General features: G+C 39.2%; 1 protein-coding gene and 1 non-coding gene across 5 annotated transcripts; both read right to left on the reverse strand.

Annotated features, from left to right (window-relative positions):
• Positions 1 to 4,513: 4,513 nt before the first annotated feature.
• Positions 4,514 to 95,785, reverse strand: Atp11b (ATPase phospholipid transporting 11B (putative)). 4 transcript variants are annotated; one of them, XR_012908130.1, is made up of 32 exons: positions 95,456 to 95,751; positions 83,174 to 83,290; positions 78,056 to 78,145; positions 75,756 to 75,836; positions 63,747 to 63,854; positions 63,384 to 63,512; positions 62,141 to 62,244; positions 57,389 to 57,436; positions 54,978 to 55,042; positions 53,142 to 53,223; positions 46,041 to 46,191; positions 44,921 to 45,118; positions 41,270 to 41,512; positions 40,585 to 40,760; positions 40,157 to 40,225; positions 38,165 to 38,238; positions 37,882 to 37,985; positions 36,486 to 36,667; positions 35,076 to 35,279; positions 29,808 to 29,961; positions 28,145 to 28,247; positions 27,682 to 27,827; positions 26,296 to 26,355; positions 23,701 to 23,828; positions 22,710 to 22,848; positions 21,221 to 21,286; positions 20,686 to 20,789; positions 19,107 to 19,272; positions 17,238 to 17,323; positions 14,721 to 14,846; positions 8,258 to 8,388; positions 4,514 to 5,713 (listed from the first exon to the last, which is right to left on the reverse strand). XR_012908130.1 is itself a non-coding variant. In XM_075951039.1 (31 exons), the coding sequence occupies exons 1-30, from the start codon at positions 95,480 to 95,482 to the stop codon at positions 8,286 to 8,288; spliced, it is 3,507 nt and encodes a 1,168-aa protein (XP_075807154.1). In that variant the 5' UTR covers positions 95,483 to 95,751; the 3' UTR covers positions 5,575 to 5,713; positions 8,258 to 8,285. The 4 variants fall into 4 exon arrangements, 3 of the variants coding, with proteins under 3 accessions (XP_075807153.1, XP_075807154.1, XP_075807155.1); XM_075951039.1 differs by lacking the exon at positions 14,721 to 14,846 and having other exon boundaries at positions 5,575 to 5,713; XM_075951038.1 differs by lacking the exons at positions 14,721 to 14,846; positions 17,238 to 17,323 and having other exon boundaries at positions 95,456 to 95,785.
• Positions 95,786 to 111,794: 16,009 nt separating this feature from the next.
• Positions 111,795 to 111,897, reverse strand: LOC142836676 (U6 spliceosomal RNA). Its single transcript, XR_012908143.1, has one exon. It is a non-coding gene; the product is annotated as a U6 spliceosomal RNA (small nuclear RNA).
• Positions 111,898 to 144,179: the final 32,282 nt, after the last annotated feature.

The raw sequence follows: 144,179 nt of genomic DNA on the forward strand, positions 1-144,179 counted from the left end.
CTTGTATCCCTGTTCTCTTCAAGACTTTTGTCAGGCAGGGGTGTTAGATTTTGTCAAAGGCTTTTTCAGCATCTAATGAGATAATCCTGTGGTTTTTTTCTTTCAGTTTGTTTGTATGGTGGATTACATTGACAGATTTTTATATGTTGAACCATCCCTGAATCTGTGGAATGAAGCCTACTTGATCATGGTGGATAGTCTTTTTGGTTTACAAGCATTTAATTGAGATTTTTGCATCTTTGTTTATGAGACAAATTGGTCTGCAATTCTTTTTTTTAAAAATATTTATTTATTTATTATGTATACAATATTCTGTGTGTATCCCTGCAGGCCAGAAGAGGGCACCAGACCCCATTACAGATGGTTGTGAGCCACCATGTGGTTGCTGGGAATTGAACTCAGGACCTTTGGAAGAGCACGCAATGCTCTTAACCACTGAGCCATCTCTCCAGCCCTGGTCTGCAATTCTTTGTTGAATCTTTGTATGGCTTGGGTATCAGGATGACTGTGGGCTCATAAAATGACTTTGGCAATGTTCCTTCTATTTTTATTCTGTGGAATAATTTGAGTATTGACATTAGGACTTTTTTGAAAGTCTGGTGAATTTAATGCTAAAATCTTCTTGCCCTGGGTTTTTTTGGGGTGGGGGTAGGGATTGGGAGATTAATGACCATTTCTATTTTCTTAGGGGTTATCCATCTATTTAAATTGTTTACATGATCTTGATTAGTGTTGCTAAGTGGTATGCATCGAAAAAACATCCATTTGTGTGTGTGTGTGTTTCCATATGATGGTGAGAATTGTCCTTTCATGATCTGTGAAGAACTGTATTGGAATTTTGATGGGGGTTGAACTGAATTGTTTTTGGTAAGGTAGTCATTTTTACTATCTTAACCTATCCATGAGCATGGAAGACCTTTCCATCTTCTAATAGCTTCAATTTCTTTCTTCAATATCTTGAAGTATTTGTGTCTTTCACTTGCTTCATTAGTCAGTCCAAGGTATACTACTTGAGGCTATTGTGAAAGGCGTTGTTTCCCTGATTTCTTCTCCAATCCATTTGTATATATGGCGACTAATTTTGATGAGTTTGTGTCCAACTACTTTGCTGAAAGTGTTATGTCAGTTGTAGGAGTTTCCCAGGGGGATTTTAGGGTCACTTATATATACTATCATAGAATCTGCAAATAAAGATACATTGACTTCTTCCTTTCCCATTTGTATCCCCCTTTATCTCCTGCAGTTGTCTTATTGCTCTAGGAATGACTTCAATGTTGTCTGAGTTTTTCTGTCCTGCTCGGTCCCCACAATCGTTAAGTCCCAAAGAAATCACACAGAGGTCTAATTTAGTTATAAGCTGATTGGCCCATTCGCTCAGGCTTCTTATTAACTCTTACAACATATATTAGCCCATTATTCTTCTTGTGTTAGCAACGTGGCTCGGTACCTTATTCGGCTGGGCAGTCACATCTTGTCTATATTCTGCCAATTTTATTTTAAATAAATGCTGGGCAGGAAGTATAGGTGGGACAAGCAGACAGAAAGTAGAGGAGGGTCAAGGAGAACAGGAGAATTCTTGGAAGAGGAAGTCCTAGTGTGCAGTCCTGACCCAGCCACAGAAGAAGCAATAGGACATTTGGATTACAGACAGTTACTAGGCCTGGCTCTAATGTGGATTCTGGTGATCTCAACTCAGATACTCACACTTAAACAATAAGTGCTTTTCACAAAGTGCCACATCTCTAATCCCACAGTTACTCTTTTTAAAAAGCATTATTTTATGCCAGGCATTGTGACACACACACCCTTCCTCAGGAGGCAGAAGCAGATGAGTTTCAAGGTCAGCCTGTTCTATGTAAGTTCCAGGCCAGCCAGGCTACAGAGTAAAACCTTATGTCAAAAAGCAACCCCCACACCAATACAGCCAGTGAAAGCCATGATATTTCTATATAATAATGGAGAATTAACTTGGGAAACTAACCTGAAGCAAGCTTGGCACTGCTGGTTATGATGAGAAGACAAAGGATGAATTCAAATAATGGAGAAGCACTCAAATATCAGACAATTTTTATTTGATAAGTTTCATAAATGTGAAAAGACTAGAGATGTACAGTCAGTACAGTATGGTTATTGATGATCAGACACTGAAAGGATGACCCTAGACGCCACAGAGTCTGCGGCCAACACTCGACACTGCTGCCATGTCTCCAGCTACTCACTCCTCACAAGAATCTAGCACTTGTCACCACAAACATATTATCAGGGATGGTTTATTTTTGTGGAATATCATTCAACCTAGTGTGACATCAATTTTATATAAATGATTCATTTTAAAATAGAAATAAAAATGCCTATAAAGGGAAGTCAAAATTAATACAATATATATCTCTTTGGTTGACTAATTTATACCTGCTTATATTCCAAACTGGACAGGGTATACACAAATATAGAAGATTCCTTTTCCCCACAGGCTCCAATCTTACTTTGAGGATTCTGGTTTTAGTTGTAAAGTTTTAGTAGCTTTAACCTCTGTCCAACAAGAGTCTCAAGCATCTCAGAAAAGTTCAGTTCCTGAATATTGTGCAAGAGAAATAACCTCAGTCCATTAGTATTAACTAATGACAAGGCTAACCATAGATTTTTCCATAGGGCGATTTGTGTAGTTACAAATCTCAGGATAGATTTGTCTCAGAATATTGCTCGGGTTTAGGTCAACTCTGGGAGCTTTTCTGCATTCCAGATTTCAGACCCAAATAAGAGGTAGAGGCAACAAAACCATAAACTGTGCATCTCTCCGACCCCACAGCAATCCTTGACAGTTGCAGTTCTCACTGGCTCACAGCTAACTCTGGGCAAGTCTGTGATGCTAAAGCCAGGTAGGGTGCTGACTGGCAACTGTGCCAACTAACTTGATGCTTGCCATTATTTCTAGGTCTAGCCTTCAGATCTGAGACCACTGGGAAACTAACAGTAACATTTGGCATTTACTGTCCTTTGATAGAGAAAAGAAGTTGGTTATTAGTATTGACCTATCCAAAGACTTGGACAGAAATATGCAAGGGGAGCTCTTCTGGCATTTTGTAGTAAACTTTTATCATATAAACAATAGCACCAGAATACTACAAAACCAAAAGCAAACCAAAGCCTCCACTGCATTATCACATTCTTAAGTGACTACAAGAAAACCATGTTTTCGAGAGTAGATAATATTCCTCCCTGAAAGCAGTTGTTCTGAGCTACAGAGCAGAATGAGTATACCAGTGGATGTCTTATTTGTTTACTGTGGTGTTGGGGATGGAATCGAGGACTTCAAACACGTTAGCCAAACATTCTACCACTAAGCTATCCCCCAACCTATCCACTGTTATGTGGAATATAAGCTGGTGTAGGCTTGTGCTGGCATTTGAGCATCTCCTAAGCATGCATAAAGCCATGAATTTGATCCTCAGCACCACTAAAAAAAAAAAGAGGGCTGAAGAGATGGCACGATGGTTAAGAGTACTAACTGCTCTTTCAGAGGACCCAGGTTCAATTCCCAGAATCCACATGGCAGTTCACAACTGTCTGTATCTCCAGTTCTAGGAAATTCAACACTCTCACAGACATACACAGGCAAAACACCAATCAATGCATATAACATTTTAAAAAATTATTAAAAAAGAATAAAAAAGGAAGTCTTCTTAACCAAATAAAAATGATATAATAAAAATTACTACCACTCAATGCTAGGCCACATGTTGGCCAGCTGAATGCTGGTCTTCTCATGGTGACTTTGTAGTATTCTGTCAATAATCAACCATAAGACTTGGAAGGCATACCCATTCAATATCATTTTGTTGCATGTATGCTCTTTATTCTAAGGGATAAAACATCTATTATCTTTCTATCATCTATTCCACTGAAGGTATATGGTAATATAACATCTCTAGAATATAAATAAGAGTATTTTCAGAACAGGTCATCATAAATATAATTCTGTAATGTCTAAGTTAAAAAAGGCTATTTATGAAAGTTAATATTCAGATAACATGGATAATAGTCTTGCATTAGTTAAACAGATAAGCAAACAGTTAATCTGCAAACAGTTCTCATTACTCTGCGCTTCTTGCCTTCCCAGCACAGGCCCGAAGTCCCACCCACGTGAGGAGCAATGAGTGGAGAGCCGCAGGACAATCTCAAGCAATCACCATCTTCTCAGAGGAACTGACAAAAACTCACTGTTCTGTTTTCTATGACCTCAGGTGCACACAGAATCACATGCTCAGAGCTAGATGCCAGTTCTCTAGTAATCATTCACAAATCTTAAAACACTACTTCTACATAAAACAATTAATTCTCAGTGATAGAGATCTGCAAACTAAAATTTGAGATTCAAGAAATTAAGAATAATATATTCGATTAATCATCCATAGCATACTGACTTATTGCTGATAAAATTCATTTTTTGCTGACAAAATTTAGCATCTTAGACTTTGTTTTCTTTTCATTCAACAACCATACCATACAATGAGAATGTAAGCATAATTCACTTTATTGTGGCAGTCTGCTTTAAATTAGATAACATACAATAACCTAAAAATAACAAGATTCTTAACAAAAATCCTTTATTCTAAAGGCTGGTTTACAGAAAACCAAGAGTAATCCTAAGTGGGACATGGAAAGATTTTATGGCTTATACTTTAATTTGTATAATTCAATGTATTTGCAATATATAAACATTGTTCAACTTGTTTTTTTATTGATACATCTGAACTTTACAACATTGTTATAAAATTATGAACAGACTCTTTGGAGAGGGAGCAGGTAATTGGGGAGGGGGTGAAATATATTAGCCAGTTGAAGCATGCAGAAGATAGGACAGATTCAGTAAATTAAATGTGAGACAATGGTATCTATCTACCCACTACAGACTTTACAAATGTGACTACAAAAATGTTAGCAAACACCAATTTGAAGTGTAGTGAATGGCTTTACCTCTGACTTGGACATGAGATGTCAAACTCCCTGTGCCCTTCTTAGATTAGCTTCCCTGGCTGTGTTACAATTTCATTAAAGAAGTCTGGGGTCGGTCCAAGCTTTCAACCAACACTGAAGAAGACAATGGTTAGAAATGTGTTCTCCATATTTGCTGTGACTTAAGAAGCACAAATGAATTAACTACACAGGTCACTGAAGGACCAAATTCCTTAATATTCACATTAACTTTTCCCATGAAAAGCTTCAAATATAATCTAATAAAAAAAATAGAGTTCTCAAGGCAAATCTTTAGCATAATTTACAGAAGCAGATTTAAATAGAAGAGTCCCAAACCATACTAATCCTAAAAATACACACACCCAGGAGTTACCCTTTTCTTCTATCTTGATATTAAAGTATAGTGGCTCCAGCAAAGGCTGTAATGCCACCAGAAGTCCCTTGAGTGGAAGGGACAAACCAAACAAAGAGACTGGAAGTATCTCTTTATTTCCAAATTTTAGTAAGCTCACATTCAAATGAAAGAGAATGGAGAAGGCCTGTCCTGTGGAACTCCAAGAAGCTCTCAACTCCTCCAGAGATTTCAGACAATAACTTCAGAGCCAGTGTGGCCTCTTATAGAATGACCCCAAATCTGAGGACAGGGGAACTTGTCCTTTAACAAGTAGATGAGTCCATTGGGGAGAGAGTCAAGATGCTCCTGTCATTGGTATAGAAAGGATCCGATGCACTCCACAACCTTAAAGTAATAACAAGAGAAAAGTTTGGCTCACCATACCCACGGTTAGTTGAAAACAAACAAACAAACTAACAACAAACCAGAACCTAAAATGTGGGAACAAAATACAATTTAAATTTTAAAATAATCACCGATTTATTTCTAAATGCTAAAGAGTTCTTCAAACTAGCACTGAACCCTACTCTAGATTATACAAATGCTGAGAAAAATTATGCTGTTTAGTTAGCTATCATACAGAAATTAGCCCAAATCTACACATTCACTTTCAGCACATTTCTATAGGTAGTAAACATAAGGCGCTTTTGAAATCTTAGTAACTCAGTACGTAGTAAGTATACTATTAAGAATTTGCCGGGTGATGGTGGCGCACGCCTTTAATCCCAGCACTCACGAGGCAGAGGCAGGCGGATCTCAGTGAGTTCGAGACCAGCCTGGTCTACAGAGCTAGTTCCAGGACAGGCTCCAAAGCCACAGAGAAACCCTGTCTCAAAAAAGAAAAAAAAAGAAAAAAAGAAAAAAAAAGAATTTATACACACCCAGGTGCTAGAGAGATGAATGCTGGGGAACTGATAAAGGGTCTGCAATGCAAACACAAGAACTTAAGTTTGGAACCCCAGCAACTACATAAAAAGCCAAGCATGGCCATGGGAGCCTGTGATGCCAGCACTGGGCAGAGATAAGCAGGTTCCACAGGCTCACTGGTGAGCAGCCCTGGCAAACTGTGGGTACTGGGTTCAGTCGTGACCCGCCTCAATACACACGGGGAGGACAACTGTGGGAGGCACTGACATCTACCTCCGGGTTCACATTAACTTTACCCACGGAAAGCTTCAAATAATAAAAGTCTAATAAAAAATAGGTTTCTCAAGGCAAATCTTTAGCGGAAAAATTTACAAAAGCAGACTTAAATAGGAGAGTCTCAAACCACACTAATCCTAAAAATACACATACCCAGGAGTTACTCCAGTTACCCCTTTGTCTGTCTGTCTGTCTGTTTGTCTGTCTGTCTCTCTCTCTCTCTCACACACACACGCATATACACAAACACACACAAATAGCAAAAAGTAAAAAAAAAAAAAACAGCAGCAACAAAACCCCATACATTCAGTTTTACTGAAAATCAAGTCAGCTTATATTTTGACATTACAGAAAAAAATAATTACCTACTAAAAGCCTAAGAATGAAGCATTCATATTATTGGTCACTTTTGGGTATAAATTCTACTCTAAGGATTTCAGCTTAATCAGCCTGAATGTCATAAATGGTTAGTATCAGAAGACACTTGTAGATTCTTTACTAATCTGAAGAATTAATTACTGGCTGACTGTCAAGGCCTTAGGCTAAGCAATTCAATATATAATATTCACTTGCAGATGTCACTTTGAATTAGCTGGAATTAACCTAAAATGAAGTAAAAACTCCACAGACAATCTGCCATGCTTAAAACACATGCCCTTAGCCCAAGGACAGTATCAAAATAACCAAGTAATTTTATAAAAACTGAAAGCGTGTAACTTTAAACACACAGCATGCACCTCCTGCCAGGGTCTCCACCTCCCCTAGACAGGGTTAAAGCTAGAAGTCCTGACTCGTTTGTATCCAGCATCTTGTTTCCCAATGACTGACTCAGTCAGTGACTGACAGAAAAAAGCAGAGTGGAGACTAACAGTAGTCTCATCTTCATGGTATTTAGAGAAGCCTGGGACCTCACCTTGACTGAAGGAGAGTCTTGTTTACAACTCTCTCAAACACTGAGAACTCAAGCGGGCAGGTATTAGGCAGCCAACAATTAGAAAGTGAATAAAAGTGAGAACATGAATACGTCTCACTGAGTATATGGGAAACAGTATCCCTTTAATTCTAACTGCCTACACTCCAATGCAGGAGAATGTCCAATTCTAATCTGCAAGACGCTAGCATTTGTTTTTCCTCTTTTCAAACACTACAGAGAAAAACTATCAGGCAATGTATCTTTTGTTTTTCATCTTTTCAAAGCACACGTGCACTCACTTTAACAAAATATTAAACACCTGAAACATCTAGGAACTAATAACCTCTTCCTTTCCCTCACGCCCCCTTCCAGGTCCACCAACATGTTAGGCAAGTGCTTTGAAATTAACTATACCCTATCCCTCTATTACTTTTGAATTTTGACACAAGGTCTCTCTAAGTCATCTAGGAAGGCCTTGAACTTGCAATCCTTCTGCCCCAGCCTCCCAAGTGCTATGATGGTTAGTATTAAACCTTGATCTTCTGGAAGAGCAACCAGTACTCTCAACCACAGACCCATCTCTCCAGCCCTGAGATTCTTATTGCAATAAGAAAGTTGCCAAATATTTTGTTCTTTGAAAGAGAATAATACTTTCATAACACTTATAGAACATGTCTTCCATATCAGGTTCTGGTCGAGTTGTCAGAGGTGTTCCAGGCCCGGAAATAAGTTTACCCCGTTTCGCTGGGTAAAGCCAGCGGACTCACTGCTATCTGCAGCTGCAAGTCTTTCTGTCCTTTTACAGGACACTCATCTGCAGTGAAATGTCGCACCTGCTGATATGGTTGGGACTACACCTTCCTACGACTCGCTCCAGCATTCTTCCAACAGACGTGCACGGGGTCTCTCCTGGGAAACAGCACATGGAGTCCAAGCACTTGACACCTGAATGTGCTTCAGCAAGCTGCAGAAGAACATAAGTTAGTTATTTGTAGATCTGGACTTCACAAAACCATTATGAAATCAGAACAAGCATTTCAAACAAAGTGACTGATACAAACATACATGGCTTACTACAATATGGAAAGTACAGAATTCTTTGGTGTACACTCATAAATTTAAACATTTAAAAGCCTTGTGTCCTAATCAGAAACCCAGTTAAATAATGGTATAAAGATGAGTAGATAGGTGTTTAAGTCTGTATAAATTTATTATTTTGTCACTTAATTTGCTATGGTCAATTTGGCTTATATCAACTACAACTCTAACTCATACTTCAGTTTGCTTAGGTGAAATGTTCCTGCAATTATGATTACAGAACAAATGTCCAGCAACTGAGAACAGTGGAGTATCAACTACTGTGAAGACTGGAAATTATCTGGCAGGACGTACGTCATCTGTTAAGAATAAGATCAACAATACTGTAAGAACTTCAGTAGTGTTTCTTATATGCCAGGAACAAATACCCAGCACACAGTGAGTCCCATTTGCCCTTTAAGGTTTTAAGCTGTGCTGAACAACTCGAAGGTGCCATCCATGCTGATTATCAAGTTATCTTTTTAGTACGGAGTAGGTGGCACATGGATTGAAATCCGTCAAGCAAGTTACTAGGACTAATAAGATTTAAAGTTGAATTTAACAAATTTTAAGATTTATATTGATTCAGGAATAAATAGGCTCAGCAAGATAATTCAACCCATACTACTAACATTAATTAATTATTAAAATGAGGGTAAATGGTCCGACTATATGGCTGAATGAATCCCAACCCTGTTGTAGAGTATTTTTTTTTCTTCTGTTTGTTCCTTCTGTCAGGATCTCATTAGACAGCTTGGAACTCAGTGAATAGACCAGGCTAGCACTGATATCACAAAATCCATCTACCTCTATCTTTTGAGTGCAAATTAAAAGAACTTATTTGAATTTATTTTCCTTTATGTATACAATGTCCTCTATGAGGAAAAATAAAATAAATTTGGTCAAGTTCTCCTTTACAGGGTTGGGAATCACCATGTGCCATGTGAGGCATGGTAAAAGAAGACACTGTGGAAACTTACAATGGACAGAGACACACATATGAAATGTAAATAACCTGATATTCTGAAAGCAAGCAAATGGTGGAGTCCTATAATATCCATGTGTGGAGTCCTACAACATCCATGTGTGGAGTCCTATAACATCCATGTGTGGAGTCCTATAATATCCATGTGTGGAGTCCTATAACATCCATGTGTGGAGTCCTATAATATCCATGTGTGGAGTCCTATAACATCCATGTGTGGAGTCCTATAATATCCATGTGTGGAGTCCTACAATATCCATGTGTGGAGTCCTATAATATCCATGTGTGGAGTCCTATAACATCCATGTGTGGAGTCCTATAACATCCATGTGTGGAGTCCTACAATATCCATGTGTGGAGTCCTACAACATCCATGTGTGGAGTCCTACAATATCCATGTGTGGAGTCCTACAATATCCATGTGTGGAGTCCTATAATATCCATGTGTGGAGTCCTATAATATCCATGTGTGGAGTCCTATAATATCCATGTGTGGAGTCCTATAATATCCATGTGTGGAGTCCTACAATATCCATGTGTGGAGTCCTACAATATCCATGTGTGGAGTCCTACAATATCCATGTGTGGAGTCCTATAATATCCATGTGTGGAGTCCTACAATATCCATGTGTGGAGTCCTACAACATCCATGTGTGGAGTCCTACAATATCCATGTGTGGAGTCCTACAATATCCATGTGTGGAGTCCTATAATATCCATGTGTGGAGTCCTATAATATCCATGTGTGGAGTCCTACAATATCCATGTGTGGAGTCCTACAATATCCATGTGTGGAGCCCCTGCTCAGTCCATGTGGAGGGAGCAGGACAGGGTTTCCTGTTTCCCAAGTGCCTGGTCACACCCAAACCCTGGGCTCTGCTAAGCACTGAGAGAGCAAACCTCATATATTCTTTAATTAACACATTGTGGTTTAGGACTTAGTTTAATGCACTACTACTTTAATTGTGTTCTGTGAGATATTTACATAAACACTTCATTTTAAAAAGGAGAGGTGTTCCTTTGACCAAATAGGTAGCTTGAGAAACACTAACCCAAAGAAGCTTCAAACAGACTTTAGAATGTCACAAATGTGCTTAAGCCTCAGCTGGTGCAGCCTAAGCCCACCATTCTGATCATGTTCTTTCTCCTCCCCCAACTCCTCAAAGATCCTCCCCCACCTCCCTACCCACCCAACTTCATGATCTCTCTCTCCTTCCCTCTTTCTCACAAAAAAAAAAAAAAACCAAAAAAACCCAACACATCACAAACCCAGTAGGGCAAAAAATACCAAAACAATACAAGTATACAACATACACATGTACACACACACACACACAAACCATGGAATCCATTTTGTGTTAGCCAACTACTCAAGGAACTGCTCCATTACCCCCGCAATGTACCAGGAAGCACTCACTACCATAGAAGTACAATAGAGGAATCGGGGTAATGCCGGCTTAGGTAACAGGTTCTCATCAGTTTAGGCTTTGCTGACTCCTGTGCTCCCACACGATCATGCTGAGGCAAAGCACTGGACTCAAGCTTCTTTTCTGATGGGAGGATGTCCCTCCCCTCCCCCCACCGCCATAAGCTCCTCACCAGCAGAAGTGGGTGCTGTTCATCCTGTGGGCCTGGTTAAATGCTACTATCTCACTCCAATGGGAAGGAATCTCTCTGGATTCTGTTTACTGGTTTGCAGTATCCCTTGAATGGTAGAAACCCTGAAAGTCAACTGAGAAGGCACCATGGCAGTTCTGAGATGAAGCAACCCTGCACTCATCTAGTGAGGTGAGGGTAAGGGAAAGGGAAAGGCGAAAGGTCAGCACAGCAGTGTGAGGCACAGCGAGACTGGCGACTCAATGCTAACCCGCAAAGACTGTCACCGGGTATGAACCAAGTGTTTCTGACCTGGGAGAGACAGAGTTAAGAAAATTTGGAGCATATTTAATCACAAGCATAGCATCATTTTTATCACAGGCTTAACAGTATTGGTACTAGAAGGAAAGGATATTTTAAAAAAAAAAACCTAAAACTTGATCTTTGGCACTTTATTTAGGAAGTACCGAGCTATCCCAAGAACTGGAGAGGAAGGGTCTTGTCCTACACTTTGCTCATAGCTGCTATTGAGCCAACTGACAACGACTCCCCGAAAGCCACAGCCACGGCCCCTTGCATGCTGGTGTCCACCTGTGTGCAATACAACGTTTGGACTTGTATCTGGCTCTAGGAATCTATCCCACATCACATAAACCTACGGCCAAATGTTAAATCCTACACATCCAAGAGAGCCAGTGTTTCAAAACTAGTACATATAATGCCCTTTTCAGGTTGTCTAGTAAAAGAAATAAAAGCACCCTCCAAAGAAACAAAACAAACAGTAACGAGAAAAATTCAGGTGCATTGTAAACACTGAATACTGCACAGCTCTCCACAGAAAGCCCTCCCCAGCAAACCACCATTGCTTTATCACTTTGCTAGAGGGACATCTCCTATCTCCATATCCAGGAAGAGCTCAGGGGAGAACCTAGAGTTACAGCAGCCAGTAGTTCATTCAATGTATTAAGAGGGGAGATATATATATATCACAAATATTAATGGTGTGAGATCTCATCTGGTTGCACCAAGAATAAACTCTGAGTATAGCAGACATCTGATCATTAATTAGTAGGTCACACTGTTCTGTTACACCTGATTCCAGGTTCCTAGGCAACATCCCTTGACTTCACCCCACGGATGCTCATCATGGCTATGGCTGCCTAGTGAAAAATATCCATTTTTATAGATTTTGACTTCTGATATAAATTCTGACTTATTATCCTTGCTTCCACATCAATGGAATTAATATATATATATGTATAAACAAGCAACATATATATGTATATATACATATATATCTATATGTACCTTGTCTAGACTTAAGGTTTGTTTTTAGAGAAATGTTCTCTTTTTGATATGAAATCAGATAAAAAATTATTGCTGAATTTCAAATTTTGTTAAAAATCACAAATTTTCTAAAAAAAACCAAGAGCGTTCTCTTTTCATAAGAGAGCTGGCGATCTTATTCCAAAACTCCTGGATCCGGAACCTGTTTCCAGCTTACAGTTTTCTTAGTCACCCTTCAGTTCTCCCCTCTAAGTGAAACAAACAACTCCAAAATGATAAAGCTTTGAAAGACATTTACAACATAAATGAAGTATCTCCACGTTGTCTTGGGAGCTTTCTAGAGAGGTGTTTCTATACATGTTGCCTCATTTCAACACAAAAATAAGCATATAATTAAAAACTACATTGACTGGGAGCTGAGGAGAGAGCACAGCAAGCAGTTTGCTGTGCAAGCATGAAGACTGCACTGGAGCCCCAGCGCCCAGAGAAATGGCCTGGGGCAGCACCTGTCTGTAACGCCAGCACTGGCAAAGTGGACAAGGGCGCCTTTTCCTAGAGGAAGCTGGCTGGCTAAATCAGTTGAAACAGATAAAACTGAGAGAGAGAGAGAGAGAGAGAGAGAGAGAGAGAGAGAGAGACCCACCCTGCTGAATAAAGTAGAAACAGACTGAGGATAACCACCAGGATTGATGTGGGCCCTCCACACACGAACATGCCTAAACACCCCCAGACACATGCACACATACTCCACATATGCACACACACCACAATATGCAAAAATAAAAATATAAAAAAACTGTATTATTATATAAACATTTTAATAACTGACTTATTACTAGTTTCAGAGGAGACTGGAGAGCTCTTTTATATATATGTTTATTCAACTCGTTCTTTAACAATATATGCTGGGAATTTAGGTTAATGGAGAGCATCAGTATTTGTTAAACATTAAAATTCCCCAATATAATGGAAAGAGTAAGTTCATATCTTAGGTGAAAAGGAGAAACTTGACTTATAAATTCCAGGGTCTCACGGATCCCAGGCTGACCTTGAACTCTTTCCTGACCCTTCTGACTCCATATCCTAAGTGTTAAGACTGAAGTACATGCCACCATGCCCAGTTTATGCAGTGGTGGGACTGCGCTCAAGGCTTTGTGCAAGCTAGGCAAGCACTCTACCAACTGAGCTACATCTTCAGTCACCTAACTATAATCTCTTGAAACATAACAAAGTGAAAATTTAGAATTCATTTAAATTTCTTCTGAATTACTACTGCTACTGGTACTATTACTGATTGAGAACCAATTAACTGCCCTCATTGAGGGCTATTTGATAAAGGAATTTCACTTTAAGTCTCATGGAATAATTCATATTTTTCAAATTACTGTTTATGTTCCTTGATCAGATTTATATTCTAAGTAGCTTTGTCTTCAGGTTTCTTAATTTGCTTATTCTAGATGAGCTACAGTATCTTCTTAAACAGAAATCACAATAAAATGACAATTAAGGAAAAAGAGAATGACTGGTGTAGTATTTATAAGTACTACAAACCGAAATGTTCATATCCTAATTATACCTAGAAGTAGCCTGGATTTATTGTTCAAAAGAGGAGCAAACTATTCCCATAAAAATCAATACTTTTAAGATTTACTTATTTCATATGAGTGTTTTGCCTGCATCTATGTATGTGTGTGTACCATGTACATGTCTAGGGATGGTTGTGAGTCACCATGTGGGTGCTAGGGACCAAACCTAGGTCCTCTGCAAGAACAGCAAGTGTTCTTAACCACTGAGCCATCTGCAGCCCCAACAATTAATGTTTCTATAGAAATACAACTAGGAAAATATATGGAAAGACACCTCTGTTAAATGCTAGTTAATGGAAAGCCAGTCACTCAGTCTAAGCACACTTGCTCATTTGATTATTCAACTTCAAGAGAGGAGGACTTCAGTAATTCAGTGTCTCTATTAAAATGTATAAAAATTACACAATTACATCTTCAAAGGAGGTAATGATTTCAAAATGATGAGGTATGACATACTTTCAAAAGAAGTGGAAAGGAATAACTTTTGGACTGAGATAATAGGCTGTGAAAACACCGTACTATGACAGAATCTGAAGTGAAGTGTGATTTATCACTGTAGATCCCAAGAAACATGAATAAGAAATTCAGGATAAACATGAAAAATGAAGGGATACAAACAAGGAAAAGAACTAAGCCAAAACAACAGAAGAGGACCAGGGAAAAATCAGTACAGTGGAATGGAAATGTGATGCCCATTCTCCATGGCATACCCCAAGCATGAGAATACAGTACAGGAGTCCCCAAGAAGGCCCAACAAAGTACTACCTAGTGCACGCAACAACTGTCCTGCTGGCTGCAAGCCTCAGCTAGCAGGTGCCTACTGTCCTCCCCTCTGTGCTGGCTTTCAGCAAATTCATATGCTGAGCCGACTGAACCCTTATCTTCTTCCATCTAGAAGGACAGAAAAGCAGTAAGTCTTATATTCAGAATAATACTCTCACAGCAGTTTAAAATCAAAGCAGTAGGTTGGTCTACAATCTGTGGGGCACAGATGTAAGTTCACACAACAGCACAGTTACTGTCACAGGACAGAGAGAGCCAAGGAGCTTCTTGGAGAATATAGCAAAACATACCATATAAAGACAGTGCAAAGCTCTGAGAAGCACACAGCCTAGTAAAAGCCAAGTTTCCTTTGGTTAAATTCTATTTCTTCTGTAAAACTCAGTGTCACCAAGACTTAGCATTTGTTTTCTCATCTGCACTCTCATTAGGTCACTGCTCTACTCTTAACTGGACTGGAGAGCAGAAGGGTCACATGACCATAAACAGCAGCTGTAGAAAGAGGGCATAATTTACTTGTTAACAAAATTAAGTTGAAATATTTCTTTAGGGAATGTCAACTTACAAACATAGATTTAATTTTTTTATGTGTGTGAGTGTTTTACTTGCATGTATGAATGAGGCTGGTGCCTGTGGAGCCAGAAGAGGGTGTTGGATCCCCTGGAACTAGAGTTACAAATAGTTGAAACAACAGGTGAGTGCTGGGTACTGAACCCATGTCCTCTGAAAGAACAGCCATTGCTCTTAACCACTGAGCCCTCTTGATATCAAGCCCAGCAAAGGTCAACTTGTTTCTGTCTGGATTTGGCTGAGAATAGTATCTTCTTATTGTTTTTCTTTGCTGCTGATTTGAAGTGAACAGTATAAAACATCATGTGCTCTGTAACGATCCTAGACTCCTAGGAAGGGGAACATGCAGAGATGCGCATATTGCAACACACTAGAAGGAGCAGAGTGTGGCACCAGCGCTCAGGCCAGCTGTGAGGAGAGCAGTAGATTCTTCTTCAGTGACATCTCACCCAAAGGTCCTGTTTTCATGGCAATCTTTCCGAGGAATGTTAATGTTACTAGTTTATTACAATATTATAATACCTGGGCTCTCATTGCATTTTGCTTTCCTCATTCTTTTATGTCTAGTATTGCTTTTTAAAAAAGGGGTTGTTTTAAGACAAAATATGTAAAACTACAAATTCACAACAATATGACTAATCACAGTGTAAGTTATCATCCTTTAACAAAGGCCTATGTTCTTTTATATAATAAACTCTTCTATTGGCAGGTCTTTAATATAAGATAGATAGCCATTGATTAAAAATTAGCTATTCAAAAAAGTGAGGGATACATATTTGCCTCAACCAAAAGTAAAAATCAAACCTTCATTACAGATCTTGTAAATATAAAAAATGATTTACCATTCATTTGCTATACATAATTATTGTAGCTATCATTCAAAGAAAAATATCTGAAAAAATTTAAAAGTAGGAATAAAAACACAAAAAGGTTAGTAAAACTTTAAAACACCTTTTAAATTATAAACTCATATCACCTGACAGTTAAATGGTCTTATATCAAAGCTATTCATTTGATCAAGTGAATACACACAAATTAGAACTTCTGAGAATAAAAAATAATTTAAAATACACATAATTGTCAGACTGGTGGCATGTGCTTTTAATCCCAGCATTCACGAAGCTGAGACAGGTACATCTCTGTGAGTTTGAAGCCAGCCTGGTGTACATAATGAGTTCTAGTACAGCCAGACATCCTGTTTCAAAACAAACAAAAAGCAAACAAACATATTTTTTTGACATTTTATAATACCAAAAGTTCTAGGAGTTCAGCTTGCATTTCCTTCTATCAAAAGACATCTTGAGGCTAGTTTTTTTTTTGTTTGTTTTTTTGTTTTGGTAAACTTCCAAATTGGCATGGCTGTGGAGGTAAGAGTTAAATATAAGATATAAAATATATATATTTCAACTTATAGATGCAGTAAAGAACAGCCAAGATGTAAGATACTTATGTAGCCACTGTAGTATACAAAGACACACACACACACACACACGTATTTATATTACAGATTAAGGCAAGACAAAAACATAGGCAACTCTTACAAGTTATTACAACTTAGGTTTAAACTTCGTGATGACTTTTTAAGTACCCGACATGCAGGAGCACACGCATGACTATGACAACATGCAGGAGCATACACGCATGACTATGACAAGCAGAAGCATTAGAATTATGCTAGAAAAAATAGGTGTGACATATGTAACAAGGTACAGTTCTCTGTCCTCATGTTTAATTTCCATCTGAATTTTCTTTTTGAAGAAGAATGAATGTCATTTTGAAATTTTAATATATGTATTAATTAAGGTCAAATTAGAGACAGAGCTGTGCTAACAAAAATACTTGACTCTTTATTGATGCATCTGCCCATCTTTTGAATATTATTTAATTGACCTTTGCATGCATAAGGGTTACAAGGATCTACTCCTACTCTACCTAAGTTTGCTCAGCTGATTCCTTGCCCTCGACAAAGGCTGCAGTGCGATGAACTCGTCACTTAAAGCAACTGTGTTGGAGTACATCTATAAGTGGACAGAAAAGGGATGGGACACACACAAGTCAGTGAGCTGTATTCATCACCTGGGAGACAGACACAGGACAAGCTTTGTAAATACCAAACACCTGTTCCCACAAGAGCAGAAAATATGCATGGTATGCACACAACTGGTATTGTAGAATGCATGCCTTAAAAAAATTCTTATTCTGAAGAAAAAAGCACTTAGAATAAATGCTGGCAGCCCTCCCTCTGATGTGACTTTTCTTGTTATATCTGATAAGCAATGAGGCATCTGACAACTTAGTAGCCATTTCTGCATCATTTGAAATCAGAAGGGAAAGTAGAAGCTGAAGTGAATACTGCTTACAGGAAAGTAGTAATATCACATTTGTGATATAAATGACATTTACTGTCACAGCATCAAAAGGAAAGAGAAGAAAAAACACAAAATGACAGCAACAGGCTAGAAGACCCATGAATAGAAGTAAAACTTTCCTTCCTTTGCCCAAATGAGAACAACCAGAAAATCTCATTTATCATTGGATACTAATTTATATAGAAAAAAGGGAAAATTATTCTGCTTCACATATGATAAAATAATTTAGTGTAAATTCCCTTTTTAATAAATTTTAACTTATGTTAAAAAATATATATATAATATTCTTAACATAAGTAATATCATACCTTTTGGATCAGTAAGCAATCCCTATGAAAATACACTTGAAACTTTCAAACCATAGAACAATTTAGGACAAATGCAAATAAATGTTACTATGTTGTTACTCAACTTTTTGGGGAAATATAATATAGATTACAGGGTGAGACAAACTATCCTCCATAAAAATCTAGAAAAGTGGAGCTGGAGCAAAGGTTTAAGCACACACACTTCTCATGCTGAGAAGCTGAGTTCAGTTCCCAGCACTCACTCTGGGTAGTTCACAACCACCTGGAACTCCATCTCCAGGAGATCCAACTCTCTCTTCTGGCCTCCACTGGCACCTGAAATCATGTGCGCATACCCCCATACATATACATACAATTGAAAATTAAAAACAAAATCTTTAATTTGAAAAGCCTAAAAAATACAATAAAATTTTTAAAGTAATACTTTGACTATATTTATGTCTAAAGATTAAAAATAAGATAAATCCTTCAGATATAGATTTAAATAACATATTGTAGAATGGAATTCTGTCCCTGCTCATGCACATATACACACAGGCAGACACAAAAATCATGTAACTTTTCTCAGCACCATTCAGAAATCAGTATGACAGAGTAATATCTCATCCTCACCATTTTATACTGCACCAAATACACATTCACTAGAATTATATTGCCAAACTAAGAAAATGATAAGTAAATGCTGAAGTGACCAATGGAACCATTTCTTTAGCACTTACTGTGCTTAAATATACTTTCATTTAATCCTCACTGCAAAAGAAATGAAGGATATTTCTATCATAATTTCACTAATGGTACTGGTCCCCAAATATCATATCCCTAAGCATTACCATACTTAATGTCTGCTGGAGTTTAAGGACATGCTAGACACCTAAGCCATAGCTAGCCGATGTAATACTGTGGCATTTGAAGTGGATTTAGTACTATGATCATCTGGACATAACTTGATAGTTTCGTATTTAAATTATAATTACTAGCAGCCATAAAAATTAAGAGAAAAATAAGAAAAAATTAAAACAACAGACTTAAAACTACTGGAGGTGCTTTGCTATAGGAAGAAGCACTCTGTAATTGTAGTTACAGCGCTTTGTTCCCACAGGAGTACTGAGTATGAAAGTGCGTACCTGTGCCTTTTCTGTACTTGTTGGATGAAGGTGTCGGTCAAACACTTTCTTCACAACATCAAGGAACAGACAAGTAACAACCATGAGGAGTATGGCAAACCACACCGGTCCACTTGACAGGAGCTGAATAAATACAAAGTACATATTCTGGGAGCCCAAAAATGGCCTGCAAAGAAAGATAGTGGACTCATTAAAAGCAAACACTGGCTATGCATAGTATCACATGCCAGTATTCTAAACACATGCAAGAGTAGGCAGAACCCTGGGTTTGAGGCCTACACACAGTGAGATGTTGTGTTAGAAACAAACAAGTGAAATAAAAATTTAACAAGTTAAATCAAGACATCAGCAAAACTTAAATAACTGAAAGTAACAATTTTAAGAGTGCCAGGAAAATTTTCTAAATTGAAACTGGAAAACTTAAATAAACTAATGAAATATAGACTGGATTGAAATGTAAAATCCAGTTTAATTATTTTTAACAATTATAATTTTTATTAATAAGGGAATGGCAAGCTATTAACTAGATCACCCTAGTTTCCTGGCAAGTTATAAAAGGAATAATGAAGACTAGACTGATGTAGACTACAGAAGTAATGCGTGAGGAAATACTTTCCACTGACTACAAAGGAAACACCGGGACAGGTAAAGCGCTCGCTGTGCAATACTGACAACCTGACTCTCCTGGAACCCGGGAAAGGTAAAACATGAGAACTGCTGCAGAGTTGTCCTCTGATGTCCACATGGTTGTCATGACAACAACGGTGACGATGACAACGACGACAACCACTACCACCACCACCCTCCTCATTATCCAAATCTCAGACCGAATGCTAAGTTTTTCTTTAAACACACAGAGATGCTACATCATGGCATTATAAAGGTATCCTTTTTGGGTTTTTGTAATTATCAACTTCTAGAGACTATAGGGAATATAGAAACAATTAGGGCAAGGTTTACAGACAAACAATATGCATATGTGTGCTCTTTTGTGACCCTTTTATGGAAGGTAATGATCAGTCAATTCAAGTTGTTTGAGCTTACCTTTAAAAAGTTTTGCCTGGTAAGTGGACCTAAGGTATAATAGACACATGTAATGTATATGCTTTCCAAAAGAAAGGTACCAGTTGACCATCACTTACCAAAAAATCTTAGAGAAACATAATTGTTAATCTTTCAAAAAGCCTACTAATGATCTACATTTAATGAAGATGAAGCATACTATTAACCTTTGAAAGAGATGTTATCAATAAAAAACTAATGGGTTTTTATGACATTATACACATGAGAAAATAATTTAAAAATAATATGATTAGCATAAAGAACATTACTAATGAAGTCAGACAAATGGCTTATGGCCTAGCTTTCTTCTGTTTTCACCTTTGTGACCAGGAGGCTCAGTTTTCATGTAGAAAAATGAGGACAATAGGATTATTATGAAGATCAATTCAAAGGAATGAACTTACCAGCATAGTTTCTAAGAACTATTAGGATCAGAATTTGGTCATCAAGGAACCCACCATAATAAATGTTCACTATAGTTAAATCAACATAATTAAGACATAGTGTAATCACTCACCAGAGAATCCCACCATAAAACAAAGAAAATATAAAATAAAATATAATAGATCCCCAAGTGACAAGATGGTTGATCCAGGTCCAGAAATGAGTTTCCAAAGCCATCTAAAAGAAAAAAAATGTTTTAGCAATATAAAGTAATTTAGTTTAACTTCCAGATAAAACTTAAGAATTACACATATCAATTATAGATGTCTAGAAGGTCCTATCCCCATAGCACAGTTCCTTAGAAGGCACAAGAGTCTCATAGGAAATAGTGTAGTATTTTCCTTCTGAGGGAAAGCAGGATTAAATATCATGTAATGATATTACCTTAACTCCAAGGCACAAAATACACTGTACTATTTTAGATGATACACAAAGAAGCAAAATTAGCAACTGAAACTATATGAAGCTTTCAAACAGAGAGAAGAATTTATAGCAATATTTAAATGAATGATTAAAATTAGTGAAACCATATACTGTAAAAAATCAAAAGGGAAACTATATATGAGATATACAGACAAAGTCTGCAGTTCCCTAATGTGGTGGCATACCTTTACTGTGACCGTAATAACCATGACCGTGAAGACCAGAGTACCAAACGTCCAGTTCCCAAACATCTAAACACAAGGAACAGAGTAATATGTTATATATATATTAGCATGATATTAATTCCACTGTAAGATAAAAGTAATTTTATTCTTTATAAAAATTATCTGACTTATTTCATATATATATATATATATATATATATATATATATATGAACTCTGACAATATTAATAAAGTTACAAGAATGAAGACAACAATAATGAGGCTTTATTATGTATGGTAACTATTCTGGATAATGACCCTTTGGGTAATACCAGAAATCCAAAGATGGTTCAGAATTCAGAGCTGTGTATTAGATTGTTTTTACTTAGGATGATATAGTTGTGATTGCTTTATTCCTGTGCCCCTGCAAAAATGGTAATAAAACCTTGCTTGACCCACAGTTATTTTCTGAAACATTTCTAACCAGAAGTTAAAATAGGAAGTTTGCTATCATGTGTTTGGATAAAAAAAATCTTAGTAAGCAAAAAAAAAAAAAAATCTTTAAACTTTAACCAGTACCTGAAAAAAAAAATGGCCAGTGGAACTATTCTTCAAATGATTCCATATAAAAAATGGAATTTATCTGTAAGTAATTCAGTCAGAAGTATATTTTTGGTCTTTATAGACCAACTTACAAAGTCCATCAAATGCAGAATCCCAAAGGAATATCATTATCTTATTTCTATATTAAGACCGTAAGTATGCACTTATATGAATTTAGTTTACGAAGCAGTGATAATCTTGACACTCATTTAGACCTATGTAAAGGCTGACTTGTTCTTTAATGTGCATATGTCTATAGTGATTACTTGACAAATTACTTAAGCTCCCTGACTCCTTACATCATTTGTAAAATGAGGGTAAATCTCACAGATGTTAGTAAAATTTAAAGTATCCAAAAAGGATAAAGTTTCTAGAACATAAAAAGTGAATGGTAAATATATATGATTAACAATGAAGGAGCAATTAGCATTCCTTTATTTGAGGGTACCTTGTCATCCACCAAGAAGATACAAAATGTAGAAATCCTATTGAATCAACGCTTATTTCTCAGTCTTTAAATATGCAGACTTGGAAATGCTAAAGTCAATGGTATCAGATGGAATCCTCGAGTGGCAGTGCCTTCAGGAATATGGCGGCAGGGGGCAACTTTGACCTCCAGTAAGAAGTCCATTGTTCTAATCTGAGGGTCTGAGTTTACTTAAGACATGCTATGCTGTATTTCCCTAGAAAGAGGGCAGACAGCATTTTGCTTGTGTAAGTCACACTTGGTGACTTCTTCGGAGGGTGAGGAGTAAGCTCATAAAGACCAGCTCTCTGCACGTTGGCATCCCATTCAACTACAGGTGAGGTAGAAAGCATTTGGGGGTCAGGCCAGGGAGAAGTGATTTAAACATTCATATTTATCAACATTTTAATATTTTTTAAGCATTCTCACTTTTTTTTTTACCTGGCCATTTCCAAGCAGAGATGTATCTTTCCCCAGGAGAAAATAGGATCCAAAAAAGAAAATGAAGGCGTGGCTGAAACCCAGGATGGTCCAGTAAAGAAATGCTTTAATGCTTAAGAGACGGTTTTTACTAATGTCCCTACAATTATTTTTTAAAGAAAAAAGAACACATTAAGATTAATTTTTTAATCTTCTAGGCAATTAATTTAAACTGATAATTTAAATAATAGGATTTTAAGATGACTAAAATTATCAGCATAAAGAATAAACCTAAATTTGCAAACAATCATTTCTAATAATTTATAACAGCTGAGAGTTCATATAATGGATTCTAATACCTTTTCATTTGATAATAAAACACAACACAGGCACAATACTTCAGTGTGACTGTGAAAAACCTGATTATCTGTATCATAATCTGCTCCCATTAAGTCTCTGCCATGATGATCTCTTAGTGGGACAGAAGCTCAAGTCAGCAACAAGGTGCTCATTATTTTCGTGGAGAAGTTAACCGTTCTGGGAATAACCGACTGCCATGGGTTTCCTGGTAAACCAGAGCAAGTTCCTCCACACCATAACTGGTTATGTCTCTGACTGGCAGCTTTATAGCCTCTACAACAGTTTATGAGGATCAGTGGCTGGGCCTGACAGACCCGACATCTCTAGGACCACTTAGTTTTGGGGGAGTTCTGAAAAAAGCTGCAGTTGTTCTCCTTCACTTGCATTTAACACTAATAAATTATCTAATAGTAGAACATAAACAATTTTTAGGAACTTTTGATGCTATTAACAAGCGAGTAACTTCTCTTGTGTATATGGAGTAGAATACTGTGGAAAACAGTCCAAGAGTTGAAGTGTTTACTCTTAAAAACACCAGAAACTTATTGAAAATTTCCCTTTAATATTGAAACACTGTAAGCCATGCAACAATTATGCTTTAGTATTTGTACCAAGATACTCCCTGTACACATCGACATTGGGAAATACATACCGATAGAGGGTAGGCTTGCTCTGTAACACATGAGGGTCTATATGTTGTTCCAAAAGACTATATATGAGAACAGGCAGGGAAGTAAAACAGATATTGTACAAAGTCAGGTACACGCTGTCATACAGTGTCTAAAAGAGAAATAAATTGGAGGAATTTTGAGATTCTAAATTATTATTTCTATTACACATATAATAATGGAATACTAAAAATATGTACCTTAATTTTTCAATTTATGCTAAAATCCATTTTAAAGAGTTTCAATTAATAAATGTGATTTGTTTTAGTATAGAACCTATACTGTTCCTAGATTTATATCTGTGGAACTGAAAAATTTCACTGATAAGTTTTCATAATGTAGTAAATTGGATCTCCATCTAAGAATTCCTCAGTTTGGTCAGTAGGATGCAGTTTTACAGTCCTCCTATAAGCATTCTAGGATCCTGGGGTGTCTCTATTGGGCTATACATCATTTTCCCACCTACCTTCATCTATACAGCCTGTAGTACTGAACTCCGCCGCCTTCCATGGAACCTGTTTTTTTTTTTTAAAGTGGCTTAAGTCTTCCATCTCTTCCTCTCAAGTGTTCTAGTTGCTGCTGCTGGTACTAATGCTTTAACTCTTTACTTAGGATCCACACAATGTTCCTACTGTCATTGTGCTGATGGGTTTTTGTCAACTTGATACAAACCAGACGTATCTGGGAGAAGGGAAGCTTAACTGAAAAAAATGCCTCCATAATGTTGACCTGTAGGCACTATTGCTCTGATTAAGGACTGATGTGGAAGAGTCCAGGCCACTCTGGGCGATGCCATCGCTGGGCAGGTGGTCCTGGGTTGTCTAAGAAAGCAGGCTGAGTGAATAAGCCAACAAGCAGTGCTCCTCCACGGCCTGTGTTTCACTTCTTGCCACATGTTCCTATTGAGTTCTGCCCTGACTCCCCTCAGGGATGGAGTACGGCCTGAGAACTGTAAGGTGAAATAAACACTGTCCTTCTCAAACTGCTTTCGGTTATGATGTTTATCATAGCAATACACACCTTAATGAAGACACTTATTAATACTACCTCTGAAAACCCAGTCAAAGTATATCTGGTTCCCATTGTCATATGATCTTAAAGTATTTAATTCAGGTAAGCTATTGCTAGTAATCAATGTCTATGAAGGCATTTAAAAGTTAAAGCTCTGTCTTGTAAATAGGGGAAAAAAGAAATTATGAAAAGGAATGATTTTTTTTCCTTTTCTTTTTCTATTTTTTAGGTGCATAAAGTTTATTGAACAGACCATATAGAATTATTCCTCCCTAGAGGCATTCATAATCTTCTGTGGTTCATAACTGGGGTGTGTGCACACTCAGGGCCCTCACTGATATCAATACCTTGATGAACTAAAGCTCTGGGAAGTTATAAAACTAATAGACCTCTTGGGAAGCTGGGGGTCTCTTCCGGCCATTACAAATATGTGGAGACCATCAAGCTGGCAGAGCTGTATGTTACGGGAAATGTGCTACTGACAGGAGCTCCTGGATGTTTTAATAAGTGCTATGAAACCTGTCCCTGATAATAAAATGGGAAAAAATGAAAAACTGAGTGGGGAAAAAAGCATAATGCATGATCACTAAAACGTGAAAATCACGTAATAGGCATGAAAGTACATTTTCACATTTACCTACTCAGTACATAAAGTTATCAGAACATAAAATGTTTTCTCAAGCAAGTTAAAGACTGCTGCTTTCCACTTCAGAAAAGAAAAGGCAAATGAAAACAAGTCAATTTTTTTTTTTGAGACATTGTTTCTCTGTAGCTTTGGAATCTGTTCTGGAACTAGCTCTTGTAGACTTGGTTGGCCTGGAACTCACAGAGATACATCTGCCTCTAACCTCCTGAGTGCTGGGATTAAAGGCGTGCACCACCATTGCCTGGAGGAACTAATGAATTTAATCATAACTGAAGATTGTGTAATGTAGCGATCATTTTAAGATACACAATGAGCTATGTGAAAGGGTGATTATGGAAAGCCAGTTTCTGAGGTGAGATTTATATAATCCCTGAACCAAATCACTAAGGCTATGCCCAAATTTTTAAGACTTCAGGATCAGGAATCAAACAAAACAAAACAAAGTGAACCTCTGTTAATTCTTTGTCACAGATAGTTTGTACAAGCATTCAGTTATTAAGGTCGGGAAGTTACTAAGAGTATTTGATGGACCTAATACTTAGCATTACTGGAGGTGGCAGTGATAACTCTGACCTGTCATCCTACCACTTGGGAAGTAGAGGCAAGAGGACCACTCGTTCAAAATTATCCCTGACCACACAGTGAGAGGGCATCTGGGGTACATAAAACCTTGCACAAACAAACACACATACAAATAAATGAAGAGAGACTTTAAAAAAAAAAAGTCCACAATTAACATATATTTTGGTATTAATAGTAGTTTCAAATTAAAAGCCAGAATAAATATTATGACTGTTAGGTGAATTAAGTAAATATTCCTACTTATACAACAACAAAATAAATGAAGTCTGTTTAAATACTTCTCAAGATTTGAACAAATTACTTTTCTAAAAGGACAAACACAAACTTTTATTTTACTTACTTGCTGAGAAAACAAACAGTAGAACTGATATAAAAATTGGGGTGTGATAAAGCACACATTCTGAAAAACAAGACAAAATGGGAAGTAATTTAAATATTTACAACCAAAGAGAAAGAAGTCTTACAATGGTTAGTAAAGAATCTAGAAACAGAGTCTCAGTTGACACTGTAAGATGTCTTTTCTCTAAAGACACATCCATGAAAATGAATTCTCATTTTATTAAATCATGTCTAAAATCTGCTTAAGGAATCATATAGACATTATAATAAATATTCTTAGTTCCCACCAGTTCTAAGCAGTGAAAGTTATGTTTTTAACTTCTAATTTGTACCACAGATATTATAATATGTAATAGTTGCTCATATTTCAGGGCTATGAGAATTTGATATTGCTGATTAAGGCACGTAAGTGGCACTATCATAACATCTTTTTACCACAAGTGAATCTTTCTACCACAATATCTTTAATATCACAAGTGAAGCTAGAACAATAGGCTAGAAAAACTGTCACATCATCTCAAGGTAATATGACTTTTTATGTTCTATCAGTTTGCAACTATTAATTACACAACACATACAAGATATTCTAGTATGGTAAATGTTTATAAGCAAGGACTCAACACGGGTTCCACTGAATCTCATCTTTCTTGAAAGGGTCCAATGAGAGAACATTATTTCAATATTATAATCTGTTTTATTATACAAATAAACTCTCTGTAACTGAGAGGATGATATTATACATTAAACAGGGCTACCCTTGAAACAAAAAAAGGTTAAGGAGCTCTGCTATGAATCCATGAAATTAGAGAGAGGTTCAATTAGATTTACTAGACCAACATAAAATAGCTTTAAGCAAATTACATTTTTTTGCAGTTGAGTTTACAAAGGATACATTTAAGTGTAAATTTTGATACTTGATAAATTTATATAGCATAAGATTAGAGAACTGTCTCAATGGTGTGTTTGTGAGCTCTCTCAGTTTTGACATTTTACTGTGTGTGAGAGAGACGGGCAGACAAAGAGAGCGAGTGAGTTCACACCATGGCACATATTTAAAAGTCCGAGGACAACTCACAGGAGTTCTCTCCTTCTACCGTGGGGTCCTGGGTTTGAATGCAGGGTATCAGGCTTGTTGACAAGAGCCTTCATCCACTGAGCCCTCTGACTGACCCAAAAATACTCTAATAGCCCTCCCTTTCAAGCAATCCTACTCATGTCTTGGTGGAACAGACGACCACTGACCTGCAGTTGGAGCAATAATCTATTACAAAATGGTTATTTTTGTTTAAAGAAACTATTTTAAGAATAATTTGAATGTCTGTATCATTCTTAAATTAGAATTTTAAGTTGAAATATCAACTAATCCTTATAATCCAATGAAACTCACCTTATAAAAAAAATACTGTACAAGGGTAGCTATTCTAATATAATAAAAATGACCATGAACAAACAGTAATTTGGAGAGGAATTTAAATCTAGCTACTGCATAGTCACTGTTCCTTGCAGCTTGTCTTCCTTCTTTACCCATGATTCCTGGAATAAAGAAGACAAAAAAGGGATGTGTGAGAGTTCTTTGTCAGATACAAAATGGGAGGTAAAAATAAAATTACTTCTATTATTAAGGAGAATAAGCAAAGAAAAAAAATTCACTATTATGATGCGCTTCCTTTAATAATTAAAATAATGTAAATAGTGGACTAGACAATAATTGGTTTCTTATGGGGGTATACTATTATGTACTGTTATATTGTATTTGTTTTCACTCAAACACTAGACATTGTACTTCACAAAAAAAATTCAAAACTACCAAATAATTATACCACTTTAAAATTCAAGGAAAAGTCAGTCACCTATGCCAACATGTGCTTCTTGTATCATGCTGACATCATTAGCACCATCACCAACAGCCAATGTTATCGGTTTCTCAGGTGAGATTTTTATCAGTCTTATTACCTGAAAAACACACAATGAATTTATTCTTTGTGATAAGGTTTCAACTCTCTTGTATTTGTGTAACATCTTTCATCTAAGTTTAATAATAAAGTAGTATGGTGGTGAAGACGTCTGAGTTCATGCTGGAACAGTAACACTAAAGTAAAGTTCACTCTTCAAGTGGCATGGAGATTAAGGGTTTAGGAATGTCTTTCACAAGTATTATAACAAAATCCATGTTGTTTTGCATTTTAAGAAAATTTTTAAAATGCACTCTAAAACCTTTAATAACTTATTTAAATAAATAACTATATTTCACGGAAGTATCAAAACAAAATTCTCAAGAAGGAAAATACTCAAAGAAAAGACACCTATTTAGTCTGTTTGGCTAAGTCTCAAGTTTTAAAATATATTAACTCAAGTGAAATTAAACATGCTTCTCTGGAATTTTTTTTTTTTGATTTTTCGAGACAGGGTTTCTCTGTAGCTTTTGGTTCCTGTCCTGGAACTAGCTCTTGTAGACCAGGCTGGCCTCGAACTCACAGAGATCCGCCTGCTTCTGCCTCCCGAGTGCTGGGATTAAAGGCGTGCGCCACCACCGCCCGGCTTCTCTGGAATTTTTTAAAAATATTTTTAAACCTGTGTGTGTGGGGGGTGCACATGAGATGGGGGTCAGAGAAGAACTTTGTGAAGTTCTAGGTAGTGAATCAAGGTCACTGGACTTATCTGATAGTACCTTTATCTACTGACCCTTGGTCTCAGATTCTTGGATGTGTTTTTATAACAGCAGAGACATGTCTATCCTATTTTAATCTCCACAGGCTAGACATACAAATACTATAACAAAATTCCAGGAATCTAAATAAACCTGGATGTCTCTGTGCAAAACAACCAGTTCTTATATTTGTATTGTTAAGGACAGTGTAAGATATTCCTTTAAAAAGTTTATGAGATTATATTTATTTGTTTGTGTATGCATGTGTTCTACATGTATGAGCACACCAAGAGAAGTCAAAGAACAACTTATGGGAGTCTGTTCTCTCTTTCTTCCATGTAAGGCCTGGGGCTGGAACTCAGGTAGTCAGGCTTAGCAGTAGGTGCCTTTACCCGATGAGTGAGCCATCTTGTTGGCCTACTAAGAACATTTTTTGAAGGAAACAGTCCTAAACCTCAAAATATTCCAAACTGTAGGTTTACAAAAAATTGTTTGAGTGGGTTTTCAGTTGAATTCTAGGCATCTGAAATTTAAACATTTCTTGCATACAGCTTTACATATTTGGATGACAAAAAATAGATTGGATTTTAATTTTCCTAATTTATAACTTGACAGCTGCCTCCTCTCCTTCCTCCCTCTGTTCCTCCTCTTCTTGATATTTTGTTAGCCAAGGCTGGCCTCAAACTTTCAATCCTCTTGCCTCAGCCTCTTGGATGCAAGGATGTACAGGTGTGTTGTGTGCCAGTATGCAGAGGTTGGTAACTTTTAACAAAGAATTGTCTTGTTTGGTCTTTCCTTCCTTCCTTTCCTCCCCATTCCTTCCTTTGGAAACTATTTTCAAGGAATTTTTTATGACATATACTTACTTTTGCTTTCTGTAAAGGTGCCATGCGGCAACACAACACAGCTGAGCAGTTTCTGCAAACTTCCATAAACAGCTTTTCATGCTCCCTGAGTGCAAGAGATAAGCTGGTCCCATCTACTACCAGCCCATGCTGAATCACATGGTCTTCTGTAATTCTAGAAAAGAATACAATTATATTCTCTATGTCATACTCTGAAGTCAGATTACTTACTTAATAAAATAAGACTCTTATTGCAAGACAGACAGTTCAACCAGATGAATGATTTGTGTATAAGTGAACAAACTCAGTTGTAGTATCTGAAAGGTGATGAAATACAGCTTTTGAACAAAATGGGAAATGCATACTAACGTTTATAACACATTTACCAAAAAAATATATAGAAGACCTAAAGAAAACACAATTAATGAACGTTAATACTTGTATAATATTATCAAAACTCTATCTTCTTTATGATTTTCAGTATTTTTAAGTAGACATTAATTTTTAAATATTTTTACTATGTTTTATTTACTTATTGTTTATATATATGTGTGTAGAGACAGAGGACAACGTGAAAGAGATGGTTTCTCTTGAGTCGCTGAGCTCACATAGTCAGGCTTGGTAACTGGTACATTTACCCACTGAGTCATCTCACTGGTACAACATAACTTTTAATAACCAAGAAATAATTTCAGAAGGTATATATAAATTATCTTGAGCAGTTAATTTCTCCCTGACAATATTCTTAACTACTAACTCACCACAAAGGTGTTCACAGGCTCTCAAAGTTGAAGGGTCTAGTAATAGGAATAAACAATATAAAATTGTAAGCCTAAAGAAATGGGAACAGACCATCGTCAGCTTTGGATTAACTTTCAACAATTGTTTCCTTAGCTTGTGACAGGCAGCTCAATAGCTCTCAGCAGCTAGGGGGTTAGGCTTTTTTTTTTTTTATATGATAACCGCTCTGCCACTTACAGCTGACAACTGCTGTGGACCAAAGTTAACTTTTAGTAGAAGTTTGTACATGATTCTTGGCATCCATTCCATCCTATAAACTCTGAGCAAAAGCTCCTCTGTGACTTTACATTTTGCATGATTTCGTATCCTTCCCTGCTCTGGGAAACTGGTTGTGACAGAAAAAGCTGTTAAGTTGTTGCAAACACTATTAACTGTGAAGGAAATCTACAGGCCTATGTAAACTGTTATCAAAAATTGTAAATCTTAAATTGCAGTATGTCTCTGAGCTTGACTTCTAAGTTATAAAAATTTATTTTTCCATTCCTAATGCTTAGTTCTTGTTATAAAAGGGGGCCCCAAACAAATCCCATTGCCACAGTTTCAGAAGCCCACACTCAGGCTGTGGTCCTAAGTTAACTGGTAAGCTTTTTGTGCCCTACAGTGACTTTTTTTTTTCTTTTGGAATAAGTTTGTTTCTGGTTTCACAGACTTTGGTGGTAAGTACCCCATTTTTTTGCATGCCTCTGACCCAACAAAAATAACAAGATTTCCAAGATGACGTGCCTTCTATATTTAAGCAAAGATTTGTCTAGAAGTTATACTGGTGGCAATAAAGAATGTGAGCTCTCAGCTTCCTGCTGCCATGCTATCCTTGCAATTATGGACTCTTACCCTCTGGAACCATCAACCCAAATAGCCTTATTCTCCTATATGGCACCTTGGTCATGATGCTTCATCACAGCAATGGAAAAGTAAATAGGAGAATGGGATGTTGCTATGAAGAACATGACTATGTTGGATTTTTGTTTGCTTGTTTTTGAAGGACTGTGAAAGACTTTGGAACTTGGGACTAGAAAAGCAGTTCAATGCTGTAATCAGAGCTCAGAAGGCCTTCCTACTAGGAGCCTGGAAGATGGTTCTGCTGAAAGCAAAGCAGACTAAGGGTTGAATCAAGAGGCTCCAGATGGAAGCAAGGACTTTAACAGCAACGTGGCTAGAGGGTACACCTGTGTTATTTTGGCAAAGAAACTGGCTGCCTTCTGTCTGTGTCCTTAGAAAATATCTATGAATAAATTAAAAAGTAATGGACTAATTTCTTAGGTGGGGGAAATGTCAAGACTGAATAGCATGAGTCTGTACTATGGTTATTAATGATAATACATCTACAGATCAACAATGAAAAAGAGTCAAGTGGGGCAGAAAGGAACACAAAATGTAGAGTTTGGAGAAAAACATTAGGAAGCTTAATGTTACAACAAAGACATTTAATGGAAAAGAGGCTACAGTTATTAAGGAGATTGGTATCATTAAGGAGAGGCGTGCTATGCACCGAAATAAAGAGAAGGTGCCCTCAGGGTGAGAACCCACCCAGGTAAGCTTCAAACCTATGAAAGATGCTTGAGGCACTTTCTGGTACTAAGAAGAAACTGAATAAGCAGCTGCTCTGTGATTCAAGGGAGTCAGGATCCACCTCAAGATGGCTTTGGAAGTTGGATTTGTAGTGCATGTTGTTATGATTATGCTGGGAGTGGATGGAGCTTGTCTCTTAAAGGGATAGGGTACTGACAGGGAAGGCCAGCATAATTATAACATATGTAGTGTTAACTTTAGAGGCACAATGCATTCAAGAGTGGAGGAGTTATAGATTCTTTCTCCATGGTTTCTGAGATGTCCTGGGCCCAGACAAAATGTGGCCTTACTTGCAAGAAGGCCCTGAGAGGACAAGAGAATATGTGACTTCACTGCATGAAGCTGTGGAAGCAAAACCAACATTGCATAGGAGACTCCCAGATGTTGGAGGTACCAGAGACATAGGATATCTGCCAAGAAGAGATGTCTAAGAGGAACAGAAGCAACCCCAGAGAGAGATTTATGTTGTATGTAGCAAAGCTGAAAGCGTAGAGCCATCTAAGTCCTTTGAGATCAGAATAGTGTTACAGGATTAGGAGCTTGCCCTGCTGTGTTTCAGTCTTGATTTGATCCAGTATTTCCTCACTATGCCCCACTCTTCCCTTTGGAATGTAAACGTATATTCTGCGCCACGTGCTAGAAGTATGTAATTTGCTTTCTGAGTTTTATAGGGGCTTACAATTAAAAAGTTTACCTTGAGTTTCAGAAGAGACTGGACTTGTAAAGAGTTCAGACTACGAAAGACTATAGGGACTTTTGAAGTGGGACTAAATGTATTTTGCATTGTTTATATGGGGATCAAGGAGTGAAATGTGGTAGTTTGAATACAAAATGTCCCCCAAAGGCTTGGGGATTAACGAACTGGGTCCCCAGATAGTGGCCCTATTTGGGGAGGTTTAGGAGGGGCCGGCTTGCTCTATGAAGCACATCATTGGAGACAAGTTAGAGAGGTTAATGATGTGCACCATTCCTTGTTTTCTCCTCCTTCACGCCTGCAGCAAAGGATAGGAGTACTTAGCTTCCTGCCTCGGCTGCCATGTTGTCCCCACCATTATGGATTCAGCCTGTGACACTGTAATACCAAAATATTGTAAGCCAAAATATCACCCCTCTCTCTGCCCCCCCCCCAAAAAAAAAGAAAGAAAGAAAAGAAAAAGAAATTTTATTTGAGAAAATCATCCTGGTATTGTCCTGAAAATTTTCACTCTGTTAGCTAGCTTTCATCGTGCTAGAAGGTACCCCGTAGGCCAGTACAGGAGAAAAGCCTTTAGTGGTATTGCCCACCTGTATGCTATAATACTGACATACCAGGGAAGACGTGTTCCTGTTAACATGACAGTTATGGGGGTAACCAACCACTTTTGGATTAGAGTTGAAGTCTTCTCCACAAGAGGGACTTGTACTGTGAACCTGGTCAAAAGTCCTCCACTTGAGTGGGGATGGTGGGATTGACACAGATATAGTAAGCGCTCAGTGGTCACCTCTTCTCAGCACTATGGCCACTATGAGTTATGAGTGTCTGCATTAACTAACTTCTGACCACTGCAGAGAGAAGTTTCTATTTTCAAGGTTGAATGTAGTGTTAACCTGAGGGTGTAAACAGATATTTAGAAGGCAGTTTGACCTCCCTAGCTGAGGACATTTGGCCCAGATATATACCACTGTTAAGAGTAAGGCTGATCCAAGGCTCTCTCAGGGCCCTGTTGAAAGGACAAAGGGAACCCTAGTTCTGTGTCCTTGCGTGAATTAAGGTTTTGTTTCCTGGGAACTTGGCTCCCTCCCCATAACCTGCAAGAGACTGGAGAGTTACCAATTCCATGGTCGCTGTGTGCTCAATCTGTGACACACTTGAGAAATCCTGTGTTCATCCCTTTTATGCAAGTTTCTACTGACCCTGTCCCAGCCTCCACCACTCTCCTTCCCCCATGCCCACAAACTGTATAGAAGAGGCTGCACTTCTTAATAAACTTGCTTGGTATCAGACACAGCTTGTGAGAGACTTGACCTCAGCTTTCCTGTCTTCTCATCTCCTGGTCATCCCATTTGGAACCATTGCTGAAGAACAACCTGCTGGTCTAAGTCATATTGCTCCTACATTGATAGAAGACTTATTTCCCATACAAGTACACTACATATTCATCCATGTTCATTGCTGCTCTATTCATAATAGCCAGGACATGGAAACAGCATATATACCCATCAACTGATGAAAAATAATGAAAATGAGGTAACTATTTACAATGGAATCTTATTCATCTTTAAGAAAAATTAAATTTTCCTCTATAGAGAGTTCTCTTAAGATCTGTAACCCATTTTAAAATTGTATTGTTCAGCCGAGCGATGGTGGCGCACGCCTTTAATCCCAGCACTCGGGAGGCAGAGGCAGGTGGATCTCTGTGAGTTCGAGACCAGCCTGGTCGACAGAGCTAGTTCCAGGACAGGCTCCAAAGCCACAGAGAAACCCTGTCTCGAAAAACCAAAAAAAAAAAAAAAAAAAATTGTATTGTTTGTTTGATATCTAGTTTCTTGAGTTATATATTTTGGATATTAGTTTCTATTGGTTGTGAAGTTGGTAAAAAAAAAAATCTTTTCTCATTCTGTAAGGTGTCACTTTATCCAGTTAATGGTGTCTTTTGCCTTACAGAAGCTTTTCAATATTAATTGTTGCTCTTAGTGCCTGTGCTACCAGTGTTCTGTTCAAAAAGTTGTCTCCTGTGGCAATGCATTCCTGTCTTCCCCACTTTCTCTTCTAACAGGTTCAGTGTATCTAACTTATGTTAAGGTCTCTAATCCATACACACAAAATCAAAATTTAAAAGTGTTTTTAAATTACAAATTAAATTAAAAATTTTTTTTAGCTATGGGTTGATGAAAGCAAGAAGTGGCAAGCTGGCCTGCAGACACTGCCTGCCATCTTACCTCCTGGCAAGCTGCCTCAACTGTTCAGCACATCCACTGTCTGACTTCTGGTTGATGAGTTCGAGGATATTCATAGCTCTATGAAAATGTCCGCATGATAAGCTCACACTAACAGCTGTTTCATGTTTGTCTCCTGTAAGCACCCATACTTTGATACCAGCCATTCTCAATGCTTCAATAGTTTCTCGAACTTTATCTTGTAGTCTAAAAAATAAAAAAACAAAAATGGTAGAGAAAAATACTCCTGTAGCCTAGGTTAAGTATAAGCTACGCAGTACAGATAAAGTATACTCTTTATAGGAATGTTACAGTACATCAACATGACTGAGATTTTCTTTCATTATTCAGGAAACAAGAATAAACTACTAGCAGCCATCAAGTTAGAAGAAAACCAATGAGTTAAAATAGTCCTCATAAACCCATCTTACTGGGAAGTGGTATTGGGAGGAGCCTGAACTGAGGCCTGGAGCATGCGAGGCAAGAAATGTGCCACTAGTAAGTCTAAAATTTTAAGCAAAGATTTCCTCTCACCCCACCCAGTAACAGAGGAGTTAAGGAGAGGTAAGCATGCAGCATACACAGAAGTCTAGGCATGACATCCTGAATTCAGGGCTTCTGCTTTTAGATGAGTCCCTACAGTTTTCCGTTTAAACATCACACTCTAAAATCTAATGAAAATCCCCATTTAAAATATTAATACCTTTGTAGATACAGGGGACAGAAGAAAACAACAGGTTTAATTTATAAAAATCCATTTGACTCAATAAAATTAAATTTAAGAAGCTAAAATTGATACAGATACTGGGTTAAAAAAAAGCAAACAAGTTGCAAGGCATTTATATGCTAATAGAGGAGAAAAATGTTTAAACAAATAATTTAATATAGCATCAAAAAGTAGGCAATAAACAGAATGTTCATAAAGAAGAACATTTTCAATCATCTTAGCTGTCAGAAAAGGCCTTCTTGGATGAGGGCTTGTTATGAGTACCTTATTCACAAATGCCCTGGAAAAGAAGAATCATCCAGGCAGAAGGCAAAGCCTTGCCAAGGAACAAAGGCATGAACACAACACTTTCAGTTCGAGGTATTCAGGAGCCCAACAGTCAGTGTGGCATTATTGAAGCATAGGGCAGACTGGGCAGTAGTGGGTGAGGATGGAGAGGTAAGTGAATGTTTGAGGATGGCATGGCACACTGACTAAGGAATAGTAAAACGGAAGAATAATACAAGTGTTCCCTGTATCTGTTTCAAAGATCTAATGATGGAATAAAACAGCATTATTCTGAGTAGAAAAATGAAAGCTTTAGTTTCTACTTTGTTACAGAATGGCAATTAACAGTATTTATTTTATTATATTAGAAGCATTTGACAAAACATTACAAAATGCTACTGCCTACTTCTGATACTTGCCTGTCTTCCACTGCTGTAGCTCCTAGCAGTATCAGGTCTTTCTCAATGTACTGGAAGGCATCAGCCAGCTTCTCTTCCCGTCGCTGCAAGGCAGTCCTGGCCTCAAACAGGCGCCTATCTATGTCATCATACTCTTTAGCGGTAAACTGTCTATACGCTATACATAGTGTCCGCAGTCCTTTCTAAAAGAAAAGAAGATTCACAACCCGACTTTAAAGACTGTCATTTTATCTTCACCTATGAACTGGAACTACACAAACTTAGGAATCTGTATTTGACTAATGAAGTCTGTACTGACTACTTGATTATATGGGCCTCAAATTTTCTTAATCTCTGAAAATTAGTGCCTGAATCTAAATACTTCTCACTATTTATTTTCCTTAGAAAGGCCGAAAATAAATGTTCTAGCAATAAACTTGGAAACAGTGGATTTTAAAATACCATGACTATGTTTAGCAAATTTCTAAATAGTACCATTTCCTGATTTGTAAGTAACTCTCATAATTAACATTTAAGGCTCCATCAGATACTAACATGTACTAATTAATTCCCTCTACAGTAAGTATATGTGGATACTACTCTAGATAGTGAAGTCTTTGCTGCTGGATATTACAGTGGATAGGTCACAGGCAACTGCAAACCAGCAACAGCAGTAGGTGAGTATGCAGCAGGTATATAACTAGGTCAGATTTTAACTTCATTTTTATCTTTTGAAAAGTTGCCAAATTGTTCAAAGGCTAATGATTTATACCATGTGTACAATCTCTAGTTTCTCCACACCCCTGGAATAACTCCTATTCCTTTAGTAGGTCCCTTTCTGTCATTCTAGTATGTCCTCAACCACTGAGACATACCCTCACTTTTTTTTCTTTAAAAGTCAGGATCTAAAAAAAAAAAAAAGTCAGGATCTAATGATGTTGTCCCATTTGCTCTTGAATTTCTGGGCTCAAGCTTTTGTCTGGTTTCTGCCTCATACCACTGGCCCAGGATAAACTGTGGACAAGGGGAAGGGAAGGAGCGGGAAGACAATGATGGGGAAAGGAAAAGAGAAAGAATAGAGACAAGCCATTCAGAGATGAAACCCAAGGATTTGTGCCTCACTCCAGGCGCCAAATACTCAAATTTTTTTTTCAATTTTTAAGGATATAGTTTGAGTGGTACACACAGCCAGAAGTTCCTAAAACATCAGGTTGGAAGAGAGTTACGTGTTACCACATTAAAAATCAGTTTTTACAAGAATAAAGAGTCAACATTTAATGCAAAAGAACTAAGAACTATAGAATTTCCAGAACATGGATGATCTATTAAAGAGACAAAACCTCAACCATTTCACAAACATATTTTTAAAGTTTGTTTTTAATTTTTTTATGCTTAAATAACAGCTATCTCTACTTACCAAAGCAAATTCATCTACATGAATTCTGGTTTTTGCTATTTCTCCACCTATACATTTAGGGAGAATTGAAGATTCTGCTCCTTTAGCAAATAAAAGCTTCTCACCTGAAAGAAAAAAAAATTTCCAGGAGAGAATTCTATAATGATATGTAAGCAATCAATGTTGTAAGTTGACAACAGGCTCCCTCATAAACATGTCTTCAGAATGGGCCTTACTTTTTATTCTTTGGTAATCAAGTTCTATATTAGGTAAACAAATATTCATAAAAGCTTAGATTGGTTACCTGAAGGTGCTTGAACAATTACACTCATTCTCCTACGATCTGAATCAAATTCCAGAATATGAAGCAATTTGTACCTGAAAATTAAGAAAGATAATCCTTAATTTTTAGAGTAATAATGTGACCATTTGGAAAGAATAAAAGATAAAATACGAGTTTAAAGTAAGAAACTAGAACTGCATTTTCATGAGGATAGGCTCTAAATAGTCGATAACAGTACGAGACATGAGGGAGATGACATCATGTACTCAACAACTAACATCTACTACATAGACTTTGGGTCTGTAATTAAATCCCACAGAAGCCAAGACGAAGACTACTAGAGAGATTAATATTCAAGAAGCTGCTGTGCAGCAGAGAAGAACTGGGACTCACATCTGCCCAGGTGACTGACTCGCCATCATTTCCTGTCCTAACACATCTCACCAGGTCTCCCTTTATGCAGTCTTTCAAGTTTGTCAGCAATGATTCTGAACTTGGGCAGGTGTGAGGGTGGAGGTCAGGCAGCAAATGCTTCTAGGGAACTGAGGGAAAACTTATGAGGATAACTGAGTGGGGCTTGACAATTTTTCCAGAAGAGAATTCTATAATGATATGTAAGCAATCAAAGTTCTAAGTTGACAACATGTTCCCTCATGAAAGTAGCTTCAGAATGGGCCTGACTTCTTTAGTGTAAAAAAGCAGAGCAAGGACTGAGGTACACAAGCAACGGGAAAGAGGACGAGTAGATTGGTGTCCTGAATGCTTGAGCATAAGTTCATAGGCAGCACAAGGGAACTGGGGTGTGCTAGGGTGCAGCTTTATGGCACAGTGTTTGCTTAACATTCCTGAGACACTGGTTTTGATCCCCAGTATTACAAAAACAAGGATAAAAAAAAAAGCTTTCTTCATCCGATGACCTATGGAATCACAACCTCAAGAGTGTTTAAATATATAAGCAAATTCAGTAAACAGTAAACTAAAGTACAGTATACGGTTGCAATTGTGATGAGATAGAATATAATAATGCCATTACTCTAGAGAAGTGGTTAGCAAGTGTTTTAGTAGAGAATCAGATAACTTTAGACTTTACAGGCCATATGTATCTCTCTGCTGTATATTAGGACTTATTCTTGCATGCAAGGCAAACTATATCCCCAGCCTTTCTTTTCCTTTCTCAATTTTGAGATAGGGTTTTACCAGATTTCCTGGGCTAGTCTCACTGTGGCCTATGCAGGTCTTTAACTTGTGACCATCTGGCTATAGCCTCCATTCTACCAGAGTCATTTTATTCTTTCTCCTTCTTTCCCTTATTGGAAGACACAAGTTTCTGTCTTGCCCAGTTCCACAGCCATTCAGTCCCAACAAAACACACAGAGGCTTATATTAATTATAAACTGTATGGCCTATTAGCTCAGGTTTATTATTTTTTTCATTTTTGTTTGTTCTGAGACAGGGTTTCTCTGGAGCCTGTCCTGGAACTAGCTCTTGTAGACGAGGCTGGCCTCGAACTCACAGAGATCCACCTGCCTCTGCCTCCTGAGTGCTGAGATTAAAGGCTGCACCACCTCTGCCTGGCTCAGGCTTATTATTAACTAGCTCTTAGAACTTAAATTAACCCATAATTCTTATCTATGCTTAGCTATGTGGCTTGGTACCTTACTCAGTATGGCATTTTCATCTTGCTTTCACTGTGTCTGGATGGTAAAGTCTGCATCTGGGAAGAGTACTTCCTCTTCCCAGAATTCTCCTTAGTCTTGTTATCCCTCTTATACTTTCTGCCTGGCTACTGACCAATCAGCATTTTATTAAACCAAAACAAGTGAAAAATCTTTACAGGGTAAAAGAGCTTTATCTCACACCCTTGCTCTCTTTTTCTTTCTTAAACAACTCTAAATGTAATAGATCATAGGCTATCCAAAAACAGACTGAGGGACAAAACTGGCCTATAGGCCATAATTTGTTGATTCCTATCCTATAGTTATTATGGACTATAACATATTTGAAAGAATTTACCTTTCCAGTCTTCCAAGTACTTTAACCTCCATACTTTCTTCAGAAATGCCTATAAATATGATACCAGCTCTAGGAATAAGAGGAACAAAGAAATTATAATACTTAAAGGAAAATATTTCATATTTTACATTATACCTTTATAATTTGGCTTGAATGACGGTACATGAATTGAAAGTTTAAGGAGTATTTATGGTACTGCCTTTGAATAATATGACACTATTCTTAAGAACATGACACGTCAGACTATATCCAAAATAATGCAAAGTATTTTTACAAGTTTTTCAAGTAGAATTCATATTAAATACTTTTTAAAAGATCATTTAAAACAACCTTAAATTTACATTTGAGAACTTTATATGACATCTCTAATTTTCTAGCATTTATTTCAAGAGTATTCTTGGAGGATCAGAAAAATCAAGCTCAGTCACCTTGCTGCAGCCTCCACTAGAGCCTTTTCATCTGGTGAAGATGCATAGTACTCCAGCTGTGCAGGTGCTAGGTTGGACTGCCAGGGACCATCCCCAATGCCATCAGTTTGAACACTGCTGATCTGTACAGTATGGCAAAGACTGACTGCTTTAAAGAAGAGGTCATGTTCTTTCATCTGCAGAAACATAACATTCATGACCAAAGCACATTTCCAACACCATATAGGAAACCAGACATAAAACCTTGTGAGCTGAAACAAGATTGCAAAGACCTGGAATGCCTGAGTAAGAGCCGCAAACTTTGCATTTCAATCTCACACTGTTTTAGGAGCCCTTGGTTAAGTGCATATTTTTAGACAGCCTACACAAACTGCAAGCTAGGGAGACGATGTCCTTGTGAAAAAGTAAGGCCTTAGGAAGAAAAAAATACATTTTTCCCCCTCATTTTACTTCTAGGTAGTAATAACATTTACTAACTAATGAGCTAAGGCATTGAAGATGCTCAATAATGACAAACTAAACTGGGCTGTAACTACGGTCTCAGAATAGTGTTTTGTGGTACTAAATCAAGACATCTATTTCAAATACATGCTTCTTGCTTCACTGATAGAAATTTCCCGCGTCCACCTATTGAAGAGAATTAATTCATATAAAACCCATAATTACTAATTCGAAAGTTGCTTACTAGTTCAGTTTCACTTTCAGGACTGGTTCTAAAAGAAGAACTGGTTGTGACATGTGTTGAGTTGTTGAGATGCGATAAACTACCAAGGTAAGATAAGCTTTCTTCTGCAGAGTCTGGGGTTGGTCCTTCAGGTACAAGTTTACCATTGACTTCTTGGTATTTCAGGCCATTAATTGAACATTCTCGAAACTGCATTTCATTTTCTGTCAGTGTCCCAGTTTTATCTGTAAACACATATTCCACCTAGAGAAAGAGAACAAAAAAAAACTTTGTGATCATGGGTCAGTGTTGAACAAGAAAACTTTTTCCTGTTTTCTAAAGTCTAGTTTATTAACATCAATATACCAAAGCCAAGATTCTTACAATCTAAGAAGTTATTATTGATGTAAAAATAAAACAAATGAAAATATATAAAATTTATACATACTTTTTGATATATGTTGATTTGCAGAGGTGACTGAGAGTAAGGTTGAGAATTTCACATCTATCTCTCGGTTGAGCTACATTTAAAATAGTATGACTTGACACTTACACTGAAGTAAGCGTAGAAGGAATGCTTACTAACCTAGACAATAAACAGAGGCCAGGAGAGATGGTATAAAAACAGGAAAGAAAATAATGACAGCAACACAAAATGTTGGAGATGAGAAGTAGTTTATAAAGGACAGAGGAAGTTAATACTGAGGACAGGAAACAGAGTGAAAAAGATAAATGTTAAAAATGATGTGTTTCAAAAGGAATGCAAGACAAATTATATTACTGCTCTTGGGGGCTGATCCACGAAGATGAACTCTGAACGAGAAGCATACATCAGTGAAGTCTTGACAGCAAATTAGTGGTGAGGATTTGATTACTATAATGATGGGAGAAAAGTCTTCTAAAAAGACAAACAGTGAAGCTGGAGAGAACAACAATTGCTGCTCCAACAAGAAGAGCGACGCCCATGCATGACAGCAACCCCAGCATTGAGGGAAACAGGGAAGATCGGTAGGGCTTGCTGACTGCCAACCAGCTGAAAACCCCAAGCTCTAGGTTCATGGGGAAAGGCTTGTCTCAAAAGGAACAAAGTGGAGATTGATAGGGGAGGACCCTCTCTAGCCTCCATATGTACACACAGAGAAATGCACCCCCAATCTCTCTCTCTCTCTCTCTCTCTCTCTCACACACACACACACACACACATACACACACATATTCAAAACAAAAATAAAAATACAAATAAAAAGTAGAAAGAGGCAGACATCACAAGAAAACAAAAGCAAAGCAAACTACAGACCATTATTTCTCATGAATATATATGCACATACATTTTCAGAATGTATAAAAAGGATTATATATCATAAGTATATGAGACGTCTCAGAAGTCCAATTATTACCTTGATATGTACAAATTACCAGATTGATGTGTTATTTATTCTATTAATAAAATGACCATCTCAACAGATACAGAAAAATCACTTGATAAAAATCCAATACTCTTTATGATAAAAACACTTAACATACTATGATAAAAGCTTCTTCAAAACTTAGTAATATCATACTGAGTGATTTCTTCCTATCAGCAGAGATATAAGACAAGGCTGTCTGTTCTCATATGTTTTATTCAACATTGTACTAAAATTTCTAGTCAGGAAAAAGAAGTGAGTTATCTGATTGGGGAAAAAGAGACAAAGTTATCTCCATTTGCATATCAAATAAACTTACATATACATCATCCAAGGGAATTTACTTTAAAAAAATCTATTAGCACTAATAAATAAGTTTAATGAGATTCCAGGATAAAAGATCAACGTGCAAAATCAAAGAATTAAAGTGAGAAAATTGTTTTAACCAAGAAATAAAGAGTAATAAGAAACTGTACTTTAATGTCTATACTGTTGGGGACAATAAAGGTAACACAATATTTGAGACATAGGAAATGTCTACTACATAAAATAATTTATTGCACATAGGCCACTATCAGTCTACATATATAATTTTAGCTACAGGGAAGGCTGAGACAGGAAAGTCATTTGGCTCAGGTTTGTTTGTTCGTTTTGAGAAAGGGTCTCACTATGTAACTCTGGCTGTTTTGGAACTCATTATGGAGAATAGGCTGCCCTCGAACTCACAGAGATCCTCCTGCCTCTGCTTTGGTTAAAGGTAGTGTAAGATGAGCTCAGAAGTTTAAACATAGATTGGGCATCAAGAAGTGGGGCCCCATCTCAAAAAGAAAACAAAAAAGGCAAACCCAAATTATACATGGGGACAGGGCAGGTAGATTCTAGATTAACTGACACCTTTGAATACAGAGAGAGAAAAAATATATTTATGAAGACTTGTTTGAAGTATACAAAACTAAGCAAGGAAAGAAACAGCAATTAACTCCAGAGGAAATAAAATACATAAAGAAAACATAATTATAGTACTACAAAGAAAAACTAGAAAGAAAGGTGTTTGGAAACAATATTATGAGTCATAATGTAAATATTTATTGGATGTCAAATTGTAACAACACTAGAGTAGGCAAAGTGGGCAAGGTTTTGGATATGTGTACAAAATGGTAAAGTAATAGTTTCCCCCTGTTGTCCCTCCCCTCTTAAAAGATCGATCGATCTATCTATCTATCTATCTATCTATCTATCTATCTATCTATCTATCTATCTATCTATCATCTATCTATCTATGAGATAGGGTTCCCCTGTGCAACTGTCCTGGCACTCGCTCTGTAGACCAGGCTGGCCTCAAACTCACAGAGATCCACCTGCCTCTGCCTCCCGAGTGCTGGGATTAAAGATGTGCACCACAACTGCCTGGCAAATTAATTTTTTTAATGATGCATATGCATGAGAGTGTGTGTGATGGAGGAAGGTCATTGGTTAAATAAAAAGAAACTGCTTGGTCCTCATTGGTTAGAAGATAGGTGGGAGGAGTAAACAGAACGGAGTGCTGGGGGAAGAGGAAGTGAGCTCAGACTCGACAGCTCTCCTCTCCGGAGCAGACGCCTCAGAGAGATGCCATGCCCCAGCTCCGACCCAGGATGGACTTAGGCTAGAATCTTCCCGGTAAGACCGGTGCTCACAGATTATTAGAGATGGGTTGATCGGGATATCAGAATTAGCCAGTAAGGGCTAGAGCTAAAGGGCCAAGCAGTGATTAAAAGAATACAGTGTCTGTGTAATTATTTCGGGGCATAAGCTAGCCGAGCAGGCGGCTGGGGTGTTGGGGACGCAGCCCCGCCGCCGCTCCTATCACTACATGTGTGTGGGGATAGTGCACACGACTGCAGGTGCTTGTAGAGGTCAAGGGCATTGCATCTCCTGGAGCTGGAGTTAGCGGTATAGTTGTGAATCTGAACTCACACCCAATGTGAGTGCTAGGAGCTGAACTTCCCTAAAACTGTATGCTCTTGACAGCTAAATCATCTCTCTAGTCCCAGCTATAGCTTTATATTCTATAATTGATGCCTAAAAATTTTAAATCATGATAAAATATCATATAGACACATACTGGTAAATAGTGGAAAAAAGCCGTTAGGACATAAAGTGGGAATAAGAATTAGCTGGAGGAAAGTAAAAGGTGTTTTGGCCTAAGTTTTATAGTATTTTCTATTATATCAGTATCTTTACATATAATTTTCTGAGAAAAACAAAATATCAGGATCATCTTTACCTGTCCAAGCTCTTCATTCAGGTCAGAAGTATTGACTTGAGCTTTCTGATCTGACTCTTCATGGTATAAATCAAGATCCCAGCCAATAAAAAACGATCCAAGAAATTTCTGCATCTCAACAGTCACATACAAAGAAATTGGAATGATGAAATTGTAGAGTACCAAAAAAGCAAGGAAATCAGAAATAAATCTCAGAATCTAGAAAAAAGAGAAATGATTATTAGATAACATACATGAGAATTATCAGAAGGTTCTTATCTAAGTAAACTATCAACTATTATTCTGAGGTAAACTAATATGAAATTCCTTGACTAAGTTGTTTTAATATTGCATTTCCTCTGTTTACTTATATTCCTGGTTAAGGTAAAGATTAAATTTCCACAGCACAATTTGTTCCATTTTGGAAGTTACCTGGCATGATGTGAATACCCAATTATCATTATACTCTGTGCAGTGGTAGCCTTCCTGCCACGACTCTTCAAAGATCATGGGTGACTAAAATGTGAGTGTAACCTAGACATAATTCCTCAGGAGAATTGTTAAAAAACAGAAACTGAAGAACACATACTACACAGACAATAGCACAGCAGAGCTGCCTTTCAAGATGTCCTCTGTTGAATATACATGGTACTGGTAACAGGATCCTATACTGATCTGCTTTGTTGTCTCCTGGATCAAGATGTTTTCTAATATTTTCCTATTAATTTAAATGGAAATTTAAAGAATAATTATTTACCAAAATTGCAGGTTTAATTCTCTTGGTACATCAAGACTGTTATGACTTCTTCAATTATTCAAACATGAATGAAAACAAATATATTCTTTAATTCATTTATATGGTACAATAAATGATTTCTAAAGCCTTGAATTTATAATACCGAAGTGGAATGCACATATAAATTTTTGTGATCTAATTATTCAAGCCATGCTACTAGAACACACAAAAAGTTTAGGCCTTAAACTAGGGAAAGTACACCACTGCTAACATGCTGATTGCTCTTCTGCAAAAGCATCCTGTCAATACCAATGCTGTGATGAGATCACTGTGGTCTTTCCCATCTAAGCATGAATAGTCCCCAAAGAGTTTCCTCAAAGTTGAATTATGAACAACACATAATACCTTACTACTGTTTCTTTGATGTTCTGTTTTTTGGTTATACCAAGGTTCATCCCATTTTTCTTCTGCTTGCCAGGTATATTTCAAGATAGTACTGATGATGGCCTCAGAAATAAGGATTATTAGATAAATTATTAAAAATGTGTTCATTGATCTAAAGTAAGAAAAAGAATAAAAACATATCAATATATCTTATGTTCATATGCTTACAAATTAATATTTGTACTGAATATATAAGATTTTATTATAGCTGTTTTAAAGGACAGCCTTTATTTTTTTGTAATGACCATGAAATAAAACATAATTACCAGAAAAACCCAGTTGTAAAGCCTATAAATCATAACAGCAAAGCAAGATCTATCCAAAAGTACCATGGCGATACTTCTATCTTGGGGGTTACCAGCAAGTATCTAATTGGACCTCAGACCTGCTCAGCAGGAGGGAATTCATATCTGGTACTGTAAACATTGCCGTCTGTAGCTAGTGAGGTCATGAGCCCTAGAGAAGAACCTACTACTATCATTTTCGTAAGCCAGTGTAATTTCCAGCTTCATTCTAAATACCTATCCTTACATGCAAAGATAAGTGTAGTTAAACTTATTAAAGAAGCTTCCTCTGGCAGCAGAAATCTACAACTGATCAAATGCTAAGAACAACTGACCATGAGATAGCCAGCTCCAAGTGGTACACCTACAATACAACCCCTACATCTAAAGCTCAAGGAACATTGCAGAAGGTAGAAAACAATTTAAGAGCCAGAGGACCAGGACACCTGCTGTGAGATGGTGTTAGGTAACAGTTTACTTTGAGACTGAAATAGTCCATACTGCAAGGAAGCTCCTTAGGCAGGAAAGTAAACAACTCAGAAGACTTGAGAAAGTCCCTGAATCTGCCCAGACTCACTAGGCCTCTCCCTGCCAGAGTAAGCATTAAATGCTGAGAGTCCTCAGAAGAGTAGAGCTGAGCTACAAAGAAGACTCTCAGATAAGAACAGCTGCCTACAAGTTCAGAGCAAATGAGTCACTTGGAGAGAGCACTTTCCAACCCGGTGAGCTCTCTGCATGCTATGCAGCGTGCTTCAGGTTTCCAGGTGGAAGCTGTCACCTATGCTGGGAAAGGCTTTGGTGATACAGCGTTGAGTCTTTTCTGCTCCTATAAGTAACCCCAATAAAACTCATTGGCTCACCAAGTTGGATTTTTCTGGGTTTTGTACTTTGGTCTGTTGTGGGTTCCCTATCTGGGATGAGTAGACATGTGTGCTATATTTTCCCAGGAAAAGTTTTGTCACACCAAAGATGGTGTCTTCTATATGACAGGGACCTACATCCATGAAATCTTAACAATATGGTTGCCTAAGCAAGATCTGAACAATGACAACACCAGTTGATACGCCAATATGGATGGGGAAACCTCACAAGGTCCCTCTCCTAGATAAAGAGCTATAAACAATTAATTATTGCCTGTGAAAAGAGGAAGAATCAGTCTTCTCTGGAGATGTGTCCCATTATATGCTATCCAATCTGAAGTAGTCAGCCCTAAACAGTAAGTTTTCTTAGCAAGTTGTATAAAAAAGACATTAAAATGTCTTTTAGGACATTATCTCAGGTCAAACTGGGATTCTTGGCTCTGACACTAAAAATAATTCAGGACTAGCCAGTATAAAAGTAGATCTGGAGATTTTATTAAAGATATTTATTAAAGACTTTACTAAAGTTAGTCTTTAAACACAAGGGTGAAGACAAGAGTGTCCAGAAAGAAAGTCTTAGTATTATCTAATTTTCACTGTGTATTAGTTTTAATTTCCAGTTGAACTAGAAAGTCTAAAGAAGGAAGATGGTATCTCAAAAAACCTAACACATAACAGATGCACACTTTATATATATTTCTAGACTCAGTTTTCTCAAGCAGAAATCTGTTAATAGTTTCAAAGAGTCTTATGGTTCACAAGTAAGACTTTGGAATAGAAACAACTATAATACTAATACCATGGTGAATTTTAATAAATAATAAAGCCCTGGCAAATTCCCATTATGATGATATTAACTCACTAATACTCCCTCCTCTGTGTCTATTACTGTAACAAGCTTTCTATGTCATATTTCATATATCAAATGGACTCTTTCAGGTTTTGGTCTAGTCTTGTATACAGGTGATGCTCACCTGTGCATTGCTACAAGGCTGAGTAGTACTGCTAAAGCATACAGATTCGACTTTAAATTTAAAGTCTTAAATTTAAAAACAAATTTGTTATGAAGAAACATTTTATCACCAAAAACTTCAGAATACTATAATTATAGCATCTGATACATCTGCAAACTAATCTCTACACATAAGGCACAGGGAACATTGAACAAGGGTAAGAAAGTTCTAAGAGCCGTGGGACCAGGATGTCTGCTGCTAGATAGTCGCCCCAACACATGACAGGGAAAATGTGAACTCTCAACAATACGCTGCCTGAACAAGACCACATAAGAACATCAGCTGACATTCCAACATGGATGAGGAAAGTTCCACATTGTTCTGCTCCTAGGTGAAGAGTTAGAACTGGTCATTGGTTGTTGCGAGGGGAAAATCAGATTCTTATAGAGATGGGCTCCCATATAGGTTATCCAATCCCAAATGGTCAGCCCCACACACATGTACATATGGGTGACACTACATGAACTCAATAGGTAAATACATATATGTATAATTAAAGAAGATGAGTTCTCAATAATGAATCTTCATGTGCACCACATAGCTTCAACAACGGTCAACATGCTACCATTCTCAGTCCACTTACACTTTCTTCCACTCCAATTACCCATTTAATTTTTTGGTGGTTCTTTTATTTCATGAATAAAATTTTAAAGAACTTCTTGATTTAATGTTTGAAACTGTAGACTCACAGAAAGCTGTAAAATCAGTACAAAGAGTTTCATCAACTCCTCCGTGACTTTGCAGAGAAGCTAGATAATAAGGAGTACTCTAAGACGGACACATGGATTGCTCCGGGAAAGGAAAATAGATGATATCTCCTGGACAAATTGGGGGCAAGAGAGATGCAACTATGAAGGAACAGGATGATGGTGTTGGGAGAGGGACGGACAGGGAGTAATGAAAGAGATACCTTGATAGAGGGAGCCATTATGGACTTAGGGAGAAACTTGGCATTAGGAAAATTCCAAAGAACTCACAAGAATGACCCCATCTAAGAATCCTAGCAATAGTGGAGAGGGTACCTCATCTGACCTTCCCCTGTAATCAGATAGGTGACTACCCTAACTGTCACCATAGAACCTTCATCCAGTAACTGATGGAAGTAGCTACAGAGATCCACAGTCAAGCACCAGGCCATGCTCTGGAGTCCAGTCGAAGAGAGGGAGGGGCGATTTTATTAGTGGGAGGGTGGTAGTCAAGATCATGACAGGGAAACCCACAGAGACGGCTAACCCGAGCTTGTAGGAGCTCAGGGATTCTAGACCGACAGCTGGGGAGCCTGCATAGGACCGAACTAGGTTCTCTGCATGTGGACGACAGTTGTGTAGCCTGCTATGTTTGCGGGACCCCTGGCAGTGGGACCAGATCCATCCCTGGTGCATGAGCTGGCTTTTTAAAAGCACTTCCATATGGTGCCTTGCTCAGCCTTGATGCAGGAGGAAGGAGCTTGGTCCTGCCTCAACTGAATGTGCAAGGCTTTGTTGACTTCCATTGGGAGGCCTTACCCTTTCTGAAAAGTGGATAGAGTCTGGGTTAAGAGGAGGTAGGAGGGGAGGGGAGGGGAGGAGGGGAAGGAGAAGGAACTGTATTTGGTATGTAAAATGAATAAAAAAAATTTTAAAAAGATAAAAAAGGAGTGAAGATAGGGATCAAACCCAGAGTCTTATGCTATGCAACATACTCTACCACCGAGCTACGTCCCCAATTCAATGGTGGCATCTTATTCAGCTGTAGCATATCAGAACCAGAGACATTACAGAGAATTAGATTTGATTAAGATTAACATTTACAAAAACCTCATCTTACTAGTGTAAAAGTAATCCCACTTACAGATTAGCTGCCATTATGAAGAATTGTTGCATCGTCACTTTTAAAAATGCATTCATCTAAGGACCAGCATGGTAGCACATGCCTTTAACTCCAGCACTTGAAGGCAGAGGCAGGTGAATTTTTGTGAGTTCAAGATCAGCCTAGTCTGCAGAGTGAATTCCAGGTTGTTGTAGAACATTACATTTTAAGGTGTGTTACTTTTGTTTATGCTCTGGAACATTTGTTTAATGATGCAAAGATGAGTTTGATTTAAAAAAAATTTACCTGTGGACAGGAGGCTGCATCAGCAACTAGCTGACAGGAAGTGGTAGGGAGGAGCCAGGCGGAGAAGGGTTTTTAAGGAGGGGTGAGGAGAAGCATGAGAGGCTTTTGGAGAGACACAAGAAGGAGAGAAGGTGAACTACTTGCTATTCAGCTTCTCTGAGGAACAGAATTCCACCTCAAACCTTGAATTTTCAGTTCTTTAGAAGAACAGAGATTTAGATAAGTTCCCTTCATAGCTTTGAAAGAGTTGGTGCCTGAGCTCAGGAACAGATTTCCCTCAAGCTGAGGCCCTCTAGGCCCAACCACTGCTGATAACAGCGAAGTTGCAGTTGTTGATTTGAACAGCCATGGATTAAAGGGCAGCAACAGGTCATACAGGGCTACATAGACACACTCTGCCTCAAAAAAATAAACAAAATTTAGAATTTCTATTTTATTGTATGAGTGTTTTGCATGCATATTATGTATGCACACCACATGTGCGACTGGTGCTTGTGGAGGTTAGAAGAGGTCAGATCCCCTAGAACTGGAGCTATATAGATGATTGTGAGCCATAATGTGGGTGCCAGGAACCAAACCCAAGTCCTCTGCAAGGTCAACAAGCGTTCTTAACCACTAAGTCAACTCTCCAGCTTCCATCACTCTTTATATTTACTCACCCCATACCGAATCTGTCCCTTGGCAGCAATAATCTTTCACCCAACCTATACAGTTTTATAATTTTGAAAATGTTCCACAACTGGAAACATAGTATACAATCTTTGAATTTGATTTTTTTCACCAAATGTAACTATTTTTGCAGCCTGTTCTGGCTGAGCATATACTATAAATCCTTGTTCTTGCTGAATAGTGCTCTATGACATAGCTGCACCAGATTTTCCTGTTCAACTATTACCCATGTATGCACAATGGGCTGTTTTCCAGATTTTTGCTGTTATAAATAAAGCTGTTAAATGAAACTGCCAAGTTATCTCCCAAATGGGAATGTCATCATCTGACATTCTTCACAATAATGTGTGAGATCGAGTTCCTCTGTCTCCTCCTAGCACGTACTATTACTACTCTTTTAACCTTGTTCCTCCAACAGTGGGCTAACCTCACTGCGGTTGTGATATGATATTCTCCTAACAATGGTGCTGACTGAGCATCTGTCTGCTCACCTGCGACCTACAACTCCTTTCATGAAATGTGATTCATGTTTTTGATCACAGCTACCTAAATGTTTGTGTTACTGTTTGGTTGAAATGTGAACTTTGCAAGCATTTCCCCCACTCTGTAACTTGTCTGCATACTTTCAAGATGGTTTGAGAACTTTTTTAATATAGATGAGAACATATTTAAGTAAAATTTAATTTATCTTTTTATTTAGGAGTTATGCTTTTTGCCTGCCTAACAATCATTTGTCTAGAGTGATCCTGACTTCTTTTAAAAGTCTTTACAATTCTGTTTCATATGTATTCAATCATCATTATTTTTGGATGCTGAAGACTGAGCCCATGGCCTGGTGCATGCTTTCATATTGGCAAAAGCTCTCTACTCCCTCATCTTTATTAAAAAGTTCCCGCTGGGTATTATAAATAATGGGTCCATAGTGTTTCATGTTCTTCAGAAGAGTGTTGACTTTTTGTTCTAGTGGGCAGTTGACTTTAAGTACCTAACATCACTGCAATTGGTCAAAGTAAAATCCTCTCTCTCTCAGCATTCTCTGGGTTCTACTGTTTGTTTCTTGACAATTTGCACCTACAGAGTTTTATCAGCCATACAGGAAAATTTGGGCAGTTTTTATGTACACGCTTTCAGGCCCAGCCCATTACTTTCTATGCTGGCTTACATATTTTCCCTTAGCTTTCTAGGTTCTCTTCTAGTTTTAAACTGTCCTCTGATATTTCAACTCAGTAAAGAAATAACACTTTCCCCATCTTATTTCTTCGACTACCCTCTATCCTTCCTCCCCCATTTGTTTTCAGGACTGGATTCACTGCCAGGTTTGACATGCTTTTGGTCACTTGCCTCAACTCACGATCTTCCTGTCTGCCTTCCAAGTATTAGGATTACTGGAGTGGCCTCACCATGCATGGTCTGACATTATTTATGTACTTGGGTGTGTGTGCCTGTATGCGGGTTTGTATGCCTAAAAAGACAGGTGTGTGTTATGTAGAAGCTTAAGGTTGTTATCTTGTTTTGCCTTATATTTTGAGACAGGATTCCACACTAAACCCAGAGTTGACTATTTTTCCTACAATGGCTGACTGGCAAGCCTCTGGATCTTCCTGTCTCCACATAGCAGCAGATTACAGGTACATACCACCACGGCTAGCTTTCTAAGAGGGCGGTGATAAGGATTGGAACTCAGGTCCTAATGCTTGTACAGCAAGTATTTTACTCAGAACTACCTACATGCCTCATACCCTGCACTAATTTTAGTCATATATTAACACTTACAGTCAATGCTAAGTATATACAAAACCAGAAGATATCATCTTTATCCAAAAAGAATATCACTTTGCATATGTAATATGAAATGCCCCTTTAAATGACTTATTTTTAATTTTATGTGCATGAGTGTTTTGCCTGCATGTGAATAACTGCACTGTGTATATACCTAATGCCCACGAAGATACCTTGGAACTGGAGTTACAAATGGTTGTGAGCCACCATGAGGGTGCTGGGAACCAAACCTGGGTCCTCTGTAAGAGCAACAGTGCTCTTAACCACTGAGTCATCTCTGTAGCTCCTGAAATATCTATTTTTATATATGTTACACATATATGAGTAAGATATACATAAAATTACGTGAAAAGGGTTTCTTACTTTTCTACTGCAGACCGTTTCTGTGACTTGCTCTTGTAATTTAATGCCATCTTCGTTTCCATTCCGGTGTACACAGCTACACCTATAAAATAGAACTGCTATTTTAAATGTACTTGCTAGCATGAAAGCTTCAGTGAAAAAGCACTGCCTGAGAGTTTGTATAATTTGAATTTTTCTTGAGTCTTTTACAGTTTTTCCAGACCTGCTAAGTCTAAAATTTTGCTGATCTAGACATTCAACCTCCATGGAGTCTCATTTCTCAGTTGCAACAGAGTTGAGACTAACGGAAGAAAGGGGTAGGAATACCAGATGACCACTGCATATGACGCTAAGGATGCTATTAACAGTAAAACCCTCCTGTTAAACTGGAAAATATGGATTGGGCTAAAAATCCAGAATGCCAGAATCTGGAGTCTACATGTCATTCCATAAGTACTGAAGAATAATATTCATGTCTTTCAGAGTAAATGAAGTAAGCGCAAAGAACCGCTTTGTGAGACCCTGAGACGAGAGCACATGGTCTTAGTAGTGGGACTAACACTGCTGAATGAAACTAATTAGGCAAGACCAAACTTTAAATGTTCCTTCAAATTCCTACATACAAGATTAAAGAAACAGGGTAGGACAGACCAACTATGCCCTTTTAATAAATATTTGACTTAGAATTTTTAAAATAAAAATTATTCTTTAAATTTAGGGGTAATAACTAAAATGAAAAAAAGACACTAAAACCATGCAATTTGAAAAAATAAAACAGAATGAAATAATAGCGAAGAAGATGCTGAGGCAAACAGCAGACTCAGCTAAAAGCATTCAAATACACAATTGCTTCTAAAACTGCATAATTTGGAGCCCCATTTTAAAGTAACAAGAACAAAAAGTATTACCCTTAGGAAGTCATGTAAGATTCAGTGTCCCATGAGAAAACTACACTGTGGAGGTTTAGTCTGGTTTCTGATATCAGAACATTATTATAATTTTAAAAAAATAGTTGCAAAATACATGTAACCATCTAACCATTTAACATGGATAGTTTAGTGGGGATAACATAGTCACAATTTTTTGAAGTCATCTTTTGAATCTATCTAGAGAATACTTTAATCACTTTAAAAAAATGCTGGGCCCATTAAATATCTATCCCACTTTCTACTCTCTAAGCCCTGGAAATCACCTGCTGTGTCATCACTAGGGTACACCCATGAGAGGTATTTCAAACCAAAGGGAGAATATAATCTGTGGCCTTTCTGCCTGGTCTCTACCAGGCAAAGGCACTACTACGCTTCCACTAGAGAAATAAAGTTTGCCCCCAACAGGACTGGTTCAACATTCAGCGCGCAGTAAGATCCTGTTGCATAGGTAAATATGTGAATGAAAGAGTCAGGGGTTATCAGCAGAACTGAAGGGGGTGGACTGCTCTACCGCCAGGGCACTGAAAAGCGCCGACTTGTACCCATGTTATTGGAAGTCTACTAGAGTCGTTTTCTTAGTGCTCAGCTTCACAAGTATCCACAAACACAGGAAGAGGAAGACTCTAGCACTACTCAAAAGGAGAGCAACAACAACAAAACACAATATTAAAATAACTTTAAAAGAAAATTATCGTGTCTTACATTGAATAAAGTAATATTATGTAATCAAAGGACCATGAAATGCTAAGTTTTTAAAGCTATGTTTTACAGAGGTTGGGGATGCTGTCTAGTGCTATACAAACTGCGTGCCTACTGTGTGTTAGACCCTGAGTTCAGTACCCAGCACCTCAGAAGTAACAGCAAAGCTTCATATAAAGCACCAATACAAAACATACAAACAATTAAAAAAACTTAAGTGTGTACAAACCAAAAATTTCTTTTGTATTTTTTAATCTGGCTCCACGAAGCAAGAGACTCTCTGGTCCCAGAGGTCTAAAGAAAAAAGAAACCCAAAAGGCACTAAATATTCAATTAAATTAAAAGGCATCTTCAGTCAGAGGTACTTAACCTATAGTTACAACAGTTTTCATATAAAATCAAAACCCTAGCTGCTACTGGAATGCTACCTGGGTTAATGTCAGTTACTAGGACAACCAGCATCTGCTTTAGCATTTCAGTCATTTTAAGATCAATGGCAGGACTAAAGAGATAGCTCAGCAGTTGAGAAAGCTGGCTGATTTTGCGAGGATCTTGGTTTGATTCCCAGCACTGACATAGCAGCTCACAACCATCTGTAACTCCAGTTCTGATGGATCCGACATCCACTTCCGACCTCTATAGGGCACTAGGCACTTAAGTGGTGCTCAGATACATGCTGACAAAACAGCCATACACATAAAAATAAAAAATTTAAATTAAAGTTTGCAATTTAAAAAGAAAACTAAAACTATAATAAACTTGCAAAGCCATCAATGTCAAAAATTTAAAAACAAAATAATCAATGATTTAAAAAAATTTAGCAGAACACAAAATCTAAATTTTGTTAGCAAAATTAACCATCAGTTTAAGAAAGAAAAACACAGAATTAAAATGCAGTGCAAACATAAAATTATCATGAGAGCTGTATAATATAAATGCATGAGTTCTGCATAATTAAAATTATGTTAGGCTGTAAAATATAATGTACAAAATATGTTAGTGTTTTGTAGGCAAGATCACAAAACACCAGCTGACTACTTGTACTGCACATGTCTCATGTACAGGCCTTCTTGCTGCTTGGATTCCTCTCCTTAAAAGAGATATAAAATGACAAGAAATAACTGCAAAGGAAATTGTATTTTCTTAATCATAGCAAGATGACTAAAAGTTTGTTATAGTCCTCTATTTTGTTGAGAGGCCTTAAGATTTCTGAAATATAAAAAAACTATTCAAATCAAACAAAACTTGGCTCATTTATAAAAATATCAGCAAACCCAAATACTGTGGTGGAAAAATGCACTGAACCAGGAAGGTCAGAAACTTGGGACATGTTTTCCAAGTATGTTCACTAAAGAGTCCTGTTTGGTGACTCCTCATCTCTGCTACCCCAGAACTAGTGTGGCGGCTAACTACTCAGCGCCTACAAAACACATGTGTCACTGAAAATGCTTTCAACACTAAGCCACGTGCCCCTTCAACACTCATTCCCTACTTCTTTCTACTCCCTAGCGTGGTGTTGGTTCCAAAAATGACATGAAAGGCATACAAAACTGGGATACCATGACAGCTTCCAAATCAAAACAATTCAATAGTTAACTGCTGCTGTTTCAGGAAAACACAGTTCATTCTTTCAGGCATGCAGGAGTGGGTATTCTGTACTGCCAGGGTTCCTTTACCAGACACAATACTTTAGAACAAAATTCAGACGATATACCCACAAATTTTTCACTATTTCAATGCAGAAATGAAAATAAAACTTAGTCACAGTTATTGATCAGGGATTGTGCGTGTGGTATTAAAGTTTATTGAAGGTGCTTCTATGATAATGTTTATTAAAATAAGAATCAGGGCTGGCACATGACATTTTGATGGCATATCTTGAAGATCTACTTTTAAAATACTCAACTCTTTTTGCTACTTATTTAATGTAGTCAGCACACAATGAATGTGTCCCTACAAAAGAGTTGACAAAGTCATATTAAAATAAAAGTTTAATAGTTGATTCTATGATTGATTTTAAAGTAAGCCTTCAGGTCATAAGTTAAAATGTGATCTTATTCTATTAACAAATCTTTAAACGGACTCAAAGTCTCTTTCTTATTTAGATGCCAAATTATGTTGAGAAAACAGATCAAAACAACCAACCAAAAAAGCTAAACAGAAGAAAGACTGTAACAGTTCAGAATTGGTCACTAAATACTATAATTGTACTCAGTACTAAGCCAACCACGGAATTTACATTTGCTAAACAGTATGTAAAACATGCATCTTTTTAAAAACTTTCTTGTAGGAAAACTGAATCCTGGACTTCACACATGGTACACTTGCTGTATGACGAACTGAACCCCAACTTACTTGACTTTAAGAGTTATGACTTAAATGTTTAAACATCTGAATTAAATCAGCAGTGTTTCATTTAAAGTTGCTACCAAGAACTATCAAAAAATACAAATATTTAAACCTAAACAATTGCTTTTATGTCATTATATAGAGTGCATCATCTTCACTTAATGCTGCTAAAACCTACTAGCTGTTTTTATGCTTTCTCATGATATGCTGATTATTTACTTAATCCTCTTTAACTTTTGGTCTCTCTACCAGTTTCCAAAAGTAATTAGATAATGTGATTTATTCTCTTACCTTACAATTTCTTCCATTTGTTGAGTTATTATCATTCGTCCCATAAATCTGTGGGAAAATGTATCATATCACAAAGATAGGCAACATGAAATCAATGGATAAAATACATTTAGCACTGTCAGCCAAATGCAGTAAAATTCCTGTGTGCGTGTGTGTGTGCAGGGGTGCAGCAGATGTCCTCTGTGTGTGTGTGCAGGGGTGCAGCAGATGTCCTCTGTGTGCGTGTGCAGGGGTGCAGCAGATGTCCTCTGTGTGCGTGTGCAGGGGTGCAGCAGATGTCCTCTGTGTGCGTGTGCAGGGGTGCAGCAGATGTCCTCTGTGTGCGTGTGCAGGGGTGCAGCAGATGTCCTCTGTGTGCGTGTGCAGGGGTGCAGCAGATGTCCTCTGTGTGCGTGTGCAGGGGTGCAGCAGATGTCCTCTGTGTGCGTGTGTGTGTGCAGGGGTGCAGCAGATGTCCTCTGTGTGCGTGTGCAGGGATGCAGCAGATGTCCTCTGTGTGTGTGTGCAGGGGTGCAGCAGATGTCCTCTGTGTGCGTGTGTGTGTGCAGGGGTGCAGCAGATGTCCTCTGTGTGCGTGTGTGTGTGCAGGGGTGCAGCAGATGTCCTCTGTGTGCGTGTGTGTGTGCAGGGGTGCAGCAGATGTCCTCTGTGTGCGTGTGTGTGTGCAGGGGTGCAGCAGATGTCCTCTGTGTGTGTGTGCAGGGGTGCAGATGTCCTCTGTGTGTGTGTGCAGGGGTGCAGCAGATGTCCTCTGTGTGTGTGTGCAGGGGTGCAGCAGATGTCCTCTGTGTGTGTGTGCAGGGGTGCAGCAGATGTCCTCTGTGTGTGTGTGCAGGGGTGCAGATGTCCTCTGTGTGTGTGTGCAGGGGTGCAGATGTCCTCTGTGTGTGTGTGCAGGGGTGCAGCAGATGTCCTCTGTGTGCGTGTGCAGGGGTGCAGATGTCCTCTGTGTGTGTGTGCAGGGGTGCAGCAGATGTCCTCTGTGTGTGTGTGCAGGGGTGCAGCAGATGTCCTCTGTGTGTGTGTGCAGGGGTGCAGCAGATGTCCTCTGTGTGTGTGTGCAGGGGTGCAGATGTCCTCTGTGTGCGTGTGCAGGGGTGCAGCAGATGTCCTCTGTGTGTGTGTGCAGGGGTGCAGCAGATGTCCTCTGTGTGCATGTGTGTGTGCAGGGGTGCAGCAGATGTCCTCTGTGTGCGTGTGTGTGTGCAGGGGTGCAGCAGATGTCCTCTGTGTGTGTGTGCAGGGGTGCAGCAGATGTCCTCTGTGTGTGTGTACAGGGGTGCAGCAGATGTCCTCTGTGTGTGTGTGCAGGGGTGCAGCAGATGTCCTCTGTGTGTGTGTGCAGGGGTGCAGATGTCCTCTGTGTGCGTGTGCAGGGGTGCAGCAGATGTCCTCTGTGTGTGTGTGCAGGGGTGCAGCAGATGTCCTCTGTGTGTGTGTACAGGGGTGCAGCAGATGTCCTCTGTGTGTGTGTGCAGGGGTGCAGATGTCCTCTGTGTGCGTGTGCAGGGGTGCAGCAGATGTCCTCTGTGTGTGTGTGCAGGGGTGCAGCAGATGTCCTCTGTGTGCATGTGTGTGTGCAGGGGTGCAGCAGATGTCCTCTGTGTGCGTGTGTGTGTGCAGGGGTGCAGCAGATGTCCTCTGTGTGTGTGTGCAGGGGTGCAGATGTCCTCTGTGTGTGTGTGCAGGGGTGCAGCAGATGTCCTCGGGCACTCTGGCACTGTCTTACTCCTCTAAGGCAGCTTCTTCTCCAGACCTGATGCGGTCAGTCTTTTAAAGCGGCTACCAGCAACCTTCCATCCTATTGTCTCTGTCCCCATAGTACTGGGGTTACAAGCACAAGAGGCCACACCAGGCTTGTTGCTTGTTCAAGGCCACAAATTGAAGTCCTCATCATGTGTTGCAAGCCCCCACTGAGCCATCTTTCCAGGCCCTAATCAACCTTTTATGGAAATTTTGTTGTTCTTATTTTGGTGCTGGGGACTAAAGCTAGGTCTTCCAGATGCTAGGAAAGCACAAACTAACCGAGCCACAGCTCCAGGACATCTTTGATATATACAAACCATCCGGTATTAGTGCTACACGGTAATTTCTTTAAAGTTAGACCTTAAGTTTTAAAAATTGATTTTTATTATTATTATTTATTATTTAATAAGTTTATTACTTACTATTATATATTTATTATTCTATCTGTGATTGAAGTAATTAATGAAATCTTCTCAAATTGACCATGTAACTATCACATGTCACTATTTATTAACCTACTTATCATAATTTCTAAATTACTACATAAAAATGCTTACATGACTTAGCCAACAATGAATGTTTATATATTTCACTATAGTTTACCAAATAAAGTTCCCTGTGACCTACAGATATTGGGCCCATATGAAATATTTATTTTATCCATTCAACAAATGTTCAATGAGCAACCACCATGTACAAAATAAGCAGGGGAGGTAAAGTAGCAATTTCAAACCTGTAGTACAATCCCGAACTTCTCTAACTCTATGACCCTTTGTGGCTAAACTCTAGGGTGAATGGCCTGCTCCTATAGTGCACTTCCACAGCCTAGATTTTCAGCTCCAGTTTCCACATCTGAAAGTAGCACCAAGTATACAGCTGATTCAAGAGAACAACTACCTAAGTAATAGTAAAAAAAAAAAAAAACACCTCTAGACAAAGCTTCAAGTTAATCTTTAGGTAAAGACATTTCTAAAAAATTTCAATTTATTATTTTTTTGTGATATATATGGGTATTTTGCCGGCATATATGTTTACATACCACATACATGCATGCCTGATGCCCATGTGGTAGATAAATTTTAGCATTCCCTTCCAAATGTCTCCTCTACTGCCCTTCCCATTCCAGGCCAAATCTTTTATCTGCTGAAGAATTTGGCTTTGTATTTCTTTCTGATTTCTCATTTTTACTTCAGAGAGAGTTGTTTTTAATTCTCCTTGTTCCAGAGAAGTTTATGTATCCTGACTCCAGCCTAGACTTTAAATTTAGATCCAAATCTGCCAGTGTTTCCCTGCACACCTTTAAAAACTGATATCTTAACCAGTTTTTGTTTGTTTTTTGTTACCAAGCCAAATCCAGAAAGGACTTTGTTTTCTTTTTCCATATGCTGTTAACCTTGTTTCTGACATTCTAGTATGTGTTCAGGCCAGTTCTATGTTGTACCAAACCTTTTTGCAGTCCCTCGTTCTTTCTTCAAATCTGTTTTTTTCCAAAGTAAAAACAACTGTATAATTCTTATTTTCTGATCAGAAATATATACTATATACTGGCACACACATATATATTTTATAAACTGATTCAGATGAAATAAGATGGCAAAAAATTAACATTTTGTTGATGATTTTATTTGTTGTTGTTGTTGTTTTTTAGTCATAAAAACACAAGTTAGAGTCATCTATGAAGAGAACCTCAACTAAGAAAATGCCTTCATCTGGCCTACAGCAAATCAGTGTAGCATTTTCTAGATTATGGATTGATGTGGGAGGGCCAAGCCCACTGTGAGCAGGTGGTACTTGGTTGTATAAAAGCAAACTGGGAAAGCTATGGAGAGCAAAGCAGTAAACACGGTTCCTTCATGGTTCCTGCTCTCACTTCCCTGCATGGTGGACCACAGACTGTAAGGTGAAGTAACCCTTTCCTCTTCAAGTAGCTTTTGGTCATGGTGTTGAAAGCAACAGAGAAGCAAACAAAGTAAATAACCACTAGGAATCTCACTATTTAACACTGTTAATGTTTGGGAGTATATATGCATTCTAGACTTCACATACACACATTTGAGCCCTTATATTAAAACCACAACCAGGGTCACGATGTAAATGTTTTTGGTAACATTTTCCTCTTAATATGTCCTATAAGAAGTATTTACTAGGCTGAGGAGATGGCTTAGTAGAGTTTGCTATCAAGCATGAGAATCAAGGTCCATCTTTAGTGCCCAGATAAAAGCTGAGTGCAGCAGTGCACACCTGTAAACCTGATGCTGATGAGACAGAGACAGGCAGAACTCTGGAGCTCACTGACCAGCAGTCAGTCCTGCCCAATCTATGAACTCCAGGTTCAGTAACAGATCCTGTCTCAATAGGAGACAAGAAATAAGGTGGCAAATGATTGAGGAAGGCATTGCATATTGACCTTTGATCTCTATAGGCACGCACAAAGGTGCACACAGCCAACATGCCCACATACATAAGCGCTTGCTCTCACACACACAATCTGATGTAAAATTTTAATTGGTACCTTTTGCTTAGAATTCTAATAAATTCTGCCTTTTGTTTTTCACTTTAATTTCAGGGCTCACAAATATTATTATCCAATCAGAGTTTCATTTTAAAGGCCAACAAGATGTCTCATGAATAAAGGCACTCGCTGCCAAGTCTGATAACCTGAGTTCCCCAACACTCACATGTTAGAAGGAGAAAACAGACTCCTGAAAGTAGTCCTTTGACTTTCCTATACACACAGTGGCATGCATGTGCCCAAACACAAAAGCACACAAAATATATAAAATGTCATAAAATTAAAAAAAATTATTTTATGTTTATGGTTACAAAAACAAGGTCTTGTTAATAGAAGCTAAGCTTCTATTAGGATTAATATAAAATTAATAAATTTTATAAAATAATTTTATAAAAATAAATTTTATTATTAAAAATTTAATAAGATTCTATTAGAATCTTACTTCTAATAGAAGCTGTTAAGTGAGAATAAACTCACCAAAGAATACCCCGTACCTGTATAAGTCTGCTTCTGGCTGCTGGCATTCTATCACAGCTATGAGACTGTCCAGGTTGGCAACCGTTTGTAATACTGCTGTTTCTGGAACTGACACATGTGTCTGAAAAATGAAAGTTGAAGAGGATTAACGTGTACCTAAGTATGCCCTCAGGTATCAACTGCTTCAAATATCTTCTAGATGAAATCATGGCCTAGACTGTAGATCACTCTGCTAAGGTAACAGAGGTGAATCAATGAGATATAAGCAGGGACAAATGGGTTGTTGCATTCACCTGTATATGGAATCCATTAGCAATCACAACTGTCTAAAGACTCATTACATCCTATTTAGTAGGAGAAATGTGAATTTTCACACCTCTTTATTAGCCTCTGAAAACTGGGCAAATTTATACTTGTTTCTCACTAAAAATACATTAAACTGGGCATGGTGGTTCATATCTATAATCTTAGTATTGCCTGAAGTTTAAAGCCAGGCTGGGTTAAAAAAAATAGGGAAAAATAGTATCAAAAGTATTAAAAGATTTTATTTTTCTTAAAGCATTTTTCATTTCCACTTTCAACATGAACACAGCCAGGGTGAGATTGCCCTTAAATACATAACTTTTTTTTTTTTACTTTTAAAAGTTATACTTGTTAAAATTTAAAAACTTACTTGCATACATGTGTATGGAATCTGTGCAGATAAGTATGCAGATGTCAGATGTGCATGTATGTAAAGAGTCCAGAATTGACTTGGGAGTCATCTTCAATCTTTCTATCTTCCTTCCTGAGATGGGGTCTCTCACCAAACATAAAGCTTACCATTTTGGTCAGACTAACTGGCTATCAAGCTCCAGGGATTCCTGTCTAAACCTCCCCAGTGCTGCTGGGTTACAAGCATGTGCTATTGTGCCTGGCCTTTTTATTGAGTAGATGTTAGGATCCAAACTTAAGATGCCAGTATTGTGTAACAAGTGCTTTACCAACATAGCCATTGTCTCAATCCAACAACTTCTGAAATTTTTTTAAAAAGTTTCAGTAACTTAAAAAAACAAAAACAAAACAAGTGCTTTACCAACATAGCCATTGTCTCAATCCAACAACTTCTGAAATTTTTTTAAAAAGTTTCAGTAACTTAAAAAAACAAAAACAAAACCACTTTATTAGGACAACTTGATCACTTCACCAACAGAAAAAATATTATAAACATGAAATGTTATATCCACACAGAACAATACTGACACATATATATGAGCAAACCTTCAGGTTCGTCTCTCCATCCAAACTGGCAGTTGTAACATGACATGAACCATCGAGTCGATCTGAGGACAGAAGCACCAAATCTGCAGGGAAAATTTCATCTTTGGCTATACGGACAATATCACCCACCTAGGAGATTAGGAGAGAAGGGATCACACATGCTTTAAAAGGCAAGGATTTGTTTTCATTAACTTTTTATGTAGTTTTTGAAATGTAGAAGACACTCAGGGGCTTGAGCATGTGAAGTAAATACTCTGCCACTGATACACACACAGAGGATTTTATTTTATATATATATATATTTAAATTAAGACTAAAACTATGACACCAAATATAATTCTACACAATTTTCCATCTACATACCCGAATGTTTTTTGATCTAGTTTTCACAAGGCCACCACTTCTAACAACATAAACAGGAGCTCCATTTACTTCATTATCTGAGTTATGGCGTAACCAGTCTTCATATCCCTGTAAATAAGCACAGAAGAAAAATTACCCTATCAGAATATTTTTAAAGATACTTTATCAAATGAGAAAACAAATACCCCCCCACAATTTCCCTGAAACATTCACTAGAATTCTATTAGATTACTTAGATGCCTACAAAAATAATGACATTTCTGACATTATTCTTACCAGAAACATTATCTCTCTGTTTCCATTACATACATGCTCCTAGTGTTCTGAGATCTTGACCTTCCTTGTTTTCCTGTGAAGGTTTCTCCTGTTACCTTTTTGAGTTTTTCCAATAATCTTAGCAATAAAATTATTCTATTTATTTCTATGTGTTCAAATAATATAAAATATGCTGGTAATTCTAAAATATCTTTTCTCCAACTCCTACTGCTTCTGTAGTCCAAAAGTGAATATTTAACTGCATTACTAATATCTCCACTTGAGGACTCATAAATATCTTTTTTTGATACTCTGACATAAAACATGTGTGTGTGTTTCCTAGTCATTTTCACCCTCACCCCTAGAAACCTTCCTCTCAACAAGCTCACTCCTGTGATGACTTTTTGTGTGTATGACCCATTCAGTTTAATTTTGGTTGCTGGCATGGGCATGTGTGTGTGTGTGTGGGTGTCGGGTGGTATACATTTATCCTTTAATCTACAAATAAATGTCACCTTCAACCCTCATCAAAGAACTTCTCTTTATAACAGAGATCACTACAGAGAACCAAAATCAATCAAAATGCAAAGTTGTAGAGCCAGAACTCAACGGATGTACAGAATACCCACACACCTAACACTCAGGAAACATTGCAGAAGAGGAGGCAGAGAGTGTAAGAGTCAGATGTTCAGGGAACTTGGTTGACACTGTGTCTGCTAAGCAATACCAGAAGCTACACCCATGAAGTCTCACCAATATGACTGCCCAAACATGAGCTAAGCAAGGAGGACACCAATAAACATGCCAAATTGCATGTGGGAAAAGTCCATGAAGTCTCAAGCCTACACAAAGAACTACAGGCAACTGTTTAAAGCTTGGAGAGGAGAGGTAGTACTCTCCAGGAAGAGCACACCCGGTTGCTCAGTGCCAAACAGTCATCTCTGAAAACACACAAACAAGTACCATTACATGGACTCAAACAGGTTATATTTAGAAACAAACAAACAAACAAACATATATAAATACACATATGCATGCAATAACAATTGATGAAAAAGAGGCCATGAATTTGAAGGACAGTTGGGAGGCATATATGTAGTAGGGTTTGGAGGGAGGAAAGGAAAGGATGAAATGTTATAATTAAAATACAATCTTTAAAAAAATGGAAGAAAAAGAAAGGAAGTAAGAAAGAAAGAGAGAGACACACACTTCCTCTCAGTATTCATTAACTCATATTTCCTTAGTAAAGTGTGGGGCTCATAAATATCTTAAGGATATTCAGAGCTGATTTTGGATACTATTGCATCCTAAAGTCCATATTGACAAATGCCATGGCTAAACATGCCAAAAGCCCAGGATGACATTTGTGACTTCTGTATTTTCCTAAAACTATTCAATCATTAAATGACTTTTATGTACAAATAATGTTTTAAGTCATACAGCATACATTCACTCAGCATTGTTGCAGGCAACAAACAGAAGCAAAACAAAACAAAAACCAACCAAACTTCAAATCTGAAGTTGATTTCTTTTCCTTTCTTAAAATATAGACCACAGAACTAATTATAATTTAAAATACAAAACTTTTTAAGCCCTGGCATGATATGACAAGGGAAAAATTCCACATCTTACATCACATGTAAAACATTATTTTATATATAAAATATTAGAAACCAATGCATAAAATTACCTTCAGGGTAAGGCCATAAAGTACAATAGGGGAACCCCCCACCCCAGAACATCACAGCTATTACTAAGGCTGTTGGTTGCTCTCCACAAACTGATGGTAAGGCCCTATTCTGAAGATAAAACTTATGGCACTGAACACAAAGATGTAGAGTTGGTATCTAACTAGAAACCTCACTCCTACTGACTAGACTTTATGGTACATGAAGATACTTTGCACACTGAGAAAGTAATCAACAATATTGTCCAGGTACAAGCCCTAAGACATACACCAGAGACCTGCCCATAAGATAAACTAGTACAACAATGGCATATTATAGGAGTAACCAATAACTTTCTGATTGGATTTAAGGCACACGCCATGAAGTGGGACGTATACCCAGCACTGCTAAAGTAGCCAAGAACCTGAGGAAAACCTAATACTATTATTCTGGTAAATGAACATAGCAATAAAATGACTCCTAATGACATACTGCTATACCTATAGATCAGTGACTTGCTCAGCCCTCATTAGAGAAGTTTCTTCTTGCAGTAAATGGGAATCAACACAAATACCCACAACTAAGTAATATGCAATAGATGAAAGACTGTGTAGCACTAAGTCCTAAATGGGTGTTTTCAGCAAAGCCCTCCTGTCAAGGCTCAGGGAGCTATGTAGAAGAGCTGGCAGAAAGCTTATAAGAGCTGGAGGTGATAAATCAAATTACTGATAGTTGTTTTTTGACAGTCTACTTTTTTGGGAGAAAACATTTTGGAAAGCACTGTAAGACATCTAAATTATATTGGTCAATTTTAAGCCACAATATGTCAATTTTAGAAAAAAGCTGAGACTTAAAATATCATTTCTGAGGCTAGGAAAAAAGTTTACTTCCCTTTATAGTCAGATAAAAGCAAAGCAGTAACAATAAATGCATTAACCTTTTAATATAAGTTCATAAATTCTAATTCATTTTGCACTTTATTGCCAGATTCATCCCAATTCATTGTTTTAGTTGAGTAGCCTGCTGAAAACCATTTCACTGAATCTCAGTGCTTACAGCAAAGAATCTTTCAGTTACCTTAAATGTTATCACCATTTCAAATATCTTAGCATTTTTCTAAACAAGCTCAAACAGATGATTTTCCTCAATAATCTATGATTTACCAGAGCAATGCTGTGGTTGATACTTTGTGATCTGACAAAGCTTGCCTGAAGATCAGAGTGTAGAGCTTGCTACTCGTTAGCCATAGAGGCCAGGCTGTGATGGCACACACCTTTAATCCCAGAGGGGTGCAGAAGTATACAGAATTCTGTGACTTCAAGGCCACACTGGGCTACACTAGACTAATCCAGTCTAAAAGAGAAACAGAGCCAGGCGATGGTGTCTCACACCTTTAATCCCAGGACTAGGGAGGTAGAAACAGGAAGGAATATGGCTGGGCAGAGAGGAATGTAAGGCAGGAGGAGCTCAGCCTGTTTGGCCTGAGGATTCATGGAAACAGGATCTTTCCCCCTTCAATCTGAGGATTTGGTAGAGGTAAGAAATCTCTCTAGTGACTGACTCCTTTACTTCTTTGATATTTCAGCATTTACCCCATTTCCGACTCCAGGTTTTTATTACTAAGACCAATTAGAATTCGTGCTACATCTGGTGCCCAATGTGGGGCACAAATTCAGGAAAAAGCCACTTGCCTGTGCTTTTGCAGCCACCGGCACAGGCCGGAGCTATACTTGGTTGGAGTCACTGCCCTGCTGGCTAGGTTTTCCTCTCTCACAGTGGGTTCTGAGCTTTCCCTAGACCCCTCTTCTTGGGCTACTGCAAAACTAGCTGCCTTGAAACCACTCATGTTTCTACTGTTCTACACAGCAGCAATCAGCCTTACATCTTCATTGTCATCAGCAGCAGATTTGGTGAGACAATTGGGAATTCTTAAAGACAGGAATTATTTAAAAGAGAGTTTTTTTTTCCCCCATGTTAAAAATGGAAACACTATTACAATGGAGAGTTAAGTCTCTGTATGATTACAAACTACATGGTTTAAAATTGGAAAAATTAAATCAATTAAATGAAGAGATAATTAACTTAATCTGCATTGAAATAATGTTAATTATCATTTTCCTTATTGTTGGTTTGATAATTATTGGTTTATTTCTTAAAAAGTTGGTTGATATGAGCACAAAGACACAGGTCTTAGAAAAACTTATTAAAAGAGATCATAGAACTATTCAGATCCAGACAGAGGAGTTTACAAGAGAACCAATTTCAGCCTTACATTATAAGGTTAGAGAGGAATAGCCTAAGGTTTTCAAACAACCAAACTTAATTTATCCAGTCACCTTATAAGAAATGACAAATGCCAAATATCTATGTCTGTCTAAGTGTTCACTGGAATTCTGTGGAAATGCTAGATTTAAGGAGATTCAAGGAAGCAATAGCCTCATATGGCATGAATTCACCTTTTGTGAAGCAGATGTTATACTAATAGTCAACTTAAAATAGAATTATTGCTCAAGAGTGGAGAGGATTGGTTATAGCAGTCTTGGAGCCTAGTCCTCAATTACGATGGAGGACCTGGTGGAAAGATGAGGCTAAAACCATTGAACAACAAAGTAGGGCTAGAGGTATTGAAATTTCCCAAGACCAACTTCTTGGAGAGAGAAATTATGCTAATGTACAAAGTTAATCTCTGTATCATGAGCACACCCTAGTTTTATGCCATCTAGCAGCTTTGAATGCTTGGGATAGAATTGAAGAGGTAGGAAAGAAAATTGAGTCATTCACTAAAGTGATATAGGGCCCAAAAGAAACCTTAGCTGATTCCTTATAAAGATTGACGTCAGCAGTAAATAGACTAATACCAAATTTAGAAGTCAGACAAATAATAATTGAATCCCTGGCTTTTGCAAATGCTAATTCACAATGCAAATGGATAATCAGGCTGTTAAAGGCAAGATCAGCACCCTTGGAGGAATAGATTAGCTATACAATCAATATTGAATCTCATGACCATGATGATGCTTGGATAAGAGAGATGATTTATTTCCAGAGGTTTGAAGAAAAAAAAGGAAATGCCAGTGTTTCAATGTCAGTAAACAAGGTCACCTAAAAAGGGATTGTAAACATACATTCCTAGAAACAGTGTTTTTTCTAAGCATAATTCAAACAGAACTCTCTCTTTTGGATAATGCAGAAGGTGTGGCAAAGGCAGACATTGGACTAATGAATGCAGATCAACAAGGGTCAGTCAAGGTAACCCTTTGCCATCAGAAAATGCTTTGAAGGGCCTCTCAAAGGTTCCCATGTCAAGTTTGGTTCCAATTTCCTGTCACTGTTGACCAGAGCAATTAAAGAACCTAATGCTTATTGTAAAAAACCATACTGCTCTGGATAATAAAACAGCTTTACAAAATAAAAGTTTAAGGAGAAACCATAAACCAAAATTGATAAAGGCCAGATTTGAACAAGATAAACCTCTTAATGAGAAAAAATTGATAGTTCATCAAACGGTGAGACCATTCAATCTAAACTAACTTACATAACTTAACAAATTCTTTTCATTTGATCAGGTGTAACTTGCCAAGAGGGAATCTCCCCCAAAATTAGGGTTGGAGAAGGGTTTTGTTTTTGTCTTTTCAAGAGAATGGAGGAATCCAGCTAAGGAATCTGAAGACCACTGGACAAATGAGACATGTGAAGAAAAAGAACAAATTATCTAAAAAAAATTTACCAAGAAAAAGAGTATATTGACCTATTAGTGTATCACATTTTCAACAGAATAAAATGTCATAAATCTTCCCAATTGTTTGTTTCTGCTATTCCCTACAGACATATAATGCAAATGATCTTTATGGAGTCACAGTCCAGTTAAAGATTAAAGCTGGCTTTGGAGTTGAAGTGTGACTCTCTCCTTCTCTAAACCCAAGCATGCTTATTAAAGGAAAATCCAAAATCTTTGTCTCAAGTCAAAAGAGCCATCTGATATGGAACATAAGAAAGACAAAAATTTAGGGACTATTTTATTGCCACTAATCTCTTAATTCTTTGGCTGTATTTTGACTGTTTAAAGCTTTTCTTAGGGTATAAATATCTCAAAATTTATAAGATTTTAACTTTTCATCACGATATTAATGGTCATATAGAGTATTAACTGATTCATCTTGTTTTCTGTACATGATTTTGAGTTTCAGTCTCTATCAGTTTTCTGCAGTGAACCATGACCATGCCTACATGCAACCTTTGAAGTCTCCAAAAGGAGGATGGGGCCCCACAACAACAATTCTACCAGGACTACAATAACAGCACTAAGCTGAAAAATACCACTTAAAGATTGGCTTGGACTACAAACTGCTCAGGACAATGTTGAGGCAGATAGTTGAGATGATCCATCCTCTCAATTCTAGCCAGGACTTGACAAGTTCTGGACTTTCCCATTATGCAGAGACAAGACAAGAAATGATACAGTTACCTCTCCCAGGACTCGACAACCCCAATTTTTCTTCCAGAGTTCTCTAAAGATGCTGTTGTCCCAAGACAGCAGAACATAAATTTAAGAACACAACACCCACATTCCCAAGAGGTAGAGTGGTGGGTTTTGGTTTTTCATTGTGTTATGGATATCTGTCATTATTTGTGGTGGTTGGTTAGATGTTGTTGCTGGTAATGGTCAGGAAAAAAAGTTGAACATAGATTCAGGGTTCTTGTTTTGAAAAGAAAAAAGGAGGTATATAGATATGATAGGATAAAAAGTAGATTTTTTAAATCTACAATGAAAAGGAAAAGGTGGATATAGAAATAGGATAAAAAGGTAGACTTCAATATTGAAGCTACTTTTAAACCAAAAAAGTAACTTATAGCCATAAATATTTTACATTGATATGGATTTTTTATATTGATATAAATTTAAGATTTTTGTTAGAACATACTGTACATATGTTTCTGATCTGGTTCAATATATTGTACCTACCTATACAGTTCATTTAACAATGTAATGCAAATTTCTAGTCCTTGAAAGTTATTATTACCAACTATCTAGGATAATAAAGAAATACAGGTTAGTAATTAGTCACCTATTACAATCAAACTTGTAATCATGTCAGGAATGTTTTAAAGATCAAACAGAGATTTATTTTATATAGACAGATCATCTTCAAATACTTAAGAGATCTACAGAATATGGCACTTTAAAATGTTTTAATAACATAGGTTCTTTTCTTTTTTTTTTTTTTTATGACATGTCTGCTCCTGACAGTAGCAATCTACTTTAGAGAAGATGATGGGTATGGAAGAAACTCCATATGGAATTTACTTTGTGAAAAAAGTTAGCCACTGGGCAAGAAAGTACCCTTGCTTCAACTGCTGACAGAATGCTGTACAAGTTGGACAAGCAGGATACATGTAAGCGGAGACTGCTCTTACATTTCCTGGCTGCCCAGACCCAAATCATCACACAGAATCCTTTTCTGACCAGGAGAGTTTCTTAAAAAGCTAAGTAGTGTGGTTAGGATTACGGCTTTGCCTTTTGACTCCATCCAGTCCAACATGGCAGAGGTATATTCACCACCAGCTCTGCAAGCCATTCTCACTGCCCCAGCTCCAGGGACACAGTGGATTTATGTTGCCGCTATTAAACAAACAGTGGGTTTATGTTGCCGCTATTAAACAAACCCATTCAAGTGCTCTATAACAGAACTTCCAGAAAGAGCCAGAGCCATTTGTGCCACCAACATGAACCAGGGAGCTGTTTCTTAAAGGAGCCATGTAGTTTTTTGCTGCTAACAGAGTCAGGAAGCCTTCTCTTAAAGGATGTGCACCTCTGCTTGCCTCTAGCAAGCAGAGCCCACCCAAAGTCATACTTAACTTTGTTCTTTTATGTCTGGAATTCCTTCCCAAGCACTCTCAGGTTTTATGTGGATGTAGTTGGCCTGATGTTGGGCACCAATTTGTAGTTGTACCAATGAGTTTCACAATAGCATGGAATGGAGTAGTATAACAAAAGGTTATTTATTTGGGTATAAACTCAAAGTAATAGTAGTGATCCGCAGTCCTCTGTGTGTGCAGAGAGCTGGAACCAAATCCAGAAGAAAAGGGGCCATGCAGATTTTTCATCGGCACTTAATTAGTACATGAGATCACGTCCAAAGTGGGCTGGTATCTTAAAGGCTATTGGCTGAAGGTGTTCCCACAACAGATACAAGAGAAAGTGACTGCCAAACTTTGCCAAGATAAGGTAGGATAGCCCTTCAGAATATCCTGCTTCACACAAAAGTCTGTCAGATATGCTAGGCCTGTAGGCCAAAGATGGATGCCCCAATGTTGCAGAGAAATTGTGACTATCCAGACAGCTAGTTGTTTCTGTCAGTGCTCACATTTTTTTGGAAGTTGCTTGTTTGCACATCTTGCTTACTCAGTTAATATTATTTCCTTCTCAGGTGTCTGAGGAAGTTGAAGACTAGATTGCTATAATTTTCCTTGTTCACAGATTCAGAAAAAACATTCACTAAAGATGTGTAAAATGTATAAGATTGAGAAACATCAAAAGATAGTTTTAGATGGTAATACAAGTTAGGTTAGAAAGCAAATTAGGTACAACCTTTTGAACTTACCAAAATAGGATATATATAGAGTATTTTCTCTAAATTTGTCAAATGTTTATGGACTAGACATTGCTGGTGAATTTATTGCCTGTATATACTATATATCATTATTATACTTATTGTATATAGTTTTTCTTATATTCGTTATAACCTTTTTTATTTTAGACAAAAAAAAGGGGAGAGAAATGTGGTGATATTTTGTCTGTGATCTAACAAATAAAGCTTGCCTGAAGATAGGAGTGTGGAGCTAGCCATAGAAGTCAGGCTGTGGTGGCACACACCTTTAATCTCAGGTAGAAGCAGACAGATCTCTGTGAGTTCAAGGCCACACTGGGCTACACTAGATTGATTCAGTCTAAAAGAGAAACAGAGCCAGGTAGTGCTGTCTCACACCATTAATCCTAGTACTTGAGAGTCACAGGTCTTTAATCCCAGCACTAGAGGAGGTGGAGAAGGAAGAAATATGTCTAGGCAGAGAGACAAATATAAGGTGGGAAGAGACAGGAGCTTAGCCCATTTAGTCTGATGATTCATGGAGACAGGATCTTTCCCACTTTGATCCTAGGATTTGGTAGAGGTAAAAAGTCCCTCTAGTGGCTGGCCCTTTTACCTTTCTGATCTTTCAGCATTTACTCCATTATCTGACTCTATGTTTTTATTATTAAGACCAATTAGAATTCAAGCTACACAATGTATCTCACAATACATGATTAGAAAAGACACAATATACAATACAGCTGGAAAAAATTAAATTTGATAAGTGGTAATAGAGCATTTTCCTTACAAACCAGATTAAAGAGAAGAGAATAAGGAAACATTTACTTGGATAATTTCTCCAAATTTTGTCCGATAGATCCATAGTGATAGATACATAAACTTGAACAATATATGAATGCACCTGTGTGTTTATTAAATGAGTAAAACTTTGAAACTCTTATTATACGAGTAAACATAGGTTTCTGAAATCTAGAAAGACCAATAGAGAGAAGAAAATGAATGAATTGTATCAGAATAAATATTCTCTTTGAACATTTGCATTTTACCCCCTTTGTCTTTACTGTCTGGCTTTTATTTAAACTTATTACTCATCTGTAGCAACCATATTAACAGAAGTGTGAAGTGTTTGCTTCCTCCCTTTAGATTATATATATTTTTAACCAATTTTGGAAAGTGAAATGTGGTCAATTATCATTACTAAACTAATTTTACAAAGATGCATCCATCAAAATGTTTTCAACTTAGTTAATGGTATCATTTTCTAGTTAAATGCAGTCCACAGTTGGCCAAATATTTATTGAGAGTTAAGAATCAAAATTACTATATTTTCCTTTGCTTTAGTAAGTATTCAACAGGATTATTCATTCATTTATTCAGCAAATGTTTATCAAAGTCCCCACACATGAATGGTTTTGGTCTATCAGTCACTGAAAACACAAGGCAGTCTCTGCCCTGGCTGTGCTAAACATCTGAACAAAAAATAACAGAACACAAGTTCATGACAAATGATATGAACAGAGAATATTTAAAAAGGAAATGGAGAAAGGTAAATAGCCAGGAACAGTCAAAGCTTAATATTTGAAAAAAATCAGGGGCTGAGTTATGCAATTATGTGGAAGAACCTTTCAAGAAAGGTCGATGACAAGTCATAAAGCTGTGTAATAGAAGCATGCTTTCTGTGTTTGATAACAAGGTGAGGAGTGTGGTCAAAGACAGAGTAGCAGTAAAAAAAAAATGCAGGAAGCAGGAACTACACTGTGTATGTCTCCATTAATGACTAAAGACACTGACATTTGAAGAGAATTCCCTCTACAACTTTAAACAGAAGGGTAGCATGATCCAATGTTAAGAGCTCAATTCAGCTACTACAAGAAACAGGGAGGTTAAGAGTAGAAGTAAAAGATTATTGAGAGAATAACACAGTGGTCTAGGAAAGGGATGCTGGTTATTTAAACTAATTAGGTACATTTAAAAAGCAGAGATAGAAGCAGTCAGAGAACTGTAGAATCATTAATAAGCTAGGGAGCAGTAGGAGCAGAATGGCTTCACAGGGGAAAACAGTTCTATGTAAGATTTTTGTGAGGTTTCAAATGGAAGTATACAAATGAGTGTGTGTGTGTGTGTGTGTTTATATGGTTCTAATAGTTTTAGGTTGTAAACTTGAGAACATCAACATAGAGACTGACCAGAAATCACCTAGTGAAAATATACAAGACAAGGCCAAAGGACAAATGTATGTTACTCTGATGAAATAAATGACACTTGTAAAACTAAGAAAATATGTAACTGAAGTGATTCAGATGTTTACTGAATAACACAAACAAATCTTAGTCTCCAATAGGAGAAAAAGAGAAATCAAATTTGGTGAGAGCTAAGGCTACTATTCTGACATACTAGTTATATGACATAATTGATAATCTATAGACACTTATCCTTTATTTTTCAACAAAAATAAAACAGTGTTGGTGGAATGGCTCAAGAGGTAAAGGCACCTGCTACTAAGCCTGATGACTTAGGCTCAGTACTTGGGATCTACATGGTGATAGGAGAAAGAATTGACTCCCATGAGTTGTCCTATGGCCTTCACCAGCAAATTATGGCGCGCGCGCGCACACACACACACACACACACACACACACACACACACACAATGTACTTAATTTTATATAAACAGATAGAGAAAAGTAAAGGTAATTAAGTAATACACTTCATCCCAGAACCGCAAATTATTTGTTAATTTTATTTCTCCATCACTCAACATGTTATCCTTAAATATTATAAAACAGAAGATTTAGGTAAGACAACATAATGAACTCTCTGTCTAGTAGAAGGAAATCATTTCTGTATCACGAGACCATGGCTAGATGTTTTTGAGAAGTGATAGCAATATCAATTTGACATTTCAAGGGATTTATTTCTTAATTAGCATGTTGATCCAATATTCTATTTTTATTTTCCTAAATCTTAATGTCAACTTATAATCTGGTTGAAATTATTTCCATTAGGATACTAGGATACACAAAAAATAATTATCAAGGAAAACCATAAAATTTAGGGAAGTTCCTGTCAAAAACAAATGTTCCATTCTATAAACTTACTTCCTTTGAACTATACTTCTTTTTAAACTTCACTAAAATCACAAAATGATTATACTAATTTACTTCTTAAATTAGCCTATATATATATATATATTTATATATTTAAGAAGTATATAGATTAGCCTACATATATAGGCTAATTTAAAAATACACACACACACATATATATGTATTTGTGTGTATGTATTTTTAGATTGATTCCTATGTCAAGACAATAATATATTTTAAATACTGCAATCATTCATGAGTCACAAGGTACCTGAAGTATAATTTTTATGTACTAAATAAATCTGATGCATTGTTGTATAAATTGTTTTCACAATAATGTTAATTTGGAGTGGGACTACTTAAGGTTTCTGAATGAATTTTGGAAGAACAAAGGCAAGAAGTATTACATACCTGTTTTATGGCAGTTACTGTTATCACAAAGAATAATGGGAGTCCACTGGTAATTGGACTGGTAGGTGTGTCAATCATAAGCTAGATTTAGAGAAAGAATGAAGAACATTACATATTTATATTACACATGATATAGCTAATATATCATACTATTGTACAATGTATATAGTTTGGTTTACAACTTTGCTCTCTTGACTACTTCACAGGTGTGGTAAAGTCTTTCAACCGTACATTCTCATATACTGCTACACTGACCTCAGTTACTCTGCTTTTTACTGTTGTTTTGGTTTTTGAGACAGGATTTTGCTATATGCATCCCTGCAAATCTGAACTACTGTTGATCCTCTTGTCTTTGATGCTCAAGTGCTCGGATATAATCATGTACCACCATGTGTAGGCACACTGCTTTAACAGTTCTTAAGATCTTCAATGTTTGCCTATGATGGGTCTTTCTTCATTTCATATTTCTTTGTACATCATACTATATGCTGAAAAGTCTGTTTGCAATTTTAACCCAAGATTTAGGATAAATGGACCCTAGAAAAGTGGAACATGGAAAATGATTTTTCCTACAAGTGATTTTGTTATACACAGATGAATCAGAAGACGAGAGCTAGGAAAATGGTGCTGCAATTATGATGTAATCACATAATGAAGTCTCTACAAGTTGCTGAAGAATACTTACAGTAATTACACAGGTTAGTAAGAACACAAATCTTATGATTTATTAATTTCCCTTGACTTTGAATTGGCTAATTGAATTTGCTCTATTCTATATACATGTTGATCTTAGCAATTTGAAAACTGCATGTGAATATAGTTAGCATAGTTTCATTTTCCCAAGAAAACCACTAGATGCTCTAGTGATATAAAATTAAAAGTTCCTTCTCCATTCGTGCAGAAAAGCATTTTAAACTAAATGTTTCCTAAAGCTTTAAAATGGTTACCTGAGTAATTTTAACTTTTCTTTTGAAATTCTAGGCTCTACTGATAGACCAGTTTAGAGCAAAAACAAACTTTTAACATTGAAGATAAATTCTAAGGTTTTATCAGAAAAATAATAACTATAAGGAAGTGATAATCACGATATTTAAAAATTGACTTACACTTGAGCTTCAATTTACATTTTGAAATATATATGTAATATATATATATATATATATACATACGAAAAGAAAAGCAAAAATATTTAGATTAAGAAGCTACTGAACAATTTATGAAAAACTTGTAATTAAGCCCAGAAAAGTACTCTTGTAAATACTTAAGAATTAAGAAAAAAAAAGAATTAAGAATAATTGATTAACTATGGTAGTAAACATCTATAATTCCAGAAGTGCAGACACAGATAGTGAGCTCATAGCCAGTCTAGGCTACATAGTAAGACTCTAAGGTACATTGTAAGCATTACAGCTCAGATGGAAAGGTATGCTGGCAGCTGAGAGCCAAGGAACCGCAAAACAAACCTCACACAAGAGATTTACTGGAAGGGCAAAAAATTATGAGAGTGGTTGTCTCTGTTCAGGAGAGTAACAGTGGAGTAGTTACTGAACAAGATACGGGCCGTACACAGTTTCCTGGGAAGGGGGTACAGCTGTCCTGTGGCCTGGACACTTGTGTGGCTTGAGGGCTTACATCTCCTTTAGAGCTGTAGGTATCCTTGGCTTCAGCTGCTATCAGAGTTGTAACACTTAGGCACACATGCAAACACACATATGGACGAATAAAAAAAAGAAATGAAGGGAGAGGGAAATATTAAAAAAATTTTAAATATAAATACAATTTATTGGGCTGAGGTTTTGCTATGTTGTTAAATTAGCATCAAACTTCTGGGTACAAGCAATCTTCATCTGCCTCAGACTCTTGAGTATCTGTGACTGTAGACTCATGCCATATCTGATTAAAATAAAATTTAAATAAACACACATACACACAATCTTGTATGATGACAATTCCACAGGCAGACATGTGCAAATGACGCACTACATGGCAACAGCCAAAACATGTATACTCCAAGGCAGGTGTCTGAAAATCACAAGTAACATTCCTTGACTAGGTTACAGTTTTCAGTACTATGGCACACTAGTAAAGAAACAAAATGAAACTGATCCTAAGATTTATAGCATATGTTTTAGAAATCTAGATTTGATTTAGATAATTTATTAGTGAATACAATGGTGAAGTTACAGGATAAAAATAAATCCCACAGTCAAACAACTAAGAATACAATGTATTTTTCCCTATTGTAAAATATATGCTTAGGCAGTGAGTTTATAAGTAATCCACTGAGTGATAAAACTTACCTGAACCAAAAATATAATAAGAAAATAAAAGTTTGCCACTCTTCTGAATTGTTCAAATAAATTTTTTGGAACAAAATTCCATACAGTATACTAGGGAAAAAAGAAAAGAGAAATCAATAAAAAAAATATTCAAAAACAGTATGTACTACATAGATGCAATTATAAGAAAAGTATAATTGGATTTACAAATCTCTTAGGCAAATTAATGTAACTTGATGCTACAAAAACTATCTGGTTTCTATAATTTAAGACTTTTATGCTACTTTCTTTCACCCCTTTTTATTTATTGGCAATTTTAGTATACTTTTAAAAATGAGATATGAAACCCTTTAATTTTGCATCCAGTTTTTGATTTGTTTTGTTTTGTTTGTCGAGACAGGGTTTCTCTGTAGCTTTTAGAACCTATCCTGGAATTGGCTCTGTGAACCAGGATGGCCTTGAACTCATAGAGATCTGCCTGCCTCTGCTTCCTGAGGGCTAGGTTTAAAGGCCTGTGCCACCACTGCCTGGCTAGTTGCTGGTTTTTTTTAGAAACTAGAGATAATGTCATAACACTTTAACAATACATTTTGGATTTGGTTACATAAAAGTGAAGTAAAAAAGATGAAGAAGCATTGGCAGAAATGCTAACAAAACTAAAAGCATTTTATTTTACTATCAGTGTCAGAACCAAATGAAATGGCCTAGTCAATTATTCTCTTTTTACATGAAATATAGAAAAATGACCTAGAATGTGAAATAATTAGACAAGCTGGTGTAGGAGGTTCTTCTATCTATGTGTTGCTTTCATTGGTTAATTAATTAAAAAAAACTGCTTGGCCTGATATGGCAGAACATAGGTAGGCAGGGTAGACATAACTGAATTCTGGGAGGAAGAAAGCAGGGTCAGAGATTGCCGCCATGGAGCCAGCCACCAGGTCAGACATGCTGAATTTTACCCAGTAAGCCACGACCTCATGGTAAAATACAGATTATTAGAAATGGGTTGAATCAAGATGTTAGAGTTAGCCAATAAGAGGCTAGAGCTAATGGCTAGGCAGTGATTTAAATGAATAGTTTTCTGTGTGGTTATTTTGGGGGGTAAGCTAGCCGGGCAGCAGGACACGGCCCACTCCTTCCTACAACAACAAGCAATCAATGGGATAAACACCAAAACAATTTATGAAGGATGCAAAACTGCCACAAAGTCCTAAGAGCAAGACAGCTGAGTATAATGGTCAAAAGCAAAGATGGATGAGAGTAAAAATCCTGTGACTCAAAGTTGTAACATTTGTTGGCTAAGCTTAGACTTAATCTCTGTTCTAAGTATCCTCCTGTGTCTGACTCCCCAGCACTGGGATTGCAAGTGCAACTCAACTCTACTTTATGTGGGTGCTACAGATCCAAACTCAGGGTTCTCAAACTTTTGGCAAGTCCATTACTGATTGAGTAAAGTCCAGGCATAATTTAAGTCCTGATCAATCAGGCTCTTCTGGTTAATCCCAGCTGGAGTAAAAAGCAACTGTTCTATAGGGGTCAGAGTGTCTCCACAGAAATTTCTTGATCACCTTATTGAATGTACAAAACTTTCTAAGAATTAAGTTGGCAATGCCCTGTGTTTTCAAATATCTACGTAGACTATGATACTAACAATATTTTTCCTCCTATAACTTTAAAGTAAACAATGATATAAATTGGCAGTGCAAATGGTTTCAAGATAGTTCCTTTAAAGGGAATGGACAGAAGGTTACACAGTTAAGAGTGTGTATACTGCTCTGAGAACTTAATTCTCAGCACCAAAGTCAGGTGGTTCACAGTTGCCTGTAAATCCAGCTCTAAGAGCTGAAGCCTCTGGTCTCCACAGGCACTTGCACTCATATGCCTATATTCACACAGAGACATACACAAATAACAATAATAAATTATTTTAAAATTTTATGTAGAAGAGTCTTTTATATATGTGTGGACAACCATATGTGCCCGGTACGCGCAGAGTGCAGAAGGCATCAGGTCCCCTAGCACTGGATTACAGATGGTTGAAAGCTGTCATGTGGATGCTGGAACTATGGCCACTGAATTAAGATATATCATTATCCAAGCTGGGCATAGAGGCACATACCTTTAGGCCAGCAGTTCTCAACCTGTGGTTTACAACCTCTTTGGGGTCAACTGACCCTTTCACAGGGGTCTCATATAAGATAGCCTTCATATTAGATATCTACATTATGATTCATAACAGTAGCAAATTATAGTTACGAAGTAGCAAGAAAGTAATTTTATGGTTGGGGGTCACCACAACATGAAAAACTGTATTAAAGAGTTGCTTGCAGCACTAGGAAGGTTGAGAACCACTGCTTCCCAGCTCTCGGAGGTAGGCACATTTCTGTGAGTTCAAGGCCAGTCTGGTCTACACAGTGAAATCCAGGACAAACAGGACTACATATTGACACCCTGCCCAAAAAAAAAAGCAAACAAATAAGATTTATCATTATACATCTCCAACATATCAGATACACTAAGATGCTTAAAAGTAAAATAAAAAGATTAAGAGTTAAATATCAACAGTTGTAGTCAAAGATGAAATACATAAATGAATATATAACACAAAAGAAAAAGCAGCAAAGGTCCTTGTGGATTTGTAGAAAGTGTCTCAGAGAACAATACAGGACTCAAAACAAGAAGTATATCATGCCAGCCTCACTGAAGCTTGAGAGAACAGTGTCACCAAACATCTACACTTTTAACTGACACAAACTCAACATTTTTAAAGACAAATCTACACCCTTTTGTCGTTAGATTTTTGTATTTTAAAAGCCACAATAAAGCAAGAAATCCAGCCAAGCTTCAATGGTAAAAGAGTTCACTGAACTGAGACAGCCAGCAATACATTACGAGGTTCCAGAAACAATTGAGACACAACAGTAGGGAAGCAATATAAGGAGACGTTGACTTATGCTAAAATGTTTTAAAGAGAGTGCTTATTTAAACACACTTCTGAAACTTTGGTTAAAAACATCAAACCTAAATGGCTGCAAAAGAAAACAGCCATATAAAAAAAGCACTTATTTAATCACAGCATTTTTGGGACTCTCAGTTTCCAACAGCACCTAAAATGTTTTATGTGGACCTGTGAAGTCCTAGCAGATGAGAATTTTAAATATTAGAATTTAACAGAACTCAGAGGATCTGATCTGAAAGCCTCCTCCTTGAAGACTAGCTTCCATAGTATTGGAAGGTGCTATACAAGCTGCCAACAGAGGGAAGCAACCAGTAATCCCACCCAGCTGAGATGCCCATTAGTCACAACAATGACCCACATCATAATACTCCTAAAAGTTTATCTTTATCAGTGGTAAATCCATATTTATATCTATATCAGTTGCAATCATATTTTATCAGTAACCAACATCTCTCTAGTTGGACATAAGACCCACTCAATTGGAGAGAAGTCATGTCTGGTACTGAAAACCTACCCAGGGTTAGAGAGGTCATGGATCTTAGAGGAGAACACGATACTACCACTTCTCTAAACCAACATAATTCCTAACTGTACCCTAAATTCTTTTCTTTGTTTCCACGAATAAGTGTAGCTCTCGCCCACCATCAAGGAAGCTTCTCCTTGCAATAGACAGAGATCACTGCAAAAAGCCACAGTTAGTCAAACTGCAGAAAGCTGATTATGGGGTTCCCGGTTCCAATGGATATATCTATAACACAGTTCCTGAACCTAAGACTCAGAAAATAGCATAGAATGGGGGGTAAAAAGGCTGTAAGAGCCAAAGAACCAGGAAATCGGTTGTGAGACTGTGACAGGGAAATATGACCCAAAATACCTCAACAGTATAGATACTTAAACAAGACCAGAACAAAGCCGGGGGTGGTGGCACACGCCTTTAATCCCAGCACTCGGGAAGCAGAGGCAGGCAGATCTCTGTGAGTTCGAGGCCAGCCTGGTCTACAAGAGCTAGTTCCAGGGCAGGCTCCAAAGCTACAGAGAAACCCTGTCTCAAAAAAAAAAAAGAGAACCACCAACAAACATGCTAACACACAAGGAGGAAATCTCAGTGGGCTTTTCACCTAGACAAAGGCAGGTAGCTGAGAAAAGCTAAGAGCAGTAGAACTAGTCTTCCCCAGGGGTCAGTCATAAAGTCACAAACATACAAGCAACATTAAATGGACTCAACAGGTTGTACTTATACATGTAAAAGTAACAAAGAAAAATGGGTTATAAATTTGAGACAGAGTGACAGCTGGGAGTGGGACGTTAGAGGAGTTGTGGAGGGGAATGGGAAGAGGGAAATGACTAAAATTAAATTTTAAACATAGAAATTAGACTTAAAAATTAGGCTATTTTAAAACCTATAAAATGTTCAAAATATAGATGAGAATGGGAACACCGCACAAATGATCTACTATGTTAGCATCATCGTATACACAGACTTAATGTGACAGCAGAAAGAAAAGGACAGAGAAGAGGGACTGTTGAGCTAAGGTAACATCCAAGAAAAGATGAAATCAGTGTTTGAGGAAAAGCATTAGCATTGTAGAATATTATTTTAAGATGTGCTACATTTGTTTTTGCTGGGGAACATTTGTTTAATGACGAAAAGATGCACTGCATTCTTTTATGTTGCTTTGTTTAACTCTGTGAAGTTGTTATTTTGCCTGTCTAAAGCACCTTATGGTCTAATCAAGAGCTGGATGGCCAATAGTGAGGCAGGAGAAAGGAGAGGCGGGGCTAGTAGGCAGGTAGAATAAACAGAAGGAAAAATCTGGGAGAAGGGAGATCAAGGAATGAGAAAAGGAGGAAAGGCGGATTCCAGAGCCAGCTATGGAGTAAGAGCGAAAGGAAGAATGCAGAAGTAAGAGAAGGATAAGAAAGTCCAGAGGCAAAAGGTAGTCAGGATAAATTAAGTTAAGAAAAGCTGACAAAAAACAATTCAAGCTAAGGCTGGGCATTCATAACTAAGAATAAGCCTCTGTGAGTGATTTATTTGAGTGCTGGATGGTGCCCCCCCCATAAAAGCCAAAAGAGTAAAACACCACAGAACAATGACAGGTAAGCATTCTAACAAATGAACTACGAATATATTCCCAGATCCACATCTACAGTGTTATAATAAAATTGTTTATCCTTACCTTAGATGAAATGATCCGGTTATCTATAAATCTCTGAGGTGTGTAAAGGCCATCCTGAGGAAATCTGTTGGCTATGTAAATAGTTCTTGTGTCACTTTGATGTGGTGGGTCAAAACCCTAAGACCAAACAACAGAAAAAGAATACTAGTCAACAGGCCGGTTGGTATAATATTTTACTATTGGTTTAAATAACTGATCAGATTATACATATTATTGGCTGTAAACTGCACGTCAGCTGAATCCCCTTAAGTACTACAGTTAAGTCACCAGTGCTTTTCTTCAAAGGTGAACAGGCACATTACCTTCAGAAATAAATGAACTAAGTCATGCCTTCAGTAAGGAAAAACAGTTTAGACTCTCAAATATGCTACAAGAAAAAAATCAGATATGAGAGCTATGGAAGCTTTCTTTACTGCATTCCTTGCTTTTCATTCCTGTGAGTACCTTGCTTTCTGCTGTGACAGATTCTTACTGACAGAAAGAGAAATATGTCTAGCTTATTTGACTACCATGCCTGATAGCCTGATAGATTATTTTTAGCCTCTTCTATACCCAGAGATCAACTTAGTTTCAAAAAGTTTTACTCTCAAAAGACTACGATTCATGTGATGGATTATGCCACCCAACTTTTTCTTTATACTAGTTAACAGGTAGGATTTCCTGAAATATAGATAGAAATATGTTTATAATATTTCTTGAGGAACAGATACTCTGCCTTTAAATTCAGAAGACTATCTGTGTTGGTTTGTGTTTTGTTGACTTGGCACAAGCTAGAGATAACTGGGAGGAGGGAAACTCATCTAACAAAATGCCTCCATCAGACTGACCTGTAGGTAAGTCTATGGGTTATTTTCTGGATAAATTATTGATGTCCCAGTGTGAGAGAGAGATTGAGAGCAAGCCACAGGGGGAGTAAGCCAGTAAGTATCACACGTTCCTCCAAGGCCTCTGACTCAGTTCCTGCCACGAGCTTCCTGCCATGACTTCCCTTCATAAACGATGGGCTATATACGTTAAGATAAAGTAAGCTCTTTTCTTGCCAAGTTGCTTTTGGTCATGGTGTTTATCACAGCAATAAAAAGCAATTAGCATACCATCCCTGCAAACACAGTAGTAAAATAATCTTAGCAGAGGGTCTTAGTTACTTATCTATAGTTTTGGTAAGACAGTGTGGCCAAGGAAGGTAATTTTCAAAAGAAAGTATTTCATTTGGAGCTTGTTGAGAGGGTCAGAGCCCATGATGGCAGAGCAAAAGCAGGGTGGCAGAAAGCTGAGAGCTCACGTCTTGTCTGCAGGTCAGGAGCAGAAAGAGAGAGAGTGCTAACTGGGAATGAAGTGTGCATTTTAAACTTCGAAGCCAGGCCCCCAGTGACACACCTGCTCTAGGCCACACCTCCTACAAACAGTCCCACCAACTGGGGACCAAACGTTAATTAACATTGGCAATGAACTAGTGTATCAACTCCCTTTAAATCTGCATTAAAGAACTTAAAGTTTAGGGGGGCAGGAGTCACCTGAGACCATTGGAAAACATAGATTTTTGCATTATGTTACATAACAGTAGCAAAATTGCAGTTATGAAGTAGCAGTGAAAATAATTTTATGGCTAGTGGTCACCACAGCATGAGGAATGCAACATTAGGAAGTGGTTCTGGGACATCCAGGGCTACATGGAGAAACTGTCTCAAAAAAAAAAAAACAGAACATAAATAACTCAAATAATACTCAAATAACTATAGGCATAGCTAGAAAAGAAAAACCATCATCTATAGCTATAAATATTTATTAAAAGTCTTTGAAATTCATTTGATTTTTACTTTGTGTACTCCCATAGGGGAGGGTGTCAGCAAGCCATGGTATGCACACGGAGGTCAGCAGACATGGGGGGGCTTTATCAAGGAAGAAAAAATACAGTATTATAAAAGGAGAAAGGGGAAGGGGGAAATGGAACAGGAAAGATGAAATGGCTTGAGGGACGGAAAGACAGGGTAGAAGAGGGAATATAGGGAGAAATAACTGACCCGGAAGAACTTTTGAAAAAGTCACATAGAAACCTATCATTGTGGAAGCTTCTAGTTTAAACTGAGTGACTCTATAGTGACTGAACAATAATCAGATCGCATCCATTACTAAGTGAAGCTCCTAGTACTAGGAATGAGTTACCTTTCTGAGTTGTCAACCACCTCCTGCAATTACAGGCTATTGCCAATGCTATTTGTTACTCCCAGGAACTTGACAGTAAAACCTACTGCTGAAAATACCATAAACTTGAGTTATAAAACATGTATATGTTCAGCTGGCACTCAACTGGCAACGTATCTCTACTGACGAGAGTTCATAGTGCTGCACACTACCAGAAGAGAAAAGTAATCAACAGTCCCATCCAGCTATGAACACTGAGAACTACAGTCACAACCTGCATGGCAAGATATGCCCACTGGCGCAACAGTACTGTGACTGTTCTGGGAGTAACCTACTGAATTAGCTTTAAAGCCTGCTCCATGAGATATGAGACACTCTTAGTGAGGCCAAGAACCTGTGGCTTGATAGATCATGAGCCCGAGGGGAAAACCCACTACTAACCTGCTAAATGGACATGCCAATAAATGACTCTTAATGACTTGTAGCCATCTCCATGAATCCCTGTCCTCCCACCCCCCAACTGAGAGGCTTCTTCTTGCAATATACAGCAATTAGCACAGAGACCCAAAAGTGGTCAACATGTAGAGAACAAAAGACTTCAGAGTGCTCAGCCCTGACTGGATGTCTGTATAAAACCTTTCTCCTCAAGGTTCAAGGATCTAAGTATAAGAGGTTGGACAGATTTTAAGAGCCAGAGGTGTTAGATGACTTCAAATAAACTTTTCCAGATACAACAAGGCAGATATACATACAAATTCATAGCAACTGTGAAAATATAAATACAAGACCTGCATGAGATTAAGCTAGAGAAAACAGAATCTCAGTATGGAGGCGGTGAGTTAGATGTGAATTTACACCCTTCCCTAAAGAGCCATCTGCATTTGATTGTTGCCAAGGGAGGGGAAAATAGGTTTGCTTCCATGGTGTGACACCTGGTGTACTGGCCTTGCTCTGGGGAAGGCCTTTAAACCCAGGAGCAGTCAGCCAACACAAATTGGCCTCACCCATTTCTTCAGAGGGAGAAAAAGAAAAGGAAGGAGAGAAAGAGAGAGCAAAGGGGGAGAGGATGAGGGAAGAGGGAGGAAAGGGAGGATCTGGGAGGAGTTAAGGGAATGAATTTGAGCAAAATATATTATATGAAATTCTCGGGGGCTGGAGAGATGGCTCAGTGGTTAAGGGCACTGACTGCTCTTCCAGAGGTCCTGAGTTCAATTCCCAGCAACCACATGGTGGCTCACAACCATCTGTAATGAGATCTGGTGCCCTCCTCTGGCGTGTGGGCATATATGGAGGCAGAATGTTGTATACATAATAAATAAATAAATCTTTAAAAAAAAAGAAATTCTCCAAGAATTAATAAAAAAAACTTTATTAGAAAAAGAAAGTATATGGGGAGTAAGAAGTAATCTGGAGAACAGGCTAGGACACAGATGAAAAGAAGGTAAGCAGAGCCCTGGGGAGGCTGCAAACAGAGGTATTACAGGCAGGACTAACATGTGAGATCTCTCTGGCTGGCTACTAACTGACAAACAGACCACAGGGCCACGGGGAAGCACTATAGCAATCAAGAAAAGAGGCCTAAGCCTGGTGTGTGTGTGTGGGGGGGTGCGGGGCTGGCAGGGAGAGCAGAGAAAGAAGCAAGACTGCTTTAGCCTGGGGGGAAGAGGGAGGGGAGAGAATGGGTTTGGTTCATCCTTTTTAGAAAGGAAGACAAAAGCATGACTTGCTCCCTCGAAAATTAGAAGTGCACATATTCTTTTCATATTTCATATCACAGGCAAAGCATTTTAAGTGACAAGTAAAAACTACACAAGTTCAGGATATACAATATGATATGCTGAAGCAAGATGTTTTTAAAATTCATTTGATCTCTATAATTTCTTCTCCTTAGACACTAGCACAAGAAAAAGGCAGTATACTTTAAAAAACTGCTTTCTAAAATTTGAGACTAGAAGGAAAGAGAGGAAAATGGAAATACATAGAATATTACAGTAGTCATATACTTAAGATTTCTTTTCTTTGGAGATAGAAACATAATTATGGATAATAATGTCTAAGGTTTGATTTAAAATTAGTCAGTAAGTAGAGACAGTATGCGAGGGGACCCAGTAACACTGGCTCGAGCTAATAATTACCAAGTTGGTTAAAGGATAAATGGGGTCTCATATGTCATTTTCTGTATTTTTATATATACTTGAAATTTTTCCTAATACAGACCATAAGTAGCATATCATGAATGCCTGCTTCACATAAGCATTAACTGCATACGCACCGCATGCATACATATAATGTGTTTTGTTCATAACCTTCGTAAAATATCGGAGAATGACTGAGTTAATGTATTATGAACATTAGCCTATTTATTCCTTTCTTGGTGGTATTTTACTTCCAAACGAAATATGGAAATTTGGCATATGATGTAAATTTTCCTAAAGAGAAATTACAGTTTAGGATTTTCTGCACAGGTTAACTCAGACAGAATGTAGTACTACTGTGGTCCATATGTAGACTCAATCAACTGAGAACTTAAACTGGGCACGGTGATACGTGACTGTAATCCCAGGATTTGGGAGGTTGACAGGGAAGAGAATTCAATCTGTCTGCCTCAGCCTCCCAAACTCTGAAATGATAGACATACCACACCTACGTTAGACTTTGTTCTTGCTGCTGTGCTGTTCCCTAAATAATTCACTATGACATTTGTGCTGCACTTCCACTGAGACTATAGAAATAACTTTAAGTGAGCTAGTCAGCATTAAAAAACAACAGCATCCTAAATGTCTCACACAGCCATTTTCAAGTGATAAGAAGCCAGCAAAAGAAACATGTAGGACTTATTCACAACACTGGGGAAAGCTTACTTGATCCATTATAATCATATATACAGAAGAATTAAAAGTAAACATACACTTACAATCCCCAAACTAAAGTAAAAATAAGCCATAATATCTCCCACACATTTCTTATACTGAATTTGATAAAGAGATTCCAGGGGAAAAAGCAAAGCAAAGAACAGCATCTACTCTGTACATGAACTCATTTTTTAAAAGTTTTGCATTTTGAAAAATAAGGTATTCCTTATTTAGATAATTCTGGAAACAAACTAAAGAACAAACACATGAATAAAATCAAGAAGTCCTTAGAACTGAAAATTTTCTTAAATTTATTTATAAGAGAGGCTACAGTTACCGCAATGTAATAAAACAGAAATACCCAAATATGTTATTTCCTTAGCTTTCATATTTAAAGGCTAATAAAAGTAAACATGTAACAATTTAATAAAATATATTTTCATATTTATATATCTCAACATAATTTCAATTAAAATTATTATGTGATATTTAATCCTAATTTCCTCAACAAATTAGGTTTTCAAAGGCCATTATGTACTTACAAACACACATCACAAGTCATATTTTTTAAGTCTTTCATAGTCACACGTGAATACTAGTATGGACTACATGAACCTAAAAGGCATTTAATGACAATAATGGCCCTCACCAGGCTCTGATGTGAGGTCCCTGAATGAGCCTGGGAATACTTAGACACCTTGAACACTTCACCTTGACCAAAAGAAAACCTTCAGTCTTACGAACATACTTTCATAATTACTACATTCAGGAGATCGAACAGGAAGGCCATGAGTTAAGACCAGCCTAGGATATTGTAGTGGTATTTCATTTGTATTTTAATAAATTAAAGCTTGCCTGAAGATTAGAGAGTAAAACAGCCCCCACTGGTCAGCTTTACAGACCAGGCAGTGGAGACACACATCTTTAATCCCAGTAGCCCTACTAATTTGCCACAGAAACTGGGCGGTGCATGTCTTTAATCCCAGCGTTGCACACCTTTAATTCCAGCCCTAGAGAGGAAGCCAGCTCACAGACTCAAGTCTCATGCAGGATCGCCATTTTTGGACTGAAGTTGAGGTAAGAGCCAGTGGCTGGCTGCTTTGTTTTCCTGGTCGTCAGGTTAAACCACAATTTCTGTCTCTGAATTTTTATTAATCGTACTTCATTTGGCAATCAACTTTTGGGATGCACATTTATAAAAAAGCAGTTTGCCTGGAGGCTTTTTAGCCATAGGCACAGGCCAGAGCCTAACACAAACCTAGTCACCCAAATTCAGAAGAAAAACCAGCACTCCCAGATCTCCTCTGCCCCGGCTTAGCTTCCATGTAAAGATAGAAAATACACAGAGAATCTGGACACTATATGTCATTGTGATGTCTTTGAATTGCTTGACTGCTGAGGAAGGAGCAACAGCTGCTGAAAGTCATTTGATTATAATGTTGTTGGATTAATCCAACCTATATATTTTGAAAATGCCTTGACTTCAAAATTTAAGTCAAAAGGTATGTTACTTTGGAGAAGAGATTTTGATTTTGTTTCCAAAGGAAGTAAGAGGCTATGGATTCATTTTGGGTTAAGAAAAATAAGGTTTGATCAAGGAAGACCTCCTAAAAAATCTCCAACAGAAGCGGATGGCTCAGATGAGCCAACATTTTAGAGCACCTCTGTTGCAGTTTCCTCTGAGATTTTTGTTTGTTTTTTAAGACAGGGTTTCTCTGTAGCACTGGTACTTGTCCTGGAATTAGCTCTTGTATATCAAGCTGGCCTTGAACTCACAGAGATCCACCTGCCTCTACCTCCCAAATTCTGGGATTAAAGGCGTGTGCCACCACCATCCCGCTTCCTCTGAGTTCTCTCTCTTTTTTAAAACAAACAAACAAACAAAAAACTTTCTCATCAGAGGTTAGATAGTTCAATAGCCCAAGAGACCTAGGATAGAAACCAAACATGACCACGACCAAAAAATAAAATAAAATAAAATAAAGCCAATGAAATGATTCCTAATGATACTTCTGGGTTGAAGCTTGGCATAATTCTTTATCAGAGAGGCTTCATTCAGCAACTGATGGGAACAGATGCAGAGATCCACGGTCAAACATTAGGCAGAGCTTGGGGCATCCTGCAGAAGAGGTGGAGGAAGAATTGTAGGAGCCAGAGGTGTCAAGGACACAAGAAAACCCAGAGAATCAACTAACCTGGGCTCATAGAGACTGAACTGACAATCAGGGAGCCTGTAGAGGTCTGACCTAGGCCCTCTGTGTATATGTTATGGTTATGTAGCTTGGTGTTCTTGTGGGTCCCCTAACAGTGGGAACAGGTAAATGCTGTCTCTGACTCTTTTGCCTGCTTTGGGGACCCTTTCCCTCCTGCTGGGTTGTGTCATCCAGCCTTAATATGAAGGATGTTCCTAGTCTTCTGACAACTTGAAATGCCATGTTTGGTTGATATTCCCGGGAGGCCTGTCCTTTTAGGAAGGGAAATGGAGGAGTGGATTTAGGGGAAAAGAGAGGCTGGGGGATGTAATCAGGGCTTTTTCTTTTAGGCCACCAATCAGCTACCAAATCATAACATGGAGACTTATTAGTAGTTCTGAATGCTCAGCCTAGCTTAGCCTTTTATGGTTAGCTCTTTTAACTTAAATTAACCTGTTTTTCTTTATCTACCTTTTGCCTCAGAGCTTCTTTCTTTTCTTTCCTTCTTACTTTCACTGCATCTCCCTTCTGGCTGGCTAACAGCTGCCTAGCTTCTGGCCTCAGGCATCTTCCTCATTCTCCACCTCCTGTGGGATTCCCCTCTGTATGCTATGAATATGTTTTATTACCACTGGTTATTAAAGAAGCTGCTTAATGGCTTAATTCCAAACAGATAGAGAGAAAAAGTAGGCAGCGTCAGGGAGAAGCCTTGTAGCTGCCAAAGGAGAAAGACACCAACCAGAACCTTACTGGTAGGCTATAGCCTCATGATGATTCACAGATTAATAGAAATAGGTTAATTTAAGATGTATGAGTTAACTAGAAATATGTTTAAGCTATTGGCCAAACAGTGTTGTAATTAATATAGTTTCTGTGTTATTATTCGGGTCTGGGTGGCTGAGAACAAATGAGCAGTCTCTGCCTACATCCTCCTATTTATTCTTTCTGCCTACCAGCCCCACCTATCCTTTCTCTGCCTAGTTATTGGCTGTTCACCTCTGTATTAGACCAATCAGGTGCCTTAAGCAGGCAAGGTGAAACAAATGCAACACATCTTTACATAATTAAACAAATGCAACATAAACAAAAGTAACACACTTTTACACAGTTAAAGTAATATTTTGCAGCATAAACAAATCTTTGCCCAGTTAAAATAATATTTCACAACAGGGGGAAGGACTGGGAGGAGAGAAAGGAGGGGAAACAACTGTAGTCAGGATGTAACATATGAGAATAAACAATAACAAATAAAAAAACCTTTATTAAAAAATTAAAAAAATAAAGATACAGACTTAATGTGCTCCATAGAAACCAAAGTTACTTTTGATGTCATATATAGTGGTACTAGTAAAAATAAAACATGAGCAATGGATACAAGCCACATATGTTACTTTTAAACTTAAGATAGCCACATTTTAAAAATAAACAATTTTTTATTATATTTATAGTTGGGGAGTGGGTACATGTTACCACACAAATGTAAAAGTAAGAGGACAAACTTTCAGGAGACAATTCTCCTTCTACCAAGTGAGTCCCAGAGTTTATCAAACTGAGCACATCAGGCTTGGTGGCAAGTATCTTTTCCTGCTAAGTCATCTGACTATCACAGAAATAGATATAATTGAGATATGTCACATTTTTTCTGTCCTTATAAACCATTATGTTTTATATTTAAAATTTCAACCAAACCACATTTCAAGTATATTAGATAGAATTATTATGCAGGATAAACCTTTTTTTTTTCAATTTTATTCAATTAAAGAACATTTGGCCATTAGGTATAGTGCAGGGAAAGTTAACAGAGGGAAGCTTAATTGTGTTTACAGGCAAAAGGAAAAGAGAAAGGACACATACTCTTATAATAACTGACCGGGACTATAAAGAATTATGAAGAAAAGCAGTATCAAAACCACAAGGGAACTGGTAAACTTGGAAAAAGAGGGCTTCACTTTCTCTGACAGCAGAAAGAAAGGAAGAATTAAGCACAGATACAAGCAAGTGTGGAGAAACACTAGATAATAAAATCGAGGGAGCTTTGGCTAAGAGCTTGCCAATGTTCTCAGTGAAGCCGAAGACAATAACCAGTACAATTCTGAAGGGGCCTTTACGAACAATTTAAGAACTCCACCCTACCCCAGCTCACAATTCTCCTTCCTCCACCTCCAGATGCTGGGATTACAGCCTCCATCACCAGGTACAGAAACACCTGCCTGCAGGTTGTGCTTGTGTATAGTCACAGTCATTTTCTGTATTCTGGGTCAGTGAGACTTAAGTTTTGTCACTATATTGCGAAATACAGAAATAATATTATTTTCTCCTCTATTCATAAAACACACTCCGCACTAAGCCTACACTCAGCATAGGGTGCTGAGAGTGTCATGAGTAGAAGCCTCATCATGGCTTCCACATCCATCGCCAGGTTTAGCATATACCTCCACAGCAGCTCTGTGAAAACATGAGCTATGTTGTCCTATAAAGAACCCTTATACTATCTATTTCCTGACAAGGACTTTTGTTTAAAAGTAGAAATCAGCATTGTATGCATAAATATGCTATTGAAAACATTCTTCTCAGCCAGGCAGTGGTGGTGCATGCCTTTAATCCCAGCACTTGGGAGGCAGAGGCAGGAGGATCTTTGTGAGTTCAACGCCAGCCTGGTCTATAGAGTGAGTTTCAGGACAGTCAGGGCTACACAGAGAAACCCTGTCTTGAAAAACCAAAAAAAGAAAAAAAAAAAAAGAAAACATTCTCTGACATAAATTTAAAATTTTAAAGACTGCATGTGGTCAACAGCTACCACTAGCATGCGTAAAGTGGTTTGACTGCCAGTACTGGCAAGATAATAGTTACTAACAATGATAATAATAATATACCAGGCACCTAAAGGTCCTATGTTATTATAACTGAGATGCTGTTAATAATATAATAGTTATTGAAAATGTTATTGAAAAAGGATATACTATGAACACAAAATATACCATAAATATGTAATAACACAATAACTTTTAGCATAAATAATTTGAAAATTGGTGTGAAATATTAATATGAAATTCACTATTTTCATTAAGGGAAAATACCAGATTTTGTCATGATTTTTCATCATGTCAGGCAGAAAAATATTTTATAGAGGTAAGAAGTCAATCATTTTTCAATTGCAAATAAGTAAGTAGAACATAGAATTGTCTCTGTAATAAAATGACAGAAAGGTAAGTGAGATGTCTCAGGAGGCAAACGAGAGCGCCACCAAGCCTGAGGACCTGAGTTGTACTCCTGGGACCCACAGGTTAGGAAAGAAATGACTCCCACAAGTTGTCCCGACTTACTTATTTACACACACACACACACACACACACACACACACACAATAAGCAGTAATAATAAATTTAAAAACAAAACTATCCTTTTTTGGTTCAAGTATTAGTTGAAGTCAGGATTCATATAGTGTTCTGTAAATGCAAAACAATCTGTTCTTCTGATTTATCGATTTCCTCAAATTTTTCCATTTATTAAGTTTACAATTAACCTCCTGCTTGTGACTCAACCCAGTGAGCACTTATTAGAATAATCTAGACTTTTTGAACTGAATTATGGGTGTAGCAACTAGAATGGCCATTTATTACTGAGTCGGTGTAAAATATTTTCACTACTCTGTACACACTGTCCTTAATTTGCCATTTAAGTAATTACACAAACTCAGCCTGCAATGCAAAGTCCTGCTTTGGCACAGGTCTTGAAGACCTGACTGTCTTCAAAGAAAAACCAAAGACAGGCAGCTAAATATCAGAGATAGCGTTTTTTTGTTTTAATCCAGGGCAACTTGTTCAACTTGTTTTGTTCTTCAGTCCAGTAAGACAGCTGATTTGTAAATGATCACAGAGCTTCTGGTTCTTCCTTCAGCTGTGAACATTTAAAGGCATATTCCCCAACATTACCAGATTTCTGTCGAGCTAACACAAGTACCTCACCCTGAGACACTCTGTCTTATCATACTGGGAAATACTTGAAGAGACCCACTTAAAAATGATCTTCCTGCCACACAAAACATCAGACAAACTGTGTTAAGCCAGGCGTTCACACGAAGTCTGGGAAATCAAAAGGCACGTGGATTTGGAATAATTATCTTCCGTACTGTACTTCCGGCTTACCGAAAGGAAATCAAGGCAGCCAACAGAGTGGATCAAATGACATCATTAGTTTGGATTCCCAATAAAGCTGGAATACTTCAATTTGCAACAGTTGCTAAAAATAAAGCCCCACCATTTGTAGGAGGGAGTGGCAGGCAGTTCTAGGGTTATTTCTGAGACTGCTTTATTTAAGAAGGATTGCCCACTGTAAAATAAACAAGAGACTTGACTGAAATACATACTTGTTAGTTTTTACTTGAAAAGCTGTTCTAGCGCAGGGGAAAAGAAGTATGAATATTTTGGTCTCAAAGCAGTTAAGTTTCTGCCTCGCTAAGATGTATCACTGCCTTGAAATCTGCAGTTGATGTGGCATTGAAATTTTAAAAGTATATAGGTTAGCGTTCCTCGCACTGAACTGACTGATGTCTAGTCTGTCACCGTGGCCTACGCGTTGTATTTCCTGGGCTGCAGGTGCCAGGAGGCATGAGAGGTTTTCATCCGTGAATCATTTCTGGGAAAGGTGACCATTTTTAGACACTTAAGTCACCCTGAGGTTTTCTTTCTTGCTCCAGGTAACCCAGTAACGTTCAAGAGTTAACTCCCCAATGGTTCCAGCCCCGTGCATTCTAACCGCCTTGAGGAGGGGTGACAGAGTCACAGAGAAGTTGCAGGGGTGTGCGGTGAGGACCTTCCGGCGCTCCTCCCTCCTAGGCCCAGGGCTGGCTTCCGCCAGGAGGCCGAGAGGACTCAGACCTCCTCGGAACCTGCACGAGCCTAGTTCTGGGTCCAGGAGGGCCGCCTGACCCGTGCCCCGCGCCGCAGCCTCAGTCTCCCCGGGACCCGCGCCGCTCGCGACCCGCAGCGGCCGCAGGCAGCAGCGCATCCCCGAGCGGCGGGGAGCCCGGGCCGAGGGAGAGACGCGCGCCCCCGCCGCGGCCTAGCCCGCGCGGCCCGGCCCCAGCCCTCACTCACCAGCTGCTGCCGGACCCAGCGCCACATGCCCCCGCCGTCGCCGACGCCGTCGTGGCCCGCCGGACGCGGGGCCCAGCGGCAGCAGGTGGAGGAGGTCGCCGAGTCTGACCGGAGCAGGCGAGCCCCTCCGGCTGAAGTTCCGCTCGCAGGCGTCTCACTACCCGAGTCGGGTCCCCATCCCGTCACCCCGGCCCGGGGGTCCTACAGGCGCGGCCTGGCTGCCAACCGCGCTCCGCGAAGCTGAGCTTCCCGCTGCGCCGCGGCCACCTTCATCCCTGACCGTTGTCACCCGAAGCACCGCCGCCCCCACAGCGCCGCCCCGCCCTCGCCGCCATGGCCCCGCCCCCAAACCCCGCGCCCCGCCCTCGCGGGCCATAGCCCCGTCCCCAAGCCCCACCCTTTCCCGCCGTGGCCCCGCCCCCATGAGTTGCGTCCCACCCTCGCCCGTCGTGGCCCCGCCCCCAAACCTTGCTTTCCTCCCCCCCCCCTCGCCCGCCGTGGCCCCGCCCCCAAACCTTGCGTCCCAGCCTCACCTGCCGTGGGCCCTCCCCCTACGCTCTCTCTTCGCGGTCCTCCTTCTCCGTTTCCGGGAGGGTTTGCCTTTCTCCTTTCGGGTACCTGGTGTGTGACGAAAGTATGGTCGCTAGCGCAGCTGCGCCCGCCCGCGCTCGGAGCCTTTCCCGAGTCCCGGTCAGCCGGCGGGCGAGGCTGCCGCACTCCTCTCACCCGGGAGTTGAGCGGGCAGCTCTTCCGCTCTGCCCTGTTGCAGGTCTGTCCCCCAACACGCATCCGCACCAGAGAATGGGACCAGAAGGTTCGTTTCCAGAAACCATGAAATTGTCACAGGCTTTCTTTTGGGAGATAAATATGATCAAAATAAATTGTATAAAATTCTCAAAGAATTGGTGGAAATATTATTTTAAGAAAAATGTCAAAGGCATGTAATTGCTTCACACATGACCGCAGCTGGTTTTTCATGCCAGGGGGAAAGGTTGAGATTTCTCTTTGAGAATCCAGCCTGCGCCTTGGTTTCAGGGGGGTATTCCTGAGGTCCTGTCCTGCTGAGCTAAACTGCAAAGGTTACTGCAAAAGCTTTCTGTGGAAAGCTAATTCCCCCTAATCGCCACACATGCAATGAAAACTACCCTGAAAGTGACTTCGCTAACAAGGCTGTGGGTAACTGGTAAGAAGGAACAGACAAGCAACTAGAACGAGTTTATGCTGTCCAAACGCAGCTACCTGGACGTCTTCTGTCCATGTGTCTACACAACGTGCTTTCTTTTTTCCCCAAGTCAAAATACTTCAGCATCAGACGTTTGTAAACTGAAAAATAACACTGAATAAAAAACCTTAATCTAAGCTACCATGATTAGGCAAATCAATCGGTTTCAGCAGGAATTCTTTATATAACCCGGCTCTAACCTTTCTTTCCAGTATCTATGGCCTATAATATTATTCAACTTCAAAAGAGAAAAAGTAACCTTATTTTTGTTCCAATGACTGAGCCTTACTTTATCAAAGCAGCATGAAGTACGGGTGTGTTTATTAAAGAGAATAGGTGATAGTTCTGTTCCTAAGAGTGTGCCAGAACCTACTGCATCAAAGTCTACCGAATGTTCTAATTTATCCATCAGTTCTTTGAATTACATGCTATCACTGTCGTGTGAATGGAGAAATGGAAACTCAGGTTAAATAATTTGGCAAAGTTGTGATTCAGATTATGGATCGCCAGGCAATAGAACATGTGTTTTTAAACTGCATCCCCAACAAGCTTATTTTTCATATTTCATTTCCAAGAGATTTGGTTATAAATTAGGCCTGGAAATTTTTATGTATATGCCACCAAAATTGGCCCGGACGACCCGTGAAGCAGCTATCTAGAGAATATTGTATGTGTCATTGTTGACCTGGGTTCCAATTTTCTAAAGGTAGAAGTAGGCAAGGGGGTGGGAAATCTGGAAGGAGTTGGTTCTAGGTGTTATGAGGCAACACGGTAGAGCAACTCAAGCATGTGAAGGCCATAATGAAAGTTCAGTTCTCAGGTACGAAAAAACCCAGCAATATAGCAGCATTTTGCTCTGAACATTTTCTACCAGGACCATAAGCCAGGAGAGTATTTTTAAACTATAGTTATTATTCTTTTTTTAAAGTTCTAAATGCAATATTTTATTTTTACTATTATCAAATTTTTGTAAATATAATTATAGGAAAATATGTAATTGTTCTTTATGAGCTTTTTTATTTTATTTACTTATTAAAAAAATTTCTACCTCCTCCCATTTCCCTTCCACTGCCCCCATTTCCCCTTCCCCTCCCTCTCCAGTCCTAAGAGCAGTCAGGGTTTCCTGCCCTGTGGGAAGTCTGGTGGTAAAAATCCTCTACATGGAGAATTATCAGTGGCTTTTTTTTTTTCATTTAATTTACTTATTGAATGTTGCAGGGCTGGGGCCACTTGTTTGTCCCTGCTGCTCCGGCTAGCTTAGCCCTGAAATAACCACGCAGAAACTGTGGTTTATTATTGGCCAACTCTTCCATCTTAATTTAACCCATCTCCATTAACCTGTGTATCACCACGAGGTCATGGCCTACCAGCAAAGTTTCAGCACATCTCTAGAATCGGATCCATGGCGTCTCTCTGACTCCGCCCTTTCCCCCAACATTCAGTCCAGTCCCCCTCTGCCTAAGTTCTGCACTATCAACAGGCCAAGGCAGTTTCTTTATTCATTGATGGTGATCACAGCACACAGAGGGGACTCCCACATCAAGTGGAGGTAGGAGTGTATGCCATGGTGGGTGTGTGGAGGGCAGAGAAAAATTTTTAGAGATCAGTTCTTTCTCCCCACCGTGTGGGGCCCAGGGATTGAGCTCAGGACAACAGGCTTGGCAGTAGGTGCTATACTGCTGAGCCATCTTGCTAACCCTTATAGGTATTTTGTTGTTATTTGTTTCTTTTTAAAACATTAATTAATTAATTAAAACATTGGGAAATATAGGACAATATAAGTAATATCTGCTGTGTGAAATCTTGGTTTCAGTAGTATGTGTATACATATACACACATGCCTTCACACAATACAAAAGGGAATTTCATCCTGTTGCTAGTGGTTGGGAAGGTTTGGGGGCAGGGGCACACAACTAAAGAAGGCAGGCATCAGGTATAAAATGAAAACGTCTGGAGTTAGTAGTATTCATTTATTCCGCAGCTGTTTCTTCAGTGTTCCAGCATCAGATGGTTGTGTGAAGACTACCTAACACTGTGAATGGCACAAAGCCCACGTTAGAGTGACCCCTCTGCTCTGTGTGAGTTTATAGTCCAGATGGAAAGAGAAGTCACAGGAGCAAGTCAGTCAAGGAACCGTCAGTCCTGAAGTACTACCCTGATGATAGCCAATGATTCCAGAAAGCCGATGCAAGCACTAGCAATTGGGGAGGGTTTCAGGAAAAAGCTATCACAGATCATTTACTTATTTATCTAGAGCCAGGCGGGCGGTGGTGGCGCACCCCTTTAATCCCAGCACTTGGATGGTAGAGACAGGCGGATCTCTGTGAGTTCGAGGCCAGCCTGGTCTACAAGAGTTAGTTCCAGGACAGGCTCCAAAGCTACAGAGAAACCCTGTCTCGAAAAACTAATTACTTATATATCTAGGACTCTAGGCAAGCATTTTTACCACTGGGCCACATCTGAATTTAAACTGAATTTGAAATGGGAGAATAAAGTAGGGATAAGAGCTTCCCAGGTCGCCATGTGGAGGGAGCCTGCTCTCTAGTCTTCTCTTGTCTACTCTAGCTCTCCCAGAGCCCACATGCAAATGAGGCAGAGTTGTAGGTGACAAGAAGGGAGCAGCTGGATGCTCAGGATAAGGTCTTCCGGTCCTCTTCAACCGCTTCTGAGGTGGAAACAGCCAATGAACCCAGCTGAGGTGATGATGTTTTGCAAGTAGGCAAAGTTGAGCGGCCCAAGATGGCAGTCGCTCGACTCAGAGGAAAGTTACTCAGAACAATGAGGAAATCCCGGAGTCTTCTAAATAAGAAGACAGAGGGATTTTTCTCTAGAGTGTTGATCCACAAACATTTTATGGGGTATATTGGAGGGGGAGAGGGAGGCCCGACAGGAAACTACGCACTGGTAGAATGAAGCATTGCATAGAAAGTGCTGGACTGGCAAAGGGTCAGAAATAAAGCTGGCTGCTGTGCAGGAGTGTCCTGGAAACCTGAAACTTGAGCCATTCCAATGAGGTGACAGACACTCCAAGGCAGTGATTATCAGTGTCATTTAACGGCCACTACATTAATGATAAATATGGTTCCTTCATATTCATGTGCAAAATTATGTGCTAGCTATGTTTGTGAGATGTGTTCATTCTCAGGGGGAAAAATGCCAAATATCTCCTAACTTGGTATGACAAGCATTCTTAGGTATAACAGACAAAGATATTCTTCTTGTACAGATTTTCTTGGTTGTGAGCTTGTTAGGTTGAAAGTCAGCGTTAATTCATTTTGGTACTCATGGTGTCTAAAGAATATCCAATCTGTTCAGGGAATCAGTAGACCAATGACTGAGTAATCAAGGAAAAAATTATCTAGATTCATAATATCAAAACAATATAGAGTAAAGCATAGCAAGTGACGTAAGTAGATCCCAAGCTATGGGAAACCAATGGTCTCCATCCTTTAAGGTCAACGGCAATTTCTACAGTGTGCCTCCTTGAATCTTCTTGAGTCATTCTTCCATGAAGGACACTGAGCCTGCCTAGTATGTGGCCTCAATTATTTCTATATTAACAGATTCTTTAATATGCTAGGAAATCTTTTTAAATCTTACTTTTGAAAAGGGAAACTTCCAGTTTTCCTTGAAATCACAAACCCAAGTTTGACAGATGGTTCTGAGAGTAAAGGTACCGATGACCTGGCTTCAATCCCAAGAGCCCACATAAAGGAAAAAGAGAACTGACCACTGCGAAGTGCCCTCTGACCTCCAGGCGTGCATTGTAGCAAGTGTGCTCACACCGCACATACACACACACACACACACATACACACACACACATACACACACACACACACATACACACACACATACACACACACACCACATACACACATACACACACACACACATACACACACACACACACCGCACACACACATACACACACACATACACACACATATACACACACACATACACACACATATACACACACACACATACACACACACACATACACACACACAATAAATAAGTAAATAAATATGCAAATAAGAAAGAGATTATAAAATAGTCCACTTAGAAATAAATTCTCTCGGACTAATCATTTTTCAAGAGTTCTAGACCAGACTCTGCACAGAGATAAAAGGAATGAGGCAAACTTTTCTGGACCTGCCTAGGGTTAGACACATTGTGATGCTCCAGGACAGCGTGCACTGTGTAGTTTTCTTTCCATGTGCTGTGCATCAGTTTCCTCTGAGATCGAAGCATTATACCCTGGAAGCCCTTTAGGACAGATGGTAAGCAACTCAAAATAGCTTCAGGTAGTCCTTGAAACTAACCAGATTCACTAGGCCCCTCCCTCCCAAGAGTAAGCAAAAAGGACTGCTGGGAGTCACTGTCGGACAAGCTGAGACTGAAACTAGACACCTGGACGAGGCTTAGGCCAGCTGAGGAGCCTGGGAAGGACAGTCTCTACTCTGCTGAGGTCCCTGCAGACTGTGTAGTGTGCTCCAGGTCCCAGCTTTGTGTGCTTTTTCTTATGCTGAGGTAGACTTTGGTGATGCAGCTGTCCTTGAGTTTCTGCTTCTCTAAGTAAACCTTCATCCATACTTCTGTAAGTAACCCCAATAAAAGTCACTGATTCACCAGATCGGACTTCCGTAGTACTTTGGTCTTTCCTGGCCTCCCTTTCTGGGGTGAGGTGGTGTGTGTGTTACATTTTCTCAGGAGAAGTATTGCCATATGACACCCTGAGAAGTCCTCAGAAATCTGTAATGAGCTATGAGCTATGAACTCAGTTTCAACTTTTTGGACTATTTGTGTAAATATCTAACTGAGATTCAAAGCCACTGTGAGAATTAGAATTCATAAAAATGACTTCTTAAAAGGCAAGAAAACAGGAAAACAAATGTATTTCTACCTCATTTCTTCCTAACTTTAAGTTGCCCTTTAATAACTTGATTCAAATTTTGGACTCACTGGCTATGGCATTCTATGATTTATTCAAACAAAGGAAAACCAAAAACAGAATGAAAAAAGCCCCAGTGACTTTGGTTTCTGCACGTTTGCTTAGAGAAGGAACTATGATGAGTTTCTAACAACAGTTCCCGAGGGATTAAATTAAATGCAGCAAAAGGGGAATTTGTAATTTGTTGAGACTGCCTCCAGCACTTGACTTTCAGCGATCACAGTTGAGGCCACCAAACAATCTTCCAAAGGCAGTGCTTCTGCAACAGCTTGTTATTCGGGCATCACAAGGCACTTTTTTTTTTGCCTCAATTTACATAGTTTTGGGTTTTTTTTTTTTTTTTTTTGGTTTTTCGAGACAGGGTTTCTCTGTGGTTTTGGAGCCTGTCCTGGAACTAGCTCTTGTAGACCAGGCTGGCCTCCAACTCACAGAGATCCGCCTGCCTCTGCCTCCCAAGTGCTGGAATTAAAGGCGTGCACCACCACCGACCGGCTTTTTTTTGTTTTTGGTTTTTGTTTGTCTGGGTTTTTTTTTTTTTATTAAAATGACTCATCAAGTAAAAGTTTTCTAGCAATTGCTACATAGATTTTTTTTTTCCTGGGCTAAAATTGTTTTCTAAGAAAAATATTTTGAGTAAGTACATAAATATCTTCAGCTGCCTTAAATTTTACCAAACAGTACTATACTTTACTATACCTGTAGTTCACCCACTGGAGCAAATGAATTTGCGGTAAGTTGCCAGAACAGCTCTGCTTTGCCAGACTTAAATGCTCAGTTGAAAGAAGAGGTGTTGATGGAGGATTTCCTGGACATGATACCCTGTATCTCAAGATCTAGGTCTTACTTTTAGGTCTTAGAAACGCTATTGAAATGCACTCTTTGCTTCTCTTGTGGCTCTTCCTGTTACTGTCACAGGCCTGCAGCGCAGAGTCACACAGAGTCCTAAGTACAGGGACTGTAAGGGAAGTGACCTGAGGATCCCATAACTGTGTGTGGCGGGGTGGGGGGATGATGAAAATATTACCTTTTCTCAACTGTCCTCATACCAGATACCTGCAGAAATTCATTGACGACACAAAGAACTACACCACTATTTGAGTAACTTGTTCATTTTGCAATCTTGTGGGTATCTTGAATTTCGTAAGTCAGTGTGCTTCCTGTCATTGCTGTTTGGTTTGTAACTACAGTGATGACTCAGATGGTGTACATTTGTAATTTTTTGCCTCAATTTATTGCTTTGCCTGCTCTTGGCTTTCATTTGATCGACGATTGCCTTTATTTGTGATCTGCGGCACTACTCACATTTAATAAGTGACCTTCAATCTTCCTGAATAGAAAGAACAAAGGAAAATCCAACCGACATTTACGAGTACAGATGATAAAGATTGGTCTTCAGATTAGAGAGAGCCCTGGATCATGAAGTCTAAAGATCACATGATTCCATTTGTTTCTGTCATAATTACAAGCTTTTCCTTCTTTACAATAAGTGTTAATTTATAAGAATAATGTTATGAGAAGACAGTTGATTAAAAGAAAACAAAATGATGAGTTAAGCCTGTAGCTAGGAAAGGAAGACCATGAAGGGAGAAAATGTGAGGGGGAAGAAAGTGAGTCACAGTTTACACCCCCAAGATTTCGAGGAAGATGAGTCGGATGTTGGGAATTAGGAAATACTAGTTGGTTCATAAAGACTTCTGTCTGAGAACAGGAAGAGCAACTATTTGTTGACGGGCTTAAACTGAATATCTAGCTTTGGCTACAGTTTACCAGTGAGAAGTAAGTGTGTGTGTGTGTGTGTTGTGTGTGCATCTTTCAAATCAAAGTATGATGCCTAGATCCTCTGTGGCCCTGGAAGATAAGCAGATAGCCAGCTGATTCCTTACTGCTCAGGGGTGGGAGGTGAGGTGGGATTAGAAGGTGTGAGCTGAGGACAGTGCTGGGATGGTTTGAGACTAAAGGAGACTTCGGTGCTAGAGCAAGAAAACTGTAAGCAGGAGGAGAAGCCGTGCTTCTCAAGGAGCGAGAGATGAGACGTATCTCCATAGGGAGAGTCGTTACACAGCAGTGGACCAGGGTAAGAGCAGGAGAAACCCTTGGGCATGCATAGCAATTGCCTGAAATCAGCCCGACAAACTGTCTGTGCCTGCCTGCCTGTGCCTGAGTCCTGGCATGGCTCTCACCTCAGGAAAGATCTTCCATAGACCGCATGAGATCATCTTTAGAATTGTCTCTTTACAGAACGGGGAGAGACAGCTGGCCCCATGAGTCTCCACTCTTGACTCAAACACCTTCAGTTGTTTCTGGTGCTGCACGCATCCTCTGGAAATCTGTTCTATTATCCCCTCCCTTCTTACTCAGCTAAGTGTCCGCTTCAGTGACTCCTTCAGCGAAGGTCAGGATTCTGAACAGAGTTGGATTAAAGCATGCATAAGCTCAGAGGATTTATGTGCTTAAGATTCTGTGCTTAGAAGTTGCCTTTGCCCAACCTAGGGAAAATAATACAAAACTCCTCTTTGTTTCTTGGAAGAATATATATCAGGTTGCACATTTATTTGGAGTGGCTCTTTCTAGATTCTCCTCTGATTCGAATACTCTCGTTATCTCTCCTGTATAAATTGTCTTAAATCCTTTTTAGTCTCCTTTGCTGAGGCTTTCTTTGACGTAGTCCCAGGCAAGTACTGAGGCTTCCCATCAGGTTGCCGTGCACTGTCACCCGTTAAACATCTCCGTAATCCTCGGTGTGCATCCTTGGACTGCACACAGTGCATGCGTACTGTGAGCTCAGCTTCCTGTCTTCCTCCCTGAAAAGATTCCATGGAGCAGGGACTGTGTGACATTTATCAAGAGCTCAGATATTTGGCAGCTTTATGAAAAGAAAAAAACTTTTAAGTGGCCAGTGGAGAAGTCAAGAAATCCCCTGAAATGGTAAACTGGATGTTCACACAGAGAGTAAGAGAAGTTGGCACACTAGGAAAGACCAGATGGAACAAGGCATCTTCCTATAAGATATTAATTTGATGAAAGACTTCACAGATTTCTTTGTTCTTAAATTTTTATTACGTATTCATTGACTCTATCTCTCTGCGGTGTGTGTGCATGTGTGTGTGTGTGTGTGTTTGTGTGTGCATGCGCACACCCACAAGTGGAGGTCAAAGGGCACCTGGAGGGAGTTAGTTCTCCACTTGCAAAGTAGGCTCCAGGGACTGAACTGAGGACTTCAGGGTTGGCAGTAAACGCTTCCACCTGCTGAACCTTCTCACCAGCACTATAGACCATCTACGGTCACACTTCTGATGAGAGTAATTGGTTTCTTTTCAGATATCTACTAGTAGAATGTAATGGAAAGTTGTCATTGTAATCAATCTATAATTGACACTTTCATAAGACTTATTTGTAAAATTCTTTTCTATTCAGGTCCGGTGTCCGGAATCCACTGTGGTTCTGCTCTATTCTGTTCCGGTGTCCGGAATCCACCCTCTCTCTCCATTGCCATTCTGCTCTATTCAGTTCCGGTGTCCGGAATCCACCCTCTCTCCACTGTCGTTCTTCTTGTCATCACTTGCTCACCCAACAAATGAATGCCAAGAGTTTAGCAAATGCGGGTCATTGTGCATGCATTCCTCAGGTGAATGATCCCGCTAACCTTGCTTTCAAGTTCATAGTTCAGGATCAGCGGGTTCTAAGTTGTAGTGAGGTAGAAGCAGTAAGTTCTGTTGTGCTGTTGCATGGTAGGGTGAGAATGCATAACAGGAATATACATTTACAAACCCTTGAGAGAAATTTTTGGAGTTTTCACCACACAGAAATGGTAGATTTGATCTGATTTAAACATTATCCAATGTATTCATGCATTAATACGTTATTTGGTACTTCATTATTATGTATGTATTTTATACATCATTTAAAAATATTTTAAGTTTAAGTTTATAATTAAAAGCCTGAAAGGCCATTACTTCAGAATTTGATTATTAACCTCCAAATATTTTTATGCCTGCCATCTTGGATATGGTAAAAAAAAAATGCTGCCAGAAAATTCTCAGAAAGTATTCCTACATGTAGGAAATTGTAAGTACAAAAGGTAAAGAAGATCAATTTAGAATCCTTAGATCTATTTCCTCCAACTTAAGACCTGCCGTTCATTAACCACCTCCTCAATTGTTCAGCTCAGATGTGGTGACTCTGTGTGGGCTGGGGCTTCTTAGTAACGAGCACCTATACACCCAATGACACCGCAAGAAGGGACATCCTGTCTGCAGGACAGGAGATAGCACCTTATCTGCACAAAGCAAGAGTAGCAGGGCTCGGATTGCAGTTCAACGGTAGGGTTCTTACCTTTGATGGGTTAAGTCACAGGGTGCAAGTTCTGGTACCTTCAAAACAAGACAAAGCAACAAGAACAAAACCAAATCACAGAAAAGCTGAGAGTTTTTGATGATTCCCTACGTATGTGTATGTGTATGCTTTCACCAACAGGAGAAAATGTGGACAAGTAATGTGTACATATTTCATATTTATCTCACTTCATTTTTAAATAATGTCCTATTAATTTTTTAGTATTTCCTACATTTCATGTGCATTAATGTTTTACCTATATGTGTATTATATCCACGACGTGCATGCCTGGTGACTAAGGAAGACTCTTCCGTCCTTATTACACGGTCCTCACCTTTGGGAACCTGGGAAGCGTCTTTTTAAGAAATGTCCAAATCGTGGACGTTCTGCTCTCCTTAGAGCCAGTCACTGAAAGGTCCACTTGCTTTAGTAACCATGGAGACACGGTCAAGGTGGTGAGCGCCTGCTTCTTTCCTGTGGAAGACCGCCATGTTTTTATGAGCATAGCCATGCTTTTAACACATTTATTGAGCACCTGCTGTTTGCTGGGAACTGCTTGCTGTGCCATAGTTCAAGAAGGATGAGGCAAGTGAAGGCAGAGTGCCCCTGAGGACGCAGCTGGTTTCTGGGCACCATTCCTATGCATCCCACATATTTACATCCTGCAGCTGAAATGGGCTTTAAGAGGCAACCTGCTCACTAGTAAGAGCGACTTTGGAATTTACCAGCGAATTTGATATTTATAGAATATGTGAAGAAGATGGGAGAAATCACTGTGTCAGAGTTCTGTTCAGACTTGAGACTGTGAAACCATGTCCAATTTAGTAAACTTCTTAGCAAAATTACATATTAAATCAGAAGCAGAGATCATTATTTTAAATGAAAATGTCAGGAGTGGGGGGGGCATCATTAAACTCTTTCTCTCGTTGTCACTGAGTAAAAACCCCACAAGCAGTCAGGCTTCCCGATAGTGTCCTGAAGAGCATAGGCCTAGGCATAGGAGAACATGTGCGGAATCTTCTGTGGAGTTCCACCGTGTGACAGTGCCAAACATCTCCAAACAAACCAGAGCTGGAAAACCCACATTTCTTCATTGTCTTCAGTGTACCAATTAGCAGGGCCTTGAGTTTCTTTCTCCACCTCCCCCCCCCCCCCCCGGATTTATATTTTTGTGGTCGGCCATATCTCTTTACCATGCTTCCTGTTTGTAATATCCGTCAATGGCAGGCCGTTTTCCTTTCTTTAAAATCCCTTTGAGTATCTATCTCAGTGTTGATTTTTATCTTGACATTCAAACGGAAAACTTATTCTCCCCCGACCCCCGCTTCTTCAGAGGTATTCCTTTAATCTACGTTCTTTTTTTTTTAATTTTTAATGGTAAGTTCTCCTCAAAAACAACCTTTATTTACTGCGTTCCTTGACAATTTCATATGTATGTATAGAACACTGTTGAGTCTCCTCCCCATTCTGATCTCCTTCCTGTCCCTATTTCCCCTCACATTCCAGTCCCATCTCCCCATCTTTTCCTTTTATTTTGAGGCCTATTGCATTTAACTAGGACCATCAGGTTTAAAACCAACCACTGGAGCCCAGCGTTGTGGGTCCACGACAGAAGACAATGACTTGCCCTCCTCCAGAAGCCATCATTAGCCCGTGGTTCAGCAGTGAGAGAAGGGTTAGGGCTCCATCATGCTCGAGGTATGCAGTCTTAGCGGGCCCTTTGCAGACAGCCACAGCTGCTGTGGAACCGTGACTACAATGGCAGTCGCATCTCCAGCAGATAGCTGTTCTAGCTTTCGTCCTATTTCTGGGATAAAGCCCTGCCCAAAAACAACTTGGAGAGGAAAGGCTTTATTTGGCACACATGTCTTGATCACGGCTGGTCATTCCGAGAAGTCAGGGTCGGAACTCAAACAGGAGCAGAAGTAGAAAACACGGAGCAAATCTGCTTCCTGGATTTCTCTTAGGCTTGTGTTCAACTACCTTTCCTGTAGGTTCTGGGTCCACCTTCCCAGGAATGGCACCGACAGTGGACTGAGCCCTCCCACATCAATTAACAATCCGGAAAACGCCACCCACATATGCCTACTGGCCAATCGGATGGAGGCATTTTCTCAGTTCCGTTCTGTGGGCCCAAGTGACTCTAGTTTGTATCAGCTTGGCTGAAATTAGCCAGCACAATAGCGATTCACTGCCCTTCTCTTATCTTCAGCTCCCACGTCATTTCTCGCTTCTGCAGTGATGCCTAAAATTTACAGGGGATGGGATTAATGTCCTGTTTGGAGTTGAGTACACAACACTTATTCTCAGTACATTAAATGGTCATGTAGACACATTGCGTTCGCCACTGTTCATTGCAAAGAGAAGCTTCTCCGATTAACTCTAGCAGGAGTATTGCCCATGTACATAAGCATAAATATTTAGAAAGTCGTTTGACGCTATGTCAATTTAGCTAAACAACTCTTGGGACCTAAGTGCACCTCAGCCGTGAGGTTTTGACTGAGTGCCAGCCACAAATTCTCCCCCTCGTGGAATAGGTCTCAAATCCAATCAAAGAGTCGTGCAGCTCATAGTTGGTTACACTCTTAAGAGTTAGGATCTATTGTACCAGTGGGCACATCTAGACAAGATGGTACAGGTTGGTAATAGAGCTAACAAGGCTCACAACTTGCTTGGTAAGACCATTGATTCCTTTTCTACCCCAGCAGCCTGCACAGCACCTTCCACCACTGTGAAAGCTAACCAGCAAGGAAGCAGCTCCCAGCTCAGTTCCAGCTTAATTTCTTTGCATCTTAAAAAGCAAGGTGTGTTGTCTTCATCAGTAGGTCTTAGCATCCAGTTCTGGTGGGCCACCAAGAGGAATAGCAAGACCTTATAATATTTTGGGATCTTTTATTTAAAGACAGGGTCTCACTGTGTAGCTCAAACCCCTGTCAATCTTCCTTCCTCTGCTTCTGAATGCTAAAATTACAGGAATGCAACACCATGCCCAGCTCCATGTATAGTTTTCCCCGGTGTACTATACATCAAAAGTATTACTAAAAATTTGGCTGTTGGTTATTCTGACGTCATTTCTAATCTCACATTGGAAGTGGAAGTTTTGAGGCACATGAAAATAGAATACACCAGTCACGTGCTTAAAATGAGAGCTTCCTATTGCCCAAGTACTATCCATCTTCGTTGTTTCCTTCAGACACTGCCAAGCAGAGTGATAGACAATAAATGGCCTATAGAGACCTTGCCACAAGAATGCTGGCACAGTTCCTTTTGTATTTAATGGTCAAATGGGAATCTGAGTGCTGCTTCAATGGTGTTTTTAGACAAGATCAACATTTTAATGCACTGTACAGTTTGGATAAGCATGTCCAATAAGTGTGAGACTTGCATAGAAGACAATGGAAGGGAAAGACCTCGCAACAGGAGGAGGAAGTTCTCCGGTAGACTGCCTTAGGAATTTATGGTATCACCTTGCTCTCTGCTGGCTGGTTCATACTGTAGACTTGGACTTACCAGTCTCAAAAATTACATAAGCCAATCCCTTATAATAATTTCTTTGGCTAAATGATAGATAGACAGATAGTAGATGACAGGAAGATATACAAATGATAGATAATGGTTGGATAGATAATAAATAATAGGTGATAGAAAGATGATTCATGCATTCCACTAGTTGCTCTCTGGAGAACCCTAAATAATATGAATTGATTTCAAGATACAGATTTCAAGTAGAAAGAAGGAATAGTCAAAATACCAGAGAACTTTACAACACTGACAGACATTTTACACGAATGTGGTCTTTATCCCCCCCGTGAATCATATTCCTAAAATAACATGCTTCTAAAAATCACAGAGAGATGATTCGACCTGCTATATTTTTGTCTTGCAGAAAAGATCAAACGAAGTGGGTTTTAGCTTCGCCATAACCAGCTTCTTTCTGTGTCATTCTCTGGGAAATTTAGACTTCACTTGTACTCATTTATGGAATAAAATTAATTACTTTATTCATTCAAAGCACATTGGCAGGCCCCATGCTAGACACTGCACTTAGGCCCTGACTCTATGAAACTTTGCTGGGAGACAGACAAGTGAAAACCATTACCTGCTTGCTGTACTCGAGGCACACCCCAAGTTTAAAAGGCAGAAAGCATCAGTGTCTAACTCTACGGAAGAATAAGGTAGAGCAGGTCTTCCTGTAGGGCAGGGTGCGTGTTGGATCAGCACAAAAGAATCTAGCCTTTCCCCCCTGCTGCTTACTCTTCTCTATCTGGTTCCAGAATTAATAATGATTTTACCTTAACACCCACAAGACACTCATGTGTTCCTAGGCAATTTCATGTTTCCCTTCCTTCTCTTTTGCAGAGTCCTAGAAGGGTTGGCCAGAGACGGCATGAATAGCCCAAATGCACTTGCACCCTTTGCTCTTACGAATTCCAGATTACTCATGTGTCTTTAATTCCAGTAGCAAACTTGCAAAGAATAATTTACTTCTCCATCCATTGGATTTCCACACTCGATCGTGGAGCATGAAATTGTAGCAAGCTCTCCTACTTCCCTCTTCGCTGGACTAGCTTTCCTTGTGATCCATCCCTGGGAAGTCACATTTAAAGCCTGCTCTTCATTGTCACTAATGAAATTAGTTGATGTTGTATAGCCCCTTTATGTCTATATGATCAATCGAAAACAAATTTACTTGCTTCAGTGCATATAAGAACTTAGTGCTCTTAAACTGGACTCCTAGGGTGAATTCTAATTTTCAAAAAAAAAAAAAAGGCTTTCTGTCCCTACTTCTTTTTCTTTCTATCACAGAATGACTTTACTAGGAACGCAGATATTTTGAGCCAAGACAGATATGTGACTAAATGTGAATGGCTCTACTGACAACAGCATACTCCTGTTACTCTGTAGGGGAGTGTAATGGAGCGTCTTACTGTTCGGAAGGTGTAACAGCTTGAGGATTGACGAGGCGGCATATGACCAAATTCAGACTGTCTTATGTGGGGGTCAGTAGCCAAGGGTGATTTGATTTGAAGAGACAGAGTGTACAATTCCTAGTTGGGAGTATTTTAGGGACTACAAAACAGAGATGTGTTTTTGAAGAAAGGCATACCACATTGAGACCCTGGAAAGAAGGCCAGCCAGGAGACAGTGAGGTTCCTCAAGCTTGCTGAGGTTCTGAGCTGGATTCCAGTCCCACAGCGAGTTTTACAGAGGGGTGACCAGTTAGCAAGGGCAGGCTATGAACCTAGTCAGCTCCAGTGATGCTCAATAGAATCGTGGCTTCTTGGTGTATCTGGGATCCCCATCAGCAGGTGCTCGGAGGAGCAGATACTCCTCACTCCCACAGGAAAGGCAGGTAAGCTGTAGGAAGGAAAGGGCAAAGTTTCCAGTCAATAATGGTCGAAGTCACAGCTAGAGACCATGGCTGATAATTAGAGACCAATAATGACCACCTATGGGAGAAGCTGTTAATGTATTCTATACTTCCATGTAAGGGTTCCATGATTTCTTGGCCAGAATTCAGGCACATGGTCATAACAATCTTTAAGAAAGGCTGAGAAATACTATCCAGATAAAAATAGAAGTTCTGGGGTTGGAGAGATGACTCACAGAGATGAAAGGTGAAATCTCAAAGTAGTTTTGATTTGCTTTTTCCTGATGGCTAAGAATGTTGAACATCTCTTTGAGTGCTTCTCAGCTATTTGTGTTTTCTCTTTAGAGAATGCTCTGCACCTAATTTTGTGTTTTCTCTTTAGAGAATTAGATCTGCACCTAATTTTTTATTTGTTTTCTTGATGTCCAGTTTTTAAAAAGTTCTTTATATATTTTAGAAAAAAGTGAAATAGTTCATGAATTTGCATGTCCTTTTTGCGCAGGGGCCATCCTAATCATCTTTGTATCGTTCCAATCTTAGTAGGCATGCTACCAAAGCAAACACAGATTTCTTTTTCTTTTGAATAAAAATTGTTCTAAGAAAGAGGCGATCTCATTCAGGGTCAGCTAACACTTTCCATCACAATCCCCGTCTTTCATGTGAAAGCACTGCCTTAGCAACCCTGCTCGACAGGGCAGTGCATGTGTGCAATCCCAGCACGCGGGAAGACCAAAGGTCATACTCTGCAGAGCAGAGATCTTCATGTCACGATCAGAGCACGAGGGCCTCAGAACAGCGAGAGTGAGGCAGTTTGTTGTGAGCTGTGCAAAGAACAACCTTTGTCGTTCTGGACACAGGTCCTTTCTCCGCTTCCTCATTGGCTGAGTAATCAGGAGGGTTCAAGCCTGCCTGCTATCAAGGTCTTATCTCTCTGCATGCTTTTTTACATTTATCTTTTCCTCAAAAACAAACGAAAGAAAACAAAAACCCGTGAGTAGGTTCATCTCTACACTTTCTACACTGCTTGTTTTAAATCTTACCTGTAGGCCCATATTTCTCTATGGCATGGCAGCCAAGCCATCAAGCCATAGGCCACACTTAAGATGGGTCACATATCCTGCCAGGCAGGCTGTCGCTAACCTAACAAAAGGTCAGGATGTTTTTATTCTTTCTTTGTAATAGCATACAGAGCAGACAGGTAGTTGTGGACATGACAAAAGGCCATTCACCTGGTTACCTAGGAGACAGAATGCTAATGTATTTCACCGTCAGTTAAGTTATGGTATTAAGAATATTTGGAGAATAAACAAAGGAATTCTTCAGGGTGTGAACTCAGGATTTCATGAGAGATCACTGAGAATCTCCCTCCTGATAAAGCCATGTGAGTTGTGTCTTTATTCCTGTGTCTCCACGCTGATCCAGAGAGAAACAGCTTATGTTGGGGTCCAGTTGAGAGAAATAATTTGAGGGTCTGCATTAGCACCGGACCCCGACACTTACTGGACACTTAACCTCCTGGTTAGAGTGAGCTGTTGCCACCATTCTGTGGATATGGATATGGGGATATGGGTTCTCCACACACAGTGTCTACACCAAGCTTCTGCTTTGGAATTTCCTGTAGGAGCTAGAAGCCCAGATTCTCAGTCCCACCTTGTGCTAAGAAATAATGTTATTTCTCAGAATTATTTTAAATAAATTTAAGAAGGAGGATGTATTAGTGTCTGAATTTCTAGGTATGCAGTAGACTTTCTTTAAAATGTTGGATAGTGTTCCTCTTTACTAATCACCCTCTGTCCATTTTTTCGTTTTTGTTTTCTTTTCTTTTCTTTTTTCTTTTTTGGTATTTTCAGACACAGCCTCACTGTGTAACCAAGGATGGGTTCAAACCTAAAATCTTCTGCTTTAGCCTCCTGATTTCTGGTTTTGGCAATGACAGACACTTACCACCACACCCTGATTTCCATGTTAATTTATTAAAAGATTTTATTTAATATTTATTTAATATTTGTCTGTTATGTGTATGCGTGCATATGTCTGTGGGTCTGTGTGCATGGGTGTGCAGGTGCCCATGGAGAGTAGAAGAGGGTGTCAGTTTCTCTGGAGCTGAACTTATAGGGAGTTGTGAGCAGCCACCTGACATGGGAGCTAGGAAGTGAACTCACGTCCCCTGAGTAAGCACTCACTCTTAACCTCATCCCCTCCATAGTCTTCGGACCTTTAAAACTACACTTGTTGATGTGTGCTGTCATACTAGCTACACAGAAAGGCCAAATCTTAAGTTCTAATCGAGAGCCACGGAAATTCTCTCCTCATCCTAACCCAAAATTATTTGATATTTTTTAAAATGAAATTTAAGTCAGCAACTAAAATGGAAGTTTAAAAAATGATTCTAGCATAATATAATGCAGAGACAAACCAATCTGATACACTGAAGAATAAAATTAGGAAATATGAAAGTCTAGCTCTTTTCTAGGGTTAAGCTCTTATTTTTCTACAGGAGCTGATAACGTTGCCTGGATAGTAAGAGACAGTCTACATCCCAACATTTAATAGTTTAAAACCCAGCTGAGGTAGTTGGAAGGCTACATTGGCATGACTTAGCCTGATGCTTCAAATAGGGGAGAATACATGTGTTCAGGATCAAATCTGCAGTGGAACTGAGATGCAACACGGGCAAGATCTGCTAAAAATGCCTCAGATTCATTGCATTTGTTTTGAATTAGTTTTGATCATTGATCAGTCAGAAGTTTTTTAACTGTTGCCAAGCTTTTCGTCGCCATGAAGATCCACAGTTTGATGAGGGTGGGTGAGCTGGCTCAGTGGGTATGGGTACTTAAGGCCATATCCGAAGCCCCGTGGTGGAAAGCTGACTCCTGTGATGGATATTCCTGGTTGTCAACTCGATCACATCTGAAATTAACTAAAAACCAAGTGGCTGGGCACACCTGTGAGGGGCTTTTTCTTAATTAAAGCATTTGAACTAGAAAGACCTCCCTCTAATCCAGATCTTTGGGGTGGGAAGATCCACTTTCAGTCTGGCCCACACCTTCTGCTGGTAGCCTTTGCAAAGGACATGGAAAAAGGAAGCTTGTGCTCTCTTTGCTCTGGGTCGATTCCTTCCCTGCCATTAAAACCTACTTCTTTGGGATTCTGAAGTATACTGAAGACCAGTTGAGACATCTACCTTCATGGACTGAACGACTACCGGATTCTTGAACCTTCTATTAGTGGGCAGCCATTGTTGGGTTAACTGGACCAAAAGCTTGTAAGACATACTCTTTCTTTCTTTCCTGGAACTCACACTGTAGATCAGACTGTCTGTCCTTGAACTCACAGAGATCTGCCTGCCTCTGGCTTCCGAGTGCTGGGATTAAAGGCGTGCGCCACCACCGCCCATTACTATACTCGTCCTATGTAGAGAGATCCACTCCAAGTCTCCTGTTCTTCTAGAGAACCCAGACTAATACAACTCCCAGGAAAGCTTTCCTCTGCTCCCCACACACATGCCATGGCACATGAATACACACACCATATAATAAACAAAAAATAAAAACTAAAAAACAATTACCTTATTTAAAAATGAGTTTAGAAAGAGAAAGTTTTTGTCTCTTATTTAGGGCCATAAAAAGTGAACTCATTTTTTCCCTACAATTAAGTAGAGACTATTATCTGTTTTTTTGTGTTTTTTTTTTTTTTGGTTTTTCAAGACAGGGTTTCTCTGTGGTTTTGGAGCCTGTCCTGGAACTAGCTTTGTAGACCAGGCTGGTCTCGAACTCACAGAGATCCGCCTGCCTCTGCCTCCCGAGTGCTGGGATTAAAGGCGTGAGCCACCACCGCCCGGCGAGACTATTATCTGTATCTCCATTTTACATCAAGATAAAAGAATTACTAAATATTAAAGATTATAGGTTTCTTCAAGCATCCCCATACTTCTTGGAATTCAACATTTTAATTTATTTATACCTCCCTTTTCACTTTCTCTCTGTGTGTGTTTTGTGCATGTCCCTGCATGTGTGAAGGTCAGAAGACAACCGGGGGAAGTTGGTTCTTTTCTTTCACCATGTGGTTTCTGAGGATGGCATTAAGATTACCAGTAAGATTATTAGGCTTGGCAGCAAGCTCCTTTAGCCAGTAAGCTGCCTTGCTGCCCTTCCTCCCTCTGTACCAAAGCTCTGACCTGGGGTTTTATATATTTATAAAACCTGTTACATTACAAAACTCCAAAGCATTCATTATAAGCCAATAGGAACCAAGATTTATTGAGTGCCTATTATATAATATCAAAGTGTGTATGCCATTTCTGATCCTTATTTTTAAAAAGGCCACTAGGTGCTTTAGTGATAATTAACCCCTTTGCATCCTTTACAGTCACTACAATAAGATTTGGCACATATCAGTAGGGACATAATGATTGACACATAGTAACAGGAAATACTAGTTTCCTGTCTTACATTCAGTAGAATTTTGGAGGACTTTGGCTCAACTCCAGTGTTCAACTTTTGTATTTTTCCCCCTTTCAGCTTCATTTAATCAACTGAAGGAAATCTTTTGGCTCCTGGTAAAACTGCCTTTTCCAGCTTTGTATTAACTATAAATGTTGGTCCTTAAAGTCATTCAAAAGAGTCCTAAAGGATTAAAGATAGAGGACTTCATTTTTTCAAAGCTCCAGACTATCCTGAATCATGCTTTTAAAAATGTTACTTTGTTGTTGTTATTACTATTACAGTTGGAGTTGCTTCCAGGAAAGAAGGACTATTTCCATAAGAAGACTGGCTCCTGGAAGCTGAGTTTTACCTCTAGCCGAAGGCCACAAAATGCAGCTCTATCTTAAGTTTTACATGTAATGTTTCTCTTGTGGTCATTGTAACTTAGCTCAGCTAAAGGAAAGGGAAAGAAAGAGGCCCCTGGCTGATTAGTAATAGGGCTACTAATGGCAGCTGTCATTCTCTCCTGAGATCTAGTACGGGAAAGCATCTATTTGGGGGACATGATTTAGTAAATGGACATTTGAGCTTTGCACCTTGTCATTTAGGATGAGCCACTGTAACTCAGACCCTTCCAACACTAGCTTGAAATTCTGTCCAGTCTCCTTGGCCTTGCACTTCTCTACACTAGGGTGCACTAATGGAACTGGTCTCAGTGGTTCTAGAACTTAGCAGCAGATGCTGGTACCTGCAGACAGTCCTGCTCAAGAAGGGAAGATGGGGCGAATTTTGCATTTGTCCTCTTAAAGGGTAAAAACCAGCCTGATATGTTTTGTGACTCTTGGGACTGAACCAAGTGCTCTAACTTTAAATCAAAGGGCAGACAGACATACACACACACACATGTTTTTAGAGGTAAAATCATGATGCTCATACAAATAAACATATATCAAATATTTTATTCAACTTATTAATTAATAACACAACCAATAAAAAGTAACAAGTAGGGCTGGAGAAATGGCTCAGCGGTTAAGAGCACTGACTGCTCTTCCAGAGGACCGGGGTTCAATTTCCAGCACCCACATGACAGCTCACAACTGTCTGAAAATCCAGTTCCAGGGGATCTGACACCTTCACACCAATGCACATAAAGATAAATAAATCATTAAAAAAATTTTTAAAAAGTTACAAGTAGTACAGAGTGATGGGGAATCTCCTTCAGCCAATGACCTTTAAGAGACTGGACTAGCTTGGGGCATGACCTTTTGGGTACCCAGAGAAAACTGCCAGCCTGCCCAGCGCTCTCTCTCTCTCTCTCTCTCTCTCTCTCTCTCTCTCTCTCTCTCATTCCCATCATGTTCCCAACGTGCTTCACACGTTGAGGTTGGACTTCCTGTTCCTGTTCGATGAGTTTTCACCTTTCAATAAAGAATAATATTGGAATCTTTTAGAGTTAGCTTGGGATTATCTGACTCGTGTCCCCTCCCCCATCCCTTTTATGCATTCAGCTACAACAGAGGAAGAGTAGTACCCACAGATCAAGAATAAATCTGTATTCCACAAGCTAATACAGCTTATAAAGGCAGTCTTTTATGTTACCATATTATATACGAAGCCGTGACTGTCTCCCAGAGACATAAAAAGTGCCAGGCCTTACAGAATCATATAAGTTGTACGAGATAAAATATTCAATGTCTTATCCTCTCTCTCTCTCTCTCTCTCTCTCTCTCTCTCTCTCTCTCTCTCTCTCACACACACACACACACATTTTGATCCATTTCAAAATCATTCACATTTTATAAGCCAACACAGTAATGTGTTTTTATGAATTTTCAACATCAAATATTTTATCCATATTTTTTTCTCTTACTTTCGCTTTGGAACACTCCCCTCCATGTCTTGGAGCAGGCATCAGTGCTCTGAACTCAGGCTAAGATCCAGCTGAGCTGTAAACAGCTGTAGTAAGATTTACCTAGAAGAGTTTACACAGTTTACAGCTGGCTGGCTCTTATCAAGGTTCTTGCCCACCTCTACGCTGATCTACCTGCTATTCTTCAGTTAAAAGAGAACAGGGCTAGAAGTCTTACCTTGGCTGTGTGTCCTACAGCACCAAGTACGCAGGCAATAGGCTGAGAAGTCTGAGGGCTAAAGTTATGTTTTATGTTTAAATTACCGTGCCCTAGAGCTCTATAAAACAACACGCCTCTCACCTGTAAGCCCCACTTGCCCAAGGACAGGTAACTTCCTGGAATGCTGGGGGCTGTTGCTCACGTAAGATAACAAGCCGTGTTTTTAGCTTCTGTCCATAAGCTTGGTTGCTCTGACTGTGCAGGATGTGATTGGTCACACACAGGCGGGTCGTGTTTAGTCGGGAAGTAGGTCACTATGTATATTTGCCCCCATTGGATGAAGGTGGGAAGTGCATAGCTTTGTGGGCTTTGCCCTTATAAGCCCCAGACTAATGTAATTTGTAGTCATACTCTGGGAATCCCAGGTATGGACCTGGCCAGCATCCATCAGCCAGTATTTAATAAGCCTTGTTTCAAATTTGGTTACAGATTGTGGTAATGGTCTTATCTTCACTAGGTGGGATAAACAGAAGCAACATGTTCCACAATAGGAGGAGCCAGAGAATAGCCTTGTTAAAAGTTTCCTAAACCCTATAGGTTATTATTTAAAAAGCAAAACAAAAAGCAACAACTTCATTTAGATATTTCTCTGAATATGACATCATAAATATTTATGTAAATATCACCAAATATAAATTTTGAATATGAAACAAATTTTGAAATGAACCACTGATTAAAAACCAAGAAAATAAAATACTGAGTTATTTCTCAATTAAGAGAAAACATTAAAGAATGTCTTACAAATGAATGGATTAAAGAATAGACAGCACATAGAAATGAAGATTAAAGCATACAGCAGGCACATACTATGTTATGGGGGAGTCCAGGCAGTTAATTATTAAAAAACACTATTTTTGATTTTATAATGTTTATGATATTTCAGCTTTTCAAAATTTATAATTAGTTTTAAATTATCTTCCTCATTATAAATAGTAATGTCAATACATTTTTTGCCTTTTTCAAACTTCATGTCTACAATCTGATGGTAGCCCCTGTCCACTCCATCTGTCTGGTCTATGGAATGAAGCCTGGACTCCTTACAGTCAGAGTGGTGAGGTGGACTACTCTTGAGTTTGAAGGATGGGAACTAAAATTGAGAAATGATATAGGCAGTGACATTAGCAAAGCTACAGAGGGTGGGAAGACCCTGAAGAAATGAAGAACCAGAACATAGTTAAGAGTGAATCCGACAAAGGGTTTATGTTGAGTAAGAAAGGAAACTTTAGGCTACCTCGGGTGGAAGGCTGGAGTGTCAGACTGAGGGAATTTAATTCTATCACAGTCACAGGAGAGTGCTTTGGACATCTGTTGCTTTGCCTACCCAGAATAGATGCTCTATTCTGGAATGGCACCCTTATGTTCTCTGGCAACTATGCTTTCCTTTCCTTACTCTGTGTAATTTGGGAGCACCCTTCTGACTCCTTGGTTACTCCCATGATTTGGGTCTTGTAAATCAGCAGTACTGGGAATTCTGCTGGGCAGCTGACACAGTGCTGCCTTGAACAATGCCTCATTTCTACTGTGCCTGGTACAAGTGCTGGCTTAGGAGGAACCTATCTGAAAATGAAAGGAGGCTGATATTTGCCAGAATTGCTTGTCTAGATGTCATTACTCCTACAGGCACTTATCCTTGACATTTGGGTGTGTAGCAATACATTTCCCTCTTTTCTTTCTCATTTGTTTTTTTTTTCCCCAGTAGTCAGATTTGAACTCAGGGCCTGGCATATGCTAGACAAGTATTCTGCCACTCCCAGCCATCAAACTGTGTGATTAGAAGTTTGATCAATATAGGTAATACATGTTTGTGAGCAGGGTTTTATGAAGACGAATACAATGGCAGATGAAGCATAGAAAACAAGGTGGTGACCATAGAAACAGAAAGGAAAAGAAAAAAGAAGAATGTTGAAGAATGAGGAGAACGTGGCAGTGGGGAGCACTGGCATGTAATATAACTCCAGATGCTTGGGAGGTTCAAGCAGGAGGACCCCCGAGGTCAAGAATTGGGGACCAGTATGGGCAACAAAGCAAAACACTGTGGCAAATTTTAAATGAGAGGGGGCATTAGTAGATAGAATGGGAAGAAGAAACAACACTCAGTGAGTGGTAGTGCCACTAATCATAATTTGTGAGTGGGAAAGGGTGCCAGGTAATTAACAGTTCATTTGAGGGAGGAGCTTAGCGGCTGCACCTTTGTTGGGTAGGGTGCAATGTATCTTTTAGTGGGGTACCCACTGATGTCCATGCTATTGTAAATAACCCACGACCTGCGGTGATATAAGCAAGTCTCATCACATGCATATGCACACACACACACACACACACACATGCACACACAGACACACACACACACACACGCACACGCGCACACACACACACACAGAAGTTGGAAAGAGGAAGAGGATCAGAAGAAGTATTGGGAAGGGTACATGAAGAGGTAATTGTGGTAAATATGATCAAAATATATAACATATGTACATAAAATATTCATATTACCATGAATAATTAATATATGCTAGTAAAGCTTAAAGGTGTTGCATATTACAAGGGTGAGAATTTGAGATGATAAGAGGAAAATCAAACAGAAATATTTGGGAGATAGCTAAATGTAGAATAAAAGCTCAGAAGGAAACTTAGGATCCAAGTTCTAACATATAATTGTGTAGCAAAGATGGATGAGTGGTAATCCAAGTATGGGTGTGTGTTCAGGTGAACAGCAGAGCGAAATGACAGGCAACAGGGTGAAGAAGAAACCATGCCTCTGCTAGACATCTGGTCTACCTTGAGTGATTCAGAAAGTCAAGTCGTCAGATTGGAACAGGCCAGTGAGTTAGTACAGTTGCTAAACACCATGGAGCTGGAGGTGAGCAGCTGGAACACTCAGATGCCGGTGAGATTTACCTCCAAGTGGATGTGGAGAGGAAAAGGATGAGGAGCAAAGGAAAGAGGTGGAAAATCAATGAGAAACATCCCTTGGGATGCAAAGATAGAGAACCTTTCAGTGAGAAGGGTCGCCAAGGGTAAAGATGGCCCTGAGGCATTCATTGTGTGCTTCGCAGGCCCACCAGAACTCTATAAGTGGAAACAGGTTCCGTTCTCAGTGAAGGCAACAGAGAAGAGGAAGCTGTGGGTGGAGACCGATGGAACAGCTTAGCCTAGGCCTTTTGTTTTATTTCTGTATTGTGGGAGATAGGTAAATGAGAGAGGTGTGTGTGGTTCAATGAAATAAGGAAGGAGGCAATACCAGCAGGGTGGAGAATGCAGATGGCAAAGGTAGCAGCACTTTCCATATGAGTCTGGCTAAGAATGGAAAAGGAAAGGTGCAGAGAGCTGTGGGAAGCCCGGGGAAGGGCCAATGGTCTGGTAATGTTTTCAGCACAGATAGGAGGTACCAGGAGGTGTCTGCTCCATTTGCCTGACTTAAGGAATCGTATTAGTGTGGAACATCCAAGTTACTTTTCTTCCTATGAGGCTTCATAGAAGAGTGCATTTCTGTAAACTGAAGTTTGCACGAGAAAAGAAAAGAAAGGAAGGAAGGCAGGAAGAAAGGAAGGAAGGAAAGAAAGGAAGGAAGGAAAGAAAGGAAGGAAGGAAGCAAGGCAGGAAGGCAGGAAGAAAGGAAGGAAGGAAGGCAGGAAGGAAGGAAGGAAGGAAGGAAGGAAGGAAGGAAGGAAGCAAGGCAGGAAGGCAGGAAGAAAGGAAGGAAGGAAGGCAGGAAGGCAGGAAGGCAGGAAGGCAGGAAGGAAGGCAGGAAGGCAGGAAGGAAGGCAGGAAGAAAGGCAGGAAGAAAGGAAGGAAGGAAGGCAGGAAGGAAGGAAGGCAGGAAGAAAGGCAGGAAGAAAGGAAGGAAGGCAGGAAGGCAGGAAGAAAGCAGCATAAAAAAGACCCAATCTGCTGTGTGCCTTAGCCATGTAACTCTGAATGAAAATGTAGTGACTTCTGATGTAGGTGTGACAAGAAGAGCAGAAGGCAGTCCCATCACAGCATGCTATACACAATACAACCGGCATCGCTTATGTAGAGCAAAAGTACAAACCTAATAAAAGGCGGAGTAAATTTCATAACGCGCTGTGGAATATGTACTCTCTTTTCTGGGAGGATCCCCAGGGAAGCCAGTTTTCAAGTTTGGCAGGTGTGGCTTACTCCTGTGAGTAATAAAGTCACCTCAACAAGAAGAAAGACCTGTTATGAGTCAGAAGCACAGGCAGGAGGAAGTCTGCCCTTAATGTTCACTATCAGATCTAGATTCTTAGAGGCGGAACTGGAGAAGCCTGTTTTGGAAGGAACACTAGCCTTGACTGATAGACGGTGTTGCCTTCACTTCCCCACCTCCCAATTATTTTTTAAGACAATGACTTTTGCCCTGTAAAAAATTAGCCACTACCAGTAGTGGAGAGGATGATGGCCCCACCTGTTTTCTGCCCTCCCCCTTTAATCAATCATTTGGTCAGCCAACTCCTCTAACTTGTCCTTTCCTGACAGTTCCTCTTCTTGGACATACTCCTTTTTGGATCTATAGAAGGAAGTAAAAAGGTGGTGTCAGGGCTAAGCAGGCTGGTGCCAGATGTAGGGTAAGACTGCCTTATCCAGAACTCCATCTTTAAAGACAGTCACTTCAAAAAAGTGTGAGGCCAAGAGAACCACAGAAAGTCAAGCTTATACTTGTAAGGGCATACAGAGGGTTGGGAGTAAATACCTATTTCTTACAAACCAGAATTTCTGGAACCATCTCAAATGTCATGAACTCATAATGACACAACTGAATGAGAGTCTGTGAGTATAACATGAAATTATCCACAGTCACAGGGTCCTAACAAACAGGTGGATCACTTTTTGGGGAGGGCCAGTCCTCCCTCTAGGGTGTTTGAAACTGGAGACTCTTCATTTCATGAAATTGCTAGAGTGCTTCAGGCATTTAGAAAGTGTAGGGCATTTAAATAGCAACTCTAAACTTGCTTAGAGAGAAAGAGCAACCAAGAGAGGGGTTATTTTGAGTGCTAACAACACTCTGCTGTCATAGATCCAGCAGAACAGACTAGTCCCTCTTAGCATTAAATCTCGTGGTTTTTAACTTGATGAATCATCTTTTTAAAAAAATACAATCAAATTAGGTTAGATTTTGTAGGTGTTTGAGAGAGACAGATTCTCAACATAGCCTTCAACTGACTGTGTAGCTGAGAATGACCTTGAACTTATATACCAGCATGCCCTGTTCTATATGGTACCAAAGATTAAACTCAGGGCTTCCTTCATACTAGGCAAGCACTCTGCAGGCTGAGCTATGTCCCCAGCCCTAAGTTTCTTTACTGAGTAGTTTCAGTGCTCTTGTCAAGTGTGAAGAACAAAATAAATACCAAGGACGGACCCATCAGCTCTCCTCTCTCTCTGTTCTCCTATATCCAATCCCTCAGATCATGACCTGCAGCCTTCCTTTCCCTTCTGCCCCTGCCCACATCTCCTGTGGTCCCACAGACCATCTCCTCCTAACCTCTCTCCCCTCTACTTGTCCTTGAATCCCAGCCACCAACACCAGTAGGCATTCCCTGTGAATATAGCAGGTGGGCAGGCCTGCACACAGCCATCACACTCTGAAAATCCAGAGAGAAAATAGAAACAAAGAAATAAAAGACACCCACCCAACAAAGACCAACCCAGAAATCAGTACGTAGACCTACAATCACTCCAAACCCAGGTGCCTAGACACCAGCATAAGAACATGAACAATAACAGCCAGGACAATATGTCTTCACCAGAGACCAGTTATCTTATCACAGCAAGATCCGAATATATCAACATAGCTGAAGTACAATAAAATAACCTTCAAACCAACTATATGAAGATTGTAGAGTCCTTAAAGAGGAAATGAGTAAATCCCTTAAATTTAAAAGAAATACAGGAAAGCACAAACAATTGGAGGAAATTAATAAATCCCTCAAAGAAAGCCAAGAAAATATAGTTGAAGGAAACAATAAAACTGTTCAATACCTGAAAGTGGAAATAGAAGCAATAAAGAATACACAAACTGGGGGAATTCTGGAAATAAAATATTTAGGAATTTGTATAGGAACTACAGAGGCAGGCTTCATCAACAGAATACAAGAGATGGAAGAGAGAATTTATGGTGTTGAAGATACAATAGAATAGATGGCTATATCAGTCAAAGAAAATGTTAAATCTAAAAAATTACTGACAAAAGTACCCAGGATATCTGGTACACTATGAAAAGACCAAACTTAAGAATAATAGGAATAGGGTAAGGAGAAGAAACCCAGGTCTACGGTACAGAAAATATTATAAACAAAACATATAAGAAAATTTTTGTAACCTAAATAAGAAGATGACCACCAAAGTATTTGAAGCTTACAGAACACCTTATTGATTAAATAAGAAAAAAATTTCCTCTCACCACATAATAATAAAAACACTAAACATAAAGAACAAGAAAAGAATACTAAAAGCTGCAAGGGAAAAAGACCAAGTAATAATAAAGTCAGACCAATGAGAATTACACCTGACTTCTCAATGGAGAGTCTAAAAGCTAGAAGGGCCTGGGCGGATGAGTTGCAGACTATACATAAGTGAACCTAAAAATTCCATGAGGGAACTCCTATAGCCGATACGCATTTTTTTTTTAGCAAAGTAACAGGATACAAAATCAATTTTAAAAAACCAGAAGCCTATATACAAATAATAAATGAACTGAAAAAGAAATCAGGGAAACAACCCGGTTGACAATAGCCTCAAATAATATAAAATATCTTGGGGTAGCTCCAGTTAAGCAAGTGAAAGACTTTTTTTTTTTTGATTTTTCGAGACAGGGTTTCTCTGTAGCTTTTGGTTCCTGTCCTGGAACTAGCTCTTGTAGACCAGGCTGGCCTCGAACTCACAGAGATCCGCCTGCCTCTGCCTCCCGAGTGCTGGGATTAAAGGCGTGCGCCACCACCGCCCGGCAAGTGAAAGACTTTTATGATAAAAACTTTAAGAATCTGAAGAAAAAAATTAAAGAAGATATCAGAAGATGGAAAGATTTCCCATGCTCATGGATCAGTAAGATTAGCTTAGTGGCCATCCTACCAAAAGCAATCTACGTATTGAATGAAATCCCTATCAAAATTCCAACACAATTCTTTATAAACCTTAAAAGGGAGATTCTCAACTTCATGTGGGAAAACAAAGACCCAGGATAGCTAAATTAATCCTGAATAACAAAAGAACTGCTGGAGGTACCCTCATCTCTGATTTCAAGTTGTATTAGAGAGCTATAGTAATAAAAATCGCAAGGTATTGGCATAAAAAAAAGACAAGTTGATCAGTAGAATGGAAGTGAGAACACAGACATAAATCCAAACACATACGGGCACCTGATTTTTGATGAAGAAACCAGAAATACATACTGAAAAAAAGACAACATCTTCAACAAATGGTGCCAATGAAAGTGGGTATCTGCATGTAGAAGACTGCAAATATATCCATATTTATCACCCTGCATAAAGCTCATCTCCAAGTGGATCAAAGACCTCAACATAAAGCCAGATATACTGAATTTGATAGAAGAGAAAGTAGAGAATAACCTGAACACATTAGCACAGGAGACAACTTCCTGATCAGAACACTGATAGTGCAGACACTAAGATCAACAATTAATAAATGGGACCTCATGAAACTGTAAACCTTTTGTAAACAAAGGACACCCTCAAAAGGACAAAATGGCAGCCTACAGAATGGGAAAAGATGTTTACCAGCTCCATATCCCATAGAGGACTGATATACAAAATATATAAAGAACTCAAGAAATTAAATATTAAAAAACCAAATAATCCAATTTAAAAATCGGGTACAGAACTAAACAGAGAATTCTCAATAGAGGACTTTCAAATGGTATCAGGGACCAGCCTTGACAAAATTGGAATATTTCAGGGTAGAAGCGTGAAAATTAGAATTATTAAGCAAAAGGAACAGAAATATGAGAGAAATAAAAAGCAGAAACATAGAACAACACCAAGAGGGAAATTCATTGAATACTGAACTGCCTGCATTTATTTTCCACATGCTTATATACCTCACTGTAGAAGGAAGGGAGGAGGCAATAGACTTCATTAACAAGATATAAGGAATAGACTGGAATTCTCTGACCTTTGGTCCAGGTGGAGCGGATCCACCTCTATACCCAAAATACTAATTAACCACACTCTAGGTCAGGAGCTCTTGTTTGTAGCCACACCTGTTATTAACAACTCTGAAAGAGTAAAAATAAGCTCAGACTCTCTGACCTTTAGTGAAAGTGGAATGGACTCACATCTGTCGGGCCCCACAAAATAGCTGAGAAACACTTAAAGAAATGTTCAACGTCTTTAGCCATAAGGTTAATGCAAACCAAAACTACTTTCTCAGAATAGCTAAGATCAATAACACAAGCAATAGCTTATGCAGGTAAGGATATATAGCAAGGGGAACACTCCTCCATTGCTGCTGGGAGCGCAAACTTGTACACCCTCTTTGGAAATCAATGTGGGGGTTCCCCATTTCTCAGAAAATTGAGAATCAATCTACTTCAAGAACAAGCTAAACCACTTTTGGGCATATACCTAAAGGATGCTCCATCCTACCTACCACAAGCACACTTGCTCAAACATGTTCATAGCAGCTTTATATATAATAGCCAGAAACTGGGAAGAATGGATAAACAAAATGTGGAGCATTTACACTATGGCGTATTATTCAGCTGTTAAGAAAAAAATGAGATCATAAAATTTGCATGCAAATGAATGGAATTAGTGAAAAAGTTATCCTGAATGAGGCAACCCAGACACAGCATGACAGATATGGTTTGTATTCACTTATAAGTGGATATTAGCTGTTAAATAAATGATAACCAAACTATATATAATCCACAGGCCCAGAGAGTTAGGGAAAGAGGAGAGGTTTAAAGGAGTTTCATGAATCTCTCTTGGAGAAAGAGATAAAATAAATTTTATAGGTAGACTGGGGGAAAGTGGGGACAGGAGTAGAAGGGATCAGCTATGGGGATGAGATGGAATTAGAAGACATTTGAGGGATGGTGTGGAAATCCAGCGTAGTAGAAACTTCATGGAATCTATGAGAGGATCCTCGTGAGGACTCCTAGGAATGGGGGATACGGAGTCTGAACTGGCCATCTCGTGTAGCCAGACAAGGCTTTTAGTAGAGGAACTGGGTTACATTCTGTTGAGTTGTTGGGCAAGGGGATTGCATGGAAATTAAAAAGCCAAGCTGATGCCAAGATAAAGGTTGCTTCAAACTGACAATGGGGTCCTATTGCTGAAGACAGCATCCACACAATTCGTTGAGAAATCATGACATTGCTTTATGATTTCCACTCCATGAGAAGAAATCCATACCCAACACTGCTTGGATAACCAAGAACCGGAGTCTACATAGCCCAGAGACATGATGAGGTAAAACCAAACATGACTGGTCTCAAAAAATTAATACAATGATTCCTAATGATATTCTGCTTTACTTATATATCAGTGCCTTATCTGGTAATCACCAGAGATGCATAGATGTAAGAAAATAGGAACTGATGCAGAGACCCACAGGTGCACCTTATGTCAAGACACAGAATAAACTGGAGGTTTCCATCAAACCCCACCCACTCAGCACTCACGGAATCTTGTGGAAGAGGAGCAGTCAAGTGTGTAAGAGTCAGAGGGATAGAGGACATTAGGAGTTCACCGCTCTCGGAATCAACTAAACAAGGCTCATATGTGCTCACAGAGACGGAAGCAGCAAGCACAGGGCCTACTTGGGTCTACACCAGGTCCTCTGTGCATATTATAGATATTAGCTTAGTGTATTCATAGGACTCCTGACTGTGAGAATGAATGGGTCTCTGACTCTTGTATCTGCTCTTGGGACTCTTTTCCTCCTGTTGGGTTGCCTTGTCCAGCTTCTATATGAGAGTTTTTGTTTTATCTTTTATTTTGTCATTGTCTTGTTGTTATTTCTCAGGATTGTCATTGTCTGGTTATTATTTCTCAGGAGCCTGTTCTTTTGTAATGAGACAGAAAGGAAGTCGGTCCAGAGGGGTGGGGAGGTGAGGGGGAACTTGGAGAAGCATGTGTGGGGGAACTATAATCAGGATATATTGTATGAGAAAAGAATTGATTTTTAATAAAATAAATTTAAAAAATAAAATGAGAAAAGCTAGACCCAAGTCCTTAAAGCTGGAATAAATGTTTGACTGGGAACTGAAATTCTCTGAAGGAGCCCCATCTGTGCTGAAAATCCTTCATACCGATTGACTTGACCTTTGTGATCATAGGGAGATGGAATTCTGTAGAACAAAAGTAAAAATTATCATAAGCATCCTTAGTCGATTTAATAAGCATGTCTTACCAACTCTTGTGTCTGACATAGCATCTTTGTGGATTATAAGGCAAACCTCATGGAATGTATCCTTAACCGACCCCTTAGCTAAGAATGTCTCTAGACAGCACTCAAAGCTAAAGCAGTGATTTCCCTGTCCTGCTATAACCCATCTACAAGATGTTCACACCAGTGCTTCTGGTAAATGTGCTAATTCATGGTTTTCTTTTGTTCTGTACTAGAAAAGTTCACGTAACCTCTTTCAAAGAGGGGCAGGCTATTTGGAGCCATCTCAGTCTCTGTTTCTTGGCTATCATCACATACATTTAGCTCAGAATAAACTCCTTTTTAATCCATTTGGAGTAAGAGCGACATTCTGTGGCAACAGGCTCTACCTTCAAAAGAAGATATAAATAGCCTAGCCATTGGTTAGGCCCCTCATTCCAAACTTTTGAAACATAAGTTCCCCGTACCAAGGTTGGTATAGGCATACCACAGGGTAGAGGAGTATATATTTAGAGTCCCTAAGTGGCAAGACTTTGAACTTTGACTTTTCCTGTCTCTGCGGGAACCCTCCTGCCATTCTCTCAGGAAGATAATCTCACATCGATCATGACTCCCTAGCTTGTCACTGCACACAATGTCGCTGCTATTGTCAGCTTTCTTGACCCCCTATTCACCGCCTCTCCTCTGCAACTCACAGACACATTGTTCATTGACTGCCACTTTCATCCACTCCAGCCTGCTCCGGTCCACGGCAGCTTTCTTCTGGACTCCATCTCTGCTGTTCATACGAATCGCTCTGTCTCCTTTGCCTTTTCTCCCCATGCCAGTCCTGAATATTTCCTTTAGCGGTTATTTCCATCGCCTTACTCTTCAGCTTCAAATCCTTCCATGCCTCTCTCCGTCCCGCTTTCTACCTCTTGTCCTTTGGTCACCGCCCTCCCTGCAGGGTCCTTCTCTCCTCGACACACCCAGCTTCTCCCTAGGCCTAGGATGCTTGGCACATATCTAGCTCTCATGCTCCCATACCTGACTTGGCAGATATTTTCCTGGTTCTCCTCACCATGATTCTTATCTAAGGTCCTTGGGTGTCCTGGTTAGTGGGCTCTCAGTACTTACTCTGAAATTATCCTGTTGATTTGTTTACATTTTGAGGTTTGTTTTCCTCTTACTAGAGAGTGAACTCTGTGGGGACAGGGTCTTAGCTGTTTTTTAGCTTAGGTTTGATTACCAGAATCCAGAACTGTGTGCTTCATGTCTCAGGCATTAACACAAAACTACTCAATGGATGGATAAATGAAGCCAATTTTACTTCGTAACAGTATTGTAATTTAAAGTCGCCTCTCACACCGAGTACCATTCATACCACATGTGAAATAAGGACAGAAAGAGTGCTCTTTTCTCAGGGAAAGCATAAAGATTAAATAAAATAATCTACAGTAAATCTGCTGCAACATGGCAAACACTTGATGAAGATCTGTTTCTAAACTTACATTAAGTGTGAGTGTGAAGTGGCTCTCAAAAGGAAGGTAGTCTTGTTCACATACTACTGTGTGCCAACTATATTATCCCTCTACCATTTGAAATACAGAACACCTGGCTCTTAAAAAAGACATTGATTACTACTGTATATTACAACCCAGAAGAGAAATAAAAGACCACAAATTGACTGACAAATTGTTTGTCATCACCCATGTTGTGCTTTAAAAGGAAATAAATGGGTCTATAGTTTATCACCTGCAAATATATATAAAACCAAGTCACTGTATCTGGGAGTTTAGTTTAGTGGTAGAATGTATGTTTAGTCACAAGTTCATCTTCAGTATTCTCCCCAAAAGACAAAATACATTGAAATAAATTCTGCATAGTCAATATGGATAGAGTAGATATATAAACAAAAATGGCCATAATGAAGCTAGAGAGATGGCTCAGCAGTTAAGAGCACTGGCTGCTCTTTCACATGGTGGCTCACAACCGTCTGTAACCCCAGTTCCAGGAAATCAGATACTCTCTTCTGGCTTCTGCAGGCACTACACACATGTGGTGCACAGATACACATGCGGGTAAAACACCCATACACACATAAAGAAACAAATTTGCCGCAAAAGCAGCAACAGAAGATAAATTAAGAACCAAAGAAATAGTTCATTAAAAATCACTGTAAGCGCAGATGCACACAGCACAGGAAGAAATAGCAGTAGACCAGTTATGACCAGGAAGGAATAGCAGCAGACCAGTCATGACCAGGAAGGAATAGCAGCAGACCAGTCATGACCAGGAAGGAATAGCGTTAGGCCAGCCACGCCCAGGAAGGAATGGTAGTAGGCCAGCCACGCCCAGGAAGGAATGGCAGTAGCCCAGTCAAACACACAATGAATCAGAGTTCGTAGGACTTTAGAAACAGAAAGCAATGAGGCAACAGATTGAATCCCTATAGGAGTGAGCTTTACAGTTAATCCTTATCCCCACAATGGCACAAAGGACACCATGGAGATCGATCTCCTCATTCTGAGCACTTAGGAAACGGTTTCGAACACCCGACAAGCCCTATCATCGCTAAACATGGATAGATTCTCTGTCACTAGGCGTTACTGCACTTGGAGTAGTGCCGTCTCTCCTTCAAAACAACCCGTTTGCAGTTTGGATTGATTTCAGCACTGTCTTTTGCTTGACAGCAGTGCGTTCACCATCAGTTCTCTTCTTAGGTCATTGTTTCTGTGGGACTCTGGGATTTTGTTTTTATCTCTTTGGTTGTTATAAAATCTGAATAACCTTGACAGCTTTATGAAGGTCTTTTTACTCAGTCGTAAAACACCAAACTAACAGAAGACATTTTGTCATGTGACACACACACACACACACACACACAGAGAGAGAGAGAGAGAGAGAGAGAGAGAGAGAGAGAGAGAGAGAGAGAGAGAGAGAGTCAATATGGAGCCTTGTGCACATTAGGCATGAACTCCACCACTGAGTTACAACCTTAGCCTTGTATTGCCTATATACCAAAAAAACCAAACACAAGCAAACATAAAAACCAAACCCACATGCCCCCCCCCCCAAACAAATCAAACAGCACTATAGGAGTTATTGCAGTGCTAATTTATAAACTCTGCCCTGGAGTTTATGACCTGTGATACCATTATTACACAATAACTCTAAAGACCGTCGTATGTTGCTACACCCTGCAATTAGGAAGCCATCCTATCATCGCTACACTCCTTGCCTTCTAGGGCTGGGCTTTTATTGATAGTACTTAATTTGCTGTGGCATGGCTGCTAGAGACATCTTGCAGTGGGAATGAACAGAGTACACATTAACCAATATGAGAGATTAACTCACATAGGAGACACACACACACACACACACACACACACACACACACACACACACACCTCATTTTAACTGGGGAATGCTTTGCCAATGGTAATCATAGTAAGTTGAGCATGACTATAACATTTAAATTCCTTTGAAAAAATGTAGTCATGGAATGTCTTCATCAGAGTCCTTTTGGGTGCTTATTAAACATCCAGGTTCATAGTCTTTGACCCTTGCTTTGCTCTGAAGTCTCCTGAATTAGAATCTTATTTCCAACAAGGTCCTAAGTTGATCCTAGGCCTGTTTGAGTTTGATACCCAGGGCATCTCACTTTAGGGTCTCTTCTCTGTCCTGTATTTTGAGCATGTACATGGCAGCATGGGGGAACAGTACCCCTAGACTCACCTAGTGCTTTGCTGGAATTCCCAGGTCTGGATTCAAACTCTGATTTGTAGGATTTCCTGCAGACTCTCTTCCTTGAACCGCAGTCACTGCTCCCTCATTCCCTGAAGCATATGCACCCCTGGGCTACCATGTCCAGCTCAACCCAATAATTACACCTTCTCGGTTCAGCAGAGAGATCCCTACCAGTGGGCCCTCAGTGTAGACAGCCTCTTGTCTCTGCTTAGACAAGACACAGAGAAAAGCACAGCTTGGAAAGATGCTGAGGGCTGCTCTACTGAGGGAGGCATGATTCCCCTTGTGGATAAACACAGGAGTGCGCAGTGCGGGCAGAAAGCATACATAAGATGCCAAGAGGTGGGGAAGAAGTGTCGTCTGTGGCTAAACAACCGTCATCCTGCCTTAGCCCCAGTTGAGGACAAGATCTTTATGCTCACGTAAACAGAAGCCTGGGTTTCCATAGTACGCCCTTCAGTTTGGGCACACATGAATGCTTTCCTGACAGTCAGATAAGAGGTACTTTTATTGGGAAACCATGGCGAGCATGAACATCTCTGGGACAGTTCTGATCCAAAGTGTGGCGTGCGCCCTACAGTCACTGAGTTCCTTGGATAGAAGAGGTAGTCATAATCATCACAAGACATTTGTAGCCATGGTTGAGGTCTTTCAGATATTGACAAACGATCTCTGTTTCCACGTGAGGATCTTCCTGGTGGTCTGTTCATACAAAGCAGAGTGCCAGCTGGTCTAGTCCACCCAAATGTGGAAATAAGGCATTGCCCTCATTCATTCGTATGTTTGCATACATGTGTTCATGTGCGTGTACATGGGCATATGCGTGCATTGTGCGGCATGTGTGTGCACGTGTGTGTATTTGTGTGTAGTCATGTGCACATAATGTGTGCGTGTGTATGTGCATGCATGTATGCACACGTGTGTGCATGTGGTTGTGCATATGTGTGTGCATGTGTGTTTTATGTGTACATGTGTGTGTTTGTGCAGATGTGGAGACGTATGTGCCCGTATGCATGTACACAGAGAGCAAAGAAGGGCATCCGGTGTCCTGCTCTGTCCCTCTGCTGTATTCTCTTACTGAACTCGGAGCTCCTGTTCGTTTGTTTGCTTTTCCTTTGCCTGAGCTGGCAGATAGCAAATCTCAATGATTCTCCTCTCTCTGCCTTCTCAATGTCTGGACTGCAGGCAATGCAAGCACACATCCAGCTTATTAGACTAATATTGGGATCTGATCTCTGGTCCTCACTGGAGCAGCAAGTGTTCTTAGCCTCTAAGCTACTTCTCCCATCTCAGACATTGGGACTTGTATTAAAATAACGTGTTTGAAATTTTTGCCTCAATTTTTTTTTCTATTAACAGTGCCTGCATACACTTCATCGAAAGTTTATTGTGGATGTGTGATGTGTGATGGCACAGCTGGTCCATAGAATAATCTGGTCTACAAAGTAAAATAAACTGTGAAACATATTGCTGAACAATTTCTCAAATGTGTGAAGTTTACTTGTGATAGTCCTTTAATTTGACAATTTGTCAGTCACTTTCTTCTGTAACCTGCAGAAGGTCTGGCAATCTCTTTCATGAAGCAGGAACCCCAAAGGACGGTCTCACCTTTTTTAGGCAACTTCAGCAGTCATTTTCTCTGGGGGTCCTGCATGTCCAGTTCATACAGCATAGCATCAAACAGTCCATACAAGAGCAATTTCTTGCCCAAATGGCTAACAAGCTCCATAAGAAGCCTCTTCGATGCCCATCATCCTCTTAAAGTTATTGGTGCTGCCAGGAGCAGATGTGTCTCACTGTCATGAAAAGTCTAAGTTCTTAAAACATTTTAAATGCCATATTCTGAAGGTCTCTGAAAGATCTGAAGAATATCTATCTAACTGAAATATATCTCTATATATCTAGAAAATCTAACTAACATAACTACAAGCTTGACTATTATAGATGATTATCTATTAGTCTATATTTCTTAATTATAAATAAACAAGCGACTTCTTACTACAAATGGCACAAACATAGACAGCTAAATCCACTTAAAACCTGAGAGAGTTTGGGAAATAATTCTAGACAAAAAAGAAGAGAGTTAAGCATGGTTTCTTCGTAGCATTATCTCAGGTGGGTTCTGTTTGCTAGATGCAAGTGCACTTCATTTAAGAGAGGCTTTCTGACTCAGCTTTAGTTGCAAAAACCTTGCAACTCTTTTAAGAGGCCCCATCACCAAACACTTAAATGGTGTTGATGAATAGCCAATAGCATGCTTCTTGGTGGTAGCAGGGACCTTGAAACTCCACAGTTTGTGGCAATAAACATGACGCTGGCCATGTTTATAAAAATGTACTGCTGCCGTGAGGCTAGACTCTAAGAAAGCTAAGGAATGGGTTTGATTTAGCTGTCAAAGCCTCGACTTTAATTCTAGCCATATCTATTAGCAAATTAAAGGCTCATGTGATCAGAAAAAGAGAGATACAGTAAAGATAGTTTCAGATGAAAAAGTCTCTAAACAGTTTGCAGTGTGTTTAAAAATATATGTAGACTTGGGAGAGAAAAGAAAAAGGATAGAGTCCTTAAAATAAAAAAGAAAGAGAGTTGTTGGGTGTAGTGGCACACACCTTTAATCCCAACACTTGGGAAGCAGAGGCAGGTGGATCTCAGTGAGTTCAAGGACAACCTGGTCTACAGAGTGAGTGCCAGGACAGCCAAAGATACACAGAGAAACCCTGTTTCAAAAGCCAAAAATTAAAAGTAACAATAAAAGAAATAGAATCTAAAATAAAGCCATGTAAAGATGGAAAACACACAGAGAGTCTGGATACTGTATGTTATTATGCTCTCTTTGAATTGTTTGAATGCTGAGGGAGGAACAACAGCTGCTAAAAGACATTTGCTTATAAATGCTGCTGGATTGATCCAACATGCATATTTTGAAAATGCTTTGACTTCAAAATTTAAGTCAAAAGATTTGTTACTTTGGAGAAGAGGTTTTGTTTTTGTTTCCACAGGAAATGAGAGGCTGTGGATTCATTTTGGGTTAAGAAAAATTAGGTTTGATCAAGGAAGACCTCCTGAAGACTCTCTGATAGGAGCAGATGGTCCAAATGATCCAACCTTTAGGAAGACCTCTGTTGTAGTCTTGTACAGACTTACGCAGAGGTCTGAAAGAAAGAGAGGTGCTTCCATAAAAGTAAGAAACAGCTGAAAGGATGGGCATAGGCTTCTCACAGGAGAGTCGCACTGCAATTGCCCTACTGATGACGCCACTGGTGAGGAGACACTGTCACCCTTAGCAGCCTGAGGAGTTCCTTAGGACTTCCATGGACCTTAACCAGTCGCCGAAAGGAACTTTAAGATTTGCCAATTTATGATGCAGACTCGGTGACTTCTTTAAAGATATTTCAATGTTAGTGTAAGCACAACAGTTAAGAAAAAGAGAAAAGTTTAAAAAGAAAGTAAAACACATCCTGGAACTAGAGGCAGTGGGTTTGAGCCAGTCTATACTGGTTTCAGGTGCACGCACAGTGAGTGAGGCAAGTGTGTCCTGTGAGTGAGCTTTCTGGAAGAACCACTGCTTTCATCTTGTGTTATGTGTGGCCGGGCATGCATGCGATTAATAGCAGGGGCTTTATGGGACCTGACATGCATAGTGAACAAGGCGTACTTAACTTAAGCCTGTCAATGAAAACAAGAAAGCAAGGGCTGGAGAGAGAGGGCTCAGCAGTTAAGAGCACTTCCTGTTCTCCTGGAGAACTCAAGGTCAGTTCCTAACACTCGCGCCTGAGGGCTCACAACTGTCTATAACTTCATCCAGCTCCAGGGAATATGACACTCTCTTCTGGCCCCTGAAGGCACTGCACTCATGTGCATAGGTCAAAAATAAAACAAACAAACAAAAAACAACTGTACTGTGAGATCCTTTAAGTCACCTGCTATCCTTAGAGGACCAGGTTTTCTACTCAATGAAAGCCATGCCCTGGATGACTGTATGTATACATAGATGCCACCAGCCAACCATCACCATCCATGAAACACAGACTGCTAAATAACTCATGTGAAAAGGTACCAATTATGAACTTATCAAAGGAGATGGGAAACAGATGAACACATGGGTTCATCAAAACCATACCAGTGAAAACAGACCTACGAATCTATCAACCACATGGTGCAATCACCTTCTTAGAACCCATAAGAAGGATGAAGATGACAGTCATCCAGGTGTCTGGTGTGCAAGCACAGAATTCTCAACTGTCTCCAGGGCTTCCGCTCAACAGGAATGGATCTGTTGAGCTCAGGAAGGGATCTGGCCAGAGTCCATCATCCTGGCCAGTATTTAGTTAAAGCTTGCTACAAATTTGGCTCAAAGATTGTGGTAGTGGTCTTCTCCTTGACCGGTGATATTAACAGAGTCTCTATGTGTCCTTCTATGTTTTGTGCTAATGATACATTTTAATTATTTTTACTCCTACAGGTAATGTGCTATTGATTCTTTTTTATTTTATTTCATTTTTGCCTTTGACATAAATTTCTTTTTGAGATTACTTAGCTTTTGGAATCTATAGGTCTGTGTATATCTCCAAATTTGGGGAGTGCTTAGACATTTAATTCTTCAGTACTACTTTTGCCTCACTATCTCTCCTCTTGGCCATGTTAGGCAGACAGTTTGATACTTACATGATGTGGCTATATCAGATTTGGGCACTCTCTTTATAATCAACATCTTGTAAAACCAAAGACAGGAGTTCAGGGTAAGCCAAAGGGAGGTCCTGGTAACAGTACTTTCTGTATGTAAAACATCACATTATTAGTTTTTTTAAAAAAAATTGCTTATGGTCAGGCATGGTGGAACATGCCTTTAGTACTAGAACTCAAGAAGCAGAGGCATACCCAGGTAGCAGTGATGCACACCTTTAATTCCAGCAGTAAAGGCAGAGGCAGGCAGATCTCTGTGAGTTCAAGGCCAACCTGGTCTGCAGAGTGAGTTCTAGTACAGCAAGGGCCGTACAGCCAAACCGTGTCTTGAAAAACCAAAATCCCAAAACAAACAAACAAACAAACAACAAAGGAAAGAAGGGAGAAGAATGGAAGGAAGGAAGAGAGAAAGAAAGGTAGAAACAGAAGGGAAAAAAGAGGCAGAGGCAAGCAGATCTCTGAGTGTAAGACCAGTCAGGTCTATATAAAGGATTTCAGATCGTTCAGGGCTACACAGAGAGACCTTGTCACAAAAATAATGTACGTGTGACCACAGTGAGATCAACACTGGTTCCACCATTGCTCCCACTTTACAGAAGGGCTCGTGAGCATTTGAATTTGGACTGGTTTGCAAAGCTGGCTATGCACCCAGGCAATAGCAACAGCTTAGGCTTTGTCCACGAAGATTGCCTCAATCACCAACTAAAAGAAAAAAAAAACACGTTAAAGACTCCATTCTGATTAAAAGATCAGGACTGTATCTAGGTACTTATGAATCCCTTGTACATTATGGAAGTCGGGCGGTGACTTTTCTCATGTCATCTGAGAGCACACCCACGCGGACTTTGAAAATGCTGGATGATCTCATCTTCAACGCTACTGACAATCGAATTTTCCAAGTAATCTTGTCTCTCACTTTTTGTTTCGTTTATAGTTAGATTTTAAAAAAATGTTTGTGATGCTTAATATTCCACCTGGTCTATTTCAAAGTGATAAAATAATACTGATCTTGGTTTTAATGAAGTTACAAATGATGATATGATAGCCTTTCATTTAATCATGTTTTTGTTGTTGCTATGACTGCTTACCCTAAACCTCTACCTTATCCAAACTAGTGTTTAAAAGATTCAAGGGTTTCACTGTCTCTCTGTGTGTATAAATGTGTGTATATATGTATATATTCTAATTATCCAGAATAATTTTTCTAGTTTTGAAATTAAACTTTAATTCCATTTACTTTAGCTAGACATCCCCAATGATTTGGGTTGAGTCTTCTTATCCAAATTATATAAAAGACATCAGCCTTTAACAACAATGTACATAATATTTTCCACCTTAAAGACTGATGTTTCTTGATTTAATTAGTATCTAAAGTGTCCTATAGTACAATCAGCCTGGATTAAAAATTAATTAAATAATATTTCTATTTTGCTATTAAAAAGAGACTACGGTGACTCCTTCTAATGTCCCATTTCTAACAACTTAAATATAAGTAAAATAGTTCATAAGGTACAATTAATTGTAAATGCAGGAGGAGTCAAATAGCCAATCTAGTTTTTAAAATATGTAAAATTTGATTACTTAAAACACACATTTTTCCTTCGTCTGTTGCCTGAACTAGCCAAACTATTCTGTTCTTGGTTATTTAATGTTAAATCTAGTATTCCTACTATATGTCACATATAAATGTTGTGTCAGATGCAGAGGACACACAAACCAAGTCAGATCCAGATGGCTGATAGCTCTGATATGATCCAAGAGTTTCTTTCTCAGTGGTCTTTTCAATGCTCTTCCTGTCCTGTCTTCTGAAGACTGCTGTCCTGCCTTATCTACATCTGATGATCCCAGGAAGGCCTTCCTAGTGATGGCTACAGGGTTAGAAAACACTGAAAGAGAGAGACCACAGACTCCATTTAAATTATAATTAGTTGAAATTTTATTTTAAGCTGCAGCTGTTCTCAGTTCCCGTGGTCAGATTTGGAACTGAGGCCCAGGTAAAGGGGAAGGTCACTCTAAAAGGCAAAGGCCACACTTGACTATTGCAGATGTGTTTCTGCAGCTGTGAGAGAGCTTCTGGGTCATTTGCTTTCCTAGAATCCTTGGTATTGTCTTAACAGCCTCACGCGCTCATAGGGTTGGCCTCCTACCTAATGTTGTTGGGTATTGACTGGAGAAGACTGCTTGGACATGGGCTTAGGTTTATAGAAAGTCTTTATTAGCTGGCTGGCGACTACACTGGGATCCCCAACACCCAGCGTAGCCCCGGGTCTTTCTCATAGTGAGCTTTTAAGCACAAAAACCTTGTTCCGGGTTGACATAATTCAGTTAACAAGAACAGTCAGCCAGAAGTGGAGCTACAGAGGCCAGTAAAGAAGGTTGGAACATTTAAAGACTTTCCCAGAACTATAGACTTATTGGAAACTTTCGAGGGCCTGCCTTAAAAGTCTTTACTCAGTGTTCAAAAAGAGAAACCATAATAACCACAGGAACCAAAGTCTGGAGAATCTTCTCACACATGTTCTTTCTATTTGTGTGCTCTTTATTTTTTTCTCTTTATTCTACTGCCTCTACACTAATTCTTTTGTCCTAATTATTTATAATTTCTTTGCCCTAATTCTCTGTCTCAATTATAATTCCAATTCTCTGTTATAATGCTCAGTTCCAATTTATTCTTGTTCTAAAGACTCTACATTCTTTTTTCTTCTTTTATTTCTCCATATTAATTATTCCCAATCTATTTCTTGTACATTTTTATTTCTATCTATAGTCTATCTATCAATCATCTATCTATCTTCAGTCATTAGCAACTTGTTAGTAATAAAAAGACTACAAAAAATTCTCATGGACACAGGTTTTCTTTCTTTTTTTTAATTTATTTGTTTTTTTAAATTTATTTATTTATTAAGGATTTCTGCCTCCTCCCCGCCACCGCCTCCCATTTTCTGCCTCCTCCCCGCCACCGCCTCCCATTTCCCTCCCCCTCCCCCGATCAAGTCACCCTCCCTCATCTGCTCGAAGAGCAATCAGGGTTCCCTTTGAAGATATGTAACCAACCTTATCAGCTACTTTGAAACAAACCACAGCTACAGTTGTGAAGAGGTCCCCACAGTCTTTTAAAGGGGTCACTACAGGTTATAAAGGGAGAAAACCATTGAGAGAGCTAAGGAAAAGGAAAAGAAAAAGCGCATCATGTTGCATCTCTTCAGTGTGATTAATAGTATCTGGGCATGGTTATTCAGTTAGGTGCTTTTGGTCTCTTGAAGGACTAAGTTAGAACAAGGACAGACACCTGCAATACCGCCCTAATTTATCATAAATCCTCAGAGGGGCTTAGGTCCTACAAGGTCAGACACTTGCAATTTCATAAGTAAAACCTGTTAAAGTTCCATTTGTTATCTGTCCAAGGGAAGCATGTCTGCCTAACTTGCCGTCAGTAAAGCTAATGATAGAGAACAGACTTCCAAGTTTCTCACCGTAAAGTGGAGAACACAGTACAGAGAGAAGTCATCCCTTGGAGCATCCACAGATATGTGTGCCCATAAGACTGGGGTGTAATCATGAGATTGCATGTACACATTATATGAATATGCATGATAATGGGGAGATATCATAGCTGTTACTGTACAAGCGAAATCATAGCTGAAAGCAACAGTTTCCAGAGTCAGCGGCCCTGGCGGCTCTGCCAGGCAGGGTTCCTCCATCTGAGAATAATTTCGCGGGTAGGTTGACATCTGAATTATCAATTGCTATAAGTTGTAATTGCATCATGGCCCACAATAGCTCATGATAAACTCTCCTGACAGACTTTGAAGGAGTAGATCTTTGTTTTCTTTTTTGCTGGTGGTGGGGTCTGTGTGCCTGAATGGTGCTTCCATCATGGAGTCAGCTGTAGTAAAATCTGAGGGCCTATTAAAGTCTTGGGTTATGTTAAGGAGTTTTTCTTAGCTATCACACTCAGAGGGTTATAAGTAATATGTTATCCCCTCTATGTACAAAATGTCGTGCAAAGTGTACAACATAGTCCCCGCTTGGTCAACAGGGGGAACTGTGAATGAAAATTTCTGGAAGGAAACTGTAGAGACTAATTTACTGATGAAAGGTACTGTGTGTAGTGTGGAGAGATGGAGGCCGCCAGCTCAGAGGCCAGCTGTATTATCTCAGGTATCCCCCTTCTGTGCCCACCTCCTTGTCAGAACTGACATCTTGTGATTAAAGGATTAAAACCCTTTAAAATCCATTATCTTAGTAGACCCTTAGCTTCCACCCAGCCCCAAGCCAAAAGTGTCATTAGATAGTATCGGCTGCCTGTAGAAGACCTTCCCCCTCTTGCTGTAATGGCCTCTCCGATGCCTTCACCAATGCATCTTGCCTAGGCTTAAGCCTCTCTCTCTCTCTCTCTTTTTTTTTTCTGTAAAACTGTAAGACTTCATGAAACTGCTTCCACGTTGGAACATGGAATTGGGGTAATCTAAATCTGGGTTGCTGGGCCATGGCCACTCAAAACGACTCCGAAATATATGATCTCTTTAATTTTGTCTTTAAGGTTGAAAGGGGTGTGTGTGTTTTAAGTATTCCGTAATCATTATTCTCTGAAGATGTTCTTTCTGTCACTGGTAGACTTCAGTTTCTCCCCTTCTCCAGGATAGGATTCCCCAGGAAACTGTAACTCTTTGAGGTCCCCCTTTCAATAGAGACAAAGAGAGAGAGACACTGTGTCTTTAGACTATCATTCTCCCCTCCCCTGCCCAGTTTCATTACCGTTCCTCTCCACACTGTGGAAACACAGTAACCTTTTTAGTGACCTAAGCCATAGGAAGGGCATGCCCAGGGTTTGCTAACCACAATCTGCCCTTGGAGGAAATGCTCAGGGTCACTTGGGCTTTGCAGCCACCTTGTTGGGGAAGTTTCTTAGGAAATGCTACGCTCAACCTTCATACGCATCTGTCACCCGAACTAGGCAGATGAGTTTCCTAGAACACACACAGGGAGTACAAAGTCCCAGGGTTATTTTATTTACTTAGAACTGAACTTGCCCCATGGTCCATTTCCTGTCACCTGATCTGTATTATGAGAAGGGACTGTGTGACAAGAAGAGCAGAGCTATGGGCTTCTCAGAGGGTTGAACTTTGTTTTCTTTAAGATAAATAAATCCATCTATCTATCTATCTATCTATCATCTATCTATCATCTGTCTACACATATAACATGTATATGCGGATATATAGGTAATTAGAAATTATTTGATGTATATGAGTATTTTGCTTCTCTATACCTCTCTACACTATGTACATGGCAGTGCCCTTGGTGAGAAGAGGGCAACCAGACCCCCTGAATTTGGAGTGATGGACAGTTGTGAAGAGGCATGTGGGTGCTGGAAATTGAACCTAGGCCCTCTACAAGAACAGCAAGCACTCTTAACCATGGAAGTCATCTCGCTAACCCCAAGAATTTTGTTAATTTTGAAAGTTATTTTCCATGGATTGTTAAGGAAATTAATGAGCTATTTAGGTGGTTTAGATATACCCGACAGATGTTAGTAAGATAAAAGTCTAGACCATGAGGCTGCAGGAAATTAGAATGTCTTCACTACCAACAAAGCTAATACTCTAGTGTGCAATTCTCAGAACATGTCTGGGCAAAACTGCCATTTCAACACAAACTAGCTACACAAGAAAGGACTGTTATCTCTCTGTTGGTAGCCTCAACTACAAATTATATATTAATTGTGTTGGAATTCCTGCTGCTCAGCTAGTGAGGTTTCAACCATACTCCAGGGTGAGGGATTCTTTTCCTTCCTATGTCCATATGTCTGTGTCCATGTCCGTGTCTGTGTGTCCGTGTGTGTGTGTATCCTGCCCCAGTTTCTTTCTTTAAAAACCAAGTAGTACTAGTAAAAGACATACAAAATGATCTTTTAAACACATAGCATTTCGGCAGTTTTGTGTGTATTACACAGTTCTTTGCAATAGAGCTCTAATGGTGAACCACTTAATACAGTTCTAGATAAATGTTATGATGTCAGTAAGGGAAGAAGAAAATACTTGAAAGGTTGGGAATTTAGTTAACCAGAAAATGTTGTTAGGGAATCTGAGAAGTTTAAGTTGAGATATTGGAAATTTTGGAAGCTAATCATAGAGAATGTGGTAAGCTGAAATCTTGGGATTTCATAAGGGCATGTCTAACCTAGAGTATTATACATCATTGCTTTCATTAGGTTTTAAGTTCGATGTCTTTCCTATATTTTGAATGCATTGCTTCCAATGCATTCCAATCTAATGATGAAATAAAGGAAACAGATGGAAGTTTTCAGATCAAAATGGAGTCAATTGTGTTAACTAATGAAAAGTAAATGGTGGAACTAGAGAGGTGGCTCAATAGTTAAGGGAGCCTACTGCTCTCTCAGAGGACCTGAGTTCAGTTACCAGCACCGTATCGGGTGGCTCTCAATCATTTATTAACTCTAGTCCGGAGGAACTGATGGCTTCGGCCTCTTCAGGCATCTCTATTCACGTGGTCCACATAAACCCAAGCAGATGCGTATACATAGACATAAGAAAATTATTTAAAAAAGAATGAAAACGTAGGTAAAGCTGGGCGTGATGAAGGCAGAGCTCTTACACTTGATGGCCTCATGTTGACAGCCACAAACGGCCGGCCACACTCACAGAGTCCTACAGCCTTGTTCGGAAAGCGGTTCTCCAGGAACGTATGACAGTTATCCTCTCTCAGACCTCAGGCCGCGGTCGCTCTTCCCTCTCCACACTCTTGTCAATGGCTGTTGATTCTAACCAGCGCATTTAGTCCTGCTTACTTTGGTTTCCTCTCCCGTACTTTCCTCACTCTCTTGGTAAAAAGGCTAGTAATTCTTTCCTTCCTGTCACATGTTTTGAGAGGCCATGTGTTTGTGTGGTTAGGAACTGGGGCTCTCACTGAGTGTGATGGTCCAGTCTGTATCCACAGTAGTCAAGATGCTAAGGTAGGAAGGATGGTAAGGGACAGACAAGCCCAGGCCACCCGGCAGGATATCAAAGTCTCTCACCCTCCCCTCCCTTCCCTTCCCCCTCCCCTCCCCTTTCTCCACCCCTCTCCTCCCCTGCTGGCCCCCCCACACTCATAAAGAACTGGACTGTGAAGTAATGTAGATCTAGAGTGAACTATTCTGTATGCTCTTGGACAAGTTAGATTCCTTGGCACAAACTCCCTCCCTCCTTCGCTCCCTCTCTTGGGCAGGATCTCACATAGCCCAGGCCAGCCTTGCTAATGTGGACTGAGGATGACCTTAAACTCCTGATGTTTCTGCCTCTGCCTCTTCAGCAGTGAACACTGCCATGCTGGGTGTATGCAGTGCCATGGATCAATCCTAGGACCCTGTGTTTGCAAGGCAAGTATGCTACCACCTGAGCTACAGGCTTTTGCTGCAGCTGCGGTTCCCTTTCTTCCTTTCTGTTTGCTTTTAGCATAACAGAAAACAACATAGCTTTCTGGAAGAAGCTGAGCACTTTTGCTGAAGTTGTACTGGTGAGCTGG

Source organism: Microtus pennsylvanicus, chromosome 16 (genome assembly GCF_037038515.1).
Source record: "Microtus pennsylvanicus isolate mMicPen1 chromosome 16, mMicPen1.hap1, whole genome shotgun sequence".
Taxonomy (NCBI): Eukaryota; Metazoa; Chordata; class Mammalia; order Rodentia; family Cricetidae; genus Microtus; species Microtus pennsylvanicus.

Coding starts and splice junctions, on each gene's coding strand:
- Atp11b (XM_075951038.1), bottom strand. CDS start 95,482: ATGTGGCGCTGGGTCCGGCAGCAGCTG. Junction 46,192..53,141: donor AAACGGTCTGCAGTAGAAAA/GTAAGAAACCCT, acceptor TTCTTACTTTAG/ATCAATGAACACATTTTTAA. Junction 37,986..38,164: donor AATTGTTCAAGCACCTTCAG/GTAACCAATCTA, acceptor TTTTTCTTTCAG/GTGAGAAGCTTTTATTTGCT.